Source organism: Adiantum capillus-veneris, chromosome 24 (genome assembly GCF_014529385.1).
Source record: "Adiantum capillus-veneris isolate H3 chromosome 24, ASM1452938v2, whole genome shotgun sequence".
NCBI classification, from domain to species: Eukaryota; Viridiplantae; Streptophyta; class Polypodiopsida; order Polypodiales; family Pteridaceae; genus Adiantum; species Adiantum capillus-veneris.
Genome location: NC_140954.1, coordinates 44,644,333 through 44,788,511, shown reverse-complemented (window position 1 = coordinate 44,788,511; position 144,179 = coordinate 44,644,333). Strand labels below are relative to the sequence as shown.

Genomic DNA, 144,179 nt, shown 5'->3' with positions numbered 1-144,179 from the left:
TGCAAAGTGCGTACATTAGCACCAAGCAATCCAATTAATAAGCATTTATTGCTCTTCTTGGAGTTTACTTACTATCAGTTTAACGCATGTTGCGACTAGGTAGTCTCTTCATGTATAAGTCAGGTTCTCAACCTTGAACACTCGTTAGGGTGGGGTTGTTTACTGATGATGAAAATTGGGAACAAGTCAAGGACTTAAACTTGGCTGATGAGTTATGTCAGCAAGTTACTTTCATGGAAAGTGACAAGAGGTACTCTTTTTGGTACATCTTTGTTGTGATAAACTCGTTTACCATGCTCATGAGCGTTCTAAATGGAGTCTACACACTATGTTTGGATAGGAATCGGTATCATCAGATGGTTACAAATGGACAACAATGTAGAAAATCACGATGTTACTCTTGGTTTCATTGAACCTCCTACTGAACCAGGTTCCGCTCAAATGAACCATTGGATCCATGAGGGATGTTACGGTAGAAGACATTAGTGTTCTTATGAAGATACCATCACTTGTGTTTTCGCGGATGAAAACGCTTCTCCAAGGGGGAAGTAATGTTAGGACAAGGGTAGGACCAGTCACGGCCAAGGGCCAGGATGGACATGCAGTCAAGGGGGTCCCTATATTTAGCAGGCCAAGGGTCTATATAGGGCATGGCTGGGTGGAGATTAGCATGTTCCAGTTCCCTTGCCTTTTCACATAATGCTGGATACATACACGAGATCCACATAACTCCAACATTTCAACATTGAACAAAGTTTCGCTTATCATTATGTTGGCTACATACACGAGCTCCACATAGCAACATTGGCTGACTTTAGACAAATGTTGGGAGTCAGCCAATGCCTATAGATGTTGAGACAAACCTGTTTGGTAACATTAACATCCCCACAAATTTGGTGCATGTACTATTTACCATTGTCCTAACTAGCACATTGCACCCGCATAAAAAATTGAAACCAAGTAGCATCAAGATCAAGATGCATATAAGCAAGCAAGGGAGAATAAGTCAAAAACCATCTCTCAAAATGCCTCATGAGCAAGATAAGCATTGTTTATATGCAATAGATGATTTTGAGAAAGAGGTCAATCACAAAGGGATTTCCCAAAGTACAATGACAACAAAACAAAGAGAGCCAAAAACCAGAGCTCGCAAGGATAAGGAGAAAGTGTATGAAGGTACAGAGAAACCCGAGCCTAGCAAAAGAAGGAGGTGTCGCGAAATCAAACAAGCGGATTTCCAATTAGGGCATGGCTATCCTGAGTACAATCTGGTAAGTGATGTTCAAAATCAAAAAGCAAACATTACTTTTGGTCAGTTGTTAGCTTTAAATCCAAAATTGAGGAGGCAGTGGTCCACGAGTGTTAGCACCAGGCTGCCAAGAGCTAACAGGAATGTGCAAGCAATGCAGAACATGGCTTTGAGGATAGGTAACCCCACTGATGTTCTTCCTCTAGTGGATTCTATTATAGAAAAGAAGATGCAAGTACATGCCTATATAGACGGTGGAGTGCAGGTTTGCGTCATGACAAAAGCAGCCATGAAAGAGACGGGAGTCAAGGCAATAGCCAAGTCAAATGTGAACATGAAGATGGCCAACCCGTACTAAAGCCAGGTGTCTGGGTGTGGCTCAGGATGTGAAGGTCAAGGTGATGGGCATAGAGTGCCTGATAGACTTTTTTGTGATGAAGGCAGGAGATAATGCCTATCCGATCATTTTGGGTAGGCCATGGCTTTTGGCAAGATTGGGAGAGCAAAGTGTTCACCTTCCCTGACAAAGAGAAGGGAAAACAGATTGTGCTTGATTTGAAGACCAAGGAGAGAAGTTCTCGTCCTATGACAATTAAAGATGAGGGCAACACGACGATCTATGAGTACGAGACAGAGACGGGCTATGACGAAGGCTACACTAGCATAGAGGAAGAGGAGAGCGAGGACGACATGCTGAAGATAGACATAGACTTATTTGGAGTCACCATAGATGACTCCCCTCCTAAAGAAGAAGGTATGCAGACTCAAGCTCATGGTTTAAGCATAAAGGAGGTTTCAAGCATGTTAAGTGAATATTTGACCAAGGTAAGAAGGAGGGTTATGTTCAACTGTGTGAATTCTATCCAAACCTGTTTGCAACGGAATACAAGCATTTGTGAGGTGCAAGAGGGGTAGAGCACAAGATTGTTCTCAAAGAGGGACATAGGCCTAAAGCACAACTGAGAAGATTAGGGGAAATCCAAAAGGAGGCCCTTTGACAGGAGATTAATAAGTTGTTGAATGCAGGCATCATATACCTTGTGAAAGAGTCAGAGTGGGTCTCACTAGTGGTTATAACCCCTAAGAAGAATAGGAAATGGAGGGTGTGTGTTGACTACAAGCCATTGAATGCAACAACCAAAAGAAATCAATATCCATTGCCGTTTCAAGGCGAGATCCTAAAGCTGGTGACTGGGCTTGAGAGATACTCAATTATGGATGGTTTCTTGGGGTACTTTCAGATAGCGATTACGCTCAAAGACCAGTTGAAAACCACATTCATATCTCCATGGGGTTGTTTTGCTTACCGCAGGATTGCCGCGGTGTGTCCTCCCAATCGAGAGGATGACTTCTATGTGTCTATGACAGTGGGCATGGTTTCTATTGGAGCAGTTCTACTGCAAAAGGTAGGGAGAAGCTACAAGCCGATATACTTTCAGAGCAGGGTGATTAGCCCAGGAGAGGCTACCTACACTGAAGCAGAGCAATGGGTGATGGCTTTAGTCTTCGCTTGCAGGAAGTTCAAGGTGCATTTAATTGTGCGCAAGTTTTTTGTGTTGACTGCTAACAATCTATTGCCAGAGGTAGTGCTACATTTGAAGCCAAGAAGGAGGATTATGAAGTGGGTGTTGGATCTGCAAGAGTTTGAGTTTGAGCTCAAGGTAGATCACACGAGTTGGTCTCACTTGGTGGACATTCTTGTCAGCAAATCAGTCGATTTGCCAGCCTATCCAAGGGTGGTGCAAGATGAAGCTAAGGAGGAGCCTGACTTAGAGAATGCTTTTACAATGTGGTTCGATGGAGCGTATCAAAGGGTAGTACAGAAGGAAACAGGAGGTGTGGTGATACACGACCCACACGGCAAAGCTATATTTTTGAAGGCATATGATCTGGAGGATGTCCACACCAATAATGAGGCGGAGTATCTCACTCTGCATTTGGGTTTGAAGTGGTGTATAGCATTCGGCATTTCGAGGTTGGTGGTGAAGGGAGATGCGTTGCTAGTCATCAAGCAACTGCTAGGCCAATGGCAGGTAAAGCGGGATTCTTTGAAGCATTGGTTCTTTTCCATCAAGAAGATGCTAATGTCTTTTGAAGAGGTTCAATTCAAGCATGTGGCAAGAGAGCAGAACCAAGATCCGGATCAGTTAGCAAGTAGCAAAGTGGAGGTGCATGTTGCATGTCTATATGTGGCCCCAACCACTTATGCAGGTAGGGAGGCTCTCAAAGAGATTGAAGGATTTTTGAGTACATGGCAGTGTTCAGAAGGTTTGTCCAAGTTGCAAAAGAGAAGAGTGGTATAGAAGGGTCACAAATTTACACTCGTAGGTGAAGATCTCATGAACTATGGGAGTGACAGAGTGCTAAGAAGGGTGTTGTACAAAGAAGAGATAGGTATGGTGCTAGAGCAATGCCACGAAGAAAGTGGACATCAAGGCAAAGACAAGGTTCTATTTCAAGTGCTTAGAGCAGGATTTTGGTGGCCTTCCATAGTGAAGGACGTGAATTACTGGTGCAAGACGTGGCGTGATTGTCAGACTATAGGTGAAAGACAACTGGAAGCGGAGTCACAAGGTGCCATCATCACACAAAGTGCTTTCAAGAAGTGGGGTTTGGATGCCATAGGTCCTCTCCCAAAGTCTACAAGCGGTAAGAAATACGTGGTGGTAGCCATTGACTACCTTACAAGATGGGTCGAGGCCAAAGTTGTGAAGGAAGTAAATGCTAATATGGTGGCTCAATTTGTGTTCGACAACATCTGTTGCCGTTTTGGTGTTCCATGGGTGTTAGTTTCTGATAGGGGTCAGGGGTTTAGAAGCAAGCTCATGAGTGCATTAGTGGAAAAGCTAAAGATTCAGCATCAGTTTTCCTCACTATCACCCCCAATGTAGTGGAGATTGCTAATGGACAAATCCTCAAAATGTTAACAAAGTACGTGTACAAGCAGGCAGCTGAGTGGGAAAAAAATCTAGAGAAGTGTCTGCGGACGTATAGAAAACGTCCTATAAAGTAGCTATAAATTTTACCCCATTCAAGATAGTCTATGGTAAGGAGGCTGTATTGCCGGTACATGCACAATTGGGTGCTTTAAAGGTATGTGGCGTATCAATGCCACTCAACAAGGAGTTCTACAGGATCGGATAACCAGTTTGGAGGCTTTGCAGTTGGACAGAGAGGCAGCAGCAGATGGTTATGGTTTTGCAAGTGCTTTCAATTCTCAGCTTGGTGTGTGGCAATTTTAAAGTTCTGTGCATATACTTTGGTAGAACATAAATGTTCGACGAGGGGGCTGGGCAATGATGGTGCAGCCAAAGTCAGTCTGAGCTAGAAAGTGGTCTATGCCAGGCAAAGGCTGCAGGCAAGGGTAGTGTCGAAGGCTACGACAGGTACCAAGGCCCTGGGCAGCCAAAGGGTAGCAGAAGTGTATGCTCAATGCGGTTTTTTAGGCCAAAAGAGCTAAGGTATGGTCCAGACGGGATGACAAATGAAGGTGCCTAAAGTGCCGAGTCAGTGCTCTAGAATGTAGTGTTCAAGGTGCTCTGGAAGCCGGTCCAAACAGCTCGTCAAACGGAGCCCCGGTGCTCAAGATATTGCAATTCAAAGATAAAAGGTTTAGCAGATCCCCGACGGGCAGGGCAACTGGGGACAGGTGTCCCACATAGATGTCGGCGCATACATGTGTAGAGCTCAAATTATGGAGCATGCCTGTCTTCTTGGATTGCGTATTGGAGCTCTAGTTAGCAAGTTATGGTCAATTGGAAATTTTGGGGGGGCCAGGTTTGAGCCCACTTGGCCGCATTGGAGGATGCACCATCTGGAATCTTTTTGACCTCTCCAAGATTCTTGGTGATAGTATGCATCATATGGAGCTAGCACTAATCGACGGTTTGTCCATCGGATGCTCGGTCAGCCAGGTACAGCAGGATGAAGTTGGGAGTATTTGGAGGTGGTGATCTTGGAGATGATTTTTGTTGGTTTTGACAGCCCCGGTTTGCAACCCCAAGAGTCCCGGAATGTGGCCACGTATTTGTGATTTGAAGTCGGTATAGTAAGGCTTTGGCCGGGCTTTACGGCTTGGGAATCCCATCCCGATCCAGAATGTGACAGGCAAGGAAAGCAGGGCACATAGTTGAGTTGCAAAGGGGATTTTATTAAAAAAAGGTGTTTTGGGGCCATTTGAAGGCTTGGAGGCCATGGGCCATAAGGCTGCCACGTGGAGGACGTTAATCCCATATGCGGAGAAGAGACCTAGTCTGGCGGGATATATGAGCCAGGGAGCGCCTCCATCAATAGTATCGAAGAGAGGAGAGGGAGATCTCCCTCCCGTTGGCTATGGCGCAAGCCTGTGTGGTGATGCGCAGGCGGCCCGTGGGTGGAATGTGGCGGTTTTGACCGGTGGCGCGCCCGCGAGGGGAGTTGACGGTCGGTGGCAGGCGCTATTGTGGTAGTGCTGTATGATGATGTGGCTCCGACTACGGGCCCGCCGGTCCTTGAAGGCCACTTTTTGAAGGTAAAAGGGGGGAGGGCAATAGCGATGTCGCTAATGCCCCCCCTCCCCGATGCATGATTAAGGGGGCAGTCCCATGGAAAGAGGGAGAGAGAGCCCGAGGCCGCCTGATGTACAAAGCAAAAGGCAAGGGCAGTTTGATGGCCAAGCAAGGGTGACTGATCATCCAAAAACGGATGGTCAAACAGAAAGAGTTAATCAAGTGCTAGAGGATATGCTACGTGCGTACGTTAGCAAGAAGCAAACCAATTGGGACGACTGCTTACCTATATTGGATTTTTCTTACAATAGTTCAAAGCATGTGACTACAGGGTTTAGTCCATTTATGATTTTGTATGGATTTCAACCTAGATAACCCATTACTGTGGGGTTGGCTAAGGAGAAGATACAACAAGCGAAGGATTTTCTCCAAGACCATTTTGACATGCTTCGAGTTGCTCGACAGAATGTTAAGCTGGCTAGATAAAATGGCTAGATAGACCTGAAGAAGGTTCTACATGGGAGAATGTGTCCGCACTTACGTTCATTTTCGAGGATGAAAATGATTCTCCAAGGGGGGGGGGGGGGGTAATGTAAGGACATGGGTCCTATGGGCAAGGCCATCAGCACGGACGTACAATTGTACGCTAGGGGGAGGCTATTAGATAGCACGGTTGGGTGGAGACTAGCACACACATTACCACCGCAATTTGCTAACCTCACTCTTATCTTATTGCAGACATAGCAAGAACCATGAACATAATTGTCAATCCATGGGATGAAGATGACTCAACTAGTGCATAGAGGCTACAAGAGGGTGTCAATCTCTCGAAAAACAACAGACAACTCGCATCTAACACAAGCTACACTCAAATGACCTAAGTCATCAAAAGCTAATCACTAATCGGTAAACAAAACATGACCGTTACAGGATACAAAACTTCTAGGACAAGTATATAAGACATAAGCACACATGCTTATGGTCTCAAATCTCACTTTTGATGTAGTGCAAAAAACGCAATTATTAACAGCAGTGAGATTTTGACCTAGTTGTTTTTTACTCTGAATGCATCTAAATGCTTAGCAATGATGCCCCAATACCCTACCTATGCTTATTTTGTGATTTCCTAGCTTAAATTTTTACTTATGATGAAACTAGGCCACGATTGGCGACGCCAAAAGCTACAATTTACCATGATATGTTTATGTCAATGCGTAGAGCTCTTACCTGCGGTTGGAACACAACAGACACCGCAGTTAACATTCCCCCCATCCAATTTTAGTGCCCGTCCTTGGGCACTGTTAAGAAGTGTCCGTGGAGGCGATGGAAGGTTTTTTTTTGGCTGTTGATGGGCTGATTGTATTCATTTGTCGTTGAATTTGTTGATGAGGTTCAATTTGCCGCAACATCTTGATTGGTCCAAATATGTCTAATGTGAGAGATGATGTTGCATTTGTCCATTGTAATAGCATAATGGCGAGGCTTTGTTTACTTATTAAGAGTATGTACAAGAGAAGAAGAATAATGAGGTCCTAAATTAGGGTCTAATACCTGGATGACCAAAGGGAAAAAACCCCGTGGGAAAAAAATGCCTTTGGGATACATGCATTATGAAGTACTGATTAACATGGAGAATATTAATAAAGTATTGAAGGGATCGTTTGCTGATAGATATTAAAATAAGAGGGTAGAAAATATATAAAGGTAGCATGATGGAACATTGGTTTGGATGTTGTAGTCCACTCAATGTGCATAGGTGGAAGAAAAAAAGAGTGTCCAATGCATATGTCCAATGATGGGACATCCTATATGCATTCATAGAAATGCTTGGGAGACAATATGCTGTGCAAGAAAGTTTTTTGAGGGGTTCTTTAGAAAGATGGTGTAGCTATAAAAGCATATGACATGGATTTGCAAGCCGGCACTCCTTTAAGAATGGTTTTTGTTGTCGAGGATATGTGCTCTCATCTTACTGTGCACTATGCATGAGTGTTGGACTCTACGACACTCCACCAATTTTAAGTTAATAGACTTTGACTCTTATGCTCATCTCATCCAACATGAGCGACATGACTTAGATATGTTGAACTCTTACAGCTTGAGCGTAAGCCTAACAACTATGAATCTTAGCACATACTTTATTACAACTTAAAGCTTTGGGACTAATGCTTTGCTCATTTTATGGCTCAGCAACCCGACTCTGACTATGCCAAAGAGTGTTTTTTGCACCCTGGCGACTTGACTTTTTATATTCTTGTGCTTACTACAAACATTTCTTTAGGGTATCCATATCTGTCTGTTACCTCTATAGTACTCATGTTCCTTTAAGCTCCATTGTGAAGCTATCCATCCCATGCGTTTGTCTTTCTGTGTTGATTTCCCATCCTTAACCCAAACCGGATCATTGACTTTGACTAAACTGCTCGAAACAAAAACTTGCTTGACTAGCTTTTGCTTCCTTGAGTACTTTGGCTAAAATATTTTTGTTTTTTTGGGTGTCTTCCTAGAGTTTTCAGTTGGGTCAGCAATTGACTTGAAGTTTTTAAAGCCTGACTTGCTTGAAGAAGCTGATCCATGAGGGTTCTTTGATGTAGAGGCATATGTTGTCACACATTTTGTGTTAATCGATGGAAGGTCCACTTTGGCTTTACCTTTGTCTACAAGATTTGTTGTTGATTCTTGTGATTTCTGCAACTTTGAATCTAGCATTAATGGTACCTGTAACTGTTGCTTGCTAACACCTGGGAAAGAGAGTATCAACATTGTATCTTCTCTGTAGGCCTTGTGTTGGTCTAACCGCTGATGGCCGAGGATGACATCTGCATGCATGTGTTTTGAAGACTTTACTTGAAACTTTACCTTCTCTTCATGCTTTTGGATGCTAAGTGTAGCAACCATTTCTTCTTCGCTCGCAACCTTACCTAGCATTGCTTTATTGTTCTGTTTTTCTAGAGTGATCTCTAGAATGCTTTGGATGTTGTTTGCAACCATATTGAACTTTGCTTCTTTATCCACAAGCATTGCATCTGACACTTTCTCCTTTTGTACTACTGAGAACTACAATTATTCTCATTGGAGGTTCTATTGAAGATTTCTGTCCTGATTTTGTCAAGGTCTCATCTTGATCTAAATGCGTCTCTATGGAGATTGGTTTGAGACTTTGTGTTCCACTCTTACTTACATCGGTTGAGTCCATTGGCAATGTCTAGATTATTGGGCTTCCTATTGTTTTCTGGGTGTTTGCAATTTTGATCTTCTTTACTTCTTGTCTTGATGGCATTCTTTGCTCTATAGCTTCCGTGGTTGCTCTTTGCTTTGTTTGATCTGCATTTCTTGATGCCTGATTTTCTTTAAGCTCTTCTGAGGTTAAGTCCGATGGAGATGAATCATCTTCAATAAGCTTTGCTTGGTCATCGGTCTCCATTTTAACCGTGCTTGAGGACTTTGTACTGCCGTCCAGAGTGACCAGCCTTGGTCTTCATTCTTTGTTGTTTGTGATGACTCTGGCATGTTTGAACTCCGATCTCTAACATATTTTGGGCCATTGGCATTCCCTCTATGATGTTATCTATAATATATTTTGTTGTGATCACATGGAAGTGGGCGAGGATGATCTGTCACACGACATACTTGAATGGCGGTGGAGATGATTCCCCAGTATTTTGCTCATTTGTCTCCAGATATGCTCACAAATTCAAGAGCATCTTCTAGCTGTGGTTGTCCACATTTTTTCCAAGTGCAAAAAGACATGAGGTTTTTGTCTAGCTGAAAATCTTACTTTAATTCACTTGACAACTTTTCTTCATTTTCACTGGTGATGTTGCACTTTATCTTCTCAGGATTTCATTCTGTATTGAGTGCTTTTGTGGTGGCGGTTTTCGTGGTTTAACCTTTTCTATATTGGCTTTGTATTGATCACCTGCTTCCATTGATGTTGACTCGTATGACTGTGATACTGCACCTTTTTCTTGCAATTGTTGAGCATTGTCTGCCTGCATTTGGGTAACCCTTGATCTTAATAGATCCACTGTACTTTCTGGCAGAATTTGTCTCTTCGGAGGAGATTTTGGTGGTGACCTTTGTGTACCTTTTTGGACTTTAGCTTTCATTGATTTTGACTTTTCTGTCACCTGTTCTGGTAGCTTGAGGCTTTGCATCATCTTCAAATAGTCTTTGACTCCAACTTTAACATCTGTAGGGGCTTGTACATGTTCATGAACCTATTGGTAATCATTGCCATTTGCATCTCGATATGCATATGTGAGCTTGGTCATATGAAATTGCTTGAACACAATGGGATTTGTCGGCTTTTGGCTATGACTTGTGGAGATCAACTGAAACTTTTGTCCCTGATGATCTTCATAGAAGAATTTGTCTATGATTCTAATAAAATCTGTGTCAATTGGAAACTTCCAACAACCATATGATCTTTCAATGGTTTTTGCTTTGAAGGGGTCTGCTAGCTAGAAGTTCTTGGACTTCTAACTGGTGTAGCATTTTCTGGTACTAGAGCTGACTTGATGGATTTGCAGCTCCCCTCTTTGGTTTTGACCTAGTCAAGTTTCATCAATGACTCAAGTAGGCTAGTGAGTTGTAGAATAGGGCTGCTTAATTTTTCATTAGGGGTATCTTGGAAGACCCCCCTTGTATGAAATAGGAAAAGGCAAGTAGGGAAGTTTGTGAGCAAAGAAGGATTTTTTTTCCACTCTGCATGGCCTTGCACATAGTGCATCAACCTGCTCATGATATAAGGTTAATCTCATTGTCAAAGTTGTGAGCTTGGCATCCTGATATAACTCCACGCAAATTTTACACCTAAGAAAAAGATAATTCACTCTGGTAAGGTGAAGATTCAAGTTTAGACACTTCAAGTGAAGCAAGGCTTCAATAGACAAGCACGCCTTGTAAGTGTTGTGGTAGGAACAATTGAGACACATCTTCTCCTTTTAGTTTTGACTTCAGAAGGAGTCATCTCCTCCTCCTCTTTTTCCTCTTCCTACAAGTGTTCTTGACTTGCTACACAAATACTATGAACGCAAGATCTTGATTATGAAAGCATGCCATTGACCCTTGATTATGTGGACATTAATTAGGTCAAACAACAACAATTTTTTCAAGTTGGCAATAAAGATACACCATATGTTTGAATGACCAGATGAACTTATTATGCACCTCTCCACTCTTCACGTAGAGCAAGGCTCTAAGGGAGACTCTTCTTCATGTCCTCTTCAATGACCACATGATTCTAAATGCTTTTCTAACAAATCAGAGGCATCTAAGAAATGAGTTGTGCCTTCCAAGCATGTAACAAATGGCAACACTTTAAGATTTGGCAAAACATTCTAAGATAGATAGTTCTATGACTGTCACTAGAGGATAGACATCATGCTAAAAAAGCAAAGGTATGTTTTAAACTGTCTAGGCAATCATATGAAGAAGGTTTGTGCATTGAGTATCTTTTCTATTAATTAGCTTTCTCATTGGATTGTTAGAGGATTTTTGACTCATTAGATTGTTCAAGAGTTTTTGACAGTGTTTTTGTTTTCTTAGCTACGAGCTAGTATAGTTTTGTACCATATCTTGAACTTTTTTGGTAGATGTTGTTGTGATTTTGCATGATGAAATAAGTTGATGTATGTTCTCTTACTCACTCATGTAATAAGATACCAACCAACCACAATTAGTGTGTTTTTCTCCAAGATATGTTTTTCAAGGGAGTACACACACATGGTTACAACCACCCAAAATCAGTGTGTTTTGCTTCAAGATATATTATTCAAGTGAGAACATGATACACACTCATGGTCACAATCCTCGTTATTTAAATCATCACAAATGGAGATACCTATACAACTATGTACACGCAAGACTTGTTGACCAAACTCTGTTGCAACTCAATTTTTTGTTGCTATAACATAGTTATCTCACTAATTAAAGTTCGTGATGCAAAACCAATCTGCCTCATATTAGACATCACATGGTTATGTTATTTTGATTATTAAACCTTAAATGATACTATTTTCACAATGATTAAAACATGATTAGTTAAACTCTGATTACATGCATCTAAATCCACTCAAAGCCACATGTTATCCCATTCCAAGTATGGTTTTCATCACACCATCTCTCTATTAGGGATGTTCCTTTAACTCATGTTTAGGATAAAGGGGCCAATATAAGCCACCTAAGAGAGGGAGCCTATATCTCCGGTCTCCGAACTCAATTATAACTAGTTAGTAGCTCATTCAATTCACCTCGTGGAGAGCTTTTCAAAAAAATTGATCTCAACTTTTTTGACAATCGGAGCCAAAAAGTACAATTTCATTTGTGCATTCCCGTGTAACAAAAATGGGTGTGAAAAAGAAGACACACCAACCCCAAAACAAAGACAAGGGTGCCAACAAAGCTTAAAATCACCCATTACCCAATGAAAAAGTTTCATTTCAAATATAGTGAACGTGGAGAATCCTTTTGAATTGCACAAAGTGGATCCAACTTTGTTTTATTATTGGGGTTGTCATTGTCCTCTCTTTGAGGGGTGGTTTTTTATTGCCCCCCATACCCTATACACGGTATGTTCTAAGATAACATCTCCTTTTAACTCATGTCCATATATGACATGTTCTAAGATACGATCTCTTGAGGAAAATACATGTTTGCTTTGGTATTCACGATCTTGCTAAGCAATTTTGATACACAGGCAGATCTCATTCTACAAATAATATTTTTCAAGTATTGGCCTACAACTAATGGAATTCATTAAGTTATATGGATAGTTGAACTAGTTCACTTACTGTTGTCGTATATACTTTGTTCATTACCTCCCTAAGATGGTTAAGCTGATGCTTTGGATTTTAGCATGTGCACATATTTTTTATGTGATTGAAAAGATCTTTGTGCTCAAAGGGTGTGCTTTCTATGCCATGTAGCTTAAGTTTTTCCTTATTAACCCCTAGTGCACATTGTGGAGACATCGTACACAAGAGCTTCATCAATGAATCTTACCTAGGTCAAGAAAGTATGACATTCATGACACAGGGTAGTGATGCGTAACATATTTGACATGGTGAAGCACAACTGCAAGGTAGCAACCATTAAGTATGGGCTAATGGGGATAGATTACTTTCTAGCTTACACCTAAGGCTTTGCGGAAAGCTAGGGAATGTTTTTGTAAGATTTAAGTTGTTCACTTCATTCTGTGATATGGTAAAGTTTTTTTATTAATTGAATTCTACATGCTAGGATGATTATTTGCTATCAGATGCACACTAGGTGTTATGGGCTCAAGTGTTCAGAAAAGCGCTTTCTTGAGGTGGCATGAGAATTGCGTTGCAAAGATACACACATTGCGTTTCACAAATGAAGCCTTCTTTTCAAGGTGGGAGTAATCCCTACCATACCAATATGCTATTCTTGGTGGATGTTGCGAGCAGACAATGCACACAGTGAGAACTTCAACCAACACACAAAATTATATTCTTGGTGGATATGCCACGAGTAGACAATGCATATAGTGAGAACTCCAGCCAACACACAAAAGAGTGTCAATTCAATGATGTTGCATGACTCGTAGGTGCACGGAGGCAAATAGGTGGCTTGTGAGGCCCTATCCAGTTGATCAACTCCACATCACATGGCAAAACAACATGAATCTACTCTATCTAGAAAAATCAAAAGCTAGAGTCTCCTATAACACTGAATCAATCCTAACACATGCTAGCAAAGTCCAAATGCGATGAAACTTTCCTTCACTAGGATACACCTACCCCTAAGCTCAAAACCATGAAACCCTTTGGCTACCCTCACAATTATAATCATACCTTAGGTATGTGCAGAAATTTCAAGTCAATGTTTTTGGACTCCTAAGAACCCACACGTGCTCCTTGATGAGACGGATCCATAAACATAAAGAGCACATCAATCGAACACTTAGGGGGAGAGTTAGCTCACCTTGAAGGTTGTAGGTAGCATCTTGTGGTCCAACGTTGGTGTAGCCAAAGCTGGTCGGTGCTAGAAGTGGTCCCAAGCACAAGTATGTATACTGGTAGCTGCAAATCGGGGTGCAAAAGCAGGTGTGGAAAACCTAGGCATGCAAGTGGTAGTGGATATGTATCATTAATGTGGTTTTTGAGACAAAAGGGCTCCAAGGGGGGTCAATTGGAATGGCAGGTCTAGTTGTGTAAAGTGTTGGAAGTGTGCTTTGGAATGTGGTGTTCAAGATGTTGATGCTCTACAAGCCGGTCTAGATGGCTCCTCAAACGGAGCTACAGGGTGAAAGTTATGGCAATTCAAGATTGGAAGGTTTTGCAGAGCCACGACGAAAAGGGAAGTGGGCGGCAAGTATAAGTGGATGGTTAGAGATAATGTCAGTGGATAGGATTGAAGTGCTTGAGATATGGATCATTCCAATCTTTCCGGATTGTCAATCCGAGCTTGGATGGGCAAGTTATGGTCAATTGAGTTTTCACGAGGGGCTGGTTCTGTGCTAGATAGGTCACCTTTGTTGGTGTTCGATTTTGGGTTTTCTCAACCTTGACAGGGTTTGTATGAGAAGTATGCGGTGTATAAAGGCCATAGGAGTTAAAGGCTTGTCCATCAGAGTCTAGATCGGGAAGATATTGAAAGTTGAAGTTGGCAATAGTTGCCAGTACCATCTTGGCAACCTTGGTTTGTGGGTTTGTGAATCTAAAAGTGTGGTGCAGATTCAAGGGATTAGAGCTTGGGAATAATGCTTTTGTTGAGTTTTATAGCTTGGTCAATAGGAATGAGAGAATCAAGTTGCAGAGCCTGAGCTGGAGGGAAAAAGAAAAAGCTCTTTTGATATTTTTTGTGAAGTTTGGGGGTTTTTGAGGGTAATGGGCTTAAACCCACATACGAAGTTGAGGAAAGGAGGTCCATGGTACATATATTGAAGTGAGGCACCTCATTGAGCAAAGCAAAGGGAGAGGGGACCTAGCCTTGGCCATGGTGCTTTGGTGCGGGCACTGTGCATGTGGGGATGTGGCATCGACTCACGGTTTTGGGCGGCTCTGAGTGGCCGGTGGTGCTCTCGGGTGGCGTTGATAGGTGATAAAGAGGTGATGGTGTGGTAGATAGGTTCCCATGCACCCATGGGGACAATATTTTTTAGGACAAAGTGATCCTTCATTAGAGCAATGACGGCACCATTGGTGCTCTAAGAAGGAGGGTAGGTTCATGTATGGCTTGGTGTGCTAGTAAAGCCGGGTGCAAAGTGGAGGCTCTCATGCGGTTCAAAAGAGGCAAAATAGACACTTGTCCAAAGGGTAAGGCACTTGCTAAGGAGGGGTAAAAACGCCCTATAGGGCCAAAATTGTTTGCATTTTTTGGGGGAGGGTCTCGGTTTTTTAAAATAAAGGAACGAGAGTCTTTTAGGGTGAAAGCATGTTAACCTGTCATGCTTTTTCATGTCCCGGACAATGCTAACTAGCACAATTTTGACATATGCTAACTAGTACAATAACTTGAGCTACATCTCCAAGATCTATGACATATGATATATCAATAGAAAGCACTTGAAACAAGGAATCCAAATGTACAACCTCCGACAAATTTTGATATTATTTGTAAAAAATTTACCGGATGCCCAACGTTTTGAAGATGTGCTAACTTGAAACTGCTAACTAGCACAAAAAGCGCGACAGGTTAACATGCTTTCACCCTTTAAAAAATGGATGGACGGAGAGTTTTTGAGGAGGCAAATAAGAGGAGCTCTGGCACAGAGGTAGAGGCCAATGGGATCCATGTGAAGAGAGAGATGGCCATGGGTTTGGCTCAAGAAACTTTGTAAACAAGTGTTTTTTGCAAGAAGAAACCATCATTGCCACAATTGGTGTCGTCCCCCCCTTCTCTTTTTTGGCTTCTCTTGTGTAATCCGCGGTGTCGTGTGCATGTGTGGATGTATGCCAAACCGGCAAGGTTCTATATTGCAAAGAGAGAGAGAGAGAGAGAGAGAGAGAGAGAGAGAGAGAGAGAGAGAGAGAGAGAGAGAGAGAGAGAGAGAGAGAGAGAAGTGTTGTGCGAGTAGAGGGATGTGGAATGAGCAGTGCGGAGTGAGTGGGTTCGTTTGTGATGCCGCAAAGAGTGTACGAGTCTATGGAGGGTGCACGCGGGGCCCTGCTAGTGAGAGTTGTTTTTTTTGAATGTGTATTTGAGAAGATAGGGGTGTTGTGAATACCCTGAGCTATACAGGGGCATTATAGTGTGTGTTGGATTTGTTCTTTATTCCCCCTTTCCATCTTCTGGTTTTCCCATTGAGGATGGTACAGTGATTCCTCCTCAGTTAACATAAAGAAGCGATTTTTTTGCATTGGGAAGCTTGGTGACACAAAGCTATGGTCCAATTTTCATAGGCAATGAGAATCTAAATGAATGGCTTCTTGATTTTTAATTGTACATGTTGTCTCTACGAATGTTGAATGAGGACAGTAAAATGCAGACTTTCTCGTTGGTGATGCACATCAAAGCTAAGGTATGGTTTGAAGCTTTGGATGGTGAGCCAAGACAGGCATGGCTGGCCTTACAAACAGGGTTTTTGAATGATTTTCGCAGGGAAGTCTCCCCAGTTGATATGTATGAAAAGCTGGAGGCTTTAAAGTATGATGTGAGTGAGGAGTTTAAATTTTTTTGGGATCTATTTGAAGCATGCTGGGCAGAGTTAGCAGCGGCTATGTAATTGGCCAATGATGAGTATTTTAGTTTGGATAAATTTAGGCGTGTTTGCATCCTAAAGTGCAAGAGAAAGTGGACTATGAAAGTCCAAAAACTATAATGGGGCAATGGAAATGGCATGATAAAAAGCCAAAAGATTAAGGAGAAGATAGAACAGGGTATAATAGGCTACAAAGCGACGGAACCTGTTCAACCACAGAGTCCTTGAGAGGCAGCCCAAGAGGAAAATCACAGGAATAATGCTATGGCTGCTATTCCATAGCAGTGGGTACACATGATTCAGGATTTGTCAGAGCAAATGCAAGAGTTACAGCTAAGCATGATGGACAGGGGACATCCATGAGGAGGAAGATCTAGAGCAAGACCATTGCCCGGTAGGTGCTACAACTATGATGAAGAGGGTCACTACGCTTCGGATTGTCCCCATCCTCTTAGGGAAAGAGGTGGTATGTATTTGTAGTTTGGCAGCGGTAGGGGCCAAGGTTGATTTAATGGTCAAAGGGAACAGTAGGTTGAGAACCCTGTGCCATTGGCTCCACCAGACAATGGTGAGGTCTCGAGAGTCAATATCATAGGGGTGGAAAAGTAAGAGGTGGATGTTTTGTCTAACAAGAGGGCTAGAGGTGAAAGGGAGATAGAGATTGAATGGGAAACCAGGGCTCGCAAGGGTAAAGAGCAGGTATATGAGGGTAGGTAAAGAGAAGCATGAGACTAGCAAGAGAAGGAGGCATCACAAGATCAAGCAGGCTGACTTTCAACTTGGACACAACCATCCAAAATACAACTTGGTAAGTGATGTTAAAAATAAAAAAGCTAATATCAGCTTTGGACAGTTATTGACACTGAATCAAAAGCTAAGGTGAGAGGGGTCTCTAAGCATTAACACAAGGCTACCAAGGGACAAGGATAATATACATGCAGTGCAAAATATGGCCTTGAGGGTGTGGAGTCTTGCGGATATTCTTCCTCTTGTGGAGGCAATAATTGAAAAGAAGATGCAGGTGCAAGCATACATAGATGGAGGAGCCTACGTTTGTGTTATGATGGAAGAGGCTTTGAGGGAGACAAGTGTTAAAGCGGCGGCAAGGTCAAACGTACTCATGAGTATGGCCAACCATGCTAAAGCGAGGTGTTTGTTTGTGGCTCAAGATGTAAGGGTAAGGGTAATGGGAATAGAGTATCTGATCGACTTTTTTTATGATGAAAGCAAGTGATAACGCTTACCCTATCATCTTGGGGAGGCCCTGTCTATTAGGAATAGGGACTAAGCAGGATTGGTAGAGAAATGTGTTTACTTTTCTTTATAAAGAGAAGGGAAGGCATATAGTGCTAGAGCTAAAAACTAAAGAAATCCATATTTAATCTATGGTAGCAAGGGATGAAGGTGATACAACAACAAGCTATGAGTATACAAGACTAAGATAGCTTATCATGAGGGCTACACTAGTACTACAAGGGAACAAGAGAGTGATGATGAAATGTTGAAGATTGATGCGGATTTGTTCGGTGTCACTATAGAGGACCCCCTACAACACACAAAGGTACATAGCCTCATGTTCATGGTATAGGTGTAAAGTAGGTTGTGGATATGCTAAGTGAAGACATGACCAAGCAAGAGAAGGAAATATATGTCCAGCTTTGTGCCTCTTATCCTAACCTATTTGCAATGGAGTACAAGGATTTGTGAGGAGCGAAAGGAGTGGAGCACAAGATCATGCTTAAAGAAGGTTACAAGCCGAAGGTGCAAAAACTAAGAAGGTTGGGTGATATTCAAAAAGAATCATTGTGGCAGGCTATTAACAAACTTTTGGATGCAGATATCATATATCCCATGAAGGAATCAAAGTGGGTTTTGCCAGTAGTAATCACTCTGAAGAAAATTGGGAGATGGAGGGTGTGTGTCGACTATAAGCCATTGAATGCGGCTATCAAGAGGAATCACTACCCCTTACCATTCCAAGATGTTTTCTTGGATGTTGTCTCAATACGTGTATCCTTTGCAAAATATGGCCCAACACGTACATGGTTTCCATTGGACTGAAGAAGCACATGAGGCTTTTGACGGGGTAAAGGAGATTTTGTGTTAGTTACCAATTGTGTGTCCTCCAAACCGTGAAGATGATTTCTATATTGCTATGACGGTTGGTATTGTTGCTTTGGAGTTGTGTTGTTTCAAAAGGTAGGTAGGAGCTACAAACCCATTTCTTTCAAGAGCAGGATAATAAGTCCTAGGAAAATGAGTCATGACCTATACCAAAGTAGAGAAATGGGTGATGGCTCTAGTTTTTGCCTCTAGGAAGTTCAAAGTGCATCTAATTATATGCAAGTTCTATGTACCTATGTCTAATAATTTAATGCTTGAAGTGGTGCAACATCTAAAGCCAGGGAAGTGCATTGAGGAATAGATCCACGAGGGCTTGTTCTCCGCAGTCTCGTCCACGATGTTGTGCTGAAGTTGCACAAGGTTGAATTGCTCTCTTACTGTGACCATTGTCACAAGATTAAGCTCTTTGTCGAATACCTCCACATCTATGACACCATTGTTCTCATTGTTGAATACCTCCACATCTATGACAAAAGCATGAGTAGAGTGCATGTCATACTTTGTACACAAAAGTGGGACATCTCATACACGAAATTTATGCATAAACCCAAACTTGTAGCTCACTACAAGCAACCAATGCCACTAGCTTAAGTACAAGCTATCGATTTCATAAATGGAAAACCACTTTGGTATCAAACAAGGCATCCAAGAGACAATGTGCATATTATGGTATATTGTAGCCAATCATGATATCATCCATGGACACAATCCGAGCATCAATCCTCAATTAACATAACCATGAGAAGCATCATATCAGCTTATGCATGAAGCAATCAATAACTTCACATACATACAAGAACTTTTTTGTGCTTCTACTAATGCACCACAAGAGGTAGATATCTCTACAAATTCAATCATCTGCTCATGGCATCCACGTTGACCAAAACATCATATATGGTTTGCACTCAAATGTAGTAGGATAAGCTCCACTTATAGTGTTGATGCAGATAACTACTCCTTAGTTGGGTCCAAAACCCTCCAATCAAAAACACCACCTATGATATTGATGTAGAAAACTTCAACTACACCAGTTATGGCTACCTGTCTATATGCCTTTGTGTGTGTGTGTGTGTGTGTGTGTGTAGTTGTTTTATCATAATTAAGAAGACATAATTGAACTTTTACATTCAAAAGATAGCTGGCTCCAGAATAAAGGAAATGATAAGTACAAAAACAACTCAGTCTTATAGTTATCTTTGTACAATGTTTGTAAGAATGAAGCCTCATTCCAGTATACAGATAACTGAAGTACTTCCCTTGCAGTAGGTGTATGTGTAATCTTGTATTGGACAACTGCTAAAAGCCAAAAAAACTTTCCAAGATAAGATAGAGTCCTTACTTGCATCCATTCAAACAAGACAACAAATATGTTAGCCTTGGATGTGTTTTATAGGTATTAATGGACTATACCAATTGTTATCCATGTCCATCTTACAAACTTCCTTTAACTTACAAGCTTAGTCCATAGTATTTATGTAAAAAATGTTTCTTTTTTATATTTAAAAAACCCCAAAGTTTCTAGCAAAAAAATATTATTTTTATTAGAAGGCCATCACCCCTTCTAATCCAAGTGTCTAAATGCCCCATCAACATTTTTATCAATTTATAAGTTATCTTTCTAGATTAATGAAACTCCACATGAGCTATAAAAGAATCTTTTAGAAAATTTCATTTACAGTTCTAAAAAGTATCAAGCTCGTTTATGTTTGTTTTAGGTCAGATACAATTTATGCCCATCATGGTACATGGAATCCAAATCCTCCCCCAATTTGTATATCACTTACCTTATACATCTTTTAGCAAATCAAGTGGCAAGGAGCCCTTGCAGTATCAATCCAAACCTCAAGTCCAACCATGAAGTTAAAGGAATAAATGCCATCATGTTTTTTGTTTCCAATTTTACTTGTCATTGTGAATGCAAAAAAGTATTGTAATACCTTATCAAGACGACCAGTAACAAAATATGCCCAGTAACTGTAAGCATTCGGTCTAAAAGTTCCCAAAAAAATAAAAAACCATCCAATATCCGTATGTAGCCGGCCAATTTACCATAAGCCACACTGTAACCAGTACCGAGTTTAAAACCAAAAAGTCCCCCGGTGTATACCCACCCTCAATAATAGAGGTTCCTTTGAATGATTATGGTGTTTAAGCAGCAGGGGCATCCATAAAAAAACCCCAACTATTGCTAAGAAACTACACCAGCTATGTGAATGCAACAAATATATTGTTCTACTCATCCAAACTACCAAGTTAATGAATCAGTACAGCATTGGTATGCAACCGGGGCAAACACCTCCACAAACCCTAGCAAAAAAATATCCAACAACAGTGCATAGAAGGTCAAAAGAGCTCTTTATATTCAGTCTTGCCAACCCACACGATGGGCCTTACCAGGCATTTATGGGATAATGATCCATATTCCATGCTTAAGCGACAGTACCAAGTCAAACCCAAAGCTTTCTTTTCCAAAAAAACCAAAAACTACACCCACCCATGTGAATGAAAATATTGCATTATCTCATCCAAACAATCAAGTAATGAACCTATACAGCATTGGTAAGCACTTGAGGCAAACACCCCTACAGACCCTGGCAAAAATCCACCAACATCAATGCACAGTATGCCAAAAAGCCCCCTTTTTTTTAATAAATGCATAGCCAACCCAAACGGTGGGGCTTACCAAGAATATGTGACAGTGGTCAATGTATCATGCTTAAGTGGCAGTACCAAGTCAATCCCATGGCTATTTATGAACAGTAAGCACCATCAGGCTGTCAGGTCTTTAACAACAAATTACTACCTTGCCAAGCCAAGCGGCAGCAACCCCAAATTTTTCCAAAAATCAGTGAATAATTAACGTAGAGCAACAAAGACTCTGAGTTTAAGCGGCAATAACTAAGATGTCATACCACAAATTGCTAGATAACACCTATAATCAAAACCATAGGACTGTACTACACCGAGCTTAAGGAAAAATGGGGACCCAGTGGTGGGGTCAAAGCTTTGCCAAAAAAACCATCAACCATCAGCTATATGTACTTATCGACCAGTCAACTTTGAACAAGTATTGCTATGATGAGTAAAAAAACCCCACAGTGTGCCATATCATCAACACTATACTAGTTCTACTGCCATAAACAATAGGTTTGTAGCAAAAAAATTGATAATCAAGCAGAGTGGCCAACCTGCATAGTTTGTGTTGCAAGCTCCATATTTTGGTGCAGTATAGAAAAACACAATCCCTTATGATTTATGCAAGCAAAAACACATACAAAGATAAGTGAGGGGTAGAGATACGCCCTCACCTCTTAAATAGTAGGAGGATAAAGGCTGCCATCCCTGGGTAGCATGCAGAGTAATGAGTGAAGCGATCCTGTCCTAGAGATCCGAGATAGTAAGGCCGCCTGTGACGTAGAATGCCAAGGTAAAAAACACCACATCGCCTTCACGGCCGGTTTACAAAAGGTATTAAACCACTTTATTACGCTTTTAGTACCACTTATGATTTATAAGGGCCATATCCCATGGTAGATATATAGTAAAACTAGGAAGCGTTTTTAGTAGAATCTAGGATGTCAATGATGCTAGAAAATCTTATATGTGAGTAATACTCTGTGTGTGTGTGTGTGTGTGTGTGTGTGTGTGTGTGTGTGTGTGTGTGTGTGTGTGTGTGTGTGTGTGTGTGTGTGTGTGTGTGTGTGTGTGTGTGTGTGTGTGTGTGTCAGAGAGAGAGAGAGAGAGAGAGAGAGAGAGAGAGAGAGAAAGAGAAAGAGAGAGTGTGTGTGAGAGAGAGAGAGAGAGATTATACATCAAACTTTGCATATGTTGTTCAAAATATACAGTATTCACACTTCCAGCTAACAAAGGGACAGAGGTAGTGAGACAGTTTCATCTTACAATTGAAATAAAAATAGAACGAAATTGTGGGAATCGTCTCATAGTTGAAACAAAAGAATTAAATTGCAAGAAATGTTGGAATGGAAGTCATAAATATAGATTCATTCAAGTTACATTGGCACTATTTGGAATTGGCCAGTTAGTTCTCTACAAACAATCTCTTTTTCCCTTTGTTGCATTACTTTGCGTCCACCAATTAAGAAATAGAACCACGAGGGCTCGTTCTCCGCGGTCTCATCCACGATGTTGTGCCGAAGTTGCACAAGGTTGAATTGATCTCTTATTGTGACCATTGTCACAAGATTGAGCTCTTTGTCAAACACCTCCACATCTATGACACCATTGTTCTCCAGGCTTGCCAACTCTTGATCAATAGGAATAAACTTAGAGTAGCTTGGAACAATTTGAGAACACTGGTACTAGAAGGAGATTAGATAGGACTGTGTGCCGATAATGTACTTGGCCACCAATGTGTTCAATACAACCTCGTAATGTATGTCGTCCACCTCTTTAACATACCACCCTCTATCAAGAAGCTTGTCACAGAAGCAAGCATATAGAGATTTACATACCAGCATTGTCTTTGCAACATGTCTGTGGCAGGTGTGAAATAATTCCACAAATAAACTTATAGGACAAAAATTAGCAATCTTTACCAATTTAGTGGCCACCGAATTTCATAGGGACCTCTACACATCCCTAAATAGCTTGCTTCTGAGAGCTTCACACACTATTGTGTCCACGAATGGCTAGTCAATACAGCTCAGTTGGTAGGGAGAGGGAGTTTAACCAGAGTACCTTTTTTATTTTTTTGGTCACAGCTAGTAGAAATGATTGTAGAGGAAAATTCCCTCATCTGCAAGACTCTTGCTAGTTCTTCCATCATATTGTAAAACACCAATGTCAGCATGGATTACAGATATGAGACCTATAATACACTCCACTGGCTCCCATTCCTTGTATGATGAAGGATAGACATCTGCAATTGCAAAACAAAATGTAGTAGACCACCTAGTCTAGCTACTGAATAGAATGTAGAACTTCTGAGAACTTGATCTACCTCTCTTAATATCATTCTACCTCTTCAAAACAAAAAAATAAATTAAGAGGACAACAAGTTCTAAAAGAAAGAATAGAGAGATGGAAGGCTATGAACACACTTACAGTTGCATCGAGCATGATAAGCCAATGAGACATCTCCTCCATTAGCAATCACATCGAAGTGACTATAGACATGCTCTACCAAAACCTCCTTAATTGATTTCTTGCCCACCTCCACTTTGAAATCTCGCACTCATGCTTTCCATGCTAAACGAAATAGATTTGTTTTTGAGGATCTTTTCCTCCTTCTTGGTTGCATAAGAACCCAAGAACCTTGGTATATTGTTTGTTGTTGCCACTGACTGTCTATAATGATGGATTTTGAGATAGTGATAGAGCTTATGGTGCTACTTGGCCTCCTTGGGAGACTAATGGCGAGGCTCATTGGGGAGAGTGCACAAAAACCCTTAGAGCTGTAAGGGCAGGAAGAAGAAGAAGAAGATACCATGGCTCTTTCTGAGTGGTAGAAGAAAGCATGAACTTGCTTCCAATGGAGGGAAATTTAGTTTTGAATGCTTGGTTAATGGAGCAAGAGCTTTCGGTGGCGGGAGTATGATACGTTATCATAGTAGTCTTTCAATACCATAACTACATTCAGAACCTGGGCCCACATGTAGATACCTTAAACGGCATAAAAACAAGGTTATACCTCATGTTTCTTCTCTTTCTTTTTCATTTTTTGATTTATTTCTTCCTATTTCTATGTTACGTTGGGTTGTTGTTCATTGGATGCGCCTCCTTTTCTCTTTCCTCAATAAGGCCCTCCAAATGACCTCACAAATTCCCTAATGTTGGCTTTGATTTCTTTAAGAGTCTTCACTGCATTTCAAGATTCTCGAACTTGCAAACCAAGGCCACCAAACTCTAGAACTTTATTTCTTTCAAGTGGTTTGCCCACCCCCCTTGGCTATAACCTGATGCACGTTTGGAACTAAAGTTCTATCAAAGTACAGCTTGAGCCGTACACCGTTCACCCTATGCCTAAGATGCTTACCATTTGCTCTCACCAGTTGATAGGTCCCATTTGAAAAGGCCTTTTGTACCTTGTATGGACCTATCCACTTCTTCTTAAACTTATTTTGAAAATTGAAATCCAAGTGGCTTCTCATACTTCATCACCAAGTCTCCTTCATGTATCTTCTTACTTGGCAAACTTTGATTGTCCTTTGCCACTCGTTTCTCTCGCTGTTTCACATAATAGTCTGTTGATGTCTCTCTATCCATTTGCAAAGCTTCAAGACTAACAATCAAATCTGGTAAAACCTCCTACTGAGTGTCATTGATGCACAACATACCCTTCAAAGCACCTTGGAGGGATCACTATGTATAAATTGTGTATATCACGTGCGTTCGAGGACTATTTCTAAAATTCTATCTGTGAATTTTTTACAAATAAAATAGACCTTTTCCTATTCAATCTATAAAATTTTTTCCCAATTCCATTTTGCGGCACCCTTTTGTATGTGAAAATGTGAGAAAAAATAGAATTCAATAACCCCTTCTGTTGCATTCACATGATAGTCACATAATTATTAAGTGACCCCCCCGAGCAAAGCACCCAATTGTACGTGGATTGGTAGCACTACCTCTTTACCATAGACTAATTTAAATGGAATAAAATGTGTAGCTACCTTACCAATCTTAAACTCCGACTCAAATTCATGTAGCTCCAGCACTCACTTCGTCTCTCTCTCTCTCTTTCCAAACTTTTGAATGCAGTATGGTAGGTGATTCAAAATGATGTGTTGCAAATAAAACAAGTTTCAGGAATTTTAAACAACCTTTTAGCCCTTATTATTTAAAAGAGTGCTTTAACAATACCATGTAATGAGTAATCTGAGTTTCAATCCATGCTGTCATAAATGCTCTGTTTAGTCGCTAAAGGTTCTCCTTAAACTTGTCTAGATCATTTTGTATCCACTCATCTTTGTCACGCATCTAAAATAGCACATCGATGGAACACCACACTTCACCCTTGGCATCGTGAGTTGTGAGTTCCTGGTCCTTCACTACCATATGGAGATTTTTCCATTGCTGAAACTCAATTTTGCTGACATAAGTGGACCGATCTATCCTTCCACGCTTGGTTAGCTTCTTATATTTGATGCCTGTTGGTTTTGATAAAAGTGGCTCGATCCCACCAATAGATGGTTTTCAAGGTACATCTTTATCATTGGTTGACCTTTTCTTGTCCCGCTGGATTTTCACATTGCCCCTATGGAGACCCATCTCTAACAAAACCAGTTCAAGCAACTCTATTGCAACCTTCTGTTCTTTTGAGTTCTTGATTTTCCAAGAAAACCCAATGTACATATACACCAACTTCTCCACAATTCTGCAAAAAAGAGCATGCACTGTACAAATGTGGACATTGACAAGTGGAGTATCCAAAACTGGGTGGAAATTAGGATCCTCATTGTGGCGAGTAGGAGCCTTTCTCCACCATTTTGGGTCCATCTTCTTTGCAGGCTCCATGCAATATAAGCATGGAGCCTTTACCATAGCACCCATTCCATATTTATACATACACTTCAGTGTTTTAAGGTCACCTGCAAGATGCCATTGGACCGGCATTAGGAAGAGGATGGGGTGTGGGAGAGCCTCTTTATTTTCCATGAGTTTATGGAGGTGATTAACATTTTGACGAATAGGTGTACTCCATGTGTGCAAGAATGGTGTGTGTGTAAGAGATGTGTAAGAGTGGTCAAAGAATGCACTTTTCCCCCCAAAACAAAGGTGGACAATTTTATGATTTTCGGCCTTCCATAACTCCCACATATGATCTCCGATTTGAGCAAAGATTATAGATCTGCAATCTACGCATCGATCTCTTTCCATAGATATGCTACATGTCATGGTTTTATCTGCTAGATTTTAAATTCCATTTTGGAGGGAAACTTTGAATTCAAATAAACTAGCCGTTTTGCCTATTTGAATTCAAAAGATATCCCTTGATTACTTTCTTAATACTAAAGGTTTGACTTCCTTAAACTAACAAATAAAGAGGCTCTCCTAGAACCCATTCTATTCCTAATGGAAAGTCTCCCCTCCCATTGCAACCAACACCTTTCCTTGATTCATTTGTTTATCAATGATATCAAGGATATGGGTTTGATGGAACACCCAATATAAAATGTCGTGGTCTTCTTTCTTTACCTTCAATATTAAATCCACATGAGCTGTGAAACTAAATCTAAAATTAAATCTCAGGAGGGCTCACCAAAGCTGAAGAGAAGATGGAAATGGAATACCTGAAAAGCACCAAGCCACCATATGTTTGTTTCTGATTGAACACTGAAGTATGAAGACTAAGGGACAAAGGTAGTGAGACAATTTCATCTTACAATTGAAATAAAGATATAACCAAATTGTGGAAATCATCTCATAATTGAAACAAAAGACTTAAATAGCAAGAAATGTTGGAATGGAAGTCATGAATATAGATTGATTCAAGTTACATTGGCACGATTTGGACTCGGCTAGTTAGTTCTCTACATACAATCTCTTTTTCCCTTCATTGCATTAATTTACGTCCACCAATAAAGAAATAGAAATGCGAGGACTCGTTATCCATGGTCTTTTCCATGATGTCATGCCGAAGTTGCAGATGGTTGCATTGCTTTCTTATTGTGACCACTGTCACAAGGTTGAGTTCTTTTTCAAATAGCTCCACATCTATGACACCATTGTTCTCCAAGCCCGCCGACTCTTGATCAACAGGAATAAACTTAGAGTAGCCTACAACAATTTGAGAGTACTAGTACCAAAAGGAGATGAGAAGGGACTGTGTGCCGATCATGTACTTGGCCACCAAAGTGTCCAGTGCAACCTGACAATGTATGCCATCCACCTCTTTAACATACCACCCTCTATCAAGAAGCTTGTCACAGAAGCAAACATCTTGAGATTTACATACCACCATTGTCTTTGCAACATGTATGTGGCATTTGTTGTTGTAATTGCAGATGTCTATCCTTCATCATACGAGGAATGGGAGCCATTGGAGTATACTATAGGTCTCATCTCTGTAATCCACCCTGACATTGTTGTTTTACAATATGATGGAAGAACTAACAAGAGTCTTGCAAATGAGGGAATTTTCTTCTACGAGCATTTCTACCAGCTCAACCAAAACATTCAAAAAGGTATTCTGGTTAAACTCCCTCTCCCTACCAATTGGAGCTGTATTGACTGGCCAGCCCCGGACATCACAGTGTGTGAAGCTCTCAGAAGCAAGCTGTTTAGGGATGTGTAGAGGTCCCTACAAAATTCAATGTCCACTAAATTGGTAAAGATTGCTAATTTTTGTCCTATAAGCTTACTAGTGGAACTATAAAGCCACTCAAATCCAGGGAGCAGAATTTCACCCCTTACGTCAATCTTTTGGAGCAGAATTTCACCCCTTAAGTCAATCTTGGAGCAGAATTTCACCCCTTAAGTCAATCTTTTGGCATCGAAGAACCTGTCCAAATGATATGGTTGTGATCTTGTTAGCATTGCATCCCTTGGGAGGTGCCTTTTGGAATGCACCCAAGATAGTACTCAATAACAATGTTGTAATCTCAAAGGATTATGTTTGTCCCCATTCACCTTCTTTTAGCCCGGCTCCTCATAGCGAACAATAAATTCCCTCATCACATATACTCACTCTCCTTTTTCCTCTACCCAACCATGGTTTTTAAACTTTGTATACGATTCTTGTATTACTTGCCAAAATTAACCCATGGCCCATACTCCCTCTATGTTTCACATATGGTCAAATGAAGAGGATATAAGGATGAATTTAGACTTGCCAAGTGGAACGAGAAAATCAATTAACATGTATATAGATCTATGATGAGTGGTCAATCACTTTTGCATCCTCAATCCAAAGGTTATGACTAAGTGGGTGCACTTGCAACATAAAAAAAGCAAGGAGTACCTACAAAATACACAATAATATGCGATAGACAAAAAAATCAACATATCCGCATACCTGGTGATTGTGTATCCACAAAAATCCACAACAAGATTAATATGAGAGAGAGACAGAGAGCGAGATAGAGCACAAAATCATGTGCAAGTGCATCACCTAGAGTGGCCTTGTTACATAGTGACGGAAAGAGGGGAGGGATGAGAGAAGAGAAGAATGATCACACACACATTGGGTGCAATATCCCTCGTATAAGAATGAGTATTTTTCTCTTACATGTATTTATTTATAGATTTCTTGAATGCTCAAAAAGAATATTGATTGTCCGCTTGAACATAAAGTGACCATAGCTCTTAATGAGCTCTTTAATAATACAATGCTAGAAAGCTTGATATTCTTTTGCATTTTCCATTGGCCACTTACCCTTTGCAACATGTCAGTTGCAATAAATTACTATCTATCAATTTTCATTACATACCTCTCCATTAGAAAGCAACTCTCCTCAGTTATTAAGTTAAGAATCTGTAAACTATAGTTTGTAAAAGACGATGGTTGAAATTATGTGTCAAAAACATAATGTATCAAAATAAAAATTTATAAAATGATTTTTTTTAAATGCATGTCGTCATCCACATACTACGTATTTTAGTGTCTTATACTACGAGAATAAGCAATATATGTCATACCTTGATGTATCAGGATATCATTGGTCACAATCATCGTTCTATAATCAATTTTCATAAATTTCAAGTCCAATTCCATAAACACTATTTACATCAAATCATCATAAACCAAATGCAACTCCAACTTCAACTCCAAGCCAAATCACTTTTATTATATACTCGAGTAACAAAATCATACCATGAACAATAGAGGCTAGCTACTATAGCATGATTTTGTGATCGGTGTTGCCTAAATTGGTGAACCAACACCAATAGACATGCTACCTAAATCGACAGTATGCACTGATATTGTTTAAAATCGTGAATCTATTGTTTTTTGGTGTGCTGGCTAAATTGGCAAATCTGCACTCATGCTACTTAAATTGAAAATTTTTTATGGTTAATTGATGTTTCCTAAATTGACAATTCCACATCAAGATGTACACACTACCTAAATCAACGAATCTATGTGCATATGATCAATGGACTAGACAATGCATTAAAAACAAAATATTTACTACCTATTTGACTCCAGTCGGAATACTGAAGTACGTACAAAGTGTTGTTGATCACCATCACAAATCACCTCAGCTCATGTGAACAGCTTTATAGCTTAATGATAGTCATGTGAAGAGAAATTCTAGAGAGTGTAAGTATACGTCACGATATTAGAGACAATTGATTTCATAACTCATAAAATAATGCAGATGAAAGAGCTCTGTCTATCGGAGGGTATTGTTCTTTATTGAAAATTTGTGTAGGTGTATACTCTTAGGTGCATCTGCAAGGAGATTCACTTAAAGAATAATCATTTATCAAGTAAGAATATTAAACTGGGGGGGTTGTCGTATAAAAAGATGTTGTAAGAGGTGGTGCAAAATTTGGAGATCTTAAGATAAGGGAGGAAGTTTCTTAGATTTATATTATTGAAATGGATTGAAATTTAAAAAATTACATACTTGTAGGTTCCAAACTGATAAGTAAACTTGAATGGGATCAGCAGACTTGTCTAGGAGCTTGAGACAACCTTGTATCAAAGAGTTAATATACTCAACCAACTAAGTACTGAACTATAGATTAATGTAAATATTTGATTGTGCAAGAAGCAAAGAATTCATGCCAAAATTTTATAGAATATTGCTAGTGAAGTATCACCTCAATATGGTGATTGACTTATAAAAGAAAAATCAATAGAAAAGAGAATTACAATAGTATGGTCGAACCTTGTCCTAATTTATCCTTGTTGTTTGAATTTAGTGAGATAAATTTAAAAAACTATACATTAGATGTGCATGCGTAAAATCATCGATAAAGCAGGAAATTTAGAGATTCTAGGAACTACACCCAATAAAAGAAGATATGTAAGTAAGACATGCATATAGAAGTCTTGTGAGGTACACGAATATCCTTAGTGTGGCTTGTCATGTTTAGCCTTGTAGTGTGTGAGTAAGTTTCTGCACGAAAGACTTACAAGTTTTCGTGATATTTTCAAGTCACTTTAACTCATATGTTTAGCTTCACCTGCAAATGTATTCGTCAAAGACAAAGCACTAAAGATGATTTTCTGATAAAATCAATCAAGGATTTAACTACAAACTGAATATATGAATGCTTTGGAAGTGATTAATGACAAAATGGATGCTCTGTGTGTGTGTGCGCACGTGCGTGCGAATAAGCAGCTAGCACCCTCTACCTCTCTCTCTTTCTCAACTAGCAGCACACACGCGCACACACACACACACACCCACAGACCATGTGTCTCTCTCTCAACTCTTGGACACCATTATTCGTCCAAAAAGAAAACCTCAAAACCTCCTCCACTCGCTCCCTCTCTCATACATCTATAATCATATTTCCCTCCTCAAGTTTTCATGTCATACCAATAAAGACCGCAAGTAATCTCACTCTCATTTTTCACTCCTACTCACTAAGTCTTTAATGGCCTACCCTAACATCTCTCTCTCTCTCTCTCTCTCTCTCTCTCTCTCTCTCTCTCTCTCTCTCTCTCTCTCTCTCTCTCTCTCTCTCTCTCTCTCTCTCTCTCTCTCTCTCATGGTTGAATCATAATCATTGTATCTTCTCAACCTTATAACCAACATTAAAACTCTGTAGCTAGCAATGGCCGATGTAGGTCACTAATTGTTAGGAGCAATTAAACTTCACTACAACCGATTGAACTTCTCTAAAGATTGTATTCTTTTGTATCAAAGCATTGTCAAACTTGCTAGATTACCTCCTTCAATCTCATAGCTATTTGTTTGAATCAACTATAATACTAGCGTGTGATACTCATAAAACAGAGGATGGACAAGAAGCTTTGAATATTTGAATTTAAATGAGAAGAACTTGAGAGATTAGCAACATGGAAAATTTGCCAATGCGTTTCAACTTCTAAGAGTCTCATCAGGGCTGACCATGTAAGCATGCCATCTCTCTTGGGGAGTACATATATAGGGACATAGAGAGCTCTTGAACAAGGGAGGGAAATTTGGTTGGGTTTTTGTAAAAAGGGAGGGAAAAGTGGGTAGGTTGCCTTTATTGTGTTTGACTAGGCTTGAGTCTATGAACTTTAGAGAGTACCTACTATCATGTACTTTTGGGAGTTTTACTCTACCATAATTGTGGAAAGCTAAATGAAGCTGGCTAATAAGAGAAAGGGAACATAAATAAGTGAAAGATTTACTCTGTAAGAGGCTAGACGGGGGGTCTCCAGTGTTACATAGGAGCAAGTTACCTTTGAAAAATTTCAAGGAACTTCAAGTATAGAGGCCACAATAAGGATGGCTAACAACATAGGGCATCTAATGTAGAGCAAGAGGCATTGTATTGTTAGTTGGTAGGCTTGAATACAACAACTGGTGAGTGATGATTGGAGGATTAGACAAACACAGGTAAAAAGTAAATTCAACCTTGATTTTGGAATCAACTTTGAAGAAGGAAAGGGTGGGAGAAAGGAAGGGTAGTCGCAAGGATAGTAGAAATGGAGCTACTCGTTGTTTTGTTCAAACAAGAAAGTGAGTTTCCTGAAAAGTATTGAGGCAGAAGTATGCAGTAGAAGAAGGGCCATCTCTAACATGAAGTGGGGAGAGATCCTTTATGACCAAGTGTATCAAGGGTAACCCGCTGGGGTTCTTTTGGGGGGGGGGGGGGGGGGGGGGGGTTTGCAGGTTTTACTTTTCTACAAAGGGATGGTACAAGAGTGAGTATGGTCCATAGGTTTCTTTTGGCAAGTAATACAAGTATCATATACAAAGTTTCAAAACCATGATTTGGTAGAGGAAGAAGGCGAGTGAGGAAATGTGATGAGGCAATTTATTGTTTGCTATGAGGAGCCATGCTAAAAGAAGGTGAATGGGGACAAACATAATCCTTTGAGATTACAACATTGTTATTGAGTACTAGCTTGGATGCATTCCAAAAGGCACCTCCCAAGGGATGCAACGCTAGCAAGATCACAACCATATCATTTGGACAGGTTCTTCGATGCCAAAAGGTTGACTTAAGGGGTGAAATCCTGCTCCAAAACTAGCAAACTCCCTGGATTTGAGTGGCTTGATAACTCAAGAAAATATAGCTCCATCGAGAACTGAGGAAGCAGCCTATTCATTGTAAAAGGCACATCCCAACCTGATCAAATGACATAAGCCAACCAATTTGCACCTGTTACCATATACATGTGGTAGTGATGTGTGTGAACACACTAGGACTGCCGGGGCATTTTTTCCCTCTTTAGGAGGTTTTTTCCCCCGAGCATTGTATATACGCCCATCACTCTAGGGCTATCTATCTTTCCATTTCACACTAAGTAACACACTCTCTATTGTGTTCCTTGAGCTTCCTTCGTCTTCTCCAAGCTGTGTGCGTTTCTCTGCAACCCTAATTCCAACAATTGGTATCAGAGCAGGTTGCGTCCTCCCGGGCTTAGTCGCCAGCTGCTCCAGTACACGCCTGCTCACTTTCTCCGATTTCAATGAGCTTTGGCGAGCGTTCGCAAGTTGACAAATACTTCAAGAAAACTCGTAGAGCACAGTCTGCTCAGATTTTTGATTCGGGCTCATTTCGGCCTCCGTTTCCACTACAGGCAGTACTGCACAGGCTATTTCGTCATTTTGTGCAAAATTTTTGTCAGTGCCATTTTCTGCATAACAGGTGTCTTACAGTCTTCTACGGTTTTTGCTATATAGCACGTGTTGTTCCCGCTCCGTTTCTCCTATTTTCTGGCAGTTTTCACATCAGGTGCAGCATTTACCATGCCTGACAACAACAACACAGATGTGTTCAAGATGTTTGCTGCTGAGGACAGGTTGGATGGGGACAATTACCCTGTGTGGGCATATATGATGCAACATGGTCTTGTGTCAAAGGGCGTCTGGAACATTGTGCAGGGCATTGATGTACGTCCTGGTTCTGAGGATGTAGGCGATGTTGAGGATGTTGCAGGTCTTGCTGCAAGGATTGCTGCTGTTAGAGTTGTTTTGCCTACGGCAGAACAAGCTCGTTGGGATGTTAAGGATGCGTAGGCTCCTGCATTGATTGCGTTGTCTGTGAAGCGCACCATTGTTCCTCACATCCGTTCAGCGAAATCTTCAAAACAGGCTTGGGATATTCTAGTTGGTCTTTATGCAAGTCGAAATGACGCTAAAATTGCTTTGCTGTGTAAAGAGCTGGAGTTGAAGATTATGCATGAGGAAGATGATATAGACACTTTCCTTGCTAGTGTCAAGGATATCAATGAGCAACTCATTTCTGTAGGTGAAGCCATTTCAGACAGTTCCCTAGTGCAGACTGTTCTTGATGCCTTACCAGATTCTTACCAGACTTTTGCTAGTACTTGGAGACTTATGACCCAAGGAAATCCTGAAGTTGTCAAGTCTGATGCATTATGCACATTGCTGCTGCAAGAGTCAATTTCCAAAAAAAATAGGACTAGGTAGCATGCAGTTGAACAGGCTTTTATTGCTTCTCAAAGAAAGGGTGGTAACAGCAATGTAGCCACTTCTTATGGTTCTGCTGCGAGTGGCAAAAATTCTGTTCCTAATGCTTCTGCTGGCAGCAATTCGTCTGGAAATTCTGGTGATAAGGGCAAAAAGAAGATGCGTTTTCATTATTGTAAATCTAATGATCACTTGATCAAGTCGTGTCCTAAGTTGAAGGCCAAAGAGGCTAAGAAGAAAGAGGGTGGTTCCACTACAAATGCAGCCATTGTTGAGTCTTTTGTGAAAGGAGACTGTAATGCTGATGTTGATGCAGAATAGGCTTTTAGCGCAGAGTGCACTTACAATCCTGCTGTCCATGATGCATGCTTGTCAGTTGCTGCAGATTCACATGTGTGGTATTTCGACAGTGGTGCTACAAAGCACATTACCTCACATCGTGAATTGTTTACCTCTCTCGAGTCTGTCCCTCATGGGAATTCAGTCACTTGTGCCAACAATGCCTCTTATCCAGTTCAGGGAGTTGGAAAGATTGTGCTTACTGCCGCTAATGGCAGTTCCTTCACACTTGTTGATGCACTTTATGTACCTGGGATCAAGAAGAATCTCTTGTCTGTATCCGCACTTGCTAGACTTGGACTTGTAGTCAAATTTGTGGATGACAGATGTACAGTTCATGATCTCAGTTTTGGTGATGAAATTGCCGCATCTGGGCTTTTGTGCCGTGGGCTGTATAAGCTCACTTTGGATGACAAGTGTGGACAAAATTTTGCAAATGCTGTTGCAGATTCAAGGGCTATTTCAGATGCAAAACTCTGGCATGCACGTTTTGGTCATCTGTTTTTGCCAGTTTGCTGCGTTTGCAGAAATCTGGTATGGTTGCTTCTTTGCCGCCTCTTGAAGCACCTATCAAACATGTTTGTGAAGGTTGTATTTTGGGTAAGATGCAGCGTTCTAAGTTTCCAAAGGATGGTTCAGTTTGGGCCACATGCAGGTTGCAGCTTATGCATAGTGATGTTTGTGGGCCCATGCAAACTCCGTCCTTGGGCAATTACCTGTACTTCGTGCTTTCATTGATGATTACTCTAGGCATGCATGGGTATTTTCGCTTAAAGCGAAGTCGGAAGTTTTTATGCGCTTCAAACAATTTCTGGCTATGGCTGAAAATGTCTCAAAATGTACTATGGGCACCCTCCGTTCCGATCGAGGGGGGGAGTATATGTCTCATGAATTTAATGCATTTCTGGCTAGTCGTGGGATAAAACACCAATGTACAGTGCCTTATACACCTCAACAAAATGGTGTTGCTGAGAGGAAAAACAGGTCACTGACGGAAATGGCACGATGTATGGTCAAAAGTCAAGATTTGCCGCATTCTTTCTGGCTTGAGGCCATCATGTGTGCCACTTATGTACTTAACAGGTGTCCTACGAAATCTTTGCAGTCTATTACTCCATATGAAGCATGGCATGATAGAAAGCCTTCTATTGAGCACATGCGTGTTTTTGGCTGTTTGGCATATGCTTTGGTGCCACAAGTGCAGCGCAGAAAATTGGATGATAAGGCTGTCAAATGTATTTTTGTTGGTTATAGTGTTGAAAGCAAAGGTTACAGGTTATATCATCTTCAAACAAAACGTATTCTGGTTTCACGAGATGTAGTGTTTGTGGAAGATTCTGTTTAGCCCTTGCTATCATGTACTAGAGACAGTAATGTAAGCTCACAGGACATTTATGACACTTTGTTGCCTCTTTCAGTGGTGGAAATATGAATATAAGTTCCAATGAGGCAAATGTACAGCCTATGGGGGTTTCTCAAAATGTTATAAATCAGCCTATTACTAATGCAGATGTACATGATGTACTTGATGAGGAAAGGGCTGAAAATGAGCAGGCTAGAGGTATGCCAAAATGGCTGGTGCACACTTTGCCTGACAGTAAATTGGATGCACCTTTGTCTAGTCGTACTCGTTCAAGCTCTCGCCATGCATCTTATGCATCAGATTGTTATGCTTTGGCTGTGTCTAGCTTACATGATGTTGAGGAACCTCTATCTTTTGATGAAGCACAAAATTCAGAAAATTGGATGGCTGCCATGCAATCAGAATATGATGCACTTATAGAAAATGACACATGGACTTTATGTGATTTGCCTCCTGGCAAAAAGGCCATTGGTACGAAGTGGGTTTACAAGTTGAAACGCAAGCAGGATGGTGAGATTGATCGCCATAAGGCTCGACTTGTTGCAAAGGGTTATGCACAACAAAAAGGCATTGATTATAAAGAGACTTTTGCTCCCACTTGTCGTATGACTATTGTGTGTTTTCTATGTGCATTGGCAGCTCATTTTGGTTGGGATGTACATCAATCAGACATTGTTACTGCTTTCTTGAATGGTGACATATTTGAGGAAGTTTATGTAACGCAGCCTCGCGGTTTTGTCATAAAAGGACAAGAGGACAAAGTGTGCAGATGTAAGAAGGCTTTGTATGGGTTGAAGCAATCTCCTCGTGCTTGGTATGAGAAAGCTAACACTCATTTGGTTAAACGAGGCTTTCGTAACAGTCCAACAGAAAGCACATTGTATGTAAAGCGTGAGGATGATGTACTTCTCATTGTGGTTCTTTATGTCGATGATTTGCTGATTACTGGACCAAATGAGAGACATATTGTTGAATTTAAGGCTGATTTGAATGCTACTTTCAAGACGAAAGATTTGGGGCTATTGCATCATTACTTGGGTATACAGTTTAAGCAGTGTGATGGTGGTATTGCCTTGTGTCAGAAAAGTTACATAGAGACATTGCTATGTAAGTTTGGACTTGAGGATTGCAAACCTATCGCCACTCCCATGGAAACAGGTTTGAAGTTGAGTCTACATGATGCTGGAGATCCTGCTGATGTCACTCTTTACCAAACTGCTGTTGGCTGCCTCATTTATGTATGCAACACAAGGCCAGATATTCAGTTTGCAAAATCTCTCTAAAAACAATATCCATCGTGTCTGCACTACTTCACATAGAGCGATCTCTTTAACCACATGAACCAAGAGGTGAACTTGAATAACAAGAACGGATTGAGGAAATCCATCCTCAATGACACACAATATTTCCATGGTAAGCACTTGAGCAGCAAGAATGACCTTTATTTCAATTTCTTAGCTTACAAATCTACAAGATAATACATGAGTACACTAAATGCATGTTGATGATTTAGTGTATATCAAAAAGTTTAATAAAATAGAAATATGATATACCTTACTAACTCACCTAGTTTAAAAGTAGCTTCTCTTACTTTCTTATCCCCGCACAAGGGTAAAATGAACTACAATTTCAAAATATTAATAGAAGATATGGATTTAATCATACACAAAATTCAATATCTAAACTACTTGAGAGACAACATAAAAGTTGAAGAACTACCTATAACATCTTGTGCTAATCATGGGACTTCAACCCATACAATTGAACACTTTCACGTTTCTTTTCCTTTGTGAAAGTTCCCTTTAGTGATCTCATCTATCACATTGATGTACGAATAGAGGCAATGAATTCCTTCACTCAATCAAGCTCATCTTTAGTTAAAATCCATGGGGCTCTAGGAAGCACAATCTTCCCATTGGGACCCTGACATGGAGTGGTGGATGCGAGGGGACGTCTCAAAGCGCTCAAATCCTCCTTTTCCCCCAATAAATTCTTTTATTAGTAATGTGGTCTCATAGCTTGTCGTGAGAAACATTTTTGAAGATGTGCATGGGATCCACGAGGTATTGTATTTTTAAGTCCTAGTATGGAAGCCTTAAAAATGTGAAGTACCTTGACAAACCTTTTGGTGGATTAGAATGAGGTGGATCAGTGGTATAGTACTCTTTCTAAATGCTTGCCCAGTCTGCCATTGTACACTTTAGAGGTGTCTTCCCATTTTTGGAGCCTTGTATTTGCTATAACTTTCGGGCAAAAAAAGATGGTTGTTTGAATATGTTACCTTGTGCAGGACATCTTTCCACTCCATCACCAATGATGGCCCATAAGTAGGATAGACATTGTGGCCCAATGTGGACAACCCTACACTCATATAGTTAGAGAAAAGCTTGAAACTTGAAATGCTAAAGGACGAGAAGAATAAACGTGCAATATACAAGAAATCTCTTCAAGACTAGAATAGTTGTGCATAGTCCACATAAGGATACCCTTCACAATGACCTCTCTCCTTTCTTTTGGAAGTAAAACATGGACAATAGAGATGCCCTTCCGTAACTTCTCTAACTCTTCGATGAGGAGATTGAGGTAGACATCAATATTCATCACTTTGTACTTCCCTAATTCCTATAGAGATTAAATTTTTGCAAAGAGAAGGAACATGCCTAACATCTCTAAGCTTCCATTCATTTCCGTTAGTAGTTTTGACACAAACTCTACCTTTGCCGACAATTTCACAAGCTTCATCATCTCCCAAGTATACATACCCAAAATTACCCTTTGGCGTAATCTTGGAAATGTTGCTTGTGTGGTGCTGCATGATATGAAGTCCCGTAATCTACTATCTAGGAATTAGACACATTGTCTAATGTGAGAATTAGAGGACCTTACTCTACTTTACATGCCGCATTGGCCTCCGATGTTGGCTTGTTGTCTTGAGACTCCGACTCCTTCTTCTTCTTGGACCAACAATTATTTTTTATGTGGCCCTTCTTGCCCGCAGTTCCAACATTCAAGAACCGACTTTATGCATGATTTGTTCTGCCTTGAGTGATCACGACTCTTTTGGTTTCTGAACCTCTCCTTAGACCTTCCACTTGTTTCCACTGACAATGCAGCACTTGATGATTCACTTGTGTTCCTTCGCATTTCCACACTTAGGAGAACACCCACAACATCATCAAACTTAAGAGTATTTGTGCTAGAGATAGAGTTACTTGCAGCCATTACAAGACTGTCCCAACTATCCGGTAGAATGATAGTATAAGGAGAGCTCGCACTTCATCATTGAAATTGATTTTCACCGATTGAAGTTTTCTTATATTGGTGTTAAATTCATTTAAGTGTTTTGCAATTGAACCATTCTCTACCATCTTTAGATTGAACAAGCACTTCATGAGAAATACCTTATTGGATGTCGATGGTTTCTCGTAGAGGCCATCAAGTAACTTCATCAAGTCCTCTGTGGTCCTTATCTCCAAAATTTTGAAGGCCACCGTTGACGCCAAGCTTAGCCGAATTGTTCCTAATGCCTTTTGGTCAAGGACAATCCATGCTTCATCTGCCATTGTTGTGGGCTTCTTTGCAAGACCGCCTAGTGGCAAATAAAAGTCCATCTGTTAGAGATAGTCTTCAATCTGCATCTTTTAGTGTTGGTAGTTCTTGCCGTTGAAATTTTTGATCTTGAGATTTCCTTGCTCCGTCATTACTCCCACTCAGTTCAAGGAATCCTTTCCTTGAGATACTCTAGCTACAAGCAAATCGTGCTTTGCTATCAATTGTTAGGAAATAGGACGTAGTTAAATAGATATTTGAGTAGCTTACTTAATGGAGAGACAATTTTTTACACACAAGAAATTATAGAGTAAAGAGAGAGAGAGAGAGAGAGAGAGAGAGAGAGAGAGAGAGAGAGAGAGAAAGCACATGATATACGTGGTTCACCCAATGTGAACTACATCCACGGGAAAGCATCCACTTGATGGCTTTAGTACTTCAAACAAGAAGTAGGTTACAAAGGGATTATACCCTTAATAGAGCTCCCGCCTTGCTTCACTCTCACCACCTCACACCCACCTTGTTGCATCAACTTCACACTCCAAAATGTTTGTAGAAATGCCCTCCTTTTATAGGCCAAAAGGACTACCCTCTCTCATGAGAGGCAACCATGTGTAGCCGCCCTTGTGTAAACAAGTCCAGATTAGACTCTCCAATCTGCCCATGTGTAGCCGCCCTTGAGAAGACAAGTCCGCCTTTGAAATCGACCACCGGTCAACCGGCCGGCCGTTTTCCGACCGCCATCCGGCCATAATATTTTGGCAAAAAAGGAATATTCCGATGGCGAGTGATTTTTCTTCACGCACGATGGCTTCTCCTCATAACGGGGGCCTTACAAATGTGCGTTTTTAATACAAAAAATTACAAGGGATAAATCAGCCTCCATACTTAACAGAATGGATAAGGACACACATCATTCCATCATTTGAGTGGTGGTTGGCATGCCATGTGTGAGGCTCTACCCATACTTAACAGAATGGATAAGGACACACACCATTCCATCATTTGAGCGATGGTTGGCATGCCATGTGTGAAGCTCTACCATAGACGTGCTTTTAAACATGTGCTGCATCCGAGAGAGAAGTGAAAAATGTCTCAATACCTTACAAGATAGGAGGGCCCTGATCATGCCGGTCTTATAGCGGGCTTCTCCGCACACGAGACAGGAGGTGGCATGTACATGTTGATTATGATAAAGTATGCAATAGTTGACGTATGCATGGATGTGTTCATATTTCATGCCAAGTATAGTGACAAATGATCTTGCCCGTTGACAATGCGAAGGCATGTGGTAATCTTTAGGAAGCATTTTTCCCATCAATCTACAACCAAACAGATAATCAATATAAATTCAAGGAGAGACCAAGAAGACATTGAAAACAAAATCATCTCTTGATTTGTCCAACAAAGCTCTTGGTATAGAGAATGAGCGTATCAAGGTTATCCAGAGGAGAAGTATTTGGAGTCCTTTTAGCTAGGGTCTAATTCCCTTGAATCAAGACTTGACGCCAAGGTTTTTTCTTAGCACTCATTCAAAATCAACTTCCTGGATATTCATCGCTACATATTGTAATCCCTTCCGCTTTATAGAATTCTTACGTGACAATGTTGCCGTTGAAGGGTTTTGGTTATATTTCGGCTAGCTTACCTACGTAGCAGAGCAAGCGAAGCCAGTTGCCAGTCATGTGGAACCGCTTAGCAGCAATTGACCAAAGGGTCAACCCGCTTTGAACCCACGGCCTCCCTCACCGCCGTCGTAGGTGGTAGCACTACCACAGTGCTACGCAAGCATGCTTACAAACACTTTGCCACATGTTACTCATCAATCAAAACGTAAGGCTGTCCCCCCCCAACAAAGCGTGTGACCGCCAGATCCGATCATCTCCACCTACACACACGTACCCTAGCCGATATCTAACATTAGCCCCACTGGAGTGGACATATGTGGGGAGGTCAAAATAAATAAGGATACACCACCAGCGCAAGGCATCTTGCTACACCAGTAGAAGACAAATCATAGTTTGTTCATTTTCCAAAGCCTAAAAGGAAAATGATAGCATAGAGTAACCCTCATTTTCATATTTTGAGCAGACGTGATACCATGCCTCAAAAGATCTTGTTCACATTATACTTCTGTCCCACAAATATAATATTTTAGAGCATCAATGATCTCTCATGCACTCATGGAGTACTTCATTGATGTAGTAATCACTTCCAAGTCTCTCTCTCTCTCTCTCTCTCTCTCTCTCTCTCTCTCTCTCTCTCTCTCTCTCGTCATGCTTGTTCTATGTGGTGGAGATTTTATTCTTTAAGTGAGTTGTGATTGCTTTAGACTTCCATGCTCCATGCTTCTCTTAAGAAGATGTTCCAGGTGTCCTTCTGGTTGCTATGTTTTTCAGTGTGTTGATGTGAGATGCATTGAGCCATAATGGAGCATGCCACATGGCAATTGTCATTTCCTTGTGTTGATGTGAGATGCATTCATCCATAATGGAGCATGCCACATGTAAATTGTCAATAACGCACAAACCATTAACAAGTAAGAAGAAGAAGAAGAAGATAATTTTAACTTTGTAGGAAATTATCCCAAGAGACCTTAAAGATCTATCCGGAACTTGAGATGTTGCAATAGTAGACATTGATTAGAATCTATGGAAGAAGGCATGAAGAAGAGTGTGGACTCAACTAGAACTAGTCTTGCTTGGTGGGCTTGCTATATAACATTTATAGAATATAGCGGGACATATGCAAATTGACATTTAGCATCTAGCAATGAAGGGAACAAGAGCATGACTGATTTGGCAAGGGTGGCACTGCATGAAAGGGATATACATTTGAAAAATGCTTTAATGTTTATGGGAGAAGACAAAGTCAAGTGCGTCAATTATTAGAGTTTATAGGGATGGTTACAGCTAAGATTATATCCAAGTGAGGTTGTACTACTGTGTCTATTGATGAATGTTTTTTCTAGTATACGTGCTGCATGTAAATTCTTGAAAACAAAAAGTATTTCAAAAAGAATTTTTTCATCGAATGGTTTGGCAACACAAAACGTCAGCTCGCATTTTTGAGGGTGGATGTCGAGTGTATTTTGTCTTTCTTCTTTTGTAGTTATTTGTGTTCTACCTTTCGTCTTTTGTAGTTATTCCCAGTACAATGAATGAGAACACTGATACATGTAATTTGACGTTTTGTGTTTTGTGTTATGGCATCGACAATGCATCTTGCACCGTTTGCCGGACCGATTGTCAAGTCGCTGTTTTCAGTGATCATGCAACGCATGACAATTGCGATCGAATCCATCTCACTAAACTTAGAGTCTAGGAGTCATTACTGAAGGACATTTATGTTACCCATGTTCGTCTTCATTTCAACTTTTGTAGTGCCAGTTTGATTCATCTATAATACATGTACCTAAGGTAGCTCGTTTATAATTATAATATCTGCCTCTTTTATGTCCAAATATCACTCATCGGTCTCATGAATAGAGAGGAAAAATACTGTTGATTTGTGGTTGGTATCTTGAACTGGTAATGGATTGTAAATGCAATACTATTAAGTCTTGTTGTTGCCGCTCTGATGGCAAAGCATCCAACGATAATACAGAAGTGAGAGCAACAGGAGTGTCTATTTCATTTGTTTGTCGATTTCGTTTATTGCTATATATGTGAGGTATGCCGCCGTGTATGAGGGACATATTTCTAGATTGTGAGCAAAGATGTCACATTGCATGCTCCAATCTTTATACCATGTAGTAATTTCAAACCATGACCTAGCATATGGACGATAAGCTAGTTTCAAGTTGGCTACAATTTGATCCCTAGCTTATTGATGCTTGGACTGTAATTTTATAGGTCTTGAGAACTTCATACTGACACCTAGTACAGGAGAAACGAGGACATATATAGTACGACATGAATTATTTAGACACGTAGTATGGTATCAATTATTTAGAGCTAAAGTAAAGATGCACAAGGTCAATTCACGACCGCGATACACCACATGCATTCACTACTTGTGTATTCACTATGTAATACATCACATGCATTGGCTAGCATCCGTATGCAAAGAGTTGCAGGTGTAACTAACATGTGTAGATGTTGATCTACATCGAGAGTATAGTTCTGAAAACGAGATCCAAATAAATTGAAGCAAAGGAAGTAATGCGGAAAATTCTAAAACAAGCAAATAGATAAAGCATGAATAAATTGTAACAATAAATGAGGTGCTTTATTGGCCCTGCAATGTTGTACTGCTGCTTTTCGATTGTCCAATCTACAAGCCGATATTTGAGTCAAGCTAAAAAAAAAGCAATGTAAATAGTTAAACATATCGTCTTCCAATGAAATGTCACAGACTGAAAGTGCAAAGTATACAATGCATGTCATTACAAAGGTGCCCTACAAAAGTATGGTGGAGAGATGGCACTGTGGTCTCTCCAAAAAATTATAAGAAACGGAAGCCGTATCCTGCCTCGTAGCATTTATGTGTTGCACCAAGCAAACGCATGCGCATGGGAAAATGGATGCAAATAACGAACCTTGCAGTGTTGTCGAGTTGGGGTCACGCTTGTGCAATTGGAATGTACAGTGTTGTGAATATATGTCCTCCCTGCCATACACAAAATACGCAGATATAACTTTATGTTCTCTGTCCTCTTATCAGTATTACCTTCTCTCTCTCTCTCTCTCTCTCTCTCTCTCTCTCTCTCTCTCTCTTTTAAGCCGCTTCCGTCAGCAATTATGTCTTCTTGCCTCCTTGTTGACTAACCCCGGACCCGTGTTATGTGTCGTGCTTCCTAATTGCACATGATAATGGGTACCTTGAGGGCGGTGTCCCCATAGTAGAAGGCACTATATGCAGTGGACAATAGCTTAGCCTTCTTTGAGTGCATTGACTATAACGCTTAAGATAAGGCTTTATTTTTCTTAACCTTTCTTCTCCTCTCCGAATGTAAGCCCGTCTCCCCATCTGTCTACATTTCCCTGTTTCGCCTCTGCTCGAGCCCATCTCACGCCTGGTTGCGCACGTCCATTTGCCCAAACTAAACTGGCCTACATCGTCTCTCTGACCGGTGAAACCTCTTCAACCGCGGCATCCACATGCTCACGCTCCCTCCAGCCCGCCTATTGCTTTCACCCTCGCGGCTTCGCCTCCTAACGCTGGTTCAACCTCTCGCCCCAGCTACACGTGTATCTCCTTGTCCTTTGCCTCTTCACCCATGCAAACCAACCCCAAAGCTACCCACAAGCCTCCGCCATTTAACCTCCATTACATTTCGCCCACAAGCGAGTCTGCGCCTGCACAAATCCACCTGCCGCTACCTCTTAAGGTCTTTTTTTTTGGGAAGGTTTTCTTTGAGAGGGACTCATCACGTCGGCCAGCTTCCGAAGTACTCTCCATCTTGATGATCTATGAAATATAACCAGGGTTTGGAAGGTCCGGCTTGCTGCTGCTGCACGAGCAAACTTCACGGAAAAGAATTGTTGTGAATCTTGAGAACTAGGCATGGGACCTATTGCATATCATTTTCATAAACGTTGAAGGATGGCCGAGGGCACATGGTTGTTGAATCTGTATGAGCTATATTTGGAGAGGCATAATGCTGGCCATAACTAGTTGCACCTGCAGAAATAAGTTGAGTAAGGTAGTTGAAACTGGACATACTGTTCAGCTGGCCACTGGGTCTTGTTGCACACAAAGCTGCTATGATCGCTATTTGGGGAAGGCGCAGGTAGGCTTATAATGGTATTGAGGCTTCACTACAAAAGAAGGCCGATTCCAATATACCGATGGGGCAAACAGTGACATTGTCGACCTTGTACTGCTGGAATGAATAGGGAGAGCTTTTCCTACAGACTCTATGTAACTGAAGAATGCTTTCATCATGTCGACAAAGTAGGCTTTTCTTCATGGCTCTTCGCTTTCATGTGAACAGGTATAAGGTGCCAGTACAGCTAGCTGGGCATTGCTACTTCCAACACCAATATATAAGATGGACGTTGCCACTTCCAGCACCATAGATCAGAGGATGAGAAGGCAATAGGGTCCACATTTGATGGTTCCATTAAAGCTCATGCGCGATCAAATCCATCATCGCCTACTACCTGCGTCATAGCCTACTCTCTCTCTCTCTCTATCTCTCTCTCTCTCGTAAAGAGTGGCCAGAGACAAAACCTGCAGACACTCCGAGCTGCTTCTGGGAAACTTGCAAACTGGTGGTGATATTCGCACTGCGCAATTGAGCACCACAGAGTGCTTTCTTTAAATGTTATTCACTTGGTAGCTTTTCAAATGGAGTTTGTTTTATTTAGAGCTTTTCATGGCAGCAATGTTTTTTTTTTAAATTTAAATATGGTGCCATGTGGTTGCTTCTACGTTCACATATTGGAAAAAGAGCCTTTGGCTTACCAAGTAAATAGAGCATGGAGGTCACTCATAGGCTATGCAATGTGTGAGGTCTTGATCGCACTCGATGTAGAGGATCACAGTTGAAGCCTCTACTAACACTGAGGACTTATTACAAATGAAAGCCAGTAAAACCACCCACTTAGCACTACATGTTTTGGTACGTGAATTGGGAATGCTAGTTGGTCCTTATAAATGAAGGTGCAAAGCCTGGTTCATGGTCATTGGCCATCCACTTACGTGGCTTGAGAACATTCTCTGGCATAAACTATGTACTCACTTTTCATTATCTAAAGCTCCAAAATCGACAAAGATTTTCCATGTCCATAATCACAAGAAGTTTTGGACAAATTCTCACAATAATTCCCACATTGTGACTTACCTCAACATCATGAGCTTCTGTGAGGGAGGCACCGCATACCTAGCTAGGTATGATTGGGGGTAGGGGACCGCCGGCCTAGTGGGGGGGCCGGTGGTCCCCTGCCCCCAATCGTACCTAGCTAGGTTTGCGGTGCCTCTCGAGCAGAAGCTCATGATGTTATGCATTGTATGAAAAACACTGAAAAAGACTCTGTTTTCCTACATGAGAAAATTTATAAATCTTCTTGTGAATGAAGCATCAACTTATGCTATGAGGTATGAAGTTCATATCTAGCCTGGATACATCCATTGATGCATGTCGAGTCAAGAGAACTGGCCTTGGACACCGGTTCTATAGATTTCAAATCCTTAAGAGAGAGTGCTGATCTAAATCATTAAAGAGGTAAGGTGCTTTGCTTCTAAAATGTTGGATCAATGGTGGTAACTCCTACCATCCTTACACTGGCCTAGTCTTGCCAAACATAGTGTTTGTAGAAAATAAACTCACTTTCAGCACACTATGGCACAACTAACAAGGAAAATGAGACCAAAACATGATGACTAGCATACTATGTCGAGATGGTATTGGCCCATTGCCATTGAAGTCTTGATTCAATTAGCATCCGGGCATTTCAAAACTTCTAAGACGGACAATGGCTTACCCACAATTTGGATATGTACCACCAGTATATTCTTTGGAAAAAGACCACTGTGAACAAAACTGTCAGGACAACCATCGAAATCAACACGACGAATTCATGCACTCTGCATAGCCGAAGGTGTAGCCATCAAACTAGCAATGGCTCTTTCCAAGTTGTGTCGTGCATTGGAATCGAACTTCTCATGAAAATAATCGGTGAAGTAGACGCGATTTCTCTGGAGAAAACCACGAAGCACATCTGCACGTTTCTTGCGGTAAACAGCTTCTGGTACCCAATCATATTCCATACGGATCGCCTCGTCATATTCATCAAACTTACTCTTGCTTTGTCCAAGAATAGAAAGGTCCAGGTCCAGCACCAATTGCTCTTGTAGCATAGAGCTGCTGCAGGAAAGGGGATGATGATGTTTTGTGGCTAGGATCATCCTCTTTATGCTCTCACGGGAAGAGAGATCCATGCCTTCAGAGACCTGCTCAAAGAGATGAGCACTGTCCTCTTCATTGCTCGGCGCTCTTGGATCATAGATGGCATCATGAAACCATACGGCTATGGTGATCTCATCTATGTCCAATGATGACACATAGGACGGATGCATCGATTTAAACTCCTCTAGCTCAGTCAAGCAATCTGTTATATGACTGAGATTGTGATATCTGCGGCTTGGATGCGAATAGAGCCTAAAGAGGATTTCTTGCACATTTCCTCCACGCGCTTCCAATTGCCCTGTCAACCTCTTCCATGCTGCAAGTGCGCTATCCATAATGTTTCGTGTACTCCTGCCAAAGTAGATGCACGCAAGATGTCAAATCATAGGCATCAGGATTTCTGAAAATTATCTGAACTCGCCATTCAAATGTGAACATAACATAAAGTTCCCCTTTCCATGTAAACAGTCTTTAGAAAAACCGGGTCCTCCGTGACCAGCCAAACACTCACACTTTTTGCAGATGTGATTCTGATTATCCATTCCTGATTAATCAATCAAAAAGATGTAATCTATTTGATACAACACCAAAACCCTTAGTCGCTTGCTTTTAAACTTGACTTAATCAACTGATAGACTAAGCATTCCAGAAATCATACTTGCTGCACACAGAAGTAGCTTTGGCACGTGCAATGTGCTCGATGTGAATTAGCAGGCAGTGTGAGTTAGCAAAATCTTTTCCCACAAAGACCAAATGCTCAATCCCTTTCACATTTTTGAAAACAATCCTGCACCGTGATGTCAAAAGACGACTCCGAATCTACAACAATGATAAAGCTGCGGGAAAAACCCTAGAAGCCTCCCCAAACATAATAGTAAATACCCTCCCCAGGAGCCTCCAAAGCAAGCTTTGCTCTGTCAGTGTGTGGAAATCTGGAAAGAACGAGAAGATCCACATCACACAAAGCCTTCATGAAATCCCCAGTGTCTAAAAGATCTCCATTAAGAACACCGCATGTTCTGCCTGAACATATTTGATAGCTGATGTAAGCCCCTAGACACCTCTCTAACCATCTCCTTGTAACTTGAGTAAGAGCCTAGGTTCTTTTTTCCTTTGCCCTGACTTCTTTCTGCCTTTCTCTATAGGGATGATTTGCCCTTTCCTTCTCTCCTCTCTCCATCACCCGTCTCTTTCCTAAAGTTTTTTAGGCCACCCCCCTTTCCGGTGCATTTTTGCATATGGGTGGTGGTCTGGAACATGTATGGCAGTTACAAGCATGCACCGGTTGAAGTCGGAGAAGTTACATCTTCCTTGTCTGCTCCTATCACCAGATTGGTGACATCACAATTGAAACCCTAAGCCTAATGGCTGAAACCGCAACCCGAGCCCTAAACATGACCTTCAAAGGCAAAGTGACCAGAGACAGGGCCCTCTTTTTTTCGGGGGGGGGGGGGGGGGGAGACTTTAGCTCTCACCCAAAACTTTACTTTAAGCTGTAAAACACAGAGAAACCTTGTACAAGAAACCTGTAACGGGAATTAACACTTCAAAGAACACACGGCTCAGAAGTTAGAATGCTCCGAGCAGACGCCAACAACATGTAGGCCCCAAAAACTGGCGATCCTTTTCGATATTTCTTTCTTCCTTTAGAGGGTAAAGTTACAAAAGTAGAGTTTTGGGGATCTTCACCTGTATCCAACTAGATCACACCTGTTCTGGTAAAATTTCGGCAGCATAACAACCCCAAACTCGCCCTTAACAAATCCCCCTGCTCTAACTCCTTTCCAAAGACATAAACCCTCTGTTTTCAGTCCTAAACAGTCCCGGAACTGTCCTCTGACAGTGGGGCACTGTTTCCAATGCTTTTGACATCCATACGGCTACAAAACAGTTCAAAAACAACGCATAACCAACGCTAAAAATGCACCTGTAAGCTGAGGTTATCACCCTCACCGATGCCTGCTTTTGGAGTAGCAGTTAGCTACTCCTGTTCCTGCTCAAAGAGCTCTTGCCTCCGCACAGAAGCATCAGACCACACAACTGTACATAGGTCAAATGAAGAGCCCTCTTATAGGGCATTATGTTACTACACGTGAGGGAGAGAGAGAGCAGTGTAGAGTGTGCAGGACATCACTTCTTGCACTACACTGTATATGAGAGGGAAAGCTTGCACACAATAGCTTTTATAACTGCAACAATCCACCATACGGCTGAAAAATGCAGCCAATATTTTATTTTAACGCTTCTCTCTCTCTTAAGTTGGAAAATGCCCAAAAATGTGTAAGTGGCACTCATGCATTAATTCCCCCCTTTGGACCTTCTAGTCTTAAAAAAATATCTCAACCGGTCGCTCAATTGACTTAGCAGCAGAGTAATGTGCAACAAACTTGGACACCCCAAGTCTAGATTCTACAGTGACACAACAGAGATTCACTTTAAAACAGTTCACAAAAGATGACACGGCCCGGCGTAGTTCCATGTCCAGAGGTATTGGCCCCAAAGATTGGCGCCCCTTTCAGTATTTCTTTTCTATATTAATCTGTGTGCAAAGTACAAGCGAGTCCCTGGGAACTCACACTCAGACTCTGCATCCAGATGCTCTGAGTAATAAGGCCCAAAAGACCTATTTATTGTTACAAGGGTTGCCCAAAGCAGAGCCAACTCAAAAGCTTCAACTCAAAAGCATTATGCCCAAAAGCTGCCAAAAGTCAGCCATCGTAATTTACGGACGTCCGTACACTGCCACATCAACATGACCAACGCAAAAGACCGAGATCCGTACAGCCTGCCACGTGTCAACTTGCTAGCGTAATTTTCGGCGGGTTTTCGTTGGGTTGCTGCCACATCAGCCTGTCGGCGCATTTCTCTGCGTATCTGGGGCCTGCCATGTCATTAGTTTGTGACATACCCCCCTCTTGAGAGAATTGTAATCGTCCTTGATTACGCCTGCAAAACAGACAGAGGCCATAAACTGTCTTAGTAGACACTGACTATTAGTACCGACGTATTGGACACAACACATCTAGCACTCGTACAAATCGACAGTCACATCACCGGACATCACAAGAATCACTTGACATCACAGGACATCACATGACAAATCACATACAAATTCATTTTAAATCTCAGACCATGATTAATCGGCAACGTATTTAGTAATCGCATCTAGATCCATTCCGAACCTCACGGATGCCATTAACTAATCCTTATTGCAATCATGTATATAGAGATTTATGAGACCGAAATACTACAGTCATTTCGTCTTTCAGTTCCTGCACAGTAATCGCATCTAGATCCATTTCGAACCTCACGGATGCCATTAACTAATCCTTATTGCAATCATGTATATAGAGATTTATGAGACCGAAATACTACAGTCATTTCGTCTTTCAGTTCCTGCACTCAAACAAGTCAAGTACAAATCAATCATTTTCATTTTCGTTTTCGGGAATTCCGGTTCATAAAGTCGTACAACAGAATATTGTCAACCCATCTGTATCCCTGCAACCCAAAGGGAGACATCAGTGACTCTATTCAAAATCGGGGTAATCCATTGACAAAGGAGTGGAGTGACCCCTCTCTTGTGCAAAACCGCTGCACTAGATTCACCCATGCTAAAATCGGGGTTCTATTGGAGTAGACTATGCTGCACCGAATGCTTCAAGGTAAAGTTCCAAAATCTAAGGAGTATTTGCTAGGTCCTCCTTCTCCATCCACTTCGCATCCAATACAGGATAATTCTTGAACTTAACCAAGAACCGCCTAATCACTTTATCTTTTATCTTTCTGTCCTTGTGTGCCAATATCTGTTCTGGAACGAGTATCTCCTCGCTTTCCTCCACTTTGGGTTGTCATCCGGCTCCCCGTCATCGGGAACATCGCCTTTAAAAGGCTTCAATAGACTCACATGAAAAGCATTGTGAATCTTCCAAGTATTAGGCAGCTTCAGTCTAAAGAAGACATCATTTATCTTTTCTTTTATCTGGAAAGGACCATAGTACCTCATGCTAAGCTTTGAAAAAAGCCGCTTCTTTTTCTTTCTTAAGCGTGCCTTCTCAAAACGTAAGAGCACCCAATCGTCTTTCTTTAATTTCAAATCGCGACGGTGTCAATCTACTGCCTTCTTGTGTCGTTCCTAAGATTTTGCTAAAGCCTCCCAAACCTTGGCAAAAGCAACGTCCAAGTCCCTCGTGTACTGGTCGGCTTCAAAAATCTTATTTTTCGTGCTAAGGAAGGGTGGAACCTTTGGAGCACCTTCAATGACCTCAAATGGCGCCTTCCCCGTCGAAGAGTGGATCGTGTTATTGTAGGAAAATTCCACCAAGGGCAAAAAAATTTCCCATTGAGTCTTCTGATAAAAAATGTAAGACTTCAATAAATCTAGTACGACTGAATTTGCAATCTCACATTGCCCATCTGTCTGCGGATGGAAAGATGACGAGAATTGCAACCGTGTGCCAATGTTCTCCCAAATAGCCTTCCAAAACAAACTCATGAATCGGGAATCTCTGTCAAAGACTACCGTCTCAAGCATGCCATGTAATTTGAAAATCTGTGCAATGAACAATCTCGCTAAATGATCCGGCTTGACTGTTTTCTTCACTGGAATGAAGTGAGCTTGCTTGCTAAATCTATTAATGACAGTCCAAATGCCATCATGCCCACTTTGTGTCTTTGGAAGATCAAAAATGAAATCCATTGCAATACTTTCCTAGAGGCGGGGTGGAAATGGGTAAAGGCTGTAACAATCCCTGTGCTTTATGCCTATCAAACTTGACCTTTTGGCATACCAAGCAACTGCGTACGAAGTTGTCCACATCCTTCTTGAGTCTTGGCGAAAAGAAGTAACTATCCACACCTTTCAAGGTGGTGTCAACGCCACGGTGACCCGTAAAAGGTGGACAATGGCACTCAGTCAAAACCTTTTCCCTCAACGGCTGTATAACGCACAACATCGTTTTCATCATCAAGTAGCCATCCCGTATGGAATATCCCGCTACTACCTCCCCATTCTGTATTCGAGTGAATACATCTGAAAAATCCGGATCTGTGACGTACTGATCAACCATGTCATCGAAGCTTCTGTGATGAATCGCGGAAATAGCCAAGACTAGCAGCTTCCGAGACACAGCATCTGCCACCAAGTTCTTCTGTCCCTGAACATGGACAATCTGGAAGTGAAACTGTGACAAGATGTTAGCCCACCGCATTTGCTTTTCCAAAAGCTTCTTCTATGACAAGAAGTAGCATAAACTCTGATGATCAGTGAAGACCGTTAAATCGGTTCCGAGTTGCCACTGAGTAAGAGCGTGGATTACTGCCAAAAGCTCTTTCTCATAGATTTGTGCTGTCAATTCTGGCCTTGAAAACAATCGGCTTTCATAGGAAATCACATGGCCTTCTTGCATTAAGACCGCTCCCAGACTACGACCACAAGCATCACAATATACTTCAAATGACTTTTGAGAATCCGGCAAAGTCAATATTGGTCCAGTAGTCAATTTCTCTTTCAGTGTCTGAAAGGCAGTCACCTCCGTGGGTCAGACTCCTTTCTATGTCAGAATGTGCAAAGGGGAAGCTACCTCTGCAAACTTTCGAATAAACTACCGGTAGTAAGAACATACGCCCAAGAAGCTTCTAACTTTACGAACATTCTTCAGATCGGGCCAATCACGTATAGTCTCAATCTTGGCCGGGTCTATCTGTACTCCTGCTCTGCTGAGACGATGTGTCCCAAAAAATGTATCTCCGGCAAGGAAAATTCACTCTTTTTGGCATTGATACCTAGCTTGTGATCTCCCAATGCCTGAAAGACCTGTAGCAGATGGTGTCTATGTTCTGCTTCATCCTTGGAGAAGACTATAATGTCATCAAAGAAAGTGCCGACAAATGATCTACTCTCTCTGAAAATCCTATCCATCATTCCGTTGAAAGTCGCTGGAGCATTGCTAAGGCCAAAAGGCATCACCAAAAATTTATACAAACTGAAGATCCTTCAAAAGGCCTGGTTGCCCAGCCGTACTTCTGTACTCGTCCGAGTACGGAAACGTCGAGAAAGTGATTCCGCACCCGGCAAAAAATTTGGGGCAAAATTTTTCGCATGCAGTTTTTTGGCCGCGCGAGTTGGGCTGCTAACTCTGTTATGAAGGCATTGCAGCACATCAGTGAGCTGTGAGCTGCGAATTAGGGGCCAGCTCATCCTCTCACCCTCTCTTGCTCACCTTCACCTTCTCCCATGCTCACAAGCTAGTCTCTAAATTCTAATTTTTGAACTTTCTATGGTTTTGTGTTTGTATATAAAGTTTTAAACATGCTTGTGTAGTATGTAGGCTTTTAACACTAGTTCTGTAATTGGACACTCAAATGTCCTAGGACACTAAAGTGTCCTGCTTTTTCATCAACTTTTGACATTTATTTCCATAAGCTAACAATTGACTTTTTGGTTCTTGCCCATTGTGTATATAGGTTATGAGGTGAAAAAAGTACATCATTTTTTTCCACATCAAAATATATACTATAGAAGAAGATATATGATAAGTTTTACAATGAAAGTTCACGCAAATTTTGAGTTGTTTTTGGTAAAAAAACATCAAAACTCTGTAGCTTCCTAAAGAAATCATATTTTTCAAACTTATAAACCCATATTGAAAGCAAATGCCATCTTGAATGGAAAATATCATATTTGAAAGCCTATATTTATCAGTCACTATAAGTAGTAAATGAGAATTTGATTTTTGCAAAATGTTGTTTACAAGGTAATTTTCAGTCTTTCAAAACAATTCATGCTATCTTTTTGGATATTCATGTTTTAAGCTGAATCTATCTCTCAATCTCATACACTTGCACGCACAGTGTCCATTCACTTTGTTTGTGATCATAGCATTCTCTCATTAAGAACGGAAGGCTCTACCTTCCATACGAACTAAAAGGAACCTTGAGCACAGTTCGGAGCACTCATCTTGAGCAAAGCGCAAACAATCATTCCGCTGCACCTAACATTGGTATCAGAGCTTTGGTAGTGTTCTGTATCACTCAAGAAAAGAACCACAAAAACCACAGAATTTTTTTTTGCTTGTTGAGGTCGCACGAACCCAAGTTCGCTTTGGCGTGTCGATTCCTAATCGTGTTTTTTGAAGAGTGACAGGAATCCCAGGAAAGAAGGGCTTGTCCAGCCTCCCCTTATGTCTCTTTTCACTCATTGAGAGCGGACCATGCACTTAGCGGCCGACCAATTGACGTGAGGTGGGAAAAAGCAACCTTGGTGTGAGCGCAAGGCCACCACGGGGTGCGCCCTCAGAAAGGAGTAGAACTCGGGTGAAGAGAAGATCCTTCTCAAACACGATTTGCAAGCGAAAGAAAACCTCAAGAATCTCAAGACCCGCAAGAACCCAAGTTCCTCGTGAACTTAAGAACCCAAGATCCCCAAAAACCCAAGTTCCTCATGAACTTAAGAACCCACAAGTTCAGAATGGTCATCACTCGAAGAGGAATGGATACTTCGCTTTGAGGTGATGAGCATGAGAGAGGCGAAGAAGAATTTTCCCCACCAGGAGGTTTTTCCGACCCTCCCCCTTTTCCATCTACGACAAGGATTGCACTAACTCCTATGGAGGCTTTCGACAAGAGGATGATGGACAAGAATTTAGAAGACAAAGCACGAGATGCAGAACGAAAAGCAGAAATAGAGCGTGACCACGAAGAAAAGATGGCGGCCATCGAGCGTCAGTACGAAGAAAGAATGGCAGCCATAGCGCATGGGAGCGAGCAAGCACGTTTGGAAGCCAAAGCAAGACAAGCAGAATATGACCGCGAGACCAAAGCAAGAATGCAAGAGATGTTGCGACTCTTTTCTCAAATGCAGGCACAGATTCAACAGGATCGAGAAAAGGAGACTCTCTCAGTCTCTTCTTCTCCAAAGCAAGACACACAGGATTTCAATGATTGTGTGAAGCATGATGATGATTTGATTGACAATGATAAGCACAATGATTTGCATGATGACAAGCATGATGATTTGGATGACAAACATAAGCATGATGATTTGAATGATATTGCTAAGCATGATGATTTGCATGATCAAGATGTGATTTCTCACAAGCACGATGATTTGTATGATCAAGATGTGATTTCTCACAAGCATGATGAGTTCAATGAAGATGATGTGATTGTTAACAAGGATGATGTGTTAGTGAATGCTTTTTCTAGCGAAGCTAACCTTGTTGTAGATTCGATCAATCACGAAGAACCGATCTTGGCTTTCGAGTCGAGGTCCAAAGAACCCCCACAGGACGATTCGATCATTCACGAAGAACAGATCTCAGCTCTCAAGCTTAGGTCCAAAGAACCCTCACAGGAAGTATTATGTGTTCGCATGATTGATACGCACGCATTGTTCGAGTGTTTCATTCGAGATCGTTTCCTGTATTTTAGTCCACATCGTTATGTGATCCCTTTTCCTAGGCATGACATATTGTATGTTGAGCACGTTTCTCTTATGGATGAGCACGAATGTATGCGGATGTTTCATAAAAAGCTGAAAAGTATGCATTCAAGGAAGTCCCATTCCATGTCTCTTCCTTGGCATGACACATTTGTAGAAAGTGCACATGAAAGTATGAGCACCAAGCATGGGCATTTCCGTTGTGAATTGCCACAGTTGATTGCTCTAGATCATTAGAGAAAGATTCGATCTCATTGTTTGCATGTGTTTGATGAACGGGTTGTCACTCCGTCTCTATGTTCATATACATTGCATACACAGTCTTTAGCGAAGACAAGATTTTTTCCACACACTTTACATGGAAGAGGTATGTTCATGTTTTTGTGTTGGAAGTGATTTCAAGAATTTTCAGCCATAGAGATTCTTGAAGACGGCAGAAGCATGACTCTCGATGAAGTTGAAGCATTGAAGGAACCACACCTGACTTTGTGTCGCTTTCGGCGCGGCCCAAAGAAGCAAGCATTGCAGACCTTTACGAAGTTCAAGTACCGCACGACCCACACATCAAGGTGGGCCGGCGAAGAGTCCCTTCCAGGATTCCGGATGCTATTGGCGATCACCCTCGACGCCATACAGTTCGGTACCAATACCTCACTTTGAAAAGGAGGGGATGTCACATGACACATCTAACCCTATGTGTCCGTGGACAAGCTACAGCATGATCAGGGTTCAGTCAGTCCAGTCAGTCTAGATTTAGAAGTGATCTGGCACTTTTGTGAGTCTATTCGTAGACCGTGCATGCCCAGTCACTTAGTACAGGTGCATATCCTCTGGTTGCACACAGCATGATCATCAGAATTCCCATCAAGATCCATTAGATTCAGTCAGGGGAATTTCCCATTACATTTAGCCTACTTTCCCTATTTTTGGTATTTTTCACTTATTATTTTTAAGTGACTTTCCAACAAAAGTAGGTAAGGCAATTTTGCTAAGTTAATATATAAGCAAACCCAAGCTAGCACTATCTGGCAGAAGAGGCAACAGGAGCACCACTCAACAGGCACCTTCTCAGCAGGACCCCAAAGGCTTCTAGCGTTTTTGCTCCCCAGCAGCTTGGCTAGCGTTTTTGGACAAGACACCACAAATCAGCCAGCGTTTTGCATTTGCAGAGCCACGGCGACAAGACCCCAGGAGATCAGCCTAGCGTTTTTGCATTTGCAGAATCCCGGCGACAGAAAGGCAAGTTTCAGCCCCTAGCGTTTTTGCATCTGCCAGCAACCTCAGCGTTTTGCAGATCTATTGCGACAGAATCAGCCCTAGGATCAGCGTTTTCAGGTTTTCAGCAGTCAGACATCGCAGATCAAGTCCCAAACCTCGCAGATCTCACTTCCCACAGCAGTTCCTCCCCGCACGGTCAGTTTCCGCAAGGTTTACAGTTTCAGCCCGGAAAACGCAGATTTCAGCATCTGGGTTTTCGACGCGTCATGGTCGCATCGTCGTCATCGACATCGTCACCGACATAGAGTCAGAATTCAGCAGATAGAAAGATGGCAGATTTCAGCCCTTAGGACGACTTCGTCATCACCGTCGTCGTCATCGGCATAGTCCCAAGTTGCATCAGTCCATTGCATACGCATTGTACCACTTTGTGCAATCAAAAGTAGACCACTCTCGCCGACGAGAGTGGGGCCTTCGGAGGAGGGTTTTACGTCGTCTCTGGTGTCGTATCTCTCTTCTCTCTCTATCTCTCAGTCTCATACACTTGCACGCACAGTGTCCATTCACTTTGTTTGTGATCATACCATTCTCACATTAAGAACGAAAGGCTCTACTTTCCATAAGAACTAAAAGGAACCTTGAGCACAGTTCGGAGCACTCATCTTGAGCAAAGCGCAAACAATCATTCCGCTGCACCTAACATTGGTATTAGAGCTTTGGCAGTGTTCTGTATCACTCAAGGAAAGAACAACAAGAACCACATAATTTTTTTTGCTTGTTAAGGTCGCACGAACCCAAGTTCGCTTGGGCGTGTCAATTCCTAATCGTGTTTTTTGAAGAGTGACAGGAATCCCAGGAAAGAAGGGCTTGTCCAGCCTCCCCTTGTGTCTCTTTTCACTCATTGAGAGCGGACCGTGCACTTAGAGGCCGACCAATCGACGTGAGGTGGGAGAAAGCAACCTTGGTGTAAACTCAAGGCCACCAAGGGGTGCGCCCGCAGAAAGGAGTAGAACTCGAGTGAAGAGAAGATCCTTCTCAAACACAATATGCAAGCGAAAGAAAACCTCAAGAACCTCAAGAACCGCAAGAACCCAAGTTCCTCGTGAACTTAAGAATCCAAGATCCCCAAGAACCCTAGTTCCTCGTGAACTTAAGAACCCACAAGAACCCACGACTTCAGAGTGGTCATCACTCGAAGCGGAATGGATACTTCGCTTTGAGGTGATGAGCGTGAGAGAGGCGAAGAAGAATTTTCCCCACCAGGAGGTTTTTCCGACCCTTCCCCTTTTCCATCTACGACAATGATTGCACTAACTCCTATGGAGGCTTTCGACAAAAGGATGATGGACAAGAAGTTAGAAGACAAAGCACGAGATGCAGAACGAAAAGCAGAAATAGAGCGTGACCACAAAGAAAAGATTGCGGCCATCGAGCGTCAGTACCAAGAAAGAATGGCAGCCATAGCGCGTCAGAGCGAGCAAGCACGCTTGGAAGCCAAAGCAAGACAAGCTAAATATGACCGAGAGACCAAAGCAAGAATGCAAGAGATGTTGCGACTCTTTTCTCAAATGCAAGCACAGATTCAACACGATCGGGAAGAGGACACTCTCTCAGTCTCTTCTTCTCCAAAGCAAGACACACAGGATTTCAATGATTGTGTGAAGCATGATGATGATTTGATTGACAATGATAAGCACGATGATTTACATCATGATAAGCATGATGAGTTGAATGACAAGCATGATGATTTGGATGACAAACATAAGCATGATGATTTGAATGATATTGCTAAGCATGATGATTTGCATGATCAAGATGTGATTTCTCACAAGTACGATGATTTGCATGATCAAGATGTGATTTCTCACAAGCATGATGAGTTGCATGAAGATGATGTGATTGTTAACAAGGATGATGTGTTAGTGAATGCTTTCTCTAGAGAAGCTAACCTCGTTGTAGATTCGATCAATCACGAAGAACCGATCTTGGCTTTCGAGTCGAGGTCCAAAGAACCCCCACAGGACGATTCGATCATTCACGAAGAACAGATCTCAGCTCTCAAGCTTAGGTCCAAAGAACCCTCACAGGAAGTATTATGTGTTCGCATGATTGATACGCACGCATTGTTCGAGTGTTTCATTCGAGATCGTTTCTTGTATTTTAGTCAACATCGTTATGTGATCCCTTTTCTTAGGCATGACATATTGTATGTTGAGCACGTTTCTCTCATGGATGAGCACGAATGTATGCGGATGTTTCATGAAAAGCTGAAAAGTATGCATTCAAGGAAGTCCCATTCCATGTCTCTTCCCTGGCATGATACATTTGTAGAAAGTGCACATGAAAGTATGAGCACCAAGCATGGGCATTTCCGTTGTGAATTGCTACAGTTGATTGCTCTAGATCATAAGAGAAAGATTCGATCTAATTGTTTGCATGTGTTTGATGAACGGGTTGTCACTCCGTCTCTATGTTCATCTACATTGCATACACAGTCTTTAGCGAAGACAAGATTTTTTCCACTCACTTTACATGGAAGAGGTATGTTCATGTTTTTGTGTTGGAAGTGGTTTCAGGAATTTTCAGCCATGGAGATTCTTGAAGACGGAAGAAGCATGACTCTTGATGAAGTTGAAGCATTGAAGGAACCACACCTTACTTTGTGTCGCTTTTGGCGCGGCCCAGAGAAGCAAGCGTTGCAGACCTTTACGAAGTTAAAGTACCGTACGACCCACACATCAGGGTGGGCCGGCGAAGAGTCCCTTCCAGGATTCCGGATGCTATTGGCGATCACCCTCGACGCCATACAGTTCGGTACCAGTACCTCACTTTGAAAAAGAGGGGATGTCACGTGACACATCCAACCCTATGTGTCCGTGGACAAGCTACAGCATGATCAGGATTCAGTCAGTCCAGTCAGTCTAGATTTAGAAGTGATCTGGCACTTTTGTGAGTCTATTCGTAGACCGTGCATGCCCAGTCACTTAGTACAGGTGCATATCCTCTGGTTGCACACAGCATGATCATCAGAATTCCCATCAAGATCCATTAGATTCAGTCAGGGGAATTTCCCATTACATTTAGCCTATTTTCCCTATTTTTGGTATTTTTCACTTATTATTTTTAAGTGACTTTCCAACAAAAGTAGGTAAGGCAATTTTGCTAAGTTAATATATAAGCAAACCCAAGCTAGCACTATCTGGCAGAAGAGGCAGCAGGAGCACCACTCAACAGGCACCTTCTCAGCAGGACCCCAAAGGCTTCTAGCGTTTTTGCTCCCCAGCAGCTTGGCTAGCGTTTTTGGACAAGACACCACAAATCAGCCAGCGTTTTGCATTTGCAGAGCCACGGCGACAAGATCCCAGGAGATCAGCCTAGCGTTTTTGCATTTGCAGAATCCCGGCGACAGAAAGGCAAGTTTAAGCCCTAGCGTTTTTGCATCTGCCAGCAACCTCAGCGTTTTGCAGATCTATCGCGACAAAATCAGCCCTAGGATCAGCGTTTTCAGGTTTTCAGCAGTCAGACATCGCAGATCAAGTCCCGAACCTCGCAGATCTCACTTCCCACAGCAGTTCCTCCCCGCACGGTCAGTTTCCGCAAGGTTTACAGTTTCAGCCCGGAAAACGCAGATTTCAGCATCTGCGTTTTCAACGCGTCATAGTCGCATCGTCGTCATCGACATCGTCACCGACATAGAGTCAGAATTCAGCAGATAGAAAGATGGCAGATTTCAGCCCTTAGGTCGACTTCGTCATCACCGTCGTCGTCATCGGCATAGTCCCAAGTTGCATCAGTCCATTGCATACGCATTGTACCACTTTGTGCAATCAAAAGTAGACCACTCTCGCCGACGAGAGTGGGGCCTTCGGAGGAGGGTTTTACGTCGTCTCTGGTGTCGTATCTCTCGTCTCTCTCTATCTCTCAGTCTCATACACTTGCACGCACAGTGTCCATTCACTTTGTTTGTGATCATAGCATTCTCTCATTAAGAACGAAAGGCTCTACTTTCCATAAGAACTAAAAGGAACCTTGAGAACAGTTCAGAGCACTCAATCTTGAGCAAAGCGCAAACAATCATTCCGCTGCACCTAACATTGATATCAGAGCTTTGGCAGTGTTCTGTATCAGTCAAGGAAAGAACCACAAGAACCACATAATTTTTTTTGCTTGTTAAGGTTGCACGAACCCAAGTTCGCTTGGGCGTGTCGATTCCTAATCGTGTTTTTTGAAGAGTGACAGGAATCCCAGAAAAGAAGGGCTTGTCCAGCCTCCCCTTGTGTCTCTTTTCACTCATTGAGAGCAGACCGTGCACTTAGAGGCCGACCAATCGACGTGAGGTGGGAGAAAGCAACCTTGGTGTGAGCTCAACACCGCCAAGGGGTGCGCCCGCAAAAAAGGGTAGAACACGAGTGAAGAGAAGATCCTTCTCAAACACGATATGCAAGCGAACGAAAACCTCAAGAACCTCAAGAACCTCAAGACCCGCAAGAACCCAAGTTCCTCGTGAACTTAAGAACCCAAGATCCCCAAGAACCCAAGTTCCTCGTGAACTTAAGAACCCACAAGAACCCACGACTTCAGAGTGGTCATCACTCGAAGCGGAATGGATACTTCGCTTTGAGGTGATGAGCATGAGAGAGGCGAAGAAGAATTTTCCCCACTAGGAGGTTTTTCCGACCCTTCCCCTTTTCCATCTACGACAAGGATTGCACTAACTCCTATGGAGACTTTCGACAAGAGAATGATGGACAAGAAGTTAGAAGACAAAGCACGAGATGCAGAACGAAAAGCAGAAATAGAACGTGACCACGAAGAAAAGATGGCGGCCATCGAGCGTCAGTACCAAGAAAGAATGGCAGCCATAGCGCGTCAGAGCAAGCAAGCAGGCTTGGAAGCCAAAGCAAGACAAGCACAATATGACCGGGAGACCAAAGCAAGAATGCAAGAGATGTTGCAACTCTTTTCTCAAATGCAGGCACAGATTCAACAGGATCGGGAAGAGGAGACTCTCTCAGTTTCTTCTTCTCCAAAGCAAGACACACAGGATTTCAATGATTGTGTGAAGCATGATGATGATTTGATTGACAATGATAAGCACGATGATTTGCATGATCATAAGCATGATGATTTGAATGACAAGCATGATGATTTAGATGACAAAGATAAGCATGATGATTTGAATGATATTGCTAAGCATGATGATTTGCATGATCAAGATGTGATTTCTCACAAGCACGATGATATGCATGATCAAGATGTGATTTCTCACAAGCATGATGAGTTTCATGAAGATCATGTGATTGTTCACAAGGATGATGTGTTAGTGAATGCTTTTTCTAGCGAAGCTAACTTTGTTGTAGATTCGATCAATCACGAAGAACCGATCTTGGCTTTCGAGTCGAGGTCCAAAGAACCCCCACAGGACGATTCGATCATTCAGGAAGAACAGATCTCGGCTCTCAAGCTTAGGTCCAAAGAACCCTCACAGGAAGTATTATGTGTTCGCATGATTGATACGCACGCATTGTTCGAGTGTTTCATTAGAGATCGTTTCCTGTATTTTAGTCAAGATCGTTATGTGATCCCTTTTCCTAGGCATGACATATTGTATGTTGAGCACGTTTCTCTCATTGATGAGCACGAATGTATGCGGATGTTTCATGAAAAGCTGAAAAGCATGCATTCAAGGAAGTCCCATTCCATGTCTCTTCCTTGGCATGACACATTGGTAGAAAGTGCACATGAAAGTATGAGCACCAAGCATGGGCATTTCCGTTGTGAATTGCCACAGTTGATTGCTCTACATCATAACAGAAAGATTCGATCTCATTGTTTGCATGTGTTTGATGAACGGGTTGTCACTCCGTCTCTATGTTCATCTACATTGCATACACAGTCTTTAGCGAAGACAAGATTTTTTCCACTCACTTTACATGGAAGAGGTATGTTCATGTTTTTGTGTTGGAAGTAGTTTCAGGAATTTTCAGCCATAGAGATTCTTGAAGACGGAAGAAGCATGACTCTCGACGAAGTTGAACCATCGAAGGAGCCACACAAGACTTTGTGTCGCTTTCGGCGCGGCCCAAAGAAGCAAGCGTTGGAAACCTTTATGAAGCTCAAGTACCTCACGACCCACACATCAAGGTGGGCCGGCGAAGAGTCCCTTCCAGGATTCCGGATGCTATTGGCGATCTCCCTCGACGCCATACAGTTCGGTACCAGTACCTCACTTTGAAAAGGAGGGGATGTCACGTGACACATCCAAACCTATGTGTCCGTGGACAAGCTACAGCATGATCAAGATTCAGTCAGTCCAGTCAGTCTAGATTTAGAAGTGATCTGGCACTTTTGTGAGTCTATTCGTATACCGTGCATGCCTAGTCACTTAGTATAGGTGCATATCCTCCGGTTGCACACAGCATGATCATCAGAATTCCCATCAGAATCCATTAGATTCAGTCAGGAAAATTTTCCAGTGCATTTCGCCAATTTTCCCTATTTTTGGTAATTTTAACTTATTATTTTTAAGTGACTTTCCAACAAAAGTAGGTAGGGCAATTTTCCTAAGTTAATATATAAGCAAACCCAAGCTAGCACTATTTGGCAGAAGAGGCAGCAGGAGCACCGCTCAACAGGCACCTTCTCAGCAGGACCCCAAAGGCTTCTAGCGTTTTTGCTCCCCAACAGCTTGGCTAGCGTTCTTTGGACAAGACACCTTAGATCAGCCAACGTTTTGCATTTGCAGAGCCACGGCGACAAGACCCAGCAGATCAGCCTAGCGTTTTTGCATTTGCAGAATCCCAACGACAGAAAGGCAATTTTCAGCCCTAGCATTTTTGCATCTGCCAGCAACCTCAGCGTTTTGCAGATCTATCGGGACAGAATCAGCCCTAGGATCAGCGTTTTCACTTTTCAACAGTCAGACATCGCAGATCAAGTCCCGAACCTCGCAGATCTCACCTTCCCGCAGCAATTCCTCACCGCACGGTCAGTTTCCGCAAGGTTTACAGTCTCAGCCCGGAAAACGCAGATTTCAGCATCTGCGTTTTCAGCGCGTCATCGTCGCATCGTCGTCACCGACATAGAGTCAGAATTCAGCAGATAGAAAGATTGCAGATTTCAGCCCTTAGGTCGACTTCGTCATCACCGTCGTCGTCGTCGGCATAGTCCCAAGTTGCATCAGTCCATTGCATACGCATTGTACCACTTTGTGCAATCAAAAGTAGACCACTCTCGCTGACGAGAGTGGGGCCTTCGGAGGAGGGTTTTACAACGTCTTTGGTGTCGTATCTCTCTTCTGTCTCTATCTCTCAATCTCATACACTTGCACGCACAATGTCCATTCACTTTGTTTGTGATCATAGCATTCTCTCATTAAGAACAGAAGGCTCTACCTTCCATAAGAACTAAAAGGAACCTTGAGCACAATTCGGAGCACTCATCTTGAGCAAAGCGCAAACAATCATTCCGTTGCACCTAACATTGGTATCAGAGCTTTGGCAGTGTTCTGTATCACTCAAGGAAAGAACCACAAGAACCACATAATTTTTTTTGCTTGTTGAGGTCGCACGAACCCAAGTTCGCTTGGGCGTGTCGATTCCTAATCGTGTTTTTTGAAGAGTGACAGGATTCCCAGGAAAGAAGGGCTTGTCCAGCGTTCCCTTGTGTCTCTTTTCACTCATTGAGAGCGGACCGTGCACGTAGCGGCCGACCAATCGACGTGAGGTGGGAAAAAGAAACCTTGGTGTGAGCGCAAGGCCGCCAAGGGGTGCGCCCGCAGAAAAGAGTAGAACTCGGGTGAAGAGAAGATCCTTCTCAAACACGATTTGCAAGCGAAAGAAAACCTCAAGAACCTCAAGACCCGCAAGAACCCAAGTTCCTCTTGAACTTAAGAATCCAGGATCGCCATGAACCCAAGTTCCTCGTGAACTTACGAACACACAAGATCCCACGACTTCAGCATGGTCATGACTCGAAGCAGAATGGATACTTCGCTTGGAGGTGATGAGCATGAAGAGGAGGAGAAGAATTTTCCCCACCAAGAGGTTTTTCCGACCCTCCCCCTTTTCCATCTACGACAAGGATTGCACTACCTCCTATGGAGGCTTTCGACAAGAGGATGATGGCCAAGAAGTTAGAAAACAAAGCACGAGATGCAGAACGAAAAGCAGAAATAGAGCGTGACCACGAAGAAAAGATGGCGGCCATCGAGCGTCAGTACCAAGAAAGAATGGCAACGAAGCGCGTGAGAGCGAGCAAGCACGCTTGGAAGCCAAAGCAAGACAAGCAAAATATGACCGCGAGACCAAAGCAAGAATGCAAGAGATGTTGCAACTCTTTTCTCAAATGCAGGCACAGATTCAACAGGATCGGGAAAAGAAGACTCTCTCAGTCTCTTCTCCTCCAAAGCAAGACACACAGGATTTGCATGATTGTGTGAAGCATGATGATGATTTGATTGACAATGATAAGCTACATGATTTGCATGATGATAAGCATGATGATTTGAATGACAAGCATGATGATTTGGATGACAAAGATAAGCATGATGATTTAAATGATATTGCTAAGCATGATGATTTGCATGATCAAGATGTGATTTCTCACAAACATGATGATTTGCATGATCAAGATGTGATTTCTCAAAAGCATGATGAGTTGCATGAAGATGATGTGATTGTTCACAAGGATGATGTGTTAGTGAATGCTTTTTCTAGCGAAGCTAACCTCGTTGTAGATTCGATCAATCACGAAGAACCGATCTTGGCTTTCGAGTCGAGGTCCAAAGAACCCCCACAGGACGATTCGATCATTCAGGAAGAATAGATCTCGTCTCTCAATCTTAGGTCCAAAAAACCCTCACAGGCAGTATTATGTGTTCGCATGATTGATACGCACGCATTGTTCGAGGGTTTCATTCAAGATCGTTTCCTGTATTTTAGTCAACATCGTTATGTGATCCCTTTTCCTAGGCATGACATATTGTATGTTGAGCACGTTTCTCTCATGGATGAGCACAAATGTATGCGGATGTTTCATGAAAAGCTGAAAAGTATGCATTCAAGGAAGTACCATTCCATGTCTCTTCTTTGGCATGACACATTTGTAGAAAGTGCACATGAAAGTAGGGGCACCAAGCATGGGCATTTCCGTTGTGAATTGCCACAGTTGATTGCTTTAGATCATAAGAGAAAGATTCGATCTCATTGTTTGCATGTGTTTGATGAACGGGTTGTCACTCCGTCTCTATGCTAATCTACATTGCATACAGAGTCTTTAGGGAAGACAATATTTTTTTCACTCACTTTACATGGAAGAGGTATGTTCATGTTTTTGTGTTGAAAGTAGTTTCAGGAATTTTCAACCATGGAGATTCTTGAAGACGGAAGAAGCATGACTCTTGATGAAGTTGAAGCATGACTCTCGACGAAGTTGAACCATCGAAGGAGCCACACAAGACTTTGTGTCGCTTTCGGCGCGGCCCAAAGAAGCAAGCGTTGCAAACCTTTATGAAGTTCAAGTACCGCACGACCCACACATCAGGGTGGGCCGGCGAAGAGTCCCTTCCAGGATTCCGGATGCTATTGGCGATCTCCCTCGACGCCATACATTTCGGTACTAGTAACCTACTTTGAAAAGGAGGGGCTGTCACGTGACACATCCAACCGTATGTGTCTGTGGACAAGTTACAGCATGATCAGGGTTCAGTCAGTCCAGTCAGTCTAGATTTAGAAGTGATCTGGCACTTTTGTGAGTCTATTCGTAGACCGTGCATGCCCAGTCACTTAGTATAGATGCATATCCTCTGGTTTCACACAGCATGATCATCAAAATTCCCATCAGAATCCATTAGATTCAGTCAGGGGAATTTTCGAGTGCATTTAGCCAATTTTCCCTATTTTTGGTATTTTTCACTTATTATTTTTAAGTGACTTTCCAACAAAAGTAGGTAGGGCAATTTTCCTAAGTTAATATATAAGCAAACCCAAGCTAGCACTATTTGGCAGAAGAGGCAGCAGGAGCACCGCTCAACAGGCGCCTTCTCAACAGGACCCCAAAGGCTTCTAGCGTTTTTGCTCCCTAGCAACTTGGCTAGCGTTTTTGGACAAGACACCACAGATCAGCCAGCGTTTTGCATTTGCAGAGCCACGGCGACAAGACCCCAGCAGATCAGCCTAGCGTTTTTGCATTTGCAGAATCCCGGCGACAGAAAGGCAATTTTCAGCCCTAGCGTTTTTGCATCTGCCAGCAACCTTAGCGTTTTGCAGATCTATCGCGACAGAATCAGCCCTAGGATCAGCGTTTTCAGTTTTCAGCAGTTAGACATCGCAGATCAAGTCCCGAACCTCGCAGATCTCACCTTCCCGCAGCAATTCCTCACCGCACGGTCAATTTCCGCAAGGTTTACAGTTTCAGCCCGGAAAACGCAGATTTCAGCATCTGCGTTTTCAGCGTGTCATCGTCGCATCGTCGCATCGACATCGTCACCGACATAGAGTCAGAATTCAGCAGATAGAAAGATTGCAGATTTCAGCCCTTAGGTCGACTTCGTCATCACCGTCGTCGTCATCGGCATAGTCCCAAGTTGCATCAGTCCATTGCATACGCATTGTACCACTTTGTGCAATCAAAAGTAGACCACTCTCGCCGACGAGTGGGGCCTTCGGAGGAGGGTTTTACAACGTCTCTGGTGTCGTATCTCTCTTCTCTCTCTATCTCTCAGTCTCATACACTTGCACGCACAGTGTCCATTCACTTTGTTTGTGATCATAGCATTCTCTCATTAAGAACGGAAGGCTCTACCTTCCATAAGAACTAAAAGGAACCTTGAGCACAGTTCGGAGCACTCATCTTGAGCAAAGCGCAAACAATCATTCCGTTGCACCTAACAGAAGATCTAGGTTTTACACTTTCACAAATCCTTTTCTTTTTTTCCTTGTGTTAGTGATTCCTTTTAGCTTGAATGATGGTTCCTTTTACCTTTCCCTGAAGAGAAGGAATGAGAGAGTGCAGTAGAGATGTGTAGAGGGAGAGAGAAAAGAGAGGAGGAGTGACACCCGATGGGGTCCCAACCAACCCTCTCAAGGGCCCCCCACACCGTTGCTGATGTGGTGTTTGCTTTTGATTGGGTAAATGGAATGTACACACATGCAATACCTCAAGTGCAAACTCTACTGACTCGAATGTGTCACCTCGGTAATTATTCAAGATGAAATCCCTCCAAGATTGATTTGATGCCTTCTCAATGCGGGATTGTTGATGGCCACCAAGGGGTAGATATGGCCCTGAATTGCTCTCCCAATGTGAGGGGAATGAAGGGCTGAAAACGCAGATTTAGACGATGCCAATGATGGACAGAAACGGAGCACTCGATGCCAGCGAGGAAATGGCCGAGGGGTGGCTCTGAAGTATGGGACTGCAACGGAGAAGCTACCAAGGCCAATCCAAGCCGTTCCGACGAGAGAGATGGGCCGAGATCTGAAAACGCTGGGCTGATCTGCTGCAATTTGCAATCGCTAGGCTAATCGGGCATCTAGGAGAAAAAACGATAGGGCTGAATGCTGTCGACTACAAGCGTTGGGTCTGGGAAGCAAAAACACTGGAAGATTTGGGATCGTTGGGGCTGATCTGATGCTCCCAAACGCGCAAGGGCTGATTAGGAGCAAAAACATTGGCTACTCTTCTACAGATGCTAGCGCTCCCAATCTGATGCCAAAACCCTATGCTCCCTTGCTGCTTTTATAGGCCCAATCTTCTAGCTATAAACCCCTTTAGGTTGTGGTAGGGCACACTGTCCACCAACCCAAGAAATTTTTTTTTCCCGAGAAAAAGATCCTTCTATTAGTTAATGAAAACTGCCCGTAGGGCTACAACCACCTCTGCAAGAGAGGACTACAACAAACATGATGGAGAGACTCTCCCAATGAAAGAACAACATATATACAATGAGGCTAAATCAAGAGATGGGAGGAGGGAAGAGCCACACAGGTGGTCGGTAGTGCCATCTGAGCACACCCTGGACACTGGTGAAGAAAGGCCCAGGGCTCCAGAGTCGAAGGAAAGCCTCGCGGCGCCCCCGCATGCGGTCGGAGCTACCCTGTAGTCCCTCTAGCTGTCCTCTGAGAGTATGGATCAGCTCTAGCCAAAAGTCAGGAACAGTCTCTGCTGGTGGCACAGAGCGTGCCTCAAAAATGCGGAAACAGCGGGCCCGCCAGATGAACCAGAGTGTCAAGGCCACTGATAAGCTCCCAACACTCCTCTCTCTCACTGCACCACTCCTGAGGAGTAAGCTCTGTAGCAGGCTGGAGTGTAGGTCGCCCCCCCCTGTATCACTATCATCCTGCTGGTGGAAGATAGCTCAAACTGAAGTGCCGGGCCCATGAGAGTGGACCAAGCCGCTGCCCCCCAAGTGTACTGTCTAGCCGTGGAGAGAGTAGGCATCAGCCGAAGAACTCGTAACCACACCTGCTGGGCCGAGGGACAGTCCCAAAGACAATGACGCTGACTCTCCACCAACTGGTCACAGGTTGCACATGCGGCCGAGAGACCACTATGCACAAGCCAGCTCCCTACTGCTGTAGCTCTGTGTGTAACCAGCCCCACTGAAACAAAGAGACACGCCTCGACTATCTAGAGTCCCACAACCTCTGCCAAAAGGCTGCCAAGAACTCGACTGAGACCCTCCTCCTGCCAATGACGTGCTGCAGCTGGGAGGGCCTCTCTCTGTGCTGCCAGTATATGACGTCCAAGCCAAACAGTGTACTGAAAGAAGGGGACTCCTGGGTGGTCTGCAGAAGAGAAGGGGTCCCTCCATAGCCACTCACCAGGATCCCACTGTACTCGTGCCAGTGGACAGCACTCCCAAGCCCAAAGCCTCCAGTGACCAGTCTCAAGAGCTGCTCGGTCAGGGTCTATGACGCAAGTCCTCCCACAGTTGCCCACAACTCGGATCCTCTGAAAACAGCACTCTGCTACCTGCGGGGCCTCTACTGCAACTCGCTGTAATCGTCCCCCACCCTGAAGCTCGAAGAACATGGCTGGGATTGTCTCTGAGCAGGCCCTGACTAAAATGAGAACCTCCAGTCGTGTGAAGGCTCCCATCCACCGGGGTGCTACTGGAACTGACTCTGAGATGTCCTGACACATGCTCTGCACCCCTCTCATGCCCTGCAGCTGGTAACCCTGTACCTCCTCTGTCAAACCTGTGAACTCTAGCCAGTCACCTAGAGAGCGCGCTGGACCTGCTGCCATGGGACCCCAGGAAACATGGGGTCGACTACCAACCAAGTGGCCTCTTTGAGTGCTAACCATGGGGTTCCAGACGAGGGGCTGCCGTAGGCGCTCCTCCGTGCACATCGGCTGTCGCTGCTCCAGGCCACGCCGTAAGAGCTCCCAAGAACGAAGCAAACTCACAGCGAAGCGGTCCTCCAATCTTCTGCTCAAACCAACTCGGCGCATCTCTGTAAAGATCCATCTGGTCGAAGGTTGCCAAGGGCCTCCTGACTGAGGCACCCTGGCACGAAGCCTCTGCAACAAGAACTCCTTCCAGGGCTCCTCACCTGGAAGAAGTCCTCTGACTATGAACTTCCCTAGAAGGGCTCTGCTCTGCTATGCTGGATCAATGATCCCAAGCCCTCCCTGAGAACAAGGAAGCGTGATGACCGACCAAGCCACCTTGGCTCGGGCCATCTGAGTGTCACGTCCTGACCAAAGGAAGTTCCTGATCAGCCTCTCTACCTGGCTGATACAAGAACTCGAGAAGATCCAGCAGGAAGTGATGTACCACATAGTCGCCAACAGCACCTGGTTGGCAACTACTACTCTACCAGCCAGCGACAGACGTGCTGAGCTCCAATGTAACAGCTTTCTCCTGATGGACAGGAGAAGAGGAGCAATCTGCTGCTCGGGAGACAAGTCCAAACCAACCTGACAACCCAAGTATCGAACTGCAGTCCCTGGGGGAATCCACCTGAAACCCTCTCCTGGCATCCAATCTGGCATAGGAGCACTACCAACCGAGAAAGCCATTGTCTTTCTCCAGTTGATCAGTGCGCCCGATGCACTACAGAAGGTCTCCAGAGCCTGCTCACATCTGTGAAGATTGGCCTCTTGGCCATCTAATTACAAGGCTGAGTCATCGGCAAACTCAGCGTCCAGTAGCTCCTCTCCCCGAATAGGGAGTGCTAAGCCCCTCAGACCAACCTGCTCTGACACCAAGAATCTGCTCATCGCCTCCGCATAGAACAGAAAGAGAAAGGGGGCGAGAGAACAGCCCTATCTGACCGAGTGTGTGAGCATGAAGCGCTCACCTCTCCCCCCTGCCAAAAGCACCTCACTGTGAGCCTGTCTGTACAAAGCTGACACCCCTCTGATCCAAGCATCTGAGAAGCCCATCCTGCGAAGAGTGCCCTCTAGAAAGTCCCAGTCAACTCGGTCGTAGGCCTTCTCAAAATCGAGAAGAAGAATCACAAGGTCCTCACCACGAAGCCGTGCCAAAGCAGAAGCCTCCCAAAAAGTAAAGATGTTGTCAAGGATACTGCGTTCCTTGACAAAACCTGTCTGAGTCCCATGTATAAGGCTCTCTAAAAGTGGTTGAATCCTCAAACTCAGAGCCTTGGCAAGAATTTTGTAGGCTGAGTTGAGAATGGTGATGGGGCGCCACTGTCGAATCTCATCCAAGGAGCCACCCTCCTTGGGAATGAGGTAGATCAGGCCCTCGCTCATGCTGTCCGGCATCACTCCTGTGTGCAAAATGTACTAAAAAGCACTACAAAGATCTGGGCCAAGCAGGTCCCAGTACTCCAAGAAGAAGCTAGGAGTCAACCCATCCTCTCCTGGACAGCTACCACGAGGGAGGGCTCTCAGAGCTGTGTGCAGCTCCTCAAGCTAAAGTGGCACCTCTAGCCTCTGGCGCATCTCCTCTATCACAAGACAAGGCATCTGTGCCCAAACCTGCTCCCTGCATGCATCCTGCCGCTCTGACTGAGGCTCAGCCGACAGTAACTCACGGTAAAAGTCAGTAGCGACTGCACGCATATCCTCGGGCTCACAAGCAACTGACCCATCGGGCCTCCTCAACTGACTGACCTTGGCATGCGAGTGCCGAGGCCCCACTGTCTCAAAAAAAGCACCAGTCACTCTGTCACCCACCTGAGTCCACTGAGATGCCTGCCGGTGGAAGGCAAACTCATGACGCCTCTCCTCTGTGCTAGCAAGCTCCTGTCGAGCCTACTGTAACTGCTCCTCCAACCATGGACTGTCTGGGTGCTGCTCCTGCAGCCTCTGTAGTGAAGCAATGCCCCGTCTGAGATGTTGCTCTGCCTCTCTCGCTGCAGCCCGGCGAGCTAGAGACTCCTGAAGAAAAAAGTGGCTAAGCTGAACTAGGCCTGAGGCCACTCTGTCTGCTGGTGAATCCTGTCTGTCCAGAGAGCCTCTACCCTCTCTCTGAGTGCTGAGTCCAACAAGACCCTCTCTGGGATGCGGAGCATCGTGCTCCCACTCCTCTGCCTGTCTGCCACTGTGAGGATCACTGGTGCATGGTCCGAGAAGGAAGTCCCTGCCAGGATGCCCACGGAACCCCCCATGTCACTGAAGTGGTCACTAGTGTAGAAGCGATCTATGCGCGATAGATTCACTCCTCCCACTCTGCGGTCCGATCTAGAGAAGGTAAGATTGTCTGGGGGCCTCACAAAACCAGAGTGCTACCATGTATCCGAGACCCTCAAAGTCATACAAAACCTCTCCCAAGCTGCCAACTCGACTCCATGCACAGTAACATGGCTGCCACCAATCCTGTCAGAAGGGTCCTCCAACATGTTGAAATCCCCTCCTATATACCAATGATCGGCCTGTAGCAAAGACTCAACAATCTGTGACCAAAACTCTGCACGAGCACTCGCCACATTGGGCACATAGATGTTCAGGAAGCCCACCAGGCCACCCTGAACCTGCATAGTAATCCACTGAGCCCTGCCTGGCACAATAATCCCTCTGTCCACAATGGCCTGCTGCAGTGAGTCCGCAATAGTCATACATACCCCTCCCTGGATGCCTCCAGGTCCAAAAGCAGTTGACCAAAAAGTATCATAACGTCCACACAAAATCTGACCACAACGCCGAATGCGGCTCTCACACAGATGGTGCTCCTGAAGCATGAGGAGATCAATCTCTCCTCCCACAAGGCAACGCTGAAGCTCCTGACGCAATCGGCCCCGCTGTCGCTGAAACTGGGGCCCACCTAGTCCCTGCACGTTCCATGAGATGATCCTCATGGGGAGCGAGAGAGAACAGATGCTGCTGCAGCAGCAAGACGGGCTATCTTCGAGGCAGGCTTGGATGGGGAGTAATCCGCATCCGAGCGTCCTCTAGATAGGCGTGACTGCAGTGAGTGCCTAGCCGAAGCCCAAGCAGAGCGAGCCGTACGCAACGCAACCTCCTCTATCCAGGAGTCCTCATGAATATATACATAGCAAGGCAAACACTGCGTATCAGCAAAGAAGTACACCACAATGTGCCTACATCCTGCTGAGTCTGGGGGTGTCACCGCAAACTTGGCCAATGGCCACAAAGTCTGCAGCATATTTGTGACTCCAAGTTCTCCCATGTGGTGAGAGAACTCTAAGACCTGTGTATGTAGCCATCCCACCACTGAGTCAAGGGACCACTCTGTATCGGCCCTACCACAGAGGGGGAAGGAGAAACCAACTCCTGAGTCCAGGGCCTCTGTCCCCCTAGCGGCGAGGAACAAAACATGGACCCTGAAACAGGCTGCCTCATGGTCTGCTGCGGAATCGCCGAGAAAACGAGTGAACCCGTAGTCGAAGAAGTCCCAGCGGCGTCTGATGTCAATGCTCGTCAGACCACGAGGGGTGGCTGCAAGGGAGGATGTCTGAATCTGCAGAGGGGGCTGCAAGAAGGGCTGACCCTCTCGCGCTAGGCGACTCGTGGCAAAGGCACTGCCAAGAGATCTCCTAGCCGCCGGAGAGGGACCAGTCTCCTGAGCCGACTGAGGAACTGGAGCAGGAGGGGGGGGAGAGGGAGCTGGGGAGAGTGGAGGAGAAGAGGGGCGGGATGGGGCGACAGAGGTAGAGGGGCGAGGTGGAGAGGCGACTGGAGCAGAAGGCGGGGAGATTGAGGCAAAGGGGGGGAACTCTGGGGGGGGAGCGGCTGTCGAGGGAGAAGCGGAGGTGGAGGCTGGCGTAGGGATCTCCTCCTGCTCGAGAGGACCAAAACGGTTCCCCGTGGGAACCCACTGCTGCTGAGTAGGCACCTGAGGGCCACTCTGAGTGCCAGGCTGACGCTGTGGCCCCTGGCGTTGGCGGCCACGGGCCTGCTGCCACCCCTCCTCCGCTGGAGCCCCAGGCTCGGAGGGTGGCTCTGCATCTGTACGCTGTGCCGCTGGCTATGGCTGCGGGCCAGCCATGGCAGGTTGGGGCTGAGACTGTGGTGCAGGTCGTGGCCTCCTCCGTGGACAGGCCTTCACTAGATGGCCCATCTGTCGGCAAATGAAACACTAGTTCGGGAGGCCCGAGTACTCCACACTCTGTCGAAACCAACCCCCACTAAGGTAAAAGGATAACCTTCGGGAGAGTGTGGGTATCTCTGACCAAAACTCAAATTGAGGGAATGCCAGCCGCCTTGGCAGCTACTGATGCTGCCGTGCGAGGTGTCTCCAGGACAGTCCCAATGGCGGAACCGATCCTGGAAAGAAGTGGTAGGTACTCTCTCCGTAAACCCGGAAAGCAGACTGAGATGGGGATGTCTGCCTCCTCTACTAGAAAATCCGAAGCTGGGTCAAAACCATGTCGCCACTGTCGAAAGTGGGCACGTGAGGCTCGGATGGCCAGTGGACTCATAGCTATGACCTTGGACGCCATCTCGGAGGACTCAAACTCGATATGATATTACCCCCGTCCGAGAATCTGGACATCCAAAATCTTTCCCACCTCTGCGAGAAGGCGGGCCTGGAGAAGGTCTCGCAGCTCTCCTCTGCTAGGTCGGGTGTCGAGAATCTTGCAGATGACCGAGGTCGCCTGCAATCGCTCTACCTCGGCGGCAAGGCTCGCTTGCTCTGTAGGCGAGAGAGCAAGTCGAATGGTGGGCTCAGCGGGGTCGGGCGAGGGGGCTTCTGGCGAGTCCCTCTGTGGCGAAGCTGGAGTCTCCATCTATGTCTGCTGTTGTGGCGTAAGAAGAGGACGACGACGGGAGGATGCTGCAAAAGGGCGCGTCAACACTGCTCCAAGGAGTTGAAACAAATGCCGAAGGTAGTAACCGAGGCGGATGGCCCAAATTGACGAGCGAACGGGCCGAGTCGAGGGGGGGGGGGGGGGTTGAGATAAAACGGGCTGAGGCAAGCGGGCCAGCGGCGAGAGAGCTGGGGCTGAGGGCGTGCGGCGGCAGCAAAGGCTGATGGCGGGCGGACGGGCTGGGACAGGGCAGCGCGAGGGGGGGGCAGCGGGGGCTGAGTGTAGGCGGCAAGGGATAGGCGAGCGGGGGGCAGCGGGGGCTGAGGGTAGCGCGAGGGAGGCAGCGAGCAGCACGTGGGGGGGGGGGGGGGGGGGGGGGGGGGGGGGGGCAGCGATGGCAATGGCGCAGCGAGGGTGGGTGCACAACAGCAGCGAGCGCGCGCGTCCCACCAACCCAAGAAATTAAATCATTAAATGATTTAATTTATATGTTTTTGACTAGGGCTAAGTTTCGGGTGAAACTGTCGCACATCTACCTACTCGGGACTCCGATCAACGTGGGGAATGGCTCTTGGATTCCTCTAACCTAGAACTACATGCACGTCATGCTAGATGCCCATTGTAGTGTAATAACATCTGTCAAAACTGTGTACAACCCTTTATGCAAGAGGGACAAAACTAGAAAACCTTATCTAATGGACTCATCCAGACATGCAGTCCTGCGAACAGGCTCACAAAATTGCTAGTACTAATCCTCCTAGGATTGTACACACTCCTATCTAGGAAGAAGTGGAAAACTGGCTCTGGGAGTCAATGAAGCATATCCACGTGGCACACAAAGCCATGTGCACTTGCTTAAGGTGAGGCACGAGAACGAAGCTGCATGGCCTCCTTGTATGAGGCTAGTAAATCCGGAGAGTCCATGAAAAATTCCAAGCAACTTCATGTGTCCCTTGAACTTGAATTTGAGGAAATATTGCTTCACCATCTTCTTATTGTCACACTGTGAGATTGAAGTATTTGAATACGCTTTGGCTTGATGACTTTGACTGGAACAATAAACTCCGGTGGTTCTTCTTTTGGATTGCTCCTTGGAAGTCCAACCTTGTGGCGATAACTCGTCAGGTCCACTGTGGAAACTCAATGTGCCTCCTGTAAAGGGAGGTAGCTTTTAACAGTCACCCGATCTTTACACTGATAACTTTACTTGAACTATACGACACAAAGGAACTTCACGAATAAACCTGTGACTCAAAATTACACTTCAAACCAAACAACGGCTTGGCAGCTAGAGTGCTTCCAAGCAGACAATGACACCGCATTGGCCCCAAAGATTGGCATCTCTTTCGGTATTTCTTTATCCAATTAAACTTCGGAGAAAATCTGCAAATTCCTATGAGCTGTCCCGTTTTATTGGGCTGAAAATGATATACTCTAGCCCAGTTTCCCAAACATAACTATAGTAGAAGGCTTCACAAACAAAATCCCCATGACATAGGTGACTTTCTTGGCGCATTAAAGCACTTGCCAAACCTACCGATCAATTACAGAATTCTCTGTTTTCTGCCCCAAAAATGCACCAGAATACCTGTACAGAGATCCCCTAGCTTCCCAAAAGCTCCTGGGGGTATTAGGGATCAAAAAGGGTCAAAACCCTATGTCACGTGACACATCTAACCCTATGTGTACGTGGACAAGCTACTTCATGACAAGGGTCCAGTTCAGTCCAGTCGGTTTAGCTTAGGAAGTGTTCTGGCACTTTGTGAGTCTGTTCACAGACCGTGCATGCCCAGGCACTTAGAGTAGATGCATATCCTCTGGTTGCACACAGCATGATCATCAGCATTACCATCAGAATCCATCAGGAGCATTTTCCAATGCATTAAACCTATTTTCCCTATTTTTGACATTTTTCACTTATTATTTTTCAGTGACTTTTGTTGGGAACTAGGTAGGGCAACTTGACTAAGATAATATATAAGGAAAAGCTAGCGCTAGGTTTTTCTGGCAGAAGAGCAAGGAGAGCACAAGCACCCGTTGCAGCAGGCATCTCCCTCTCTCTCTCAAGCAAGAACCACCCCCTTAAGCCTGGTGTTTTCAACTCTAAATCATCAACGTTTTCAGCTTTAAGCCTCAGCATTCCAGCATTTTTAAGGATATCAGACCAGCACTTTAAGCCTCAGCAAATCCAGCGTTTTAAGGACTGCAGATCTGCGTTTTAAAGACCAGCAAACCAGCGTTTTTCTGTATGTTAATCAGCGTTTTTCAACAGGTCTATCAGCGTTTTTAGGCAGCATGAAACCAGTGTTTTCCGCAGCCTATAGCAGCGTTTTCATAGGCAGCAATCAACGTTTTTGAACAGCAGCCAAATCAGTGTTTTTGGGACAGCAAGAAGTCGGTGTTTTCAGCATTCAAAGCAACATCCAGCAGATAGAAGTTCATCGCCGTCGCCAACAAACCAAGATTCCCATTGAATCATAGCCTCACAACTTGCATCCGCACTTTGTATCAGATTGTGCAATCAAAAGCATAGACCTCTCTCGCCATCGAGAGAGGGGCCGTATTCTTCTCTCCCTATCTCTCAATCTCAGCACCTTCATTCACAATGTTTATCCACTTTGTTTGTGATCACTTGCACTCTCTCATTAGAAGGCGGAAGGCTCTCCCTTCCGTAAGTAAAAGGAACCCTTGAGCAGAGTTCGGAGCACTCATCTTGAGCCCACTTCCACTGCACCTTACATTGGTATCAGAGCTTTGGCAGTGTTCTGTATCACTCAAGGAAAGAACCACACAATTTTTATTGCTTGTTGCGGTCGCAGGTAATCCAAGTCCTCTTGGGCGTGTCGATTACTAATTGTGCTTTTGAAGAGTGACAGGAAACCCAAGAAAGAAAGAAGGGCTTGTCCAGCCTCCCCTTGTTTCTCTTTTCACTCATTGAGAGCGGACCGTGCACTTAGCGGCTGGCCAATCGACGTGAGGTGGGAAAAAGCAACCTTGGTGTGAGCACAAGGCCGCCAAGGGGTGCGCCCGCGGGAAAGAGAAGAGCTCGGGTAAGAGAAGATCCTTCTCTAACGCAGATTGAGACTCAAGAACTCAAGAACTCAAGAACTCAAGAACCCAAGTTCCTCGTGAACTTAAGAACCCAAGACTTTAGTGTATGGCCATCACCTGAAGCGGAATGGATACTTCGCATGGAGGTGGTGAGCATGGAATTGGCGAAGAAGAATTTTCCCCACCAGGAGGTTTTTCCAACCCTCCCCCTTCCCCATCTACGCCAAGGATTGTACCAAATCCTATGGAGGCTTTGGTCAAGACGATGATGGACATGATGAGACAACACGAAGCGTGGCACGAAGAAAGAATGGCAGCCATAGAGTGTGAGCGCGAGCAAGCACGCTTGGCGGCCGAAGAAAGAATTGGATCGCGAGCACAAAGAAAGAAAAGCCGAATTGGATCGCGAGCGCGAAGAAAGACGGTTAGAGTGTGAAGCACAGAGAGACCAACACATGCAAGAGTCGGTCCACTATTTTCTAATGTGCAGGCGCAGATTGAAAAGAATCAGGAGCAAGAGACTTATATACCTAGAAGGAGACTTATATACCTAGATGAATCCAAGATAAGCCCAGATTCACCCTTGAAGGAAAGTGCAAGGTATAGACCCATGGTAGTCACCCACAAGACAATATAACCATCAACTCCATCATGCATAGTATTGACTAAATACCACAACATCCCCACTAACGTCGTTAGTGTCCAATAGTGGTGTAGAGAAGGAGACTCTCTCAGTCTTTTCTTCTCCAGAGCACGACACATGATTTGTATGATCAAGATTTGATTATTTGCAAGCATGATGGATTGCATGATAATGATAAGCATGATGATTTGCGTGAGAAAGATGTGATTCTTCACAAGGATGATGGTTTAGTTGATGCTTTTTCTAGTGAAGCTAACCTCATTGCAAATTCGATCAATCACAACGAACAGATCTTGGCTATCGAGTCAAGGTCCAAAGAACCCCCACAAGAAGTATTATGTGTGCGCATGATTAGTCAGCACGCATTCTTCGAGTGTTTCATTCGTGATGGTTTCCTGTATTTTAGTCACCGTCCTTACGTGATCCTTTTTCATAGGCATGACATATTGTACGCTAAACACGATTCACTCATGAATGAGCACGGATGTATGCGGATTACTCATGAAAAGATGAAATGTTTGCATTCAAGGAATTCACATTACATGTCTCTTCCTTGGCATGACACAGTATCCAAAAGAGCACAAGAAGGATTGAGCATCAAGCATCGGCATTTCCATTGTGATTTGCCACATTTGATAGATTTAGATCAGAAGGACAAGTTTTGATTCCATTGTTTGTGTGTGTTTGATGAACGGTTTGGCACTTTATCTCTATATTCATCTACATTGCATGCAGAGTCTTTACAGAAGACTAGAATTCTTCTAGTCACTTTACATGGAATGGGTATGTTCATGTTTTTTTGTTGCAAGTGGTTTTAGGAATTTTCATCCTCGGAGATTCTTGAAGAAGGTAGACGCATGACTATAGACGAAGTTGAAGCATTGAAGGAGCCACAGATGACTTTGTCGCTTTCGACGCGGCCCAAAGAAGCAAGCATTGCAGACCTTTATGAAGTTCAAGTATCGCATGACCCACGCATCAGAGTGGGCTGGCGAAGAGTCCTTTCCAGGATTCGAGACGCTGTTGGCGATTTCCTCGACGCCATACAGTTCGGTACCAGTACCGCACTTTGAAAAGGAGAGGATGTCACGTACACATTTAACCCTATGTGTACGTGGACAAGCTACTTCATGACAAGGGTTTAGTTCAGTTCAGTTAGCCTAGCTTAGGAAGTGTTCTAGCACTTTTACGAGTCTGTTCGCAGACCGTGCATGTCCAGGCACTCAGAGTAGATGCATATCCTCTAGTTGCACACAGCATGATCATCAGATTACCATCAGAACCCATCAGGAGCATTCTTATAGTGCACAGACCTATTTTCCCTATTTTAGCCATTTTTCACTTATTATTAATAAGTGACTTTGTTGGGAACTGGGTAGGGCAAATTGGGCAAGGTAATATATAAGAAAACTAGCGCTAGCACTTTCTGGCAGAAAAGGCAGCAGGACCAGGCGTCCGACAGTGCACCTTCTCAGCAAGACCCCCCCCCCCCCCCCGGGCAAGCAACCTAGCGTTTTCAGCCACCAAAGACCAGCCAGCGTTTTCAGCATTTGCAAATCAGCCCCAGCGTTTTGCAGTTGCAGATTAGCCCGGCGTTAGCAGCTTCACCATAGATCACCTAGCGTTTGCAGAACTCCCAGATCAGCCTGGCATTTTTGCAAACAACAGATCAAGCCTAGCGTTTTTACAACATGCAGTCCAACCTAGCGTTTTGCAGATTCCCAGCGACAGATTCAGCCCTGGCTTCAGCGTTTTCAGTTTTCAACATATAGACACCGCAGAACAACCCCCAAACCTCGCAGATCTCACCTTCTCGAGTAGTTCCTCGCCGCACGGTTAGATCAGCCAACGTTTGCAGATTCAGCCCACTATTTGCAGATTTCAGCATCTGCGTTTTCAGCGCATCGTCGTCACGTCGTCTCGTCACCGACATAGAGTCAGAATTCAGCAAATACAAGATTTGCAGATTTCAGCCATTAGCGTCTTCAGTTTTCAGCCCGTCTCATCGTCATCCTCATCGCCGTTGACATCGTCAGCAAGTCCATTGCATTGTAGAGATTTGTGCAATCAATAGTAGACCGCTCTCACCATAGAGAGTGGGGCCTTTGGAGGAGGGTTTGACAACATTCTGGTGTCGTATTCTTCTCTCTCTCTCTCTCTCTCTCAGTCTCAGTACCTTCATGCACAATGTTTACCCACTTTGTTTGTGATCATATTGCACTCTCTCACTAAAGGAACGGAAGGGAACCCTTGAGCACAGTTCGGAGCACTCATCTTGAGCAAAATTCAACATTCATTTCTGTTGCGGCCACATTACCCTCTTTTGTTCTACCTCACACCCGAAGTTCAGTTCAATGGAGGCGCTTTACATTCCGGACACGGCCTTCAACCTCCTCTTTGTGTCGAGTTTGGACTCTCAGGGAGCTGATATACACTTTGGGAGTGTCGCAGCGACCATTTCTGATTCTACAACACGTACTATCCTTGCACGCGGTGAGCGCGATGGTTCCCTAAACCGCCTCATTGCTCTTCTGTCTAGGACCATGGAGTCTTCTTCTCTATGGCATGCACGATTTGGACATCTATGCTATCAACAGATTCAGCAGCCTGCTAGGGCCTCTATGGTGAAGGGTTTACCAGCGATACGCTCCTCATCAGGCGTATAGAAGGTTTGCTAGATGGGCAAGCAACACAGGGTTGCCTTTCCAAAGCAGGCATTCAACAGAGCTTCGGCACCACTTGCATTGGTTCACATTGATCTGTGTGGCCCGATGGGCACTGCTTCATTTTCTGGCTCACACTTTTTGCTTGTACTTGTGGATGATTTCAGCACGTACACTTGGGCTTCGTTCTTAAAGCTCAAGTCGAAGGCTTTCAGTTTTATTCGAAATTGGAAGACGACGGTTGAAAAGGAGGACTTGCACGTCAAAAGTATTCGCTCAGACAGAGGAGGTGAGTTCACCTCGAAGGACTTTGCACAGTAGTGCAAATCAGAGGGCATACAGCGCCAGCTGACTACACCTTACACTCCTTCCCAAAACGGAGTTGTTGAGCGGAAGAATCGGACTACCATGGAGATGGCTCGTGTGATGCTTGCGCATGCTTCTTTGCCCCGTGTTACTGGACAGAGGCGTCCAATACGGCAATTTATATCAGGGTTGTTCTCGTCCGTCGAACGGAACGAGGTGTCCGGTGGCGTCCCATCCGGTCAAGGGGTCCGATCCGTCCGGTGGTTTTTTAGTCCGTTTGACCGATCAACGGTCAGTTTGACCGTTTTGAGGATTGTTGGGGAGGTTTTTGGGTTACCTTTTGGCATAGGATCCCTCCCACCTAGCCTAGGATCTCCCCCCCCCCCCCACCTCCCACATGCCTTGAGCCTCATCTCTCTCTCTCTCTCTCTCTCTCTCTCTCTCTCTCTCTCTCTCTCTCTCTCACACACACACACACACACACACACACATTGCTTTGGATTCCATTAGGCTCCTCTCTCTCCCTCTCCCTCTCTCTCATTGCTTTGGTCCTTCACCTTGGATTCCTCTCTCTCTCTCTCTCTCTCTCTCTCTCTCTCTCTCTCTCTCTCTCTCTCTCTCTCTCTCTCTCTCTCTCTCTCTCTCTCTCTCTCTCTCTCTCTCATCTAATTCTCTCTCTTGTTCAAGGGCAAGTGTCTACACTCTAATTCTATATAAGGATGCCCTCTTTCTTCTTCTCCATTATGTTCCAACACAAGGCTCAAGTTCATGAGTCATGAGAGATTGCAATTTGCTCTAGCCTCTCAAGCGCTCCATTCCTCCCTCATAGCTCTCAAGCTCTCCATTCCTCCATGAAGCTTTCCTCTTGAGTCTTCCTCTCTCACACCTCCTCTCTCCATTACCAAAAAATCTCAAGCTCTCCATTGCGTAAACCTCTCAACTTTCAAGCTCTACATCTCTCAACTTTCAAGTGTTCTATCATGCCTCCCCTCTTCGTGAAGCTTTTGAAAAACATTGCCGTTCCTATGAGAGAGTGAGGGACAAACGAAACGTTTGTAGGTGGACTTGCAAGTATTGTCCCAAGATTATGACCTCCTTCTCCACTCGACTCATCATCCACTTGACGAAGATGGGAGGTGAAGCCGGTCCATGTCCCAATATATCCGACGACATTTTGGAAGAGTGCAAGAAGAAGTATCTCCCTTTGAAAACGCGCAAGGTGGGGATGAAGAGAGCCCAAGAGGAGATAGTAACGCCCGACATTGATGTTACCGACTCGGAGGAGGATACGAGCAGCCCTTCTCCCTCTACCTCCATTGCAACCGGTGACGCGACGGCAAGCTCAATGGCTACCAATAAGCAGAAGGCGTCGGCAAGTGCTAGTGGCCGTCCTCCAAAGCAAGTAATGCTTTGGAGCACCCATCTGAACTTGATCCGATAGCTGTTGCGTGCATGGACCTTTGCTCATAGGATCCGCAACCAAATCGTGGTTATTGGCAAGAAGGGAGCTCCGAAGTAGTAAATGTTGTGCGTTCAAATCCACACCACCAGCATTCCCTGCCTCGTATGCAGCTGTCGAAGAGCAACGCTACAGTATACTGTTGTTGCTAATCTCAACTGCGCCCGCATAGGCTTCCGTTTGCACGTGGTTTAGTAAGAGAAGCTCTTTACAGGCAGCAATATTGGCCATATTGTCTGTAAAGTTTCTGCTATCCCACCCAATTGTTGAATGGCAAGAAGTGAACTACAACTAGAGGCTAATAGGTGCTGACATATTGGTATGCCTATCTCCAGAAATGCCATTACTCCGCATTCCGTGTTCTTCGGCTTCTCCAGCATCAAATCTCTTTGTGTGGAAAAAAGAATTAGATTCCGCTTCTGTTCTTTGACTATTCTTTTGATCCTGGTCGACAGCGTAGACACCTGCATGATTAACTACTTGACTTCCGCTGCAATGTTGCTGCATCTCCTTGGAGCTACACACGCAGACACCATATTCTATGTTGAATTGGTCACGAGAGATGTTTATGTTTGTCTGCAGATCTTTCCGAAATGCTTGTATTCAATTTTCAGATAGGCTATCAAAAGAGCTGGACGAGGAGTGCAACTGAAGCCAACGGCTCATCAGACCATGCACTCGTGCCAATATTCCCCAATGCCTTTTCCTCTACATTGAGTTGTCTGCCACTAATCCCCTCACACTCTGCTAAAAGCACAAGCAACTAGCACTGAAGCCGTTGGCTTAATTACTTCAGGATAACATCCATCATAAGCTTCGGTGTGATCGATCCTGCTAAGCTTTTCTGCCCTTGTCCACTTTGACGTTTACTCTTTCGCCTCTCCGCATCGCGAACAGCCTGATAGCATCAGCAAAAGAATGTGTTGAACGGGCCAGCAAAGGCAATGAGTTTTGGTGATTCGACTACAAATTAGGCCAACTGATCATCGATTGAAATCTGATATCTTTTGCTTCAGTAGCACTAGTATGATATACCTCTGCCATGGGTTGATCGCACGAAATATCTGATCTTTGAGAGTATCTGATCTTTGAGAGTGCTCATCACGTCGGCAAACATCCAAAGTACTCTCCAGCTTGATGATCTGCGACATATAACCAGGGTTTGAAAGGTCTCCGGTACTCCTTTCCGGTTCTGTCCGGCCTGCTGCTACATGGGCATACTAATTAACCTCCTAATAAGTTGCTTAAGCGTAGGGTAAATGCGCGCTATTCTAGAGCACAAAAGAAAAACATGGAAAGAGAAGGGTAATCTGTAGACCCACGTCCAACAATGCTTATCTTCCTGCAGTACTAGCTAGAAAGAAGTCGCAGCCTCTTGTAGCAATTACTCATGTGAGTATGTGTGCGCGGAAATTGTAATGTGCTGCGATGATGGCTTTGGTTGAAAGGAGGAGCGTCAAAAGATGCTACTAGCTTCATAGCCTTCTCTCTCTCTCTCTCTCTCTCTCTCTCTCTCTCTCTCTCTCTCTCTCTCTCTCTCTCTCTCTCTCTCTCTCTCTCTCTCTCTCTCTCTCTCTCAAACATTGGCCAGAGACAAACCTGTGAACTGCTTGTGGAGAAGATTGAATTGCTGCTGAGAGCAACGCAGAATGCTTTTTTCATTTTATTCTCAATTGGTAGTTGGTAGCTTTTGACGGCGTAGTTTTTTTTAGAGCTTTTCATCGCAGGGATGTTTTTTTCAATAATTTAAATCTAATGTCACGTGGTGGCTTTTGCGTTCAGAAACCGCAAAAAGAGCCTTGGGCTCACCAAAGTGAATATTGAGTCGACCCGGCCCGGTGTAGTTCCGTGCCAAGAGAGATTGGCCCCAATGACTGGTGCCCCCTTTCCGTATTTCTTTTTGTATTTAGTTTTTAGGAAAGTACAACTCGCGCGGGTCCTTATCTCTCAAACTGTGCGTCCATATGCTCTGATACCACTATAACAAACTTGGACACCCCAAGTCTCGGTTCTGTTGTGACACAAGAGAGATTTACTTAAAACACTTCACAAAATATTGAGTCGACACGGCCCGACGTAGACTTGGGGTGTCCAAGTTTGTTACATATACTATTGAGGGTAATGAAAGACCAGATTCGAGCATTGACACGCTCCCATAGCTTCACCCCCGTAGGCTCCTTTGGCTTTTGGAAGTTGCCTGCAACAAAGCCTCCAAGCTCGTAAGAGTCGAAGACGACCATCATGGTTGCTTTCCAAACGGCATATTTCTCTCCATTCCATTGCCGCTCGGAGGGAAAGGTAGGGACAGTAGGTAACTTGATTGGTATCACCTACACCGGAGTAAAACTGAGACCAATCTCCCCACTCCTTGTTGAGGGGTAATTCACCACCACTACCGGTCTCACCATCATTCTGTACTTCGTCATCACGGACCGAATTCATGTCAGAATCATCACTCCTCTCCATGGTGTTAGAGAACTTGGGCATGTGACAAGGCTAGGTCAAGGTAGAGAAGTGAGAAAATCTGCAAATCTGCACACTACAGCTGAAATTAGCCTCAAATGAGTGAAAAACGCACAAAAAAACAGCAAACCGTCTCTTTTTCTCACGATAATTCAACACCAAAGATTCACACAAATCACCGATCCAATTCGAGAGCACGCCGTGGCTTTGATACCATGTCAAATGAGCAGCGAAAAAAGGTGAATCGGGTGATGATCGTGTCTGCAATCACGAGTAAACCTCCTCTCAAGACCGACAGCCAATGGATCTCTATCGTGACAGATCTACTCGTACACAAGTTCCTAGCATGTAACGCCCACCGAACGAACATGCATACAACCACGCATGTAGGGCATAGTAACATGGAACGGGTCGACTTCAGGAACGGGGACGCAAACGGGACGACAAAAAAAAAACATAGTTTTTTTTGGATTTTTTGACCTACACACATGCCACATACATAGAGCATCACTTTGACCACAAATTTACACTAAATAGACCAAAGAACATGAGTCATGTAGACACAAATGTGCTAATAAAACGTCGAGAAATGAGGACCCAAAGGGTGGTGGATTTTATAGCCATTGGGGTGCTTCAAAGTTCAAAAATATGGTTGTTGGAGAGGAACTGGCCGTTAGAAACGATCAGTTTTTCAAATTTTAAATTGTTCGCTGCCGTCCCTTACCATTCTCTGCCGTCTCCAAGACGTTTTGGCTGTGTTTCCACCTGGCAGGCAATTCCTCACCCGTCCTCGTCCCGAAATTGGGCGTCCCCCGTCTCTAGGCTCCACCCCTCCGTCCCTGTTACTATGTTGTAGGGGCTCAAGATCGAGGGGAAGGAAAGCGCTAGAGAGATGGAGAGATTGCAATGCAAAACACGAGAGAGAGAGAGAGAGAGAGCAGGTGATGAAAAATGCTAGAAAGAGGCTGCACATTGCAAAACGCTAGAGAGAGACTGCACACTGCAAAACGCTAGCAGATGGAAAACGATAGAGAGAGAGTGTTTACCCAAACGTTGGAACTTTGCAATGTGCCAAAAGTACAAGAGAGGGACTACCTATATAGGACAATTGGAAAATTGCCCTACATGCCTCGCAAAAATCCCACAATCCCAAAAGCTTGAAAAAATGCTAATAGATATATCAACTCACTCAAAGTAACCTAGTACACATATTTATTTAGTAGCAGAACTACAGAGAACTGGAGACTCTAACCCCAAGAAACGCTAGGAATGGGAGTCCCGCCTTATACAAGTCTACTGCATGAGCAACATCGTAGAGTGCAATGCCGAAAAGGTACGTTTACCTCAAATACGACCGTCGGACAAAGCTACAAATCAGCCCTCACTCCCTAAACTACTCCTGGGAGATACAGGAGCCACCACAGGACAGAAATCCGAACTCTAACACACACGTAGCATGCGCAAGTAGGGTGCTTAGAGCACACTCCTCGTGCAGAGCTAGGGGGTGGAGTCCGCTCGGAGTTTGAGGAGGCTTGTACGACCATAGGGTGTGTGGCCCGGCACACCACGAGTATGGGTAATGTCCGATCACGTGTAAACAGCTAGGTCCCAGTCTATAAAAAGAGGACTCATATGTAGTGCACCTATGCAGAGAGCTCGCAGAGAGCTCCTTACGAGAGCATTGCACTATCGAGAGGCAGTTTTCCCTCTCTCCAAAGCTTAAGCTTCGAGCTTTGATTCTTCTGCCTACTGCTAAATATATGACTCTTTTCTGGGTGTTTCCGTTATCAAGGTTGCCATGAAAAGCATTTGATCCGAAACTAGTGCCACACACAGACCGCGGAGAGAGAGAGAGAGAGAGAGAGAGAGAGAGCATACCTGCAGCGTTCGGGTGGTAGACGAAGATATTTGTGCTCGCGCCAGCGCGCGCGCACACACACACACACACAGAGAGAGAGAGAGAGAGAGAGAGTGTTTGACGTCCGTACAGGTCTAAATTTGAAGGATTTGCTGGAGGCATGCCACTTGGCATCCGTTGATTTGAGGAAGGCATCAATAAGATGTACACAACGCCACTAATGGCAAATGGAGCTAATTACTTGGTGCCCACAACTAGTCTTGCTAGGTGGACCTTGCTATAAAACATCTATAGAATATAATAGGACATATGCAAATTCACATTTAGCATCTAGCATTGAGAGGAACAAGAGAATGACTAATTTGGCAAGGGTGTCACTGCGTGAAAGGGATATACATTTGAAAAATGCTATAATGTTTATGGGAGGAGACAAAGTTAAGTACATTAATTATTAAAGATTATAGGGATAGTTATAGTTGAGATTATATCCAAGCGAGGTTGTACGGGGGTTGTACTACTATGTCTACTGATGAATGTTTTTCCTAGTATATGTGCTACATGTAAATTCTTGCAAACGAAAAGTATTTAAAAAGAAAGTTTTCATCGAATGGTTGGCAGTGCAGAACGTCGACTCACATTTTTTAAGGTGGATGTCGAGTGTGTTTTGTCTTTCTTCTTTTGTATTTATTTGTGTTTTACCTTTCTTCTTTTGTAGTTATTCCCGGTCCAATGAATGAGAACACTCATACATGTGACTTCCCCTTCTGTGTTTTGTGTTATGGCATCGACAATGCATGTTTGTTGGAGTGATTGTCAAGTCGATGTTTTCAGTGATCAAGCAACTTACGCCAATTGTGATCGAATCCAGTTTATTGAACTTAGGGTCTAGGAGCCACTACTGAAGGACATTTATGTTATTCACGTTCGTCTTCATTCCAACTTTTGTAATGTCAATTTGATTGTACAATTTATTCAAGGCAAGGTTGTTATAGTGTTGGACGTCTGATTTGTGAGTACAAATTATCGTAGTAGAGTTGTTGATGTAGTCATGTACATGCGCTTCATCTATAATACATGCACCCAAGGTATAATTGATCTCATCTATGGCTGGTCAAGAAATGAACAAATTCAGGGTCCGTTGCATGTCTTACAACCTGCATGACATCTTGTACAAAGTTACATGTAGCGAGTGGAATGAGCTTGTGATATGGCATGTGTTACAAAGCTCCCATGCGTGACTACAAACTGGGGATAGTTGGACAAGATCACCAAGCAAGAGAACAAATTTGTTGTTGAAGGGATCTGCAAATGTACTGCTTGTTACGTTGACATTTTGTCTTACGATAAGGTCAAAAGTCGTTTGAGTTAACATGGATCTATAATTATAATATCCTCCTCTTTTATGTCCAAATATTGCTCATTGGTCTCATGAATAGAGAGGGGATATTGTTGATTCGTGGTTGGTATCTTGAACTGGTAATAGACTGTAGATGCAATGCAATGCTGCTAAGTCTTGTTGCTGTCGCTCCGATGGCAAAGCGCCCAACAATAATACAGACGTGGGGGAAGTAGGAGTGTCTATTTCATTTGTCTGTCAAACTAGTTTATTGCTATATATGTGAGGTACATAGCCATGCAAGAGGGTCATATTTCTAGATTATGAGCAAAGATTTCACATTGCATGCTCTAATATTTATACAATGCAATGATTTCAAACCATGACCTATTATATGGACGATAAGCTAGTTTCAAATTGGTTGCAGTTTGCTCCCTAGCTTATTGACGCTTGGACTATAATCTTCTAGGTCTTGAGAGCTTCATACTAATATCTAGGTCTTATTGACGCTTGGACTATAATCTTCTAGGTCTTGAGAGCTTCATACTAATATCTAGTAAGGAAGAAACAAGGACATATATAGTATGGTATCAATTATTTAGACACCTAGTATGATATCAATTATTTAGAGCTAAAGTAAAGATGCACAAGGTGAATTCACTATATTGCGATACACCACATGCATTCACTACTTATGTATTCACTATTGTAATACATCACATGCATTGGCTAGCAACCGTGTGCAAAGAGTTGCGTGTGTAACTAACATGTGCAAATGTTGATCGACACGGAGTGTATAGTTCTAAAACCGAGATCTAAATAGACCAAAGCAAAGAAAGTAATACAAAAATTCTAAAACAAGCAAATAGATAAAGCATGAATGAACTGCAACAATAAATAAGGTGCTTTACTGACCTGCAATGTTGTACTGATGCTTTTTGATTGTCCAATCTACAGACTGATATTTGAGTCGAGCTCAAAAAAGCAATGTGAATAGTTAAACATATCATCTTGCAATGAAACGTCAGAGACGAAAGTGCAAAGTATACAGTGCATGTCATACAGAGGTGCCATACAAATGTATGGTGGAGAGTTGGCATTGTGGTCTCTCCAAAAATTTATAAGAAACAGAAGCCGTGCCCTGCCCCGTAGGGTTTATGTGTTGCGCCAAGCAAACGAATGCACATGAAAAATTGGATGCAAATAACGGACCTTGCAGTGTTGTCGAGCTGGAGTCACGCTTGTACAATTAGAACGTGCAGTGTTGTGAAAATATGTCCTCCCTACTATACACAAAACACGCAAATGTAACTTTATGTTCTATGTCCTCTGATCAGTATTACCTTCTCTCTCTCTCTCTCTCTCTCTCTCTCTCTCTCTCTCTCTCTCTCTCTCTCTCTCTCGCTTTGTGTGTGTGTGTGTGTGTGTGTGTGTGTGTGTGTTGTAAGCTGCTTCGGTAAGTTATGTCTTTCTGCCTCCTTGCTGACTAACCCGCGTTATGTATCATGCTTCCTAATTGCACATGATAATGGACATCTTGAGGTCGGCATCCCATAGCGGAAGGCACTATATTCGATCCACTCATCAATAATCCAAACACGCATCTGGAGAACTACTATTATGTGACGCTCATGGGCATTAGTGCAGGTGGCATTCTGCTCAAAATCATTCACCTTCAAAAACAGAGCCAAAAAGTGGTCGAGACGTTGTCATAATTAGCAGTTATGAAGCCTATACTACCTTGCAATCAGCTATCTACTAGGCATTGTGGCAAGCTATGGCCAACTAGAAGATGTAGATCCCTCCAAAAGATGCAGAAGCTAGTGGTTACGACAGAGGTATTGTAATTGAGGTGGCAGCATGAAGCCTACGAGAAATGTAGTCCTTTTTTGCATACACCCACATTCCATAGGTTCAGTCCAATCGATGACGCCGCCACCACTCCATGCAGGGCCCTCTAATCCGCTGCACCCCAGCCAACCCCTCTGTTCAGACAACCCTCCTTGAATCTTTACCAATGTAATGGATCTTATATGCTAAGCCAGTAAGAGATGCAAAGCAAGTTGATTCATCTCTAGAACAAAATCGAGATAAGATGCAGCATCATGAGAAACGTATTTGCACAAGAGGACCCTTGGCACCCAACATATATCATATATTGAGTGTATAACTAAATAAAATAATTTCTATATCTAGAGGTTGCAAAATGAATTCGACAATAGATCACAATTTACAAACTTGGTTCTACACTCAAAATGATGTCTTCCATCTGCAGCCAACTGAACTCAATCCGATAGCTGCTGCGTACATGGACCTCTGCTCATGGGATCCGCCACCGAATCGTGGTTATTGGTAAGAAGGGAGCTCCAAAGCAGTAACTGTTGGGCGTTCAAATCCACACCACGAGCATCCCTACTTCGTATGCAACTACTAAAGAGAAAAAATACAGTATACTGTTGATTCTAATCTCAACTCCACCCGCATTGGCTATCGCTTGTCTACGGTTTAGCCATAGTTACCAGGGACGGGAAACCGGAATGGGAACGCGGAACGGGAACGCTTTCCCTGTTGCGAGTACTCGCGTTTGAAACACGGAACGGGGATTCGGAACGGGAACTTGGAATGGGAATGGGGAATGGAGACCTGAAAACGGCCATTCCCTGTTACTATGGGTTCAGCAAGAGAAGCTCTTTCCAGGCCGCAATATTGGCCATATTGTATGTAAAGTTTCTGCTACCCCACCCAGTTGTTGAATGGCCGTGGTATTCCTTTCTCCAAAAATGCCATTACTCTGCAGTCCGTGTTCTTCGGCTTCTCCAACATCAAATCTCTTGCGTGGAAAAAAGAATTAGATTCTGCTTCTGATATTTGACTATTCTTTTGATCTTGGTCGGCAGCGTAGGCACCTGCATGATTGACTACTTGACTTCCGCTGCAATGCTGATGTATCTCCTTGGAGCTACACATTAACCAACTCCCACGGACACCATATTCTGTGTTTAATTGGTCATGAGAGATGTTTCTGTTTGTTTGCAGATCGTTTTGAAATGCGCCTTGCCTCATCAAATTTTCAGATAGCCTATCAACAGAGCTGCACAAGAAGTTTTAGGACTTTTCTCTCGTAGGAAAGCAAACCATTTGGAGCGGCATAATGTTGGCCATAACTAGTTGCAGTTGCGGAAACGAGCTGAGTAAGGTACTTGATTGAAGCTGGACATAGTGTTCAACTGGCCAATGGGTCTTGTTGAACACAAAGCTGCTATGATCGCTACATGAGGAAGGCGCATGTAGGCTTATAATTAGGTGTTGAGGCTTCACTGCAAAAGAAGGCCGATTCCAATATGCAGGTGGGGCAGCAAACAATGACATTGTCTACCTTGTACTGTTGTAATGAATAGGGAGGAGCTTAGCCTACAGACTCCATGTTACTGAAGAATTCTCTAGTCATGTGGACTAGGTAGGCTTTTCTTCATGGCTCTTCGCTTTCATGTGAACACATATAAGGTGGGCTTGGGTTAACTATAAGGTGCCAGACGTATAGCTAGCTGGGCGTTGCCACTTCCAGCACAGGGTGAGAAGGCAGTAGGATCAACGTCATGCACGAGCAAAGCCATCATTGCCTACTAGCCCCGTCCTTCATAGCCAGCTACTCTCTCTCTCTCTCTCTCTCTCTCTCTCTCTCTCTCTCTCTCTCTCTCTCTCTCTCTCTCTCTCTCTCTCTCTCTCTCTCTCGCGCGCGCGCGCGCGCTTGCAAAGAGTGGACAGAGACAAACCTGCTCCGACCTGCTTCCGGCGAGCAATTGAGCAACGCAGAGTGCTTTTTTTTTTTAATTCACTTGGTAGCTTTTCATGCAGAGTCTTTTTTGTTTAGAGGTTTTCATGGCAGCGATTTTTTTTCTTAAATTTAAACTCAATGCCACGTGGTGGCAGAAAAATACTGGAAAAAGATCCTTTGGCTCACCAAGTAAATAGTGGCATCAGTAATCTTATTAAAAAACGCAGCAGCTCAATAATGAAAAGCAGCACAGCTCCTACATCTACTTAACATAATATGGCGGAGGGGAGTCCCCTTTACACGTGGCGCAAGCTGTGAGATGAAGGCTACGTTCCAAAAGAGGGAGAGAGAAAGAGAGAGAGGCCGCTGAAGGCGGCCGGCCATACTAGTGTGCTATAAATACAATAGAACACCAAGTAATTATTCAATTAGCAGCTCCAAAAATCAGCAGCGCTGTCCGGTATGCCGAAGAAAAGACGCTTGTCCTAAAACGGGATGGCTTATTGCTGATGGTGCAAGTGCGAGTAGACAATAAGGTGTGAGAGCATCATGATCAATGCTACTGGACCGGCCGACTGGCGAGGTCCGACTCACTCCGCTGGATTAAGGGCTATTAATAACCTTAATTGCCCATACCAAGTGCACCTTGTAACATGTTTCGGGGAGCCAAGCAACATCGTGTCGACACACATTATGCACTTGTGAGCGTGACGACTTGGCCCAATAGCCATTTCGCTCTCACGTATCAGCGATGCACTTTAAAGCTTTTCCTCCTACAAAAAACCATCTACTAGTCGATGGGATGAACAGATATTAATAGGAGATGAAATTGTCACGGCTGACAAGCGATAGCTTTAATTTATTAGCAGCACTCATGGCTATAAGGAAGATGATCACCTCAATATGAGCTGGCTTCTCTCCCAGTATTGGCCACCCGTTATTGATGGTATGTTGAGGAAGTACGTTTACTTAATGGAAGCAATGATATTGATATTCCTATGAATGTCTAGCTCATCGATCAAGACCGCAGGATATCGGGAGCCAATACAAAAAGAGGAGCATTTTATGGAGGTTGTGTTGGTGGTGTCGTTGGGGGCGGTGTCGCTGCAATTGGTAGTGCGATATTGCAAGCAATGTTTGGTATATCTAGTATGCCAACTATGGTGGTTGTTGGTGCCGCCACGATTGGTCTCCCTATGGCACGAGTGGGGGCAGTAGTTGGCATGGACATTTGTGTTGGGATAAATTTTGTGTATGACTGGGGATTACTGAGCCCTCCCACCGATGTAGCTAATTATACTAGCAACAAAAGCATTACAAAACTACATGGATGTCCTCCATTGGATGGCCTCCGTATTGCGATTTCCAATTCTCAAAAGGTCCTTCAATTCCCATGACATCTCGCATGGTTTGGTAAGAATTCCACAGGGGGCTTCTCTCCACGGAGACTGCCCTTCAACCTCAAGCCTCTAATCAAGCGCATTTCTTTAGGGATTTAAAAATCAAGAAGAGCCGAGGCCACGTCTGCTCACTCGATGATGAGAAAGGGACAACAGTTCATAACCAGGATGAGATGGCTGGTCTGATGCTGAGCTATCTTAGTCAAATCATTGGACGACCAGAGATCCATTCCCAAGAAGTGGAAGAAGCCAGAGGGTCCTTACTTCAGAGTGTCAAGAAGAAGATTCCCCACTCAGAAGCTAATTTCTTGGAAAGGACATTTTCCGAAGAGGAATGTTCACTAGCATTGCAAGCCCTTGGCAAGGAAAAGTCCCCAGGTTGGGATGGGATGACGGTGGAATTCTATAGAGAATTTTGGGACGATCTCAAGGTCCCAATCACAAGGTTGGCCAATATAGCCATTGTCGAAGGGTCATTAGAGATAAGTGTAAGGAGAGGGCTTATCAAACCCATCCCCAAACAGATCTGTTGTTCTCAACTGAAACACTGGCGCCCTATAACGATGGTGTCAGTGGCCTACAAAATTAATGCTAAAGCTGTAGCCCTTAGACTAGTCCCCCTTACTAACCAAGATCATCTCTCCCCATTAGCATGGGTTCATCAAAGGAAGGTCCATTTACGATAACATTTTGGCAGTAATGGTGGGCATCGAGTACGCAACTATCACAAAGCAAGAGTGTGTATTGTTTACAGTTGGACATGGATAAGTATTATGACAGAATAACATAGACATATATAGAAGCCGTCATGGAAGCTTTGGGCTTTGGGCCGCGCCTATGTCATCTGGTAAGTGTACTAGGAGATGGAAGCCAGTCAGAGCTCCTATTCAACGATAGAATTGTGGGCTCTTTTGAGGTCAAAAGGTCTATTAAGTAGGGATGCCCTCTGGCCCCCCTGCATTGGTCCCCCTGGCTTTCCAAAGTTGTAGATCCGCCACAAATTCCCTATTGGATAGAGACAGCCAAGAAGCTAAATAATAAGGGTCTTAATCGACTTGGGCACTTCTGGGACAGTGACAACAAGAGTTGGAAAACCATTGATCTTCTGGTTACCCAGTTCTAATTGAATAGCTTTGAGGTCTTGTTGGTCCACAAAGTGAGGAAAGAGGTTGACAATATAGTGATGCCTATCTGTGATTCGGAGTTTGACTTGAACGCCTGGAAATGGCCCGGAAGCAGTCTCTTAGGGAAACCCCATCCTAAAGACATTTACCATACAATGATGCAAAAGAACAATTGGTCTAGCCCCCTTAACAAGATATGGAAAAAACAATGGCCGGAGGAAAGGTGGGAGCAAGTAATAGAGAACATCTGGAAGCCAAAGGTTCCGTAGCACGTGAAGGTATTTTTATGGAAGGTAATTTGGGGTGCTCTACCGACGGGGGTGAAGATTCAGGAAAGAGGGATTGGGTCAGATCGATGCTTGGGGTGCAGGTTGGCTACTAGTGAAGATCTGACCCACCTCTTCATGGATTGCCCAACTATCAAAGGCCTCGCAGGGAAAATATGCAAGTGGGTCCAAAGAACATGGAAAATTGGTTTTTACAAGACTGATCTATTCCTTGGAGGGAAGAATTTAGGTGGTCCTGCCATCCTCATCAGCACTCAAATCGTCAGGTACTTCTTCTTGCATAATGTATGGCAGACAAGAACCGCCGTGTGTTTGAAGGAGGTCTTGAGGTGGCAAGCTTCGTAGAAATTATACAAGAAAGCAAAGTGCTAATCTGGACACTCGGGCACAAGAAACACTCGGAGGATTGGTCTAGGACTACTTGTGCCTTATTGTCAGTAGAGGGTATGCCTAGGATGGGGGAAAATCTTGGCTATCGGTAATTTAAAGATCTTAGAAGAACATGATAATGGACCTTATGTATCAAGGATAAGGGGGCGAGTTGGTTGGGATGGCTACCCTGATAGCCAATGTAATTATGGTCCTTGGATGATGTCATGGCTCAACACGAGCATGGCAAGACCTTGTAATTTTTTGAGTTGTTTAATATAATTACTCACAATTGTGAGTTTTGCAAAAAAAAAAAACCATAGGGAGCGCAAAAGCCATATCTAGTTGAGGAATTCAATCCAAGGAATCCCGGCCACGACTCACGATCGACGTAAAAGGAAATTAAGGGTGGTCGACGTAAGTGTGGCTGAGTACGGCGGAGAAGGTGCAACCGTTGCGAGCACTAGTGTGGCAAAATGTGTGGATGTAGTAGAGTTTATCCAGGATGTGCTTCAAGCGAGAGAGCAGATGTCAAGAAAGGTAAACGTGGTGCATGTTGGTGATGGGGCCACAAAATACTGGCAAGAGTTCGCTTAACAACTGCATTTTAGGGAAGAAAGTGGCCCCAACAGGATACTATAGAGTGCATATGGGCGATCTGAAGCCTACGATAGCAGTAATATTGCAGGAGGAGGAGCCGTGGGAGGGATTAAGGAAGAGGTGGTACTTGTGGATTCTCCTAGCATTGACTCCGACGATCGATCGGCCCATGTGAAAGCAGCTATGCAGAGCCTGGAGGGTGTACCATACCTTGTTATCATGGTTTTTCTCTTGCAAGGAGACACCGAGCAAAGCAATATGAAAGAGGTGCCAACACGAAGCCGTGACTGATGTGGCACATGAATCCACTTTGATGACGTGGCAGTGGCGGGAGTGAGGTGCACAAAAACCGACAGAAAAGGCTCCGAATCCTTTCACCCTAGTGTGCTGAGCACTTTTCGTCTCTTGCTCGGCATCATTTGACGCTTCTCATGGCCTGCGTGAGCTCCTCCATCTCCACTGCGCTCGCGTTTTTTCCTGCACGCCATCTCTTCGCTTTTTTTCATTTTCCCTCCTTCACACTCAAGCCCTTATTTTCTCTAATGGACGGCCTTCCATATTATGGGTGGCCATTCCCTTAAGGGCACCACATTTGGTATACAAATCGGCCAAACAATGCCAAGCACTGCAACTTTCTCCAGCAGTCCCGTCCAACAATCTCATCAGGGAATCTCTCACCTTGGGGTAAATCCCACAATCAATGCATTCTAAGAGGCCCGATTCCGAACACGAAGCTCTTCAAGCACTTTTTGTGCTTTCGTAAAACAAAATCACATTTAGTATACACATCGGCCAAGCATTGCCTAGCAACTCATTTTTCTCCAGCAAGCTGCAACAGTGTTGGCCTTTCCCCACAATGATTGCATTCCAAAACCCGGACGAAAGACAAAAACTCCGAGATGGCACTCCAACCGAGTGGACCGGACTGGTGCGGAATCGACCCTTGTAAATCTTTAACAGCCAATAACTTGGCAACCAGAACTCCGATCGTTGATCTGAAAAGACAAACGCGCTCCACAAAGCGAGCACTTCATGCCCATGCATTCATTTCATTTCTATCCCCTCACCTGCAATTGCCCAATCCGGTATGGATCTGTAATCGACTCAATCTTCAAACTGCCGTAACTTCTTCACCGTAGCTCCAATCGACGAGCTGTAAAGACAGGACTGCAGTTCTAGACCATCATATCCCATATGTACTCACTTCAAGCATAGCCCTTTTTAGCATCATTAAGGCATCAATTGGCCCTTTTAAGCCGCATCTGGCATACATTTATAATTAAACTTGTCCTGTTAACAAGCCCTCATATTGACCATTAATCAAATAGGCTTTCAATAAGCTTGATGTGCATCTTCTTGGCATATTTCTTAGCATCGGAGCGGAGCTGCACGACATCCACCCCCTCTGAACCAGCACAGCCTCCAGTCTGTGCCAACTGCACTTCAATCTGCACCTGCTATAGGTACCTTTAACTCTTTGCCATCATCAGACTCACGTAACTGGTAAAGATATGAAAAATATGAAATAAGTCTTATACCCTATCATCAATGTTCTAGCTTAATCATTAGGTAGATGCCCATCAAAAGTCTCTGAACTGTATCTGTCGTATCTTCAAAGCATTGAATTATGGATATCCTGTTTAGTGAACCCCGCGTGACTCAAGTGCTCCAGTTAATGATGCACATGGCTTGACCATTAAGCTCTCTTAAGGGTACCCTGTCAAGCTCAAGTATGCCTTACTCTGTTTGCACAGGGAATGGCTGTCAAGTCCTTTACCTCAAATTCTGGTAGCAAAACCAACTCAAAAGATGTGAAGATACTTCAACAATTGTCCAAAGAAATCAACTGGAAGCTAGCCATGTAATCTGCATTACCAAAAACTCTTCTGACTTAGCATAACCTAGAAACCAAAACCTTGTACCATGCAATTTGCTACATCAGATAGCTGGTACTCTTCAAATCAGCAACTTTGCACTTTAGTAGCCCCCCAGGATCAAACGGGAAACTAATCATCTGTCCCACTGTGAGAATTCCTTTAAAAATTTTGCACCATCCTCTAGGATCATAGGGGAAATACAAGAATTTTCAATCATTACAACATAAACATATATTAGCCCACAAATCTTCATACAAACCACCTGGATCATATGGCATATAAGTCAATTGCCCAGGACCATGCATATATCTGTCACCTCCTGGGTCAAAAGCTAGCTCAAAATCCCCTACATCATAGGGTAACATCAGATTCCATAGAGCATCAGGTAGCACCAAATACTACCATATTCCCTGTGCAAGTGGCTCATCCAATTGTCGATCATCAATCACAGGTAAAAGCATTGGCAGTGCACCTTCACTCTCACGAGTATTGGAATCCCAATCATGCATATCTGAATACATCAAGTCTCTGGTAAAATCCTCTTCATTAGGCTCAAAAGATGTATCAAAAAACAATTCTCTATCTCATCGAGGCTCAAAATCAAGTAGTGCATCATCTAACAACTGCATAAGGTCATCATGAGCTGCATCTGAACAAACTTGCTCATGCATGAATCTGGATTGATTGGTATCCTTAGCATCTGTATTTGAGAACCCTTCCAAAGCCTTTCGTCCAATAAGCACATAAGATCTAGGTCCACCGCTTGAGAAGGTTCCTCCATCTTGCACATCTCAGGTTGTTCTTGCACATCTCAGGTTGTTGTAAACTAATAATTTCACATATGACATCCATACTAACCGAATCTATTGTAAACTGATCTTCAAGTCTTGCACCCTCATCCAAATATCTCTGCACTTATGTAGCACAAAGTTTAGCATGCACATTGAAAATTTCATCTACTACCCTGTTTGTATCATCGGCACAATGGAACCAATCATATTCATCAACAAGAGATTGCACTTCAATATGCACCCCCTCTGAATCCACATTATCAAGTTCATAATCATTCTGCCATAGTGTGAGCCCTGTCTCACAAATTCTCGATAGAGAAGAAGTTTGCTTCCTCTCTAAATCACCATCATCAAATTCAGGATAAGTCTGCCAGATCGGTAGCTCTAGGTCACAGAATCGTGTCAAAGGAGTCAGCACCCCCTCTGAATCATCATAATCATGTTCAAGGTCAGTTTTCCAATTTGGTAGCTGTGCTTCACAAAAACTTATCAATGAAGGAGTTTGCACCCCCTCTGAATCAAGCACATACTCTTGCTTAGCCAAGTCCTCAAAATCTGGTACATCCAAATTTGGTAAATCTGTATCATTAATCAAGTCTTGGCAAAATCTGTACCAATACCATCAATCAACTCTATGGTAGAATCTATACCAATACCGTTAATCAACTCTATGGTAGAATCTGTACCAAACTTTTTTTTCTCTAATTCTGGTTTAGTAGCAAAAGTATCAGCTACTGAATTTTCCTACACGTTCACTTGAATATGATGGCACTCATTCACCTGCAGAATTTCTTCCTAAGCTTTATCCACTTCGTTGTTTTGATCCCCTGATTTCTTTTCCTCCTACAGGTATATGTGTTAGGAAATAAGACGTAGCTAAATAGATAATTGAGTAGATTACTTAATGGAGAGAGAAAAATTTATATACACGAGATTATAGTGTAGAGAGAGAGAGAGAGAGAGTACACACGATATACGTGGTTCACCCAATGTGGGCTACGTCCACGGGAAAGCAGCCACTCAATGGCTTTGGTACTTCAAAACAAGAAGTAGTTTACAAAGGGATTATACCCTTAATGGAGCTCCCGCCTTGCTTCACTCTCACCACCTCACACTCACCTTGTTGCATCAACTTCACACTATGAAATGTGTGTAGAAATGGCCTCCTTTTATAGGCCAAAAGGGCTGCCCTCTCTTATGAGAGACAGCCATGTGTAGCCGCCCTTGTGCGAATAAGTCCAAATCGAACCCTCCAATCCGCCCATGTGTGGCCGCCCTTGAGAAGACAAGTCCGCTTTTGAATTCGGCCACCGGCCACCGGCCACCGGCCATTGACTTCCGACCACCGGCCAATGGCCATTGACTACCGGCCACCGGCCAACCGACATGTTGTTTTCCGACCACTTTCCGGCCGCCGTCCGGCCATAATATTCCGGCCAAAAAGAATATTCCGGCGAAAAAAAAAGTCTCGGGGGCCTCCGCCCCCGAGGCCTTTAAAGTTGCCCTTGATTCTTGTCCGTGAAAATTTTGGTTTCCGGTGAGTGATTTTCCTTCACGCACGATGGCTTCTCCTCATAATGGGGGCCTTACAAATTTGCGCTTTTACCACTGAAAATTACAAGGGTAAATCGGGCTCCATACTTGACAATCTCCCACTTGGAGACTGATCTCCAAACCAAACCTATGACTGCTTTCCATTCTGGCTTCTTATCCTTGAATGCCGATTGAAGATGAGCAAAAGCTCAACTTCTCCTTGTTGACCACCTTTGTAAACATGTCTGCAGGATTTTCACTTGTATGCACCTTTCCTAGCTTTAGTTGTCCCTCTTCCAAAAGAGTGCGTATGAAGTGATATCTCACCTCAATGTGCTTTGTCCTTGAATGAAAGGCTGAGTTCTTCGCAAGATGGATAGCGCTTTGGCTATCACTGTATAAGACACAATTGTCTTGTTTGAATCCAAGCTCTTCTAAGAATCTGTGAAGCCACAGAATTTCTTTGCTTGCCTCCGTCATTGCTACATACTCTGCTTCCGTGGTAGAAAGTGAAACCACTTTCTGCAGCTTTGAAGCCCAGCTTACTGCTGTGCCTCCAACCGTGAACACATAGCCAGTAGTGCTCCTTCGAGTATCTTTGTCACCTGCCATATCTGCATCAGCATACCCTTCTAGAAAAATATCAGTTCCTCCAAAATACAAAGCATTTGTTGTTGTCCCTTTTAGATACCTAAGTATCCACTTCACAGCTTGCCAATGCTCTTTACCTGGGTTGTCCATGAACCTACTCACAACTCCCACTGCATGTGCAATGTCTGGCCTTGTCCAGACCATAGCATACATTAGAGAACCTACCGCTGCAGCATATGGAACTTTAGACATATAGGCTATCTCCTCTTGTGTCTTTGGACACATATCCTTCGTTAGTTTAAAATGACCAGCCAAAGGTGTAGAAACTGGTTTTGCATTTTGCATTGCAAACCTTTCTAGTACCTTCTTGATGTAATCTTCTTGAGATAGCTTTATTGTCTTCTTCGTCCTGTCCCTTGATATTTTAATACCAAGTATTCTCTTTGCAGCACCTAAATCTTTCATTGAAAAAGATTTGGACAGCTCCTCTTTTAGGTCTTTGATGTCCTGCATGTTAGCACTTGCAATCAACATGTCATCAACATACAACATTAGGATGATGAATTTCCCATCTCCCAAATTCTTCGTGTAGACGCAGTGATCCGAGTTGCATCTTGTGAATCCATGATCCAACATCCATCGATCAAACTTCAAGTACCATTGTCTTGATGCTTGCTTTAAACCATACAAGCTCTTCTTTAATCTGCAAACCATTTTCTCCTTACCTTTTACTTCATACCCCTTTGGTTGAAGCATGTAGATTTCCTCCTCTAAGTCACCGTGAGGGAATGCCGTATTTACATCCATTTGCTCGAGATTTAGATCATGAGCAGCCACAAGGCTTAAGACAAGCCTAATTGAGTTCATTTTTACAACAGGAGAAAATATTTCATTGAAGTCAATACCTTTCTTTTGAGAAAACCTTTTACCACAAGCCTAGATTTGTACCTTTTCTTCCCACCTTCTTCTTCCTTTATCTTGTACACCCATTTGTTTTGAAGTGCCCGCTTACCTTTAGGCAACTCAACCAACTCCCATGTTTGGTTCTGATGTAGTGAGTCCATCTCCACTTGCATGCTCTTCGTCCATTCTTCTTTGGATTCATGTTGCATAGCTTCTTCATATGATTCCGGCTCTCCAGAATCTGAGATCAAGAGATGGTTGAAGGAAGGAACAAACCTTTCTGGAGGTCTACTTGCTCTTGTAGATCTTCGGGGAATAGGTTGAGGCTCCTCATTTGGTTGATGTTGTTGCACATTGTCACCGTTTGCAGTCCTTGAGTCTTCACCGTCCTCAAGCTCCATGTACTCATCACCTGTTTCTTTTGTTTGTTTTCTTTCCAAGTAATCTTTGTACATATTTTGTTCATTAAAAATTACATCCCTACTCCTTAAGATTTTACCATCTTCAGGATTCCATAGGCGATACCCAAAGTCTCCTTCTCCATAGCCAATGAAGAAACACTTTTTGGACTTTGCATCTAACTTTGATCTTAGGCTTCTATCTATGTGCATGAAAGCCTCACACCCAAACACTTTGAGAAATGCATAATTCACCGGTTTACCTGTCCATGCCTCTTCTGGAACTCCCCCATCCAATGCCGTTGAGGGTGACCGATTGATTAAGTACACAGACGTACTTACAGCTTCTGCCCAAAGTTCAAGTGGTAGGCCTGCATGTAGCCGCATGCTTCGTGCTCGTTCCATGATTGTCCTGTTCATCCTTTCCGAAATCCCATTTTGTTGAGGTGTCCTTGGGGTTGTCCTTTGCCTCCGAATGCCATTGCTAGCACAAAAGCTTTCAAAAGCTTGGCTGCAATATTCGCCTCCATTGTCGGATCTGAGGCATTTAACCTTGGTACCTGTTTCATTCTCCACAAAGGCTTTCCACCTTTGAAATATGGAAAATACATCGGATTTATTCTTCATGACATAAACCCATGTTTTTCTAGTCGCATCGTCTATGAATGTTACATAGTACAATGAGCCACCAAGTGATGGTGTACTTGCAGGACCCCAAACATCAGAATGAACCAACTCAAGTTTTTTATTCTTTCTTTCATTTCCTGATTTTTGAAATTTTACCCTCTTTTGTTTACCATAAACACAATCTTCATAGAACTCTAAGTCCACTTCTTTCAAACCTGGTACAAGCTTCTTTGTTTGAAGGATTTGCATTCCTTTGGCACTCATATGCCCAAGTCGGTAGTGCCACACCACACTGTCAACTTCTGTAGTTGCTGCACAAGCTGAAGGTTGCGTGCTAACAGTACACAAGTAAAGTGTACTGACTTTTTCACCCTTGGCAACCACCAAAGATCCCTTTGAGATCTTCCACCGTTTGTTTCCGAATGCAATGTTGTGACCTTCATCGTCCAATTGTCCTGTAGAGATCAAATTTTTGCGAAGAGAAGGAACATGCCTAACATCTTTAAGCTTCCATTCATTTCCGTTAGCAGTTTTGATAGAAACTGTACCTTTGCCGACAATCTCACAAGCTTCATCATCTCCCAAGTATACATACCCAAAATTACCTTTGGTGTAGTCTTGGAAATGTTGCTTGTGTGGTGTCGCATGGAATGAAGCCCCGGAATCTACTATCCAGGAATTAGACACATTGTCTAATGAGAGAATTAGAGCATCTTGCTCTACTTTACCTGCCACATTGGCCTCCGATGTTGGCTTGTTGTCTTGAGACTCTGTCTCCTTCTTCTTCTTGGACCAGCAATCCTTCTTGACGTGGCCTTTCTTGCCGCAGTTCCAACATTCAAGAACTGACTTTGTGCGTGACTTGCTCCGCCTTGAGCGATCACGACCCTTTTGGTTTTTGAACCTCTCCTTAGGCCTTCCTCTTGTTTCCACTGATAGTGCAGCACTTGATGATTCTCCTGTGCTTCTCCTTCGCATTTCCTCGCTTAGGAGAACACCCACAACATCATCAAACTTAAGAGTATTTGTGCCAGAGATAGAATTACTTACAGCCATCACAAGGCTGTCCCAACTATCCGGTAGAGATGATAGTATAAGGAGAGCTCGTACTTCGTCATCGAAATTGATTTTCACTGATCGAAGTTGACTTATGTTTGTGTTAAAGTCATTTAGGTGTTCTGCAACTGAACCATTCTCTGACATCTTTAGATTGAACAAGCGCTTCATAAGAAATACCTTATTGGATGCCGATGGTTTCTCGTAGAAGTCGTCAAGTGACTTCATCAAGTCCTCCGTGGTCTTCATCTCCGAAACATTGAAGGCCACCGTTGACGCCAAGCTTAACCGGATTGTTCCCAGTGCCTTTCGATCAAGGACAATCCATGCTTCATCTGCCATTGTTGCGGGCTTCTTCGCAAGACCGCCTAGTGGCAAATAGAGGTCCTTCTGGTAGAGATAGTCTTCAATCTGCATCTTCCAATGTTGGTAGTTTTTGCCATTGAACTTCTCAATCTTGAGCTTCCCTTCCTCCGCCATAACTCCCACTCAATTCAAGGAATCCTTTCCTTGAGATAATTTAGCTACGAGCAAACCTTGCTCTGATACCAGTTGTTAGGAAATAAGACGTAGCTAAATAGATAATTGAGTAGATTACTTAATGGAGAGAGACAAATTTATATACACGAGATTATAGTGTAGAGAGAGAGAGAGAGAGAGTACACACGATATACGTGGTTCACCCAATGTGGGCTACGTCCACGGGAAAGCAGCCACTCAATGGCTTTGGTACTTCAAAACAAGAAGTAGTTTACAAAGGGATTATACCCTTAATGGAGCTCCCGCCTTGCTTCACTCTCACCACCTCACACTCACCTTGTTGCATCAACTTCACACTATGAAATGTGTGTAGAAATGGCCTCCTTTTATAGGCCAAAAGGGCTGCCCTCTCTTATGAGAGACAGCCATGTGTAGCCGCCCTTGTGCGAATAAGTCCAAATCGGACCCTCCAATCCGTCCATGTGTGGCCGCCCTTGAGAAGACAAGTCCGCTTTTGAATTCGGCCACCGGCCATTGAATTCGGCCACCGGCCACCGGCCATTGACTTCCGACCACCGGCCACCGGCCATTGACTTCCGACCACCGGCCAATGGCCATCGACTACCGGCCACCGGCCAACTGACCGGTTGTTTTCCGACCACTTTCCGGCCGCCGTCCGGCCATAATATTCCGGCCAAAAAGAATATTCCGGCGAAAAAAAAAGTCTCGGGGGCCTCCGCCCCCGAGGCCTTTAAAGTTGCCCTTGATTCTTGTCCGTGAAAATTTTGGTTTCCGGTGAGTGATTTTCCTTCACGCACGATGGCTTCTCCTCATAATGGGGGCCTTACAAATTTGCGCTTTTACCACTGAAAATTACAAGGGTAAATCGGGCTCCATACTTAACAATATGTTCTTTGCAAAAATCACCTTATGTATCTTGAAGCTGTAAATCCTCACCCTCAAAGACTTCTACTTCATGCATGGCATCTGCAAAACCCAACTTTGCATACACAGCTTGACTATGTCTTCATCATTAGCATGCAAGAAGGTAGCATCCTGCACAATACACTCATCAATCACAGCTTCTAACCTTGATCGTACTTGTCCTCGAATATCTGCGTAGTCTGGTAGACTTGAACTCTGTTCTTGATAGCTTTCATATTGCTCATAACTTACTTGCACAATAGCTTCTTTGAAATACTCCCAATTGCCGTTGCAGGCTCTGGTAACCTCTTGAATCTGCTCCTTCATATTTGAACTCACTAACTGCTCAAAAGATTTGATCATCAACTCTTTTGGTATCCCTCTTACCTTGGTCTCCAGCTCATAGCACTCTAGGTAGCCCTCTGGGTCGTATCCATCAAAGAGTCGTCTCTCATCGTATACTACATCTAAAGCTGCATCCAAATCTTCATCCATTTGATTTTTCTTCTTTACGGTCTCTATTTCAAGCAGAGATCCTTGAACCAATTGAAGCATCTTTGAAAAATCTGGAACTATTGACTTATCATCAAAATCGTTTGCACTTAACTCTGCAATCATCTTCATCATCTGCTCTAAATTCTCCATCTTTACCTCCCACCCCGGCTCGTTTCATGTCGGGTTCACCAAAGATGTCGCGGGATATGTGTTCGCTACGTGAGCCGGGCAGGCACCGGGCCTCTGGCTGTGGGAGGTGTGAGAGGGAGAGAACAAGAACAACTGATGCAACTGACTTTGGCAATCGTCGTAATCATCAATTAATTGATTAATACATTTGAGTACAACTTAATCTTTAGCCAAGGCGGGCTGTTAACAACACCGTCACTTGGATCGTCTGCTAACTAGGAGTTTAAGCTCCCGCTTTACAGAATTAATCGGGCCGTTAACGACACCGGGCTTAACAGAATGATTAATCAAACATTAGTTGATGATGGTGAAGTAACTTTTGCAAACTTTATCTTGACTCATTGTCTCAATCTTCAGGCTTCAAAAATGATATGCAGCTTCCTACTCTGTTTGCATGCACTGCCTCAACTCCCGAAGCTCGATCCCCTTTCAACTCGAATCCCTTTGCTTCTGCTCCCTTGTCTTGTCCTTGCTCAATCTTGGCTTATGTAGGCTCAAAGCTTATGCTTGCTCGAAGCTTGATGTCCTTTCAACTCCCTTACTTATGTCCGATGCTCGTTGCCCTTTCTTATCCTCTTTCTTCTTTTTCGTCTTCAAACTCATCCAGCTTTAGACCCTCCTTGGACCTTCTTCTTCAGCTTATGCTACCTTCCCCTTCGAAGCTTCCCGATTACCGATGCTCTTGGCCTATGCTCAAGCTTCTTAGTTCTTCTTGCCTCGTCGTGCTCTAAACTTCTCGATTTTCCTTCATGCTCGGCTTGCTCCGATCTCTCAAAGCTTGCCTTGCTTCTCCTTCTCAAGAGAGAAAGCCTTTTCTTTAGTGATTTTCTTCACCTCCTCCTCCCTCCAGGCTTTGCTTGTTTTTATGACGAGAGCAAGAGAGAGAGAGCTTTGCTTGCCGAGGATTAGAGCAAGAGAAAGCTTCTTCCTTTGCTCCTATTCAAGGACGAGAGAGAGAGAGAGAGAGAGAGAGAGAGAGAGAGAGAGAGAGAGAGAGAGAGAGAGAGAGAGAGAGAGAGAGAGAGAGAGAGAGAGAGAGAGAGAGAGAGAGAGAGAGAGAGAGAGAGAGAGAGAGAGCTTTGCTTGTCCCCGGGTGCTTGTCGAGCATGAGCCGCGAGCTTCTTCCCCTTCTCGCCCTTCGACTCCTTGCTCCTTCTTATGCCTTGCCCTCCTTATCTCTTCGTTAACTCTCTTCTCCCCTCAGCTCCTCGCTATACCCTTTGTTCCTAGTCCTAAAAAAAAACTAACCCCGTTTTTTGCCCCCACCACGCAGTCACGGTGCTATGGTGGATTGACGTGGCGTGGGAGCGGTCTTGATGACGTGGCAGCCCGACTTCGGAACAACCTCAAATGCGGCAAAAGATGCACCGAATTGGTTCGTTGGGAGCTGCTTATCGGTTTTCGTCTCGTGGACGTCGTGATCCGAGGATCACTGCGCTCGCAGTGAGCAGATTTCCCTCCCACGTGCTGCCTGCTCGTAGCTTGCACGCCATCAGCACCTTTCTCTTGCTTGGCTTCACACTTTATTCCTTTAATTGGGTGGCCACCCCTCTTTAGGCAATGGCCGTGCGGCCTTTTGAAGGGCATCACATTCTCTTTTGGCAATGGCCGGGCGGCCTTTTTAAAGAGCATCACATTTGGCATACAAATTTACCAAAGCATTGCCAAGCACATGTTTCTCCAGCAGCCCTGTCTAGCTAGGCTTATCCCACAATCAATACGCCCCACCAGACGACATTTCGGACTATGAGCTCACCAAGTGCTTCCGTAATGGCACCAATTTTAGCATAATCTAGCATGGCATTGCGAAGCATGACATTTTAATGCTTCTCGAGCTTAATCCACTTAGCATATTTATCATCCAAGGCACTGAGCACATCAGTCGTATCTTCACTAACTAGTCATGAAATACAATTTAATTGAAGCACTGATTAACAGTGCACTCCAAGAGATAAAATACCAAACAAGATTCCAGTTCCCAAAACCTGACTGAAGCTCTAAATTTCCCAGATGGCACTCCGTACGAGCCGACCAGATTGGTATGGAACCGACCCCCGATGAATCTTTAACGGCCAATAACTTGGCAACCGTAAATTCGATCACCGATCTGAAAAGATCGACGCGCTCCAGAAATTCAGCACTTCAGGCCCGTGCATTCATTTCAGTTTTGTCCCCTCAGCTGCAGTTGTTCAATCAGGTACGGATCTGCAATCGACTTAAACTTCAAACTGCCATAACTTCTTCATCGTAGCTCCAATCAACGAGCCGTAAAGACAGGCCGGTAGAGCACTTCAAGCATTGGAGTTCTAGATCATAATCTCTCATCTGTGTTCACTTAAAGTATACTCATTTTTGGCATCATTAAGGCATTTGTTGACCCTTTTAAGCCACATCTGGCATACATTAATCATTAAACTTGGCCTGTTAACAAGCCCTCATCACTGACCATTAATCAAGTAGGCTTTTAATAAGCTTGATCTGCATCTTCTTGGCATATTTCTTAGCATGGGAGTGGAGCTACACGACAGCGCGCTTAATTTGGGTAGGTTTGACACCCGTTACCTCTTTGGTAGCAGCTACGTTTTCAAGAACAAGTGGTAAGGGGTCTATATGACCAACCTCTTTGGTAGCACCCGTTACCTCTTTGGTAGCAGCTACGTTTTCAAGAACAAGTGGTAAGGGGTCTATATGACCAACCCTGCCTCCACCACCTCTGGTACATTGTGTTTTTTGGATGCATGCGACATTGCACAAGTAGTTGACACTACTTTAAACATCGGTCCATAGTTGGTCGAAAAGAGACAATCTGGTGGAGGTGCTACTAGAGTGCTCAAAACTGCTACACTCGTCGGTCAAATTTAGATAGGTCTGAAACCTGTCGTCAACCCTTCAACAGAATGATCGAGATATGTAAACTTTGCAATTTATAAGATGGCTCATGACAACAACGTGCTTCACTAGGTTCTAGTGGGGCTTTTGAAGTGAGAACTCATCATTACAATAAATCCTACACCATCTATGACATACAATATAAAGCTACCTCTGTTTCTCTTTAAGCATAATCAATAACCTGTATCTTTTTTATTTTTCTTGGTGACTCTTGTTTTGTGTCTGACAGAGAGTACATGTATTCACAACAATGGACTCTTGTTGTCTTGGTGACTCTTGTTTTGTGTCTGACAAAGAGGACATATATTCACAACAATGGAAATTTTGACTGCACAAGCACGGTTCCAGCTTGACAATGCAAGGTCCAGTATGTGTATCCAATTCTCTATGTCTATGCATTTGCTTAGCGCAACACATAAATGCTATGAGAAGGCACGAATCTTATAATTTTTGGAGAGACCATAGTGCTAACTCTCCACCATACTTTTATATGGCACTTCTGCATTATGTGCACTATATATTTAGCATTTTTACTTTGTGCCTAATTAAAAAGTGAAATGTTTAACTATTCACATTGCTTTTATGTAGCTTGATTCAAACATTTTCCTCTAGCTTGCACAATTGGATGACACCCGTACACGATTACCAGGTCCGTAGTGCTTTTTAATTTTAATTATGTTGATGCTTTCTGTATTTTTCTTCCTTAAGTCCTCACTAGTGCATCCTCAATCTCGATCAACGAATCTATATATCAAATAGACACGCACTTCTTTTCTCACAGTTTGGCAATTCAAGTTATAGTCTACAGTACTCAATGTACTCTGCACATATTTTCTTTATTCCTAGGTGGTTGATGTGAATCTACGTACATCCTTTTTGGCGATGCATCGTATATATTACAGCCCAATGTTCTCATTTGCATAACCATTCTATAGCACGAGGACAACCTTCAATATGTAAATCTCTCTCTCTCTCTCTCTCTCTCTCTCTCTCTCTCTCTCTCTCTCTCAGGTTCTATGAGAATAAGAGAAAAGTGATTGCGCTTGATTTGGAGGATAAATACACATGCATTTCATTTTTAAAAGTTCATCAATGCCGTGAAATTGGACCATTTTACAAATAACTAGAGGTAATTGGCCACCATATATGTAATTCTTTTTAACAAAAAATCATCTATGCGCTTTGTAATTTGTTTACTATAGTGCTAGATGCTTGATGTCAATCTGCATATGTCCTCTTAGGTTCTATAGCAATACCCACCAAGCAAGACAAGAGAGAGAGAGAGAGAGAGAGAGAGAGAGAGAGAGAGAGAGAGAGAGAGAGAGAGAGAGAGAGAGAGAGAGAGAGAACTTTCGTGGTCACGCCGTAGCATAAGTACGTACATGCTACTTGTTCGAGTGATGAAGGAGAAGGTATTTCCTATGGTGAGTTTTTTTAGGATCTTATTGCGTCTCTTGGAATGCACTGATTGCGGGATGCCCACAATAGGACCAAGGACAAAAAGCTCTAGGTTGTTTTCAACGGATGAAAAGTGATGGCTTTTGTCCATATGAAATCACCTATGCGTGCATCTTGAAGGCATGCAAGGCAGGTAGCTTTAGGCTATTTTCAGCAGATGCAAAGAGAGGGCATCTCTCCAAATGCAATCACCTACACATGTAGCTTAAAGACATCTGGCATCATGCAAGATGTTGATATGGGCAAAATAGTTCACGATGATATTGTTAGTTTGGGGCTGTTGACAGAAAATGGCGTGCTTAGCACCACCTTGTTTTAACACTAAAACTTGTAAAATTTTACTGGTTTTCTTCCAAGCAAACTTAAAACCTAGCGTGGACACTGAATTTTGTGTTTTTACCAGTTAAAAATACACTAAAGATTGGTTTTGTGCGAACATTGGTTTGGACAGTGGACATTGGATCCTTGAAGAGAGAGAGAGAGAGAGAGAGAGAGAGAGAGAGAGAGAGAGAGAGAGAGAGAGAGAGAGAGAGAGAGAGAGAGAGAGAGAGAGAGAGAGAGATGTAGCATGCACATGCTGCGTTTGGCCAGCATCCGATGGCACCTTGAACCCTCCTCATACTAGCCGTGTGTTTGCACACATGAAATTGATCAGTGATAAATGCTTGTTGCTCACGTAGTGATGGCAACTTTGGTGCAACCTGCAGGCCACTTGAACGTCTCCTACGTTCATGGAAACGGGTTTGGTGGGGGGGGTACAAATATTGCTGCATCCGGTTCATATCTAAAAGGGGCCTGGGGGGTCCAGCTGAGGTGGCATTGTCAGGCATTTTCTGGATGAGTACAAAGGCCATAAATAATGCCAAAAAAACTTGCTGACCACCCCCATGTATATATATGTACATAGTGCTTCCAACTTTGAAAGTGTCTGTGTAAAAACCCTTGTACAAAGGCTTGGTTTTGGTCAAGCTATTGGCTGATGTTTTGGGTTGTTCGAGACTCCAAAATATGGTTAACAGCTTAACAGCTTGTGAATCGGACTTGTACGTCATGAATTATGAGCATCCGAAGCAGGCGGTCTCAACTTAGAAGGTGATTGCGGGTGCATGCGAGAAGGGAAACTAGGCCAACTTGGGGGTCTAAGTTTAGAAATGCTGAAGTTTTATATTTCTGGAGATAGCCGAGGTGATGGGCTTTGAGCCGTGTGTTACGGTGCGTCATTCGGTCACCGGAGCAACAAGATATGCCTCGGGGAAAATTGTCCGAGAAGTCCCCTCATGCTTTGGGAGAAGCAGGAAATTTTTGAGAAGTTGGGGAGGTGGGAGGATGGTGCCAAGTGGCAATGGAGTAATCCCACATGGGGGGGAGAAAGTGAAAATTGGAGGGTATAAGGGGGGGAGTGGGTACCCCCTTAGGGTGTATCAAAGGAGCTAATGGAGCTTCTTGGCCTTGCTTGTGAGGGCTCGTCGACCTTTGGGGGAGAGAGGGGGCGCCATTTTCAGTCCACACCAGCTGCCCAGATGCCTGGCCACTTTTTTGGTCCACCGGACATCCCCTTTCCCCACTTGCCTTGGTCAAAAAGTGGCCGACCACTCATTTTTGACCCAAAAAAGGCCAAAAATGGACCAATAAAAAGGTGCCTAAAGAGGGAAATGAAGTAGGCTAAGAAGAGAGAGAAAATCCCTTGGGATAAGAACCAAAAAAATCCCCCTTTAATAGCTGTATTTTCCTGCACATCCTTTTTTGCTTACAGAGACTTGGTTTTTGGAGCTTTTGAGAGACCTTCCATCTTCAAAAGCTTGTAACTTTCTTGTCAGTTATAAGAATCAAGCATATGGATGCTCTACGGAGATCCTCATGACACAAGCTTCGTCTTCATGGTCTCGGTTTTCTAAAATTTTAGTCATGGTTTGAGTTAGAGCTGTTTCTCACCCATCTTCATAGGTGTTCGACTTTGGTGTTTTCTACCGTCATACAGGGTTTCTTTCCAACGGTGTGACTCGTGCAGAGCTATAGAGGCGCTTGTTTTCCTTGTCATTTGCACGCTAACATCGTTTTGGTGCCCCCACTGAGGAGAAATCCTCGTGTGCTCTAATTTTTGCGAAATTCGTATACCATGCAGACAGAAAATGTAAATGGGATGTGGGTCCTTATGGACAACCGCCTATGTATGTGCTATTTGTGGACAGCAAGTGAGGCGGTCGTTTAATTTGGATTGCAGCCTTTGTGAGCGTCATGAGGTTTTGTGAAGCCGAGCACTGGGGGCCGGGTTACCCAGTGTGAGGTGGATTAGGTACTGGAGCGATCCATCGACATCCATTGCAGTTTCAACGTCACATGTAAGTGTTTGTGTGGCAATCAAACATGGCAGACCAGTTTCCTAAGTTTCATGGATTGCCTAGTGAAAATGCGTACTCTTTTATTGAGGAATTGGAAGTTACTTTCTTGCTTCGGGGCATATAGGATCCGGCTATACTGTTACGGCTGCTGCAATATAGTTTACAGGATGAAGCAAAAGCTTGGTTACAAAATTATGGAGAGGCGGCACAGGCACAAACACCAGGGATTGTGTTGGACTATAATCATGTGAAGCTGGCATTTTTGGCACAATACAGGAATGTCGAAGCACCTGATGAATTTTGGCATGAGATTTTGGGCTACACTCAGAGGGCTAATCAGAGTGTGGATGATTTTGTCATGCATTTTACCCGCCTTTGGGATAAATGGGCCCGAGCATTGGGAAATGAAACCCCTCCCGCCATGTTACAAAAGGACCGTTTTGTGGCAACCTTGAAGGAGAGTTTGAAGTTTAAAGTTGAGTTGAAGCGGCCTACCACTTTTGAAGAAGCAGTTGTAATTGCCAGGGGGAAAGAATGGAAAGCTCAAAGACTTAACCAGTATGTTTCAGCTGAGTTGGCAGAGTTTTGATCCCCGCCCATGCTTGGGCAAAGAGCTACAGCTATCCAAAATTTTGCCCGCTGCCCTTTTTTCGTAACCAATAACCTTTTGCTATCTAGCTTCCACACGCCCAAGCTTGGGTAGGCAATGTGTACCTAACCTAAAAAACAGAGGAACCTTTAACATCTTGACTCTTTGAGAGAGAGAGAGAGAGAGAGAGAGAGAGAGAGAGAGAGAGAGAGAGAGAGAGAGAGAGAGAGAGAGAGAGAGAGAGAGAGAGAGAGAGAGAGAGAGAGAGAGAGAGAGAGAGAGAGAGCACTTGCTTGCACATGCATCTTGATCATTCTCCTAAGGTGGTGGTCATGCAAGGCTCAATTATCAGTAACTCAGATAAATAATTGAGCTTGCAATGTGGTCACGTGCATCCTAATAGCTAGCTCAGTTCTACCATGCATAGCCTTTTGTAACTATGCCAAACTCTGCATAGTTGCAAAGGGCTACCTAGAGAGCTATTAATGCAAAGTTGTAAACCCACCTTTGCTTTAGACGTCGCCCGTATTGACCATGTTTCAGGTGTTGCAGACGGCGCGCATGCAAGGATTGCAATAGACTGTGTAATAGTGTCACACATGTAATTTCAGAAGTGATACGGTGGTAGCCACCTTGAAACCTCCACATGGCAGTGGGAAGGGTGCTTGTAACTTTCGCGGGACCGAAAAATGAATCCATTAACAGACATTTTATTCAAAAAAAGCCTTGGTATTCCAAGTTATCTATTACTAATAATTGTGCCTCATGTGATTATTCTCTAAAGTGGGTCGGTGAGGGATCATCTTTATGTATTGGAGCGTGCAAATGATTATTATTCACTTCTCTTTTTTCCCACTATGAAAATCAAGAAGCATTTAGGACGAACAAGTTTCCCAAGGACTTTGCTCACCCTTATGCTTGCGTTAAAGTTTTAAAGAGGGGCATGTTGATGTGCCTTCTCTTTTTCAACCTTTTCCAACCATCCTCCTTCTATGTGTCCAATGTGAGAGAGAGAGAGAGAGAGAGAGAGAGAGAGAGAGAGAGAGTTATTCAATAGATGGCTAATGGCTTTAGATACATAAGTTTGCATGATTCAAGAGCACATGTTTCATAAAAGAGCTCGAAACATTCTACATTTCAAAGGGTATACCTACTTCAATGGTGGATGGGAAGGTAATTACTTTGGGACATTGACTTATATCAAGTCTTCATTGGGTGCTTTCCCACCCATGTGGAAGATTTCCTTCCTTCTTTGTAATGTGTCCTTGAGCTAGGTTAACCATAAGTAGCATGTATGCTACTGTTGGCTTCCTTATATCTTCCCGACACTTTCAACACAATTTCAATTCATTGATCAATCAAACTAAATTTAGCAAAATTGTTGATTGAATAACCAAAACTTATAAAGAGAATAACATAAACAAAAACTAAAACACAAGACACCATACTCTTTACCAACCATTCCCCTCAATCAATATGATTGAGTATTTTCCTTTTGACTCTTTATCCATCTCGTAGAGCATGAAGTACAATAAGTTAAATATATGAAAGATAAGAGAGCATGAGCTATGTAATCAAGAGAGCGCATGTCATGATTAAGAGAGAAAATTATCATAAAAGGGGACAAAAGTGTATCTTCTGTAGCTTGGCTCTAATGCAGGTTTTGATGGCTCCATTAGCTTTGAAAGGAGATAAAATAATAGCCACCTGTCCACACTACAAGAGATCACCTAAATTTTGACGTCAGATTACCGACGTCAATGGAGTAAATCTAGAGGGAGATCAATTTTTTTTTAAATAAAAAAAAATCAAATATCCAATGCCGATATCAAGGCGCATATCAGTGTTGATATTGATGCATATACCGATGCATATTTTGGCGCACATTTGATGCTTATATTGACGTTAATTGTCTAGAGTGAGGTTAGCTTATCAGAATTTAATCTTGAAAGTTGCTATTAAAGGACAAGCTTGAGGATGACAAGCTAAGGTGTCATATGCACACGCCTACTTTATTTAGCAGTTTTTGAAGTAGGAAGCTATTTTTTTGGAAATTTAGGACAGGGTAGATTTAGACGAGACAATCACGTCTAGGTGGGTGCAAGCACCTCAAAACTTACTATATTTGGACAAAAGTGGCAAAAAAGTGAAAATTTTATTTTTGAAAAACTTACATCAATATATTTATCATAAGCACATTAGAGGTGACAAAAATTACCAAAAATAGAAGCTTTTTGTGTATGACCAAAATGGCCCAATATTTATTCCTTTGCATGAGAATCCCTTCTTCAAAGGTGCCAAAGACCTTACATTCTCTCCAACTTGAAGAATTGAGATGTCCTCATCTCAAAGGTAAGTCCAGATGATCTTTGAATAAAGATGTTTCGTCTTCCCACGTTGCATCTTCTTCAGGAAATTCATCCATTTGATGAGGTGTTTGAGAAATTTGCATATAATGCATTTGGAGTTTCTCTATTTTGGAAGGTGAGAATTGAGAACGTTAGATTATTGTGTTAGTTCATGCTTTCCCTCAAGACAGGGCTAGGAAACCTTTTCAATGGCTCAGACTTATGTTACTTGGTAACGAGAGTCTGTCCATTAGAAATCTTGTCTATTTCGACTATGTTTTTCTCAATCGATCATGCAATCCATTTCTACTTCACCCCAAACATAATGCAAACAACATCTTTAACAACATACAATAATTCCTATTTAAGTTTTTGTGAACAAAGCATGTGTTTTGTTTATACATTCAATGTTCTTCTTACGATTTCATAGACTCATCTAAGTCATGCTTATCTACTTTGCATAAACTTTAAAATAACTAGTGCCTGGTTTGGATTCATGACAACATTTTGCCACGATGGCTCGTTTGTTTTGACTATTGGAGTATGGCTTGGGCCAGCCAGCTCCATTGTTGTTCTTCTTTGCTACTCTAGGAGCCATCGCGTAGCTCAAAAATAAAATTAATAGAAAAAAAAAATTCTCATACTATGTGCAAGTCCAAGGGCTAAATTACATCAAAACATCTAAGTAATTTAATAAGCTTAATTTCTTGGGTGTAGTGAATTTACTTGATCCAAAATTCAAGTGAAAAGTCAGATTTTATAAGTAATTTATATAAATTTATTTACTAAAAAACCTTCTCACATTAAAAAAAAAGCGATTAAAAGATTCTTAGAATATTTTGTAAAAATATTAAAAAAGTTCTAGAGCATATCTACTGATTTTTCCTAATTTTAGTAGGCTTAAATTATCTATTTCTAGTAAAGATCTTTTTTTTTTTAAGCTTAGAAGTATTTTTCAAAGCTAAAATTCTCTTTTGAAAAGCAAGAAAAATTTACAATTAATCTTTGAGATGCAGAAAGTAATTTTAAAAATTATGATAAGAGAGATATAAAAACTTTGATCGGATGCGTACTTAACGTTTAATTAGCTATAGATTAGTAAAATTTATAATCTTAGCTGATTTAATGATACTTAATTACTAAATTTTTGAATCTAATGACCCATGAATGATCATGTATAATTATTTTGATAATACAGACATATCTAGGTCCATGTATGCACATATAGAGCGAGTACGAATGCGTAATTATGGACATGTATGCAAGAATTTTGTAATTTTTTGAGATCCCTATCATTACTAAAGACTTTATGCATGAAAAAATCATGTATGCAAGAGTTGCATGTTAGAATACAAAGGGGGTGAGAACTTGCATGGGACTGCGAAGGTGGTATCTTCTACATCAATGTGAGGGAGCTCGGATGCCTCTCCTCTGATCTAAAGGAGCTTCGATGGGGTGAAGAGCTGCAAGTTATCTAGCTTTACTACTTCCTTGGTACTACTAGGGATGACAACACTGTTATCTATGAAGATGGCCTTGACATGACCTCAAATGAATGGATTTTCAATCAAGTGGTGAAAGTGATCCCTACTAGGGCATATGTCTTACGAATACCTGGATGACCAGCACTGGGACTATCGTGACACTCAAATAAGATTTGGCGCCTAGTGTATGAGTCCTTTGGCACACACACTATACCCTTGTGGAGTAAGTAGTCATCATCAATGGAAAAATTATTCCATCGCTTAAGCTCTTCCTGAGTAGGGGTGGAGCTCTATGTCTTGGAGTTTTTATCTGCGTGTGCAGAGACATGTTGATCTGGCTATACAGAGACATGTGAGTGTGAGGGATCCCTTTTTAAAACTGCACTCCACACTTTAGCATATGATTGATCTTGTGCACACTTGCCACGTAATGACTCCAAAAATCCACTCTTTATTTCCCTGAAAGCAAGTGAATTAATGTAAGCTATCTGACTTAGTGCATCCACTACTACATTATATCGCCCCTTGCAATATCGTAGCTTACAATCATAATCTTGGAGGATTTCTGCCCATCTAGCTTTACGGCCCTTCAAGTCCATTTGAGTAGTAAACCATTTGATACTCTCATGGTCAAAAACTACTTCAAACTCGGCACCATATAAATAGTGTCACCGCTTTCGTAAAGCGTGAATTATGGCATAGAGCTCTCTCATAGAAAAATAATTCTGTTGAGCTTTATCTAACTTTTTACTTTCAAAGGCTATAGGTCTTCCCTCCTGGAGAAGTACCACACCTTTTGATTTAAGTTGATCCGTCATAGGAACAATGATTTTGGCATAATCACAGATATACTATCGAGAAAATCCAGCCATGCCTAAGAATATTTGAAGCTCCTCAACCATGTTGGGATGTGGCCATCGAAGAATGGCAGCGACCTTTTCAGTGTCCATTTTGATGCCAGAATAAGAGATCACATGACCAAGGTAATGTATCTCTGTTTTAAAGAAATCGCACTTGCTTTGCTTAGCATACAACGCGTGAGCTCGTAGCTGTTTGAACACTAATAGTGAGTGTTCTATGTGTTCATCTTTAGTCTTACTATAAATGAGAATGTCATCAAGGAAAACCACAACAAATTTTCCAAGCTAGGGACGTAAGACACTATCCATGAGCATCATAAATGTAGCTGGAGAATTGGTTAACCCAGAAGGCATAACCTACCCAAACCGTGTTCTAAGGCAATTTTGGAGATATCTTGCAAAAGGATATGCACCTGGTGGTATCCTGAACGAAGATCTATCTTTGTATAGTATCCTGCCCCATGGAGTTGATCAAACAACTCATCCACTCTTGGCAGAGGATACTTGTTCTTGATGGTTATGGCGTTTAATCTGTGATAGTCTACACACATGCACATAGTACCAACTTTCTTTTTTACCAATAGAATTGGTGATGCCCAAGGCGAAGTGCTAAGTCTAATGAAACCACGGGCGAGATAGTCAGCCAACTGACTCTCAACCTCCTTGGCTTCTTTAGCACTCATACGATAAGGTGGTTTACTCACCGGTTTAGTGCCCGGTTTAGTGCCCAGCAAGATATCTATGCCATGCTACACATCATGTGTAGGGGTAAACCCAATGGTAAATCACTTGAGAATACATCACTATACTCCGCGAGTAAGTGATCACTATACTCCGCGAGTAAGTGATCCAGCTTTTGCTGTGCAAAATGAGAAAATAAACTAGAGTTATGCTGGGATGGAGAATCTTGTAATTCCTATAATGTTTGAAATACAACAGTTGCACGTTGCTCTATAGAATTGAAATTGAAAGCACTCCGCTCATTATATTTTTCAACACTTTGTTTATCATTAGAATTCATTGCACTTTGCATATCATTACTAGAATTCACCGTAATTTGCTCTTGAGAATTCACAAGACTTGGAGACAAGCAGCAACGCAAAAAGACTTCATCTATTAAATCTGCTTTCTGCAAAACAGAAAGCTTGGCTGTACATCTAAGAGGTGTAGATGGTATATTTTTCTCACCACCATTGGCCATAAAGATAAAGAGTTGTGTTCATAACTAGTGTGCAATGTGTTTCCTAAACCATGCAGCCACTCCCATCCTAAAACTACATCAGCACGGTCCATGTTCATAACTTGAAAGTCAAGGGTCATCATATGATCTTGAACAATAAGCTCAACCCCTTGAACTAGCATGTCCCATACTTATTTATCATTGCTAGACATCTGTTCGACCACAAACTTGTGAGAGCACGGAGTTTGCGTAAGCTTTAATTTCTTGACTAGCTTATAGTTCAAGAAGTTATGAGTTGCACCATCATCCACTAAAATACGAACACGTTGTCCATTAATAGTGCCATGCATGCGAATCAAACCATGGGGGCCAAAGGTGGGTTGCCACATTGAAGCAGACACACAACACTTGTGCTTTTCTTCCATATGAAGAACCTCTACATCACAATATTAATGAGACGAATCTAATGTGAGGTGTTGCACCGTGTGCATGGCCTTTTCTTTGCCTTGCAAAAGAGGAAAATCATTTTTGTTATGTTGGCCCGAAAGACATCTAAAACACAAATTGTGTTTCTTTGCATGCTTAAAATCAGCAGTGCTGAGCGTGGAGAGGTAGATTGTCTCTTATTCCTCTTGGAATGTGTGGGAGATCTACCTCGCCATTGGCTCTTAGCCACATTGCTCTTAGGAAAATTATTCTTAGAGTAGGGAACATTTACTTTCCTCTCTTGTCATCATCATATCTTTGGGCATGACTGATGGCTTCTTCCAAAGTTTTTGGATGTTGGATCTTGACATGAAGACGATAGTCTTTGTCAAGACCCCTATTAAAATCCCGTATCTTTTGGAATTCATCTAGAACTTCTGATTTTAGTATGATTTCTCAATACTTTGAAAGGTACTATGTGAGAGAGAGGCCAGCCATGCGGCATGCATTCCATGCTAACCAATTCTTATCTTCTTCATTGGAGTTCAAAAAATCTTTGGAGAAAGAAGCTTGAAACGCAACCCAAGACGAAGGATGAGCATCTAATGGAAATGCTATCCACCACTTATAGTCCTTGCCTTTAAGAGATAGACTTGTTTCCACAACCGTATTTATATCTGGGGTGCGTCTTAATCTATGAATATCACTTCATTTTGTGTAAGAACGTATTGACCGCATCCTTGTTGCGATCACGCTCTTCCCCGTGAAACTCAAGAATGGTGATATTCTTAAGTAATGCATTGCTACCTTCTGCATCTTCTGAAGCACTTGTCTCTTGGACTCCTTGAGCCATGCGAGCTTGGTTCCCTTGAATTGTGCCACTTGTGGCTCCTTGAGCCGTCTGTGAATTCTAAATTTCACTCTGTAAGATTCGTAACATTTGCATTGAGTGCAAAGAGGTGTGTTCAAGTACGCTTTGGCAATTTTCCAAAGTCTTGAAAGCAGCCATATCTACAAGGCCATGATCCCCTAGAAGATCATTTTATATGCATATTAGTGCCAGCAACACCCATGGTGCCCTGATTTTGATCTACGTGCTTAAAACCAAAAGTGTATGTAGGTGGGATATCCTCACTGTAATTGGTAAACACACACTAATGTAAAGAGAGAAATAAAAACGTCAACTTGTACCTTGTGAAATTGAAGTATTTGTGTTTTGTATGCTCCGCAATTTGCATTGCATGCGAACCTCACCTTGCGAGAATTGTAGCACTTCATGTGTCGTTCGTCGTAAGAACACCTTTGTTGATCTTCACAAAAACTCATCGTTTTTGTGAAGGCTTTTGTTCACTTTGGAGCTACCTCCTTGAGGAAAAAAGAATTTCTGGAGGAAAACTTACCTTCCTCTAAGAAGTGAAAAGGAAGGGTGAAACTACTTCTGTGAGGACATGGGTCCTGCTGGCAAGGCCATCGGCACGGCTGGACAGTGTGTACGCTAGGGGGAGGCTATAAGATATCACGGTTGGGAGGAGACTTGCACACACATTATCATCGCCCTTTCACTGGTATCCGAGCTATTTTTGGGAAAGGGGGAAAAGCGGGTTGCATGTGCTTGCGACGCGTTGTTTCTCTCCCACGTTTAGCAGACAGCGGCGCCTCCGTTGTGCAACAAAAAGAAGGCATGCAAAGTTTCCTTTGCGCAGCACGCAAAGACAGATAGTGACAGTCGAACGCGGCCGCACCACCTACGGCCTCCACAGTGGGCGACCAAGGCAAACTCTACCGGTAACTCTACGGCAACGAGGCTTCGTTGGCACCGTTGGTTGCGCGCATAGGAAGGCCCACTTAACCCTTGCATGAAGGAGGGTTGAACCCACACCCCATGAGGATAAGAGGCCAACACTTTACCATCAAGCTATTGACCCTTGTTGTGTATAACAAGGAAAGATAGCGTACTTGTGTTGAAAGAAAAGCTAGAAGGAAAGGGAAAGCTTCAAACTTCAAGGGAGTAGTTTCACCCTTCCTTTCCACTTCTTGGAGGAAGGCAAGTTTTCTTCCAAAAATTCTTTTTTCCTCAAGGAGGTAGCTTCAAAGTGAACAAAAGCCTTCACAAAAACGCCGAGTTTTTGTAAAGAATCAACAAAGGTGTTCTTATGACGAACAACACGTGAAGTGCTACAATTCTCGCAAGGCGAGGTTCGCATGCAACGAAAATCACATAGCATATAAAACACAAAGACTTCAATTTCACAAGGTACAAGTTGACATTTTTCTCTCTTTACATTAGTGTGTGCTTACCATGACCAACAAAGATATCCCACCTACACATACTTTTGATTTTGAGCATGTAGATCAAATCAGAGCGCCACGTGTGTTGCTGACAGCAATATGCATGACAATGATGATCTAGGAGATCATGGCCTTGTAGATATGGCTGCTTTCAAGACTTTGGAAAATCACCAAAGCATAGTTGAACGCAACCTCTCTGCACTCAATGCAAATGTTACCAATCTTACGGAGTTACTTGTGAAATTTATGAATTCACAAACAGCTCAAGGAGCCACAAGTGGCACGATTCAAGGCAACCAAGCTCTTTCTACTCAAGGAGTCCAAGAGACAAGTGCTTCAGAAGATGCAGAAGGTAGCAATGCATTACTTAAGAATATCACCATTCTTGAGTCTCATGGGGAAGAGCGTGATCGCAACAAGGATGCGGTCAATACATTCTTACATAATGGAGTGATATTCATAGATTAAGACACACCCCGGATAGAAAGACGATTGTAGAAACAAGTCTACCTCTTAAAGGCAAGGCCTATAAGTTGTGGATGACATTTCCAATAGATGCTCGTCCTCCGTCTTGGGCTGCGTTTCAAGCTTCTTTCTCCAAAGAGTTTTTGAACTCCAATGAAGAAGATAAGAATTGGTTAGCATGGGATGCATGGCGCATGTCTGGCCTCTCTCTGACATAGTACCTTTCGAAATATCGAGAAATCATATTAAAACTATGAGGTCTAGATGAATTCCAAAAGATACGGGGTTTTAATAGGAGTCTTGACAAAGACTATCGTCTTCATGTCAAGACCCAACATCTAAAAACTTTGGAAGAAGCCATCAGTCATGCCCAAAGATATGATGATGACAAGAGAGGAAAGGAAATATTCCCTACTCTAAGAATAATTTTGCTAAGAGCAATGTGGCTAAGAGCCAATGGTGAGGTAGATCTCCCACACGTTCCAAGAGGAATAAGAGACAATCTACCTCTCCACGCCGGCCACAAGAGGCTAAGAAGCCTAAGCAATCACGAGATACTCCATGTGGGTCTCTCAGCACTGCTGATTTTGAGTGTGCAAAGAAACACAATTTGTGTTTTAGATGTCTTTTGGACCAATATAACAAGAAAGATTGTCCTCTTTTGCAAGGCAAAGAAAAGGCCATGCACACGATGCAACGCCTCACATTAGATTCATCTCCTAAATATTGTGATGTAAAGGTTCTTCATATGGAAGAAAAGCACAAGTGTTCTGTGCCTACTTCAATGTGGCAACCCACCTTTGGCCCCCATGGTTTGATTCGCATGCATGGCACTATTAACGGACAACGTGTCCGTATTTTGGTGGATGATGGTTCAACTCATAACTTGTTGAACTATAAGTTAGTCAAGAAGTTGAAGCTTACACAGACTCCCTGCTCTCACAAGTATGTGGTGAAGCATATGTCTGGGAATGATAAAGAAGTATGGGACATGGTAGTTCAAGATCATACGATGACCCTTGACTTCCAAGTTATGAACATGGACCATGCTGATGTAGTTTTAAGATGGGAGTGGCTGCATGGTTTAGGAAACACATTGCACACTAGTTATGAACACAACTTGTTATCCTTTATGGCCATTGGTAAACATGTGCTTTTGCTTGGTGAGAAAGATATACCATCTGCACCTCTTATATGTACAACCGAGCTTTCTATTTTGCAGAAAGCAGATTAAAAAATGAAGTCTTTTTGTGTTACTGCTTGTCTCCAAGTCTTGTGAATTCTCAAGAGCAAAGTGCGATGAATTCTAGTAATGGTATGCAAAGTGCAATGAATTCTAATGATAAACAAAGTGTTAACAAATCTAACGAGCAAAGTGCTCCCAATTTTAATTCTATAGAGCAACATGCAACTGTTGTAAAACAAACATTACAGGAATTACAAGATTCTCCAGCCCAACATAACTCTAGTTTACTTTCTCCTTTTTTTTACGGCAAAAGCTGACTCACTTACTCACGGAGTATAGTGATGTGTTCTCAAGTGATTTACCACCGGGTTTACCCTCTACACGTGATGTGCAGCATGGCACAAATGTCTTGCCAGGCACTAAACCGGTGAGTAAACCACCTTATCGTATGAGTGCTAAAGAAGCCAAGGAGGTTGAGAGTCAGTTGGCTGACTACCTCGCCTGTGGTTTCATTAGACCTAGCACTTCGCCTTGGGCATCACCGATTCTATTGGTAAAAAAGAAAGACGGTACTATGCGTATGTGCGTAGATTATCGCAGATTAAACGCCATAACCATCAAGAACAAGTATCCTCTGCCAAAAGTGGATGAGTTGTTTGATCAACTCCATGGGGCAGGATACTATACAAGGATAGATCTTCATTCAGGATATGACCAAGTGCATATCCTTTTGCAAGATAACTCCAAAAATGCCTTTAGAACATGGTTCGAGCATTTTGAATTTTTGGTTATGTCTGTTGGTTTAACCAATGCTCCAGCTACATTTATGACACTCATGGATAGTGTCTTACGTCCCTATCTTGAAAAATTTATTGTGGTTTTTCTTGATGACATTCTCATTTACAGTAAGACTGAAGATGAACACATAGAACACTTATGATTAGTGTTCAGATAGGTATGAGCTCAAGTGCTGTATGCTAAGCAAAGCAAGTGCGATTTCTTTAAAACAGAGATACATTACCTCTGTCATGTGATCTCTTATTCTAGCATCAAAATGGACACTGACAAGGTCGCTGCCATTCTTCGATGGCCATATCCCAACACGATTGAGGAGCTTCAAATATTCTTAGGCATGGCTGGATTTTATCGACACTATATCCGTGATTATGGCAAAATCACTATTCCTATGACATATCAACTTAAAGCATAAGGTGCGGTACTTCTCCAGGAGGGAAGACCTATAGCCTTTGAAAATTAAAAGTTAGATAGAGTCAGTTGGCTGACCACCTCGTCCGTGGTTTCATTAGACCTAGCACTTCGCCATAGAAAGATGGTACTATGTGCATGTGCGTAGATTATCGCGGATTAAATGCCATAACCATCAAGAACAAGTATCCTTTGATACAAGGTGTGTAAAGGCTATGTGGATGATGCTTGTGTGAAAAGATGTGCAAAAATGCTTCATGTGTGACATTTTATCTTTGGAATTCTTAAGTTAATTCCTGCATAATTTTGCCTATTTTGCCCCCAACTTTCCACATATAGCTTCTACTAGCTTAGTTAAGGTGAAAGGTGGCCTTGGTTCTCTATCTTGTAGTTGGTGTTGATTCCGGTGAAGCTGATCTCCCTTGCCTAAGTAGAATTTGATTTGAGGCTACCAGCTTGTGGTTGTTGACCTTCTAGAAGTTAGTGTGAGTTAGATATAGTTTGTAGACTGTCCCCCCTCCCCCCACCCCAAGATTTGAGGTCAAATATTCAATATTTTGAATGGAATACAAAAAGTCCTTTGTGATGAAGGTATGGTAATTTTGGTATAACTTGATGAGGAGGACTCCAATACACCCTCAAATATCCACAAGCCTCCTACATGATGCCAACTTCAAGTGGGTCAAAGGTGGTTCCCAATGGGGTCTTTTATTTTGGCACGCCAAAGATACTATGTCAAGATTTTGGCTTGGATGTTCACTTTGGAGCCCACTCATGTGTTCACTTATTGGAGACGAGCCCATGGTTCAAGTTTGGTGTAATCTGGAAGACCGGTGTGGTTGGTGCACGTGTTGTTATCCCAAAAAACTCCGAGATTAACTTGTGTTGTCGTGCCCCCTATGACCTTTGTGGTGGACCAAGTAGTAATCAATATGCTTCTTGTTTTAGTTAGAAACTTACCCCCATCATGGCTGGAGTGAGTAAGAGTCGATAGATCGTGCATAGGAGCTCACAGAAGAGCGTCCAAAATCACTAGCTAGAGCTCTCCTAGGAAAGACCACAATGCAAATTTGCGGATAGAATTGGCCTAATGGGCTATACATACCTGGACTTTTTGGACACCCCACATCCTATACCTACCCATTGAGTTGAGTAGCCCTCACAATGTATCCCCGGTTCAAGAATGTCTAAAAGCTAACACCTGGAGACCTTTTTGCCAAAAGTTTCCTAGAGTGGTTAGTGCATTGGAGTGGTCACCAACCAATTTGATCAGACTTGCCCTAGAATTTTTCTAGCTATTACATTTTGGACTTTTATTAGTTTTTATTAACAACATTGAACGAAATTATCCGAAATTAATCTAAAAAATTCCATTCCAAATCCAAAAATACAAAAACACACCTAATTTTAGTGCTTTGCTATATTTTTGTGGATTACTCCCTTTAATCACTTTTCTTGCCAAAAACACATAAAAAGAGTAAAAAATTATAATATTTCTGTTGTTTTAGCGATATTTACACACACAAACGGATAATCGTAATACACTATACACACACACCAAGGGATAATCGTACTACATGTTTCCTATTTTGCTTGCTCAAGAGGGTATTTTATTTGTTACTTGCAAATAGGTTAACATTCAAGCACCTCAAAACATTGCACTTTTCCTTTGTTTATTGTAGATATCTGATTGCATTAAGAATGCTTGCCCCCCTCCTTGCTTGAGTCCCATGGGTAGCAATGTGTTGCACGTTTTGTACAGTGCATAGGCTTCGAAGTCGTGTCATAGATAGCCATGGTTGGATCTACCATGCTAACGAAGTCAATGCATTTTGAAACACTATGTTGTTCAAGAGGTGGGTCTTGAGCGATATACTCAAGGGTGTTTGATGGCGAAGTATCCTGTTGGGTGACTCTCTTAAAGAGGAAATCCTGCAATAGTTGCACTTGTTCTTTGATAGTACTATGCGCATATTCTTAGCCATGGTGTTGGAAGTAGTCGGCACTATCGTGGATGTTATTGCAGGAACTGGTGGAAGCTTTGGTATCCATTTACACATAAGTGCCCGTGGCTTTGCCTTGAATTTCCCATGACAATCGGCCTTTGGTTTGGGCTTGGCTTCAAGTTTTGTTTTAAGTTTCCAAACCCATTGAATTGGTCGTGACTTTGGTGTCTATTGTTGTGATTGACAGGGTGACATAATTGATGACTTTTTCTTAGTGTTTAAATAATTTTACCCTCTAATCAGATCTAAGGGGGGAGTATAAGTCTCGTGAATTTAATGACTTTCTGGCAAGGCGTGGAATAAAACACCAATGTATAGTGCCATATACACCTCAACACAATGGTATTGCTGAGAGGAGAAATAGGTCTCTTACGAAAATGGAATGATGTATGGTCAAAAGTTAAACTTTACCACATTCGTTTTGGCTTGAGGCTATTATGTGTGCCACTTATGTACTTAACAAGTGTCCTACAAAATCTTTGTAGTCTATGACTCCATATGAAACATGGCATGATAGAAAACCTTCTATTGAGCACATGTATGTTTTTGGTTGTTTGGCATATGCTTTGGTTCCACAAACGCATCACAAAAAATTGGATGATAAGGTTGTTAAATGTATTTTTGTAAGTTATAGTGCTGAAAGCAAAGGTTACACAAACAAAGTGTATCTTGGTTTCATGGGATGTTGTATTTGTGGAAGATTTTGTTCAACTCTTATTGCCATGTACTAGAGACATGAATAAAAGCTCACATGAAATTTATGACACATTGTTGCCTCTTTTTAGTGGTGGAAGTTTGAATGTAAATTCCAAAGAGGAAAATGTACAACCTATGGGGGTTTCTGAAAATGTTACAAATCAACCTATTACTGATGCAGATGTACATGATGTATTTGATGAGGAAAGGGTCGCGAATGAGAAGGCTAGAGGTATGCCTAAATGGTTGGTGCATGCTTTGCGTGATAATAAATTGGATGCACCTTTGTCTATTTATACTCGTTCAGGTTCTCGCCATGCATCGTTTGTGTCAGATTGTTATGCTTTGGCTATGTCTAGTTTATATGATGTTGAGAAACCTCTGTCTTTTGATGAAGCACATAATTCAAAAAATTTGATCTTTGCCATGCAATCAAAATATGATGCACTTATAGAAAATGATGCATGGACTTATGTGATTTGCCTTGTGGAAAAAAGGCCATTGGTATGAAGTAGGTTGGCAAGTTGAAACGCAAGCCGGATGGTGAGATTGATCGCTATAAGGCTTGACTTGTTGCAAAAGGCTATGCACAACAGAAAGGCATTTATTATGAAGAGACTTTTGCTCCCACTTGTGGTATGACTACTATGCATTTTCTATGTGCGTTAGCAACTCATTTTGGTTGGGATGTACATCAATCAGACATTGTTACCACTTTCTTGAATGGTGACATATTTGAGGAAGTTTATGTAACGCAGCCTCACGGTTTTGTCAAGAAAGGACAAGAAGATAAAGTGAGCAAATATATGAAAGATTTGTGTAGGTTGAAGCAATCTCTATGTGATTGGTATGAGAAGGTTGACACTCATTTGGTTAACTGAGGCTTCAGTAACATTCTAACAGAAAGCACATTGTATGTAAAGTGTGAAGGTGATGTACCTCTTATTGTCCTTCTCTATGGGGATGATTTTCTTATCACTAGATCAAACTTCTCTCCGTCCAATTCAACACTGGTAAATTAAGCTCTGACAATATAGCTTGCACTCTCTAAGTACACCACACTGCATCCATTTGAGAAATCTCATACTCTCTATGTATGGTAGCTGCATGTTTACTTTTATGATTATCAAAAAGGTCCTGCCAAGCTCTAATGCCATCTTTGAAACACTTGTGATCTCTCTTTGTATAAGGGAGCCCTGCTTTGTCTATAAAGTAACCAAACCATGATGAATCCATCGAAAAAATTAAAGAAATTGGTTCCGATCTCCTTGGAAGGGGTCCATTTCTCCTTCATCTCTTGCCAGGTAGTTCAGAGCCTGCACACTAATTTGGAACCATATGGAAGATACTAAGAATTCTCTAGGGACCAGGATCAATTCTTTGAGGTTTTAATCCTTGTAGGTTCAGTTCTATAGTCTCTAAGAGCTACATCCCATGGAGGACTAATCACGTATTGAGTGCATGTATGCTCTGTAGACTACCCAGTTCCACGGCAAGAGGGACACACATGCAGCGGTTAGCTCTTCCACTAGAAGCAGTGCAAAATTTTGCTAATTTGCCTACTTTTGCAATGCATAAAAGGGAAAATAATCCGCAACCAATGCGATCACAGCCAACTACCAGTTTTTCTTCTTTCGTGACTTTCAATTGGCTATTATTGGTGCTTTTCTTTATTCGACTTACACGCAACCGTCGGTTTTTGGAGACCTTTGAGCTGTACGTGCCTGATTGTTTACTATGGTGACTCGTGAGACTTGTTAGGCAATGGTCACGTAAGGCATATTTATCAATTATTTTTGCTGATAATTGTCCCTCCATAGTGGTCACGCGTCGATTAGAGAGCCTTCGCAGGACAGGGTTTAACTTTTCCAGTTAAGCTCAACAGCGAGCTTGAATGAAGCCTTTGTTTTCTAACTCTACCAAAATCGACAGAATTGCTTCAAAAAAGATACTGTCTCTCTTCTCGCTGCTGGTACATGACAAGATCTCTCTCCTTGAACTGCAGCTCTTTGTGCGCATTGAGGTAGAGACGACGAGTTTGCTGATGTCCACTTCAACCTTGACTTCCTCCGATGTGAAGCCTACCTAGTTCATGGCTTAGGCGATGCTCACACGAGGCTTAGCTTTTGGTAATCGGAGAGAACCATCGCTGGTAGCCACAACTTCTCACCGGCTTTCATCGGCTTAGTTTTGTGACTTTGCCTTTTTAGGCATAGTTTGAAAACTATGCAGGTTACTTGCCAGTTACCCCCCCCCCCCCCTCTCTCTCTCTCATGTCTGCGAGGTACTCTTTCTCTCACTACTTGCTGCTCTCTGTCCCTCTCTGAATTGCCGTACTGCCTTGCACCAGATATGTCGAGGCTTATAGATAACTAAGCCTCTCGTGAGCATGCTCATAGGCCATGGTCACGCGAGGCTTAGTTTCTCGTCAGAAAGGCCGACAAACTCCGACGCTCGTCAACTTTCCACCTATAGTGACCTGCTTCGTAGTTGTACTATGCCTGAAACGCTATAGTTTTAAAACTAAGCCAGTTGAATTCTCTTTTCCTCTCTCCTTGCGCTCCCTCTCACTACAGGTTGCTGCCCGTAACGCCGCCTCAACTGTTGTACCTGCCATCGTCAAAACTTGTCAAGGCTTAGTTATGACTAAGCCTCGCGTGACCATGGCCTTGGTAGAACTATGCATACAATTTTGTAACTATGCAAGTAATGGGCTGAGGACTCAGGAGCCTTTATTTACTCTGCATCAGTATAAATAAATAATTTAGATTCTGCAAAAATCTGCACTGCATTGGCGTGAAGGAGCGGCCCCACTGCAGGCGCTGTGCCCTTTGCCTGTCTCGAGTCTCGACCTCCCTCCAGGTCTAGACTCTAGTATCTACAAATCTACAAGTGCCGGTGCCTGAGCTGAATGCAGTATACGTGACATGCTCCTTAGAGTGAAGACGTTACCTTCTGACAATTTCCAGAGCACTCAGGTCTATTCATCGCTGAGCAAACATGACTACTTCCGTGTCATGTTGATTGATTGGCCCTCTTCCTGTTACGAATCCTGTATATGTAACAGAAATTTGGCACACTGCATTAATGAAAGCCATGAATCCATACCAGCTGTAGCTATTGCCATGCAGATGCTGCCACCAACGATCTATTGTTCCACCCAAGTTGTAGGACCAGCCCATCTTCCTTCAGCTTGTAACACGCATTGTAAGACTCTAGCAAAGACTTGATCTACAGCCCATTATTCACATACAAGCTCAAACGTGATCTCCATTTACCTGCAACCTCAGTTCACCCACCCCTAGTTCACCCCTAGTTCACTGTGTGATCCGACAGCGGAGACTAAAGCCGCCTTGCCCCCCAAATTTGGGCCCTAAATCCCCTCTGACCCGGAACCGTGCCATATAGTGACGAGGCATAGCGTTGAACTTCAACCCTTTGCGCCCCTTCACAAGCAATAAACATTGATAATTTCGCAAGGCATAGTAGCCTGCGTCCAGGAATAGTTGGGCATAGTTATTAATACCGATAACTAAAAAGCCTCGCGTGACCATATTTTAATGCACTGTAAGCTCCCTATGCGTTGTGCGGGACTCGGCTCTCATAGTTTTCTAGCACGTTGCATGACCAGCCGCTCAATAAATTGTTGCTTTAATTCGCAAAAGGAGGGCAGGCATGCTGCAATCATGGACCGTGCAGTCTATTGATTGATGGAGTGCCAAACGGAGTCGAGTACTAATAATAGCGCTAATCTTTTTTTTCTTTTTTGGATAGAATAGGAAATGTATTAAGAAACGAAACTACAACATTGCCTCACAGGTGGGGAGAGAGGCTTCCCAAAAGCAAAAAGAAAAATTACAAATCAAAACACGAAAAGGCCATAGCAAGCCTTTCCTTAGAATAGGTTCCCAACATAATGTCTTTCCATGACTGCCATCTATGTACTCTCTGAATGAGATACAGAGGACCATAACCCACATACTTCATTTGGTCCAGACAAGAGGTAGAAATTTTCTTCATCTGATAGACAAACTCTGAGGTGTTGTCCTCCTTTTTGCCGTTGAAAATGGTTTTAATTCTTTGAGTCCAGCAAGACCATAGATAAGCCATTCTCCATATATTCCAAAGATTAATGTCCATTCTGATACATTTACCTACTAATATTTCTTGAGCTAACAATTGGTGTGGATGTATTCCTTTGCAGCTCAATCCTAAAGCTAGGAGTTTGGAGGAATTGGAAGGACAACCAATAAAAATATGGTGAAGATCTTCAGCAGAGTTGCATCTCTGGCACTTCCCATCCCCAATTCCAGCTTTGAGTGCTCTCTGTCCAGTCCATATGCCCTGATGTAAAATCAGCCAAGCAAGAAAATTGTGCTTGATTGGAATAGCAAAGCTCCAAAGGCATTTAAATCTATATATTCATTGCTTTAATTTGAGCTCCATTTCAGCCCCCATTTGAAGTTCAGCTTCTGTCTAAGCTTCTCCTCAAAATCTTGGATGCCAGCGGACAGTTTGTAGGCCTTCCAAGCACACTGCTGTAGAGTTAAAGACTTGTTGTGTCTGAGTTTTGTTGTACTCTGAAGCTGAGCTTTCAAATCTTCTAGTCTATTCAGCAAATCTGTAAGACATCCAACAGAGATATTAAAATGGTTAAAAATCTGGTTGGAGGAGAGCCGGTACCCATTGTCCTGCAGGTCTCCCCATGTTCTTATGCCTGCTTTGAAACACTTGTGAGCTTTTATTGAAAGGCTCTTCCCAATCTTACTTGTTGATCGAGGACTCCCAACTAAGGACAAGGCAAAAACTTTATATATAGAAGTCAGACAGGTAATAGGTCTCCAATTGCTGAGGTCCTCCCTATCTCGTTTTTTATGGATGAGTTTGACAACTCCAATGTGAAGGAGTACGAGTGGAAGTGCGACGCGAGAGAGAGTGCGAGAAGAAGAGCACGACGATATGGTGAACTCGCTCTACTGTAATGTGTAGAGCATAGTGAGTTCTTATTAGGTTTTTACAAAAGAATATGTGTACATACCTGGCGGCCCGCCCACTTACCTGGGCGACCACATTGGGCTTTATACCCCAACAACCTCCCACTTAAAGTCCAATGTGGTACTTTAAGTGTGAGAGAAGCTACTATACAAGCTAATATACAAGAGATGTAGAGAAGTGATGTACTACCCTACACCTAACTGCTTGCAAAAATGCGCAAAGCTCTATGAGGGAAGTCCTTTTGTAAGTAGATCAACAGGATTTTCTGTGGTGTGAACTTTGACAAGCTGACCCTTCTTGGACATATGTCCTAACCGGCTATGCCACAAAGAAACGTTCGGCTGCTCGGTTACATTGATTACATTTTTAGAGACATTTGATACATAAATCATGTAAAGTCCTCTAGACTTTACTCCATGTGCTACTGTCATAGAACCCTTGGATATCTTCCACATGTTCTGTCCAAAAGTGGTGACGTAGCCAGCATCATCAAGTAAACCTGTGCTGATCAAGCTCTTTGTAATTGCGGGAACATGTCTCACATTCTTCAGCGTGAAAGAAGAGCCATTCTGAAACTTCAATTGAACATCTCCAACACCTAAGATCTCACATGTCTGCCCATTGCCTAGCCGAACATGATCTTTAGTGGTCACATAAGAAGTAAACCACTCCTTGTTTGGAGACACATGAAGTGATGCCCCTGAGTCTATTATCCAGTCACTCAGTGCATTTCCATCAGATGCTGTAAGAAGAGCTGAGTCCATTGTATTCTTCAAGAAGTAGATGTCTCCTGACACTAGACTGTCATCCTCTGCAACAGTGTTTGTCACATTTATTTCTTGAATCTTCACTGAGGACTTGTTCTTCTCACCATGGTCTTCAGCTTTCTCTTTGCCTTTTTCTGCTTTCCATTCTCTGCAGTCTCTTTTCATGTGACCCTTCTTACCACAATGGTAGCATTCTATGTCACTCTTGCCTTTAGCACTGCGGGACTTGCTACGAGACTGATTCCTCTTTCCACCTTTGTACTTTTCTTTGGTCCTTCCCCTGACAACTAAGGCTGTTCCTTTGCCTTTGTCCATTGTCTTTCTATTGGTTTCTTCAGTAAGCAGACTTCCTTCTACACCTGCTATGTTCAAACAATCTGGAGGTGTAGAATTACTCAAAGCTGTGCGAAAAGTGTCCCAACTTTCCGGCAATGTGATCAACAGGAACATAGCTCTAACAGGTTCATCAAACTTGACACCTTGAGCTGACAATTGACTATAGATTGTGTTGAATTCATTCACATGATTGGACATAGGTGTCCCCTCTTTCATCTTCAAGTCAACAAGCTTCTTAAGCCAGTATACCTGTGAAGCTGCACTCTGCTTCTCATAAAGATTACTCAGCTTTAACCATGCTTGATAAGCTGACATCTCATCTGCTACATTGAAGTAAACACTTTCTGCCAAAGTCAGCATAATGGTAGAAAGTTCCAATTCATCCATTTCGCTCCATTCATCTTCGTCCATATCTTCTGGTTTTATCCCCTTGAGCTTTATAGGTTTTATCTGCTTCTTTTGTACCAACACGTGCCAAATCTGCTTCTTCCACAATGGGAAATTGGTTCCATCCAGCTTCTTGATATTGTAAAGAGCAGTGTCCTGTGATCCAGCCATAGCTATGCTTCACAGTGGTTTACTTTCCTGGGAAAAATTCGCCAGAGTTTCCCCTGTAAACTGACCTCTGAACCAATATCAACCTGTCAAATGAACCAAGAAAGCTTCAGATTCTGCATAAATTTTGGCAGAGTCTCCTTTGTAAAATGGCTCTGGTGTACTCAAAAAACCAAAAAACAGCTCAAAAAACACTGTCTCTCTGACACTGTAAGCTGCGGGTAAACCTGTCCTGCACCTGTACTGTCTCTCACTGTCCTGTCACTATCCTGTAAGCATAGACTATGACAATGCCTCAACGGCAGTAAAGCAAAGATGCAATCCCAACTGTCTAACTCACAGTCAATACATCCTAGCTGCCTATCTAAGGGTGCTCGAGGGATCGCTCCAAGACCTGTATCACCGAAAGGATCTCAACATTCGAGAATCCCCCAGCTCAATAAAACCTCACTCGACCCTCAACAAAGGCTGCAGTAAATCTGACAGTACGTAGACTTCCCACAAAGTCATACATCCACAAATTTCCCACTATATGCTGTAACCGCTGCGGCGGTTGTTTGCTGCGTGACTCACAGCCAGCAAACCCTCAACAGACATACATCATCTCTGACAATACATCCCATGTGGAAGTACCTGCAATGTCAGGATGAAATCTGTAATATCAAGCAGCAAACACAAGCTACCTGATGAACTAGTGGATGTCGCCTACAGTCTGTGTGTAGATGCGCCCGTGTCGTATGTGACACGCCTCCAAGAACTGTGAGCCGTCCTTCGATGTGTAGACAGCCACAAATCAACACTCTGGGAGTGTCGATATCCTCAGCACCTACAGTCGTAGGCCGAAAAAACCCCAAATTTGCAGAGTCGGATCTGCACCCGTCGATCCCACGTAGTCGAAAATGGCCTGCGCAGACCTTTGTCGAAGCCGAACGGTGGCCGAGATGACCTCAGAATGAAATTCTGAGAACACCAAGCCCTTCGAGTACTCCCACAGGATTTGGGGCCGTGTCTTCGCCTGTCGAATTTCACTCCAATCTGAGTTGGTGACTCTAGCCTCCTGCAGTGCTTCCCCGAGCCTCGATCTGAGCTCTGATACCAGTTGAAGGAGTACGAGCGGAAGTGCGACGCGAGAGAGAGTGCGAGAAGAAGAGCACGACGATATGGTGAACTCGCTCTACTGTAATGTGTAGAGCATAGTGAGTTCTTATTAGGTTTTTACAAAAGAATATGTGTACATACCTGGCGGCCCGCCCACTTACCTGGGCGACCACATTGGGCTTTATACCCCAACACAATGTTGACAAAATCAGGAAGAGCCCCCAATCTAACAGCTTCTTGCCACACTAGGATGAGATAAGGTGCTATGAACTCTTTGAACTGGATATAAAATTCATTGGGTAGGCCATCAATTCCTGGGGTTTTTCCAGTCTTGAGGTTGCTAATAGTTTCTTTGACTTCCTCAAGAGAGATAGGCTGGTCCAAGAAGTGTGCCTGATGAGGAGCAACAGTCTTCTTTCTGGACTGGGCTATAAAAGCCCTAGCCTCTTGAATTTCTTTATTTCTCTTAAGAAGACCAGAGAAGATATTAGCAAAGAACTCATAGACTATAGAAACATTTTCTCTGTGAGACTTAGCAGGATTTCCATCACTTCCTTTCAACAAAGGTATGAAATCCTTAGATTTCTTTTTTTTTTTCAACAGATTATACATACTTTTTGTGGGACTGTCTATTTTTTCTGCCCAAAATTCCCTAGTGAAAGCAAGGGCACTGTTAGCATCAAGGAGCTTTTCTTGCTTAAGTGACACTCTAAGATCCAATAGCCTAGGAGAGGGAGGGTCAACATAGGAGAGAGATTCTTCAAGTTGAAGAATTTCCTTAGATATCATCATCCTTCTATGAGCCCTAATGTCCTTAGCTATTTTTTTATACCTGGTCAAGACTCTCTGTATATCCTTGACAGCAAACTCCCAAGCCTTAGCAGGAGAGGGGTAAAGAGCAAAAGACTCCTTCATGATGACTTGAACTTTATGTTTAATGCAATCTATGTCAAACAGAGCACGATCTAGATGGGGCCAACCAGATTTGAAATTGTTCTCAGACTTCATTAGTTTAAAAAGAACAGGCTTGTGATCAGATAACAGAATGGAAGCATCAGACTTGCATCCTGAAGTACATTAGCAGACATGTACACTCTATCAAGCCTAGCTGACCTGTAGCATTCCCCAGGCTGCTTGTTGTTCCATGTATAACCAACATCCTGAGAGACATCTAGGAAATTCAAAGAATCAGTCAAATCAGACCAATGAAATTTTTCATTACCTGAAATTACCTACCTCAATGAACTTGATCTGTCAGTAATCTGTTCTACCATGTTGAAGTCTCCTGCGAGAATCACATTCATTGACAGAGTGTTCATTTCTTGCCAGCACTGAGATCTTTTTGTCACAGAGTTAGGAGCATATACATTGACTATAATGTAGCTGATAGGATTAGCCAGAGTGACAACCACCCACCAACCTTTATTGGAGTATTGTGTAACATTTGTAACTTGTGTGTAGCGGAAAATAGCATGAACATTTAATGTCCTAGTAACTTGTGTGTAGCGGAAAATAGCATGAACATAGTGAGCATTTCATTAGAATAGATTCCTAATGAGATTAACAAGATTGCTTGGGTGGAGAAAGCAACAAAAAGCATAACACCTAGTTAGATAGCATGAACAATACTTCAAAAGAGAGAGAAATTAAGCAATTGACAACAGTTGAGGACCAGATTTACATGGAGCCGGTCCCCCCTCCAAAAGGCTTTGTATTATGGTTTCTCCCATCAAGAGAGACATTTTACAATACAATTTCTTGTGTTCATTCAATACTAGCTAGTGCAATGAAGATGGAAACTTCATGCACTAAGCAAAACACTTATCAAACACAACATCAATTCCCTCACGGTCTCAGACCCAAGACCTCACACACCTTCAAAGATGGTGAGAGCTAGCGGGGTATGAGAGTAGATTTGAGAGGAAGAAGGAGTATTCTTATGAGAAAGATGTACATCCCCTCACATAATCACGTATATTAGCATAGCTTAACTTAGTAATTAGCATGGTAGAGGAGATGAGCATGCATTGAAGCTTGGATTTGCATCACAAAGCCAAGAGTTGTTGGTGTAGGCCTCCCTTCTCACAAGCTTGGAGTAGGTGATAAGCTTTCCATTAAAGCTTGAGAAGGAGAGAGAGTCTTCTTTACTTCACACATGAGCTAGTGTGAGTGTGTAGGTGATAATGCATTAAATCACCCCCCTCTCTCTCTCTCGTGGTTGACCCCTCTTGCTATTTGCTCTTGCTAGCATCCTATTGGACCTCCCCAAGTTTAGCCAATGGTAATTAAGCAGCATAAGTGATAGCCTTCTGACATGTGTCCGCCTTTCCCCTTTTGTGAGAGCTTTAGGTAATTATTTAATTCAACTAAACTCTCATTGGACCCCTTTGCCTCCTGGCCAATAGGAATCAGGCAAGCCATTGGGCTGCTGAATGCTCATTGGTCCCCTTGGGAGACTGTCCAATAGTCTTCTAGAGAGCTTAATTCTTATTGATTCTTTTATTAAGTGTTTTTAAATTAATTAAACTAGATTTACTCTAGCCTAATTCTCATTGGTCCACCTCCAAGGCCATCCAATAGGAATTGGGTACACCTTGTGGGCATCTGGGCTAGGGAGCTGACATGTGTCCCTCATTCCCTTTGTGTAAATGGAGCTTGTGTGTGTGTGTGTGTGTGTGTGAGTTTCTCTCTCATCCCCTACTTGCAAGGCTCACCCCCTCCTATGTAGGGATTGCCAAAGACTTTTGGGACACACACAAAGCATCCAATTCCCCCAATGTTTGACCTTTGGACACAACCTTTGAATTTTGGAACCTTAGCATTTTGGAAGTCTTAATGGGCTGAACCTTAGGGTCTTTTAAGACCATTGTTGCACATGGATCTTTTACAGATGCCCCCCCCCCCCCCCCCCCCCCCCCTTTGGATCCCTATTTTCCCTCCTTTGGATCCCTACTGTGGCCGGTCTGCTAGCTTAACCAATATTCTAGCTTTTTCTCCCCTGGCACTTCCCCATATTAAATGATCAGTTTAACATGAGAAAATCATTTAGGAGAATTAGATATTGATTATTATGACATTACCTCTCTCTTGAAATCAAAGTCGTCCTCAACTATGGGGTAGAGAATATAAAGCATATTCATTAGTCCTTTTCTTAGCGGGTAGAGGATCCCTATGTTACCCTATGACATCATTCCACAATGGATGACTAGTCCATTTGGTGCTTGAGAGCCTGAGGCTGCCGCAAGCATGTCTACACATTAGTCCTGTCATCTTCCATAGTAGAGTGACAAGCTCTACTTGGTGTTCGGGAGACGTCGTCTCTGCAAACTTGATCTAAGCATGCATACTACTTCATTTTTGTGCACAATAAAAAAAAAGAGAGTCTTATAAGACAAAAACTTTGTTCATTTTTAACATTTGTACATTTGCTTACTCTAGGGAAGCATTGTAAGCATTGACAAGGTTTAGGTTATCCTTTAATTGTATGCCTTGCATTCATCTAGCATCTTCAAAAGGATAATTTTTAAACTTAATAAGATATTGTCAGATAGTCTTACCGCCTCTTAGTACCTTGTCTTCATGTCGGAGAATGGAATCGGGCTGTAGCACCTCTTCTTGGTCCTCAATCTTCGGTGGGTCTTCAATAGTTGGTTCTTGAGGTGGCTCTCCTTTGTAAGGCTTTAGTAAGCTCACATGGAAAGCATTGTGTATGAGCCAATGGTTGGGCAACTTGAGTTGATAGGCCATCTCATTGATTGGCCTAAGAATCTGGAAGGGACCATAGTACCTTTTTGCTAACTTAGCATAGTACTTTTGGTGTCCCGTAGGATTCTTGCCCGTCGTGTGCCTTAATCGAGCCTTGGGAAATTTGAGTAAGACCCAATCATTTTCTTTAAAGGCTTGGGCTCTTCTGTGCTTGTTAGCAGCATCCTTTTGCCTTTGCTGTGAGATAGAGATAGCATCCTTAATCTTTTGGAATGATTCTTGTAGGTCTCGGCTATACTCATCTGTAGCAAAGATCTTCCCGTGTACCTGAAGTAGCAAGGGACTTTTTGATCTTCCCTGCAAGGAGTTCCTTTTAATATATGCCTAGAGCTTGCTCAACAGGGTCGAGCCTTTGACTTTCATAGCCTATGGCGTGCCCTTCTTGAAGCAAAACAGCTCCAAGGCAATCACCACAAGCATCACATTGGACCTCAAATGGCTTTGAGAGATCCGGTAATGTAAGCACAGGTTGAGAGATAATCTTTTCTTTAAGCTTTTCAAAAGCATTGTTCCCCTTGGCAGACCATGTGTACCTAAATTTTTTTCTTTGTTAGGTCATGTAATGGTCGTGCTATTAGTGAGAATTTTTCTATGAAGCGTCTATAGTATGCGCACATACCTATAAATCTTCTTAACTCATGAAGATTCTTTGGTTTAGGACATCCTTTTATTACCTCTAACTTTGATGGATCCATTTGGATGCCATCTTGAGAGATAATGTGACCTAAATACTGAATCTCTTGTAAGAAAAATTCACTTTTCTTTCGATTAACATAAAGTTTATTCTCTCTTAGAACTTGAAATATTACCTAGAGGTGTCGCTTGTGTTCATCTAATGAATTAGAGTAGATGATGATATCATCAAAGAACACTCCAGTAAAGGTTCAGTGAGGCCTGATAATAGCTTCTCCATCAAGCGGTTGAATGTGGCTGGTGCATTGGTCAAGCCAAAAGGCATGACAATGTATTTATAAAGACCAAACATAGTGCGAAATGCGGTCTTTACAATGTCTTGATCAACTATCGTTATTTGATGATAGCCACTTTTTAGGTCAATCCTACTGAAGTAGGTGGACCCTTGTAGCTTATCAAATAGTCTTCTACCCGTGGAACGAAACCTATTCTTGATAGTGATCCTATTTAGTGCTCTATAGTCGACACACATATGATATATGTCGTCTTTCTTTTGCACTAGTAGAACAGGAGAACAAAATGGAGATGAGCTAGGCCCTACCATGCCCTTCTCAACTAACTCATGCACTTGCCGCATAGCCTCCTCTTGTTGAGCTTGAGAAACTCTATAAGGAGGTTTGTTAGGCGGTGAAATTCCTGGAAGAAGTTCAATTGCATGGTCATCATTGCCTCGTATAGGAGGTAGCTCACAAGGGATGTCATCAATAAAGACATCTTGAAACCCCTTGAGAAAATTATTGATTGAGGAGGACAGAGAGAGGAAAGATGCTGGGAGCAATTTGTTAGAGCATGACATAGGGTGTATTCGCACGCTACTGAAGGCAATGTTTTGTTAGGCCCCTGTCACACACATCCGCCTGGACGTGTGTGCAAATGAGATGGCAAAAAGACATTGGCTGGATGAGTAGTCACTTGAGGGCGGAGAGGAGGCGGTTCTACCCCCTCGCCATCTGGAGCAGCCTGCGGACATGGAAAAAGAGCAAGGCACGAAGCCGTTTTATAGGTAAGAGCTCCACTTCTTTTGCCAACGTGAACAATACAAAGTCTACCACTCATGTGACAAACCAGGCACCCAAAGAGGTCATTTCATAGCTCGTCCGACGCCCGTGTGTGACATTGGCCTTAGCGTAGGCAACTTCTTTTGTTTAGAAAAAACGCTGCCCTGGAGTGTTCAACTTGGCCTATTTTGGAAGGGTTGGCAAAACACTGCCCTCCTCTCTCTACCTGCTCTCATCATGTGCACTGCAATAAAGGAGACGATAACAAAGCTTGTAGAGCATTTGAGGGAAACCTGTCAAGACCTCTTGCGTCAGCAGAACGTTGCTTTCTTAGCGTGCGAATATGACCATAGCCTAGAACGACACACACAAGTAGGTAATCTACTAATCATCGTTTGATTTGATTTTCTTTTTAATAGAAGACCATTTTAATTAATTAGAAAAAAAGGAAAGTACAAAACCCCCCTAAGGTAGGATAAAGGGAATTGTGGTCAAAAGAGAGAGGGCCTACCCCAAAAGTTTCTTATTTTAGATAAACAAAAATTAATTAAAAATAAGAAATATGCAAGACCTCAAAGGTGGGGAAAAGTACCTTAATAGTACAAAGTGTGAAAGTTTTGCAGAACTGTTCAGATGGCAAAGATGAAGGGCCATAAGGCCTCTAACCAGTATTAAGATAAAATAGAGTCAAAGGAAATGAGGGAAATAAGGCCTCTAACAGATTCAAAAACTCTTTCAACCCTTCGCTGGAGAAGGTGTTTGATGCTTTCAACTATGAAATCCCTGAAGACAACCAGTCAAGTCCAGTCCTAGATAGAGCAAATCAGACGTAGGAGGAGAACTTGAATCGCCCTCAGGCACATCCCAAATAATATACAGATAGAGGTTCCTAGACCATGTGTGATAGCCCAATGGACAAAACAAGGGGATATCCTCCTCTTCATCCTCTAAAGATGAGGGAGAAACCATTCCCAATACACAAACTGCTTGTACTAATCAGGTACACAATGAGGATGAGTAATTTGAAAAACAATTGGAGGAATAAGATCTAGCAAGTAAGACCCAACTGGCTCCATCCCCAGACCAATTAGTTGACATACTTATGACTCAGGCTGAAGAGGAAAGACTTACAATGCCTAAACCCTACAAACCAAAAACAAAAAAGGAATATTCTAAAGATTCTACTAGAGCATTTGTGGCCATGGAAAAACCCTCCAAAAGTAGTAAGAAATGAAGTGCGTAAGTATTTAAGGATACTCAATAAATTGCAAACGCCGTACTTACCCTCTCAGATCTTAGATTTTAAAAAATTGGATGGTGAGCACTAACTGTTAGCCTAGCATTCTCTATTTCTAGGAGATTAAAGCTTCTTGATAGCCTCTGATTAATAAAATTCAAAGATTTGGTAGCATTTATTCTTGGTACCACACTTACCACTCCCAAGGCAAAGGGGGAATAACTATAACAATATTGAATAAATACAGTTAGTTTGTACCGAGGTTACCAAAGAAGAAAATGGGAGCTGGATTGCCTTGTCTTGTCCACTCCTTTTAGTTATATTGTAATCTTTGTTTATGCCTCTAAGTCCATTTATGAGAGTGCTAACTTGTGGCAGGAGTTGTCTACCTATTATAAATCTTGTATTATGATGGGTACATTGGTATGGTTGAGGATATATGTGACATGTGGAATCATAAAGGGCAAGCTGTCAATGGCATAGAGAAGGTTAACTCCAATTTTGTCCTATCTCTAAACCTGCTGGATATCTTTGTTGATATAAGGACTACCTGGTCAAATAGACAAGTTGGAGAATGTTTCAGAATAGCTAGACTAGATAGGGTTTATATGTCTTTTGAGCTGGTACAGGATCATTGGCAGATAAGATGCTTTAAGGACCTTTCTCTCCCCCAATTATCAAACCATGTACTAGAGAAAAACTTATACTAAAATAATTACTGGATGCTAGGTCTTCCATCCATTGGACAAGGGACTTCTGGGCCGAGAAGGTACACAAACTTGAAAAAAATATTATTGCACTCTTTAAAAAAAAGAGAGTAAGAACTTTGTTCCTTTTCTAAGGAATCAACATGGCACTGTGGTTTCATCTCACTCTAAAAATCTTCATTTTGTTAAAGAATATTTCATTGTTAAAAAGAAAATAAGAGCAAGGAGTTTGTTCCTGTGGTTTAATCTCACTTTGAAAATCTTCATTTTGTTAAAGAATACTTTATGAAAATATTCTCAAGGAGGGATTGGTCAGACTGCTTTCAGGGCAAAAATAGCCAAAACAAGGGGGGAAACTGTACTCAGTACATGGCTAGAGTCTTGGACCAACCCATCATAGAGGGGGAGCTTAGAGACACTATTGTAGATCTTAAGGCAGGTAAATCACCTTACCTGGATGGTATCCCTAGTCAATTTTTCCAACACTATCATGAATTCTTGGTCCCATATCTCTTGTCTATATGGATGGAAGCCCCTAGAGCTGGTACTTTGTCTTCTACCATAAACAATGGAGTAGTTAAGCTCATTCAAAACAAGAAAAGAGGGATCTAGGCAATTGGTGACCCATCACATGTCTGACTTCTATTTCTAAGATCTTTGCCCTATCTCTAGCTACAAGAATTAGTCCCTTAATGGATAACGTTATTCTACCTAAACGAAAAGGATTTGTTAGAGGCATGTTTATATTTGACTCTATGATAACGGGGACTTCAATAATGTTTTTACCATGAAAAATTCAAACAAACAAGGTTTCCCTATTTCCCACCTTTTGTATGCTATGTGCTTAGAAGACGTTGGTCGGCTTATCTAGGATGCTATGAGAAGACGAGTGTTAAAGGGAATTCCTATTTCTAATGCCACTAAGGATCTATGTTTACAACAATATGCAATTGATACAAATTCTATGATGAGGAATGATCAACAATCCATAACAATTTTTTGAGAGTGCTTACATACTTTTTGTGTGACCAGTGGTTCAGTCATAAACCACTCTAAAACAAGATATAAGAGCTCTGTAGGGACTACTCCTCAGCTAATTTTGAATACGTTGTTGTACTCCTTTTTCGGATGGATATGTGTTTAATATTTTGGGGATTCTAATGGGATTTAAAGTCACCCTCAACCAAACATGGGAGGTGATTTTGGATAAATTCAGAAAGAAAGTGTTCAAGTGGTAGAATCACAGTCTCTCTCTGGAATTTATGACATTTGTGCTTGTTTGATCTATATATGGATCACTCTACTCAACTTGGTCTCACCTATATACATGTAACTTGTCCTCAATATGAATCAATCTTTGGGAGCGTACATGGTGTGTCTCTTGTCTCGTCTCTCTCTCTCTCTCTAAGTGTGGAGATAGCA

General features: G+C 43.1%; 1 protein-coding gene and 1 pseudogene across 2 annotated transcripts; one reads left to right on the top strand and one right to left on the bottom strand.

Annotated features, from left to right (window-relative positions):
• Positions 1-46,599: 46,599 nt before the first annotated feature.
• On the bottom strand, positions 46,600-87,568 carry LOC147426294 (uncharacterized). 2 transcript variants are annotated; one of them, XM_086498649.1, is made up of 3 exons: positions 87,451-87,545; positions 47,656-47,688; positions 46,600-47,495 (listed from the first exon to the last, which is right to left on the bottom strand). In XM_086498649.1, the coding sequence occupies exon 3, from the start codon at positions 47,477-47,479 to the stop codon at positions 46,814-46,816; it is 666 nt and encodes a 221-aa protein (XP_086354775.1). In that variant the 5' UTR covers positions 47,480-47,495; positions 47,656-47,688; positions 87,451-87,545; the 3' UTR covers positions 46,600-46,813. The 2 variants fall into 2 exon arrangements, with proteins under 2 accessions (XP_086354775.1, XP_086354774.1); XM_086498648.1 differs by lacking the exon at positions 47,656-47,688 and having other exon boundaries at positions 87,451-87,568.
• On the top strand, positions 81,453-96,612 carry LOC147426293 (uncharacterized; annotated as a pseudogene).
• Positions 96,613-144,179: the final 47,567 nt, after the last annotated feature.

Excerpts from the sequence above, each read along its gene's own strand:
- LOC147426294 (XM_086498648.1), bottom strand. The coding sequence starts at position 47,479 with ATGGATAGCGCACTTGCAGCATGGAAGAGGTTGACAGGGCAATTGGAA.